The sequence below is a fragment of the Pelobates fuscus genome, chromosome 5, assembly GCF_036172605.1.
Source record: "Pelobates fuscus isolate aPelFus1 chromosome 5, aPelFus1.pri, whole genome shotgun sequence".
NCBI lineage: Eukaryota > Metazoa > Chordata > Amphibia > Anura > Pelobatidae > Pelobates > Pelobates fuscus.
In genome coordinates, this window is record NC_086321.1 from 370,196,005 (window position 1) to 370,297,596 (window position 101,592).

General features: G+C 41.5%; 1 protein-coding gene, 1 long non-coding RNA gene and 1 other non-coding gene across 4 annotated transcripts; 2 read left to right on the plus strand and 1 right to left on the minus strand.

Annotated features, from left to right (window-relative positions):
* Positions 1–14,085: 14,085 nt before the first annotated feature.
* Positions 14,086–72,723, plus strand: TEX2 (testis expressed 2). 2 transcript variants are annotated; one of them, XM_063456158.1, is made up of 12 exons: positions 14,086–14,230; positions 46,309–47,923; positions 57,939–58,139; positions 58,558–58,894; positions 59,439–59,686; positions 62,570–62,716; positions 63,610–63,709; positions 64,112–64,244; positions 66,842–66,961; positions 68,217–68,426; positions 68,558–68,678; positions 70,224–72,723. In XM_063456158.1, the coding sequence occupies exons 2-12, from the start codon at positions 46,334–46,336 to the stop codon at positions 70,332–70,334; spliced, it is 3,318 nt and encodes a 1,105-aa protein (XP_063312228.1). In that variant the 5' UTR covers positions 14,086–14,230; positions 46,309–46,333; the 3' UTR covers positions 70,335–72,723. The 2 variants fall into 2 exon arrangements, with proteins under 2 accessions (XP_063312228.1, XP_063312229.1); XM_063456159.1 differs by having other exon boundaries at positions 66,848–66,961.
* A 40-nt stretch (positions 72,724–72,763) lies between these two features.
* On the plus strand, positions 72,764–75,953 carry LOC134611873 (uncharacterized). The gene is made up of 2 exons (XR_010090915.1): positions 72,764–74,868; positions 74,923–75,953. It is a non-coding gene; the product is annotated as an uncharacterized LOC134611873 (long non-coding RNA).
* A 13,096-nt stretch (positions 75,954–89,049) lies between these two features.
* Positions 89,050–89,186, minus strand: LOC134613190 (small nucleolar RNA SNORA50). Its single transcript, XR_010091213.1, has one exon. It is a non-coding gene; the product is annotated as a small nucleolar RNA SNORA50 (small nucleolar RNA).
* Positions 89,187–101,592: the final 12,406 nt, after the last annotated feature.

Sequence of the window (101,592 nt, forward strand, 5' to 3'; positions counted from 1 at the left end):
TAAATCTTCTTTCCTTCCAATAACAGGACGACACAGTTTTAAAGTGTAAGCTGTAATAGATTTTAATGGTGTCACACTTGGTCTTATATGACAATCCCCATGCAAGGGGTACACCCACCTGGACCTGATGGTGGACTGATTTACAACGTCACATAACAATAACAATAAGGTTATAAGGCACAACACTCCCTGTGAGATAATTAGATTAGTAGACCAATTATCTCCAAGCACAGAAAAAAAACACACATTTCTATAAAGTTCCCAAAGTACCCCAAAACACATAATATCCCCACAAATGTTACATCCCCTTATAGCCCTGATCTGTGTGACCGACGTATCCAAAAATCACCTAGATCAGTTTCTATAGAAGTAATTTATTTCACCAACCGCAGCCATGGTCACATGCCCAAAACAGTTCCAGAGAATCAGGGCTTGCGGTCGGTCTAGTTCGGTAGTTTGAAAACAAACAAACTACCGAACAGAGTCAATAGTCTTACCCTTGAGTTTGTTCCCCACATCCAGACGAATGATATCACCGAACAGTGCCCTTCTAAGTTGAACCGAACGCAGGTGATGATGGAAGTCCAGCGGTGTTCGGGAGCTTCTCTGTCCGATTTTAGTTCCATGAGATACATGCCCAAACACAGCTGCCTGCGTTCATGCGAACAAGATGGCCGCCACCTCGTGGTTGTCTATAGGAATTGCGGCCACCCAGAGGAACAATTACAACACTGTGGTGAGAAACTTTCCACGTTGTTAATAGGTGTTAACAAGCTCCAGGGTGGTCTCTGGTTCGTGCGGTTGTTCGGTAAACAAACCATATAATCCCAATTGCACGAACAGAGACTTTTACATTATATCACACAGTGTCCAAAGTCTGTGGGGGCAGGAGGCTGGCAAGCAGACTCCTCCAAGAGCCCGTGGCAAACTCATGTAAAAAGGGGAGTTTGTCACACTATTCTTTTGCAGCAGATTCTGTCTCATAACATTCCTGACATATTCAACACCAAAAGCATATCAGCTTTGAATGGGTCTGCTGGATCTCTCTGGAAGAAGGTAGAGAGTCTTGTGTCTTCTGGAGCTGTAAGACTAAATATTTGATTGCTATTGTTTCTGTAGACTGTTCTAGACCTAAAGTTCACATCTAATTTTGTAAAAATGTTTATGATGCATTGGATTGCTTGTTGGTTTGAAAGACAAACATGTATTCACAATGCTTTGGAAGGCACAATGTGTACTTCCGTTTGTCAACACTAGAAGAGGAATGGAAACTTAGCGTCAGAGTTTAGTTTGTGCTAAATGAACCGTAACATCACAAAAACAGTACAGGATGCAAATGTGCTTTTTCCATCTGCAGAGTTATTTACTGTTAATCATTTAAATCAGTTCTGCACTGAATGCAATCATAAGGTTTGGCACAGTATTTTTCTGTGGAAATAAAAATGAAATGGCATTCTGGTTGACAGAGCAGCGATCAAATTAGTTGTCTCATAAAAGAGATAGCTGTAGATGGTAACACTGGGTTATAAACAGCAGGTGTGCTCGTATCTTTACCCATATGTTGTTTTGGGCATAGGGTGTGTCTGCAGTCAGGATGGGATGAATTGTCTCTTAAAACTCAAATGATAACTTCAGTTTTCCATAAAAACAGGTCCATTTAACTGCAGAGCCATTAAGTATCCAATCATAATAATAATTAATATTATCATACAGTGACCCAATCTTCATTAGTAATATCACCGATTAGAAATATCTAAAGAAATTTTGCAGCTGGACATGGTGTCCCTAAAAAAAACATTGCAAATAATAAATACATTTATGGGGGCACCAAACAAAGAGTTGAATTACAGTGAAACAAACAAAACAAAAAAGTTTCAAAAGGCATTCGGCATAAAAGCATGGAAATGGTATTAAACAACTTTAGCTTAACCCCTTAAGGACACATGACATGTGGGACATCTCATGATTCCCTTTTATTCCAGAAGTTTGGTCCTTAAGGGGTTAAGGAAGCAGTTTTGGTGTATAGACCATGCCCCTGCAGTCTCTTTGCTCAATTTTGTGCCATTTAGGCGTTTAATCACTTTGTTTATCCAGTCCTAGTCACACCCGTAAAGCGAGACCTAATGTTTATACTTACTTTATTGCACAGTCTGCTTAATTTAAGATGTTTTATCTCCTACTATGTTAATCGTCTTCTGGACCCTTAATTAAAGTTCAATTTACAGAGCAGCAGATTAAAAAAAAAAAAAAAACACAACATACTTCTAAAGTAAGTTACATCTTATTGAAAATGAAAAAAATCCATGTAGTCTCTGTTAGTCACAGCCAGGGGAGGTGTGGCTAGGCCGGTATAAACAGAAACAAAAGTGATTTAACTCCTAAATGTCAGAGAATTGAGCAGTGAGACCGCAGAGGCACGATCTACTCACCAAAACAGCTTCATTAAGCCAACATTGTTTTGGTTACTATAATGTCACTTTAAGTGCTGTCTAAAATATACTTGACTAGAGAATCTGTGTAGTCTATACTGTGATTATTTCAACAGTGCCATGCCTCAATAAACCCTTCAAAAGAATAAAACGGAGTAAAGATTTATTGGGATGGAGAGGACAGGTAATTTTTTTTACTTTATATCTTTAAAAACACGTAACTCCCCTCCCCCTCAATAATTGTTAAGAATGTAATGCAAATGTTAAATACTAGATGAAAACAGCAATGCTGAAGTAGAATTCCTGATAATTATCACATTAGCAATAACCTACACATTGCACTGACCATATGTGGTTGAACCCCCCCCCCCCTCCATCCCCCCCCTTTTCGATCATAATGAATTGTTATGTACTAGTATATAACACTCCAAGGACCATAAGAAGTTATGTTCATTGCATAGCTTATGATGCAGGTAGGTCCCCTGCCTCCTTGAACACAAATTTATTATAGCTGAGTGTAGGGCAATATTTATGTCATGATGACCCTGTAGGAACAAAGCTGTGGGATATCAGTTAGCCTTAGGCAACACCGAAATACGTACGTTCGGACAAAAAAAAAACCCAAAAAACATTTGTTTCATGCAAACCGAATTTAATCCGTTTCTTTTTGAACGAAATTTGGACATTTTCTTTGTTTTGGAATTTTGCTTTTGGAAAGCTAAAGTATCTGACTTGGGGAAAAAAAAAAATCTCCCGAATAGCTACCGGTATTTTGGTCTAAAAACTACCCATCATCTTGTCAATTTTCAGTTTACTGAATATCTCCCTATTTATAGCCCTAAAAAAAACAGATATTCTCTACAAACACTTGGGTTCAATCACAAAAATAAACATCCACCAGGGGGCACAAGATACCACCAGACACAAGGAAATAGTATTTGGATTCTTAAATATATATAAGGTTCTTCACTGTACTGGGTAAGAATAAACAACTCAATTATATTTCGTGTGAGGTACATGCATTGGGTGATATGAATACTCCGCACAGAGCAGTACATAATTACACAGTTTTAGGTTTTACCAGATACAGTACATTAATACATATATGGGCTAGCAAAGTACAGAGAGTTTACAGTTCTCCTGGAGAAAGTGAAAGTCACTTGATGGGTCCAGGTATGTTGTCAAACCTATTGTTTTGCAAACAGCTTGACTACTGGTCGTTGGGGAGGGCACCAGGGCATCATAACCATTACAGCACACTGTAGTGGTTATGGTGCTTGGACTGTAAAGACATGGCTTGTCAGATGCCAGGTGAGGCAAGTGAAAACCCAGGTTGCAGGTGAGGTAAGTGTACTCCCAGCTTAGGTAAGTCAATAAATTCTCAGCATACAGGGGAGTTAAGTAAAGACCTGGGTTACAGGTAAGTGAATAAATGCTCGAGTTGCAGGTAAGTAAAGACGTGAATTACAGGTTAATGAATAAATGCCTAGGTTGCAGGTATGTAATGAGCTGGTTTACAGGTAAGTGAATAAATGCCCAGGTTGCAGGTATGTACTGAGCTGGGTTACATGTAAGTGAATAAATGCCTAGGTTGCAGGTATGTAATGAGCTGGTTTACAGGTAAGTGAATAAATGCCCAGTTTGCAGGTATGTAATGAGCTGGGTTACAGGTAAGTGAATAAATGCCTAGGTTGCAGGTATGTAATGAGCTGGGTAACAGGTAAGTGAATAAATGCCCAGGTTGCAGGTATGTAAGGAGCTGGGTTACAGGTAAGTGAATAAATGCCCAGGTTGCAGTTATGTAATGAGCTGGGTTACAGGTAAGTGAATAAATGGCCGGGTTCCCTTAGTTACAGATTATGTAGCTGAACATACCCTATTTTAAAAGTTAGAGAAGAAGTAAAGGAGTTTAACTGGGTTATTGGTGAGGTAAGTGAACTACCTCAAGTGTCCCATGTTACAGGTGATGCAAGTAAATACCCAGGCAAGAAAATAAATACCAAGATTATAGGCAAGTTTAAAAATATCTAGATTATATGTAACTTTATAAATACCTAGGTTACAGGTGAGGTAAGGTAATAAATACCCATTTTGCCCGGTTACTGGGGAGGTAAATGAATAAATGCCTGGATTCCCAGGTTACAGGTGCGGCACGTGAATAAATACCTAATTTCTGAAGTAAATACCAGTTTTCCAGGTTACTAGGTTGCAGGTATGTAATGAGCTGGGTAACAGGTAAGTGAATAAATGCCCAGGTTGCAGGTATGTAATGAGCTCGGTTACAGGTAAGTAAATAAATGCCCATGTTGCAGGTATGTAATGAGCTGGGTTACAGGTAAGTGAATAAATGTCCAGGTTGCAGGTATGTAATGAGCTGGGTTACAGGTAAGTAAATAAATGCCCAGGTTGCAGGTATGTAATGAACTGGGTAACAGGTAAGTGAATAAATGCCCAGGTTGCAGGTATGTAACGAGCTGGGTTACATGTAAGTGAATAAATGCCCAGGTTGTAGGTATGAAATGAGCTGGGTTACAGGTAAGTAAATAAATGTCCAGGTTGCAGGTATGTAATGAGATGGGTTACAGGTAAGTAAATAAATGCCCAGGTTGCAGGTATGTAATGAGCTGGGTTACAGGTAAGTGAATAAATGTCCAGGTTGCAGGTATGTAATGAGCTGGGTTACAGGTAAGTAAATAAATGCCCAGGTTGCAGGTATGTAATGAACTGGGTTACAGGTAAGTGAATAAATGCCTAGGTAGCAGGTATGTAATGAGCTGGGTAACAGGTAAGTGAATAAATGCCCAGGTTGCAGGTATGTAACGAGCTGGGTTACATGTAAGTGAACAAATGCCCAGGTTGCAGGTATGTTACGAGCTGGGTTACAGGTAAGTGAATAAATGCCCAGGTTGTAGGTATGAAATGAGCTGGGTTACAGGTAAGTAAATAAATGTCCAGGTTGCAGGTATGTAATGAGATGGGTTACAGGTAAGTAAATAAATGCCCAGGTTGCAGGTATGTAATGAGCTGGGTTACAGGTAAGTGAATAAATGGCCGGGTTCCCTTAGTTACAGATTATGTAGCTGAACATATACCCTATTTTAAAAGTTAGAGAAGAAGTAAAGGAGTTTAACCGGGTTATTGGTGAGGTAAGTAAACTACCTCAAGTGTCCCATGTTACAGGTGATGTAAGTAAATACCCAGGCAAGAAAATAAATACCAAGATTATAGGCAAGTTTAAAAATATCTAGATTATATGTAACTTTATAAATACCTAGGTTACAGGTGAGGTAAGGTAATAAATACCCGTTTTGCCAGGTTACTGGGGAGGTAAATGAATAAATACCTGGATTCCCAGGTTACAGGTGCGGCACGTGAATAAATACCTAATTTCTTTAGTAAATACCAGTTTTCCAGGTTACTAGGTTGCAGGTATGTAATGAGCTGGGTTACAGGTAAGTGAATAAATGCCCAGGTTGCAGGTATGTAATGAGCTGGGTTACAGGTAAGTGAACAAATGCCCAGGTTACAGGTAAGTAATGAGCTTTGTTACAGGTATGTGAATCAATACCTGGTTTCTGAGATAAATGAATAAAGAGTAAAACATGAGGTAAATAATAAATACCGGTTTTCCAGGTTACTCGGGAGGTAAGGAGAAAAAATGATGAAGGTAAGATCACCCCGTATCCAAACGGGCTGATCTCCTTCAAACCACCCCAAAGCGACGTCTAACAAAAAATAAATAAACTTTATTCAGAATAACTTGGTAAAAACAAAACACCTAGGAACTCATAGATAAATCGTTCCTGATAACTGCAAGGATAAAGTTAAAGCAACATATATCAATCCCTAGACACTGTAACAGTCCAACTAATAACAGAGTTATTGCTGAAGGTAATTCTTGCAATATAGACTAAACCTTGCAGGTAGTTATTGCTGAAGGTAATTGTTGCAATATAAACTAAACCTTGCAGATAGTCACTGAGGACCAAACGAACAGAGAGTGCAGAGTTACACATACATTATGGAAATCGAAAGGATAGAGGAGGGCATATAATAGGAGAAGAAAATATATAGTAGGAGTAACCTCAAAGGAAGTCCAAGCTTAACAGAAGCTGGATAAATCTACCTAAAGCAGCCCCAAATTAAAAGCCCAATCTCCCTAACACATAGAATCAAAGCCGACCAACCCAAAGTACGTGTAACACACTACCAATAAGAGTCCACTAGAGTTTACATAAAAATTAACGATTACATCGGAAAAGCCCGACGCGCGTTTCGGCTGACTAACCGCCTTTCTCAAGAGCAAAATAAACCAGCTTAAGTCCCCCCCTTTTCCTCTATTTAAACAGTTCCTACATACCTCCCATCTGCCGTCATTGGTCGCAATTAACCAGTGCCGTCTAATCATCTTGTGGGGAGGGATTGTAAATACTGTGCATGTCCCGCCGAGACATCCGCGCATGCGCGCCAAACATAGAGTGTATGAATTTACCGTAGCGTCAATGCGCATGTCGAAACGTTAATATCGACGCATGCGCAAAAACTTAGTACAGAGGATGAATTGAGAATTCTATTCAATCTCATCATGGTGTACATATAAGTGGGAAATTACCTAAAAACTTATGGGCATTAATAGACTTAGGTAAGAGAGTATGCCCATATTCAGATTAGTACTTCAATGTTCTTGGCAAATATATGACGGTTAAAAATAGAAATAAAGCCATTCTGGGCAGGGTAGGTAGTAGGAATTCGGAGAAGGGGAATAAAGAGAAATAAAGATAATCATCAATTAAAATTACATTCTACAAATAAATGAAAATATATAAATTATAGAAAGACAAAAAAGAGTGGTAAAGAGTAAATCCTTCAATACAGCTGGTTGTTTGAGTAAAGAGAAAAAAAGAGAAAAAAAGAAAGAGAAATTTAAATATATGTATATATCAACAAGACATATGGAGACCAATTATAGTGGCTATATGAAGGGGGCAAAAGAAAATCCCTCATTCAAACCTAAGGGTTGAAGTGTCTTCAATTCATATATCCACCTAGACTCCCTCTGTCTTAGCGTTTTATCAAAATCTCCAAGTCTGGGGGTCCTTTTTACCAGTTCTAATCCACAGAACCTAAGGTTATTGGAATCCCCATGATGGTATTCTCTAAGGTGTCTCGAGATGATTCCTAGGGGATCTTACATGTGCCATGATCCTGTCTTTAAACGCCCTAAAGGTTTTCCCCACATATTTCTGTCCACACGTACACGAAAGCAGGTATACGAGGCCCTTTGTATTGCAATTAAAGAAACTTTTAATTTTAAAGGAACCTTGTCCTTTGCTATCGCTAACAGTCTTGGAGTCTTTAAGGATAAACTTACAGGCTACACATTTACCGCAGCCATATGTGCCAGTTGGGGGAGTACCAAACCAAGTGACACGCGGCTGTGGTTTAGTGGAGAAATGGCTAGGTACCAACAGGTCATGAATATTGCGTCCCCGTCTAGCTGTAATATTCACATGTGGGCTTAGAGCATCCTTAAGATGTACATCATTTAGTAGGACAGGCCAGAATCTCTCAAGTGACTTCCGTACTTCTGGCCACCCTACATCAAAAGTTGCCATCATATGGATATTTCCAGCATCCTTGTTGATTTTCTTTTTTGGAAGGTCACACAGTAGGTCACTCCTCTCAGTTGGGAGTGCCCTTTTATATGCCCTTTTCAAACAGCGATTCGGGTAGCCCTTCTCCTTGAAATGTTGCTGAAGTTGTTTTGCTTTCATTGTAAAATCCTGGATGTCACTACAGTTCCTCCGAAGATGAAGATACTGACCCACCGGGATACCCTCCTTGAGGAGGAATGAAATGTACCATCTTCGCTGATACTAATAGTCACGTCAAGAAAATTTATGGAACGTCCTCCGAATTCAGATGTAAATCGAAGATTTTCATCATTATGGTTAAGTAGTACGACCATATCTGAGAATTCCCGGGGGGTGCCCTGCCAGACAATCAAAATGTCATTGATATAGCGACCCCACCATAGGATCTTAGGTAAGTATTCTCTCAACATGCCTGAATTACGGATTTGGTGTTCCTAGGTTACAGGTAAGTAATGAGCTTTGTTACAGGTATGTGAATCAATACCTGGTTTCTGAGATAAATGAATAAATATAAGAGTAAAACATGAGGTAAATTAATAAATACCGGTTTTCCAGGTTACTCAGGAGGTAAGTGAATACATACCCAGTTTCTGAGGTAAATGACTAAATACCAGAGTTAAACACGAGGTAAGTGAATAAATACCCGATTTCCATAGTCACTTGGTGGCTTACTGGGGAGGTAAGTGAATAAATACCCAGTTTCTGAGGTAAATGAATAAATACCCAATTTCCATAGTTACTGGGTGGTTTACTTGGGAGGTAAGGGAATAAATACCCAGTTTCTGAGGTAAATTAATAAATACCAGAGTTAAACATGAGGTAAGTAAATAAGTACCAGGTTACAGGTGAGGTAAGTGAATAAATACCCGGTTTCCTGGCTTACTCGGGACGTAAGTGAATCAATAACCGGTTTCCATGGTTACTGGAGAGATAAGTGAATTAATACATGGTTTCTGAGGTAAATTAATAAATACTAGAGATAAACACAAGGTACATAAATAAATAGCCAGTTTCTGAGGTAAATTAATAAATACCCGGTTTCCTAGCTTACTAGGGAGGTGAGTGAATAAATACCCGGTTTCTGAGGTAAGTGAATAAATATCAGAGTAAAACATGAGGTAAATTAATAAATACCGGTTTTCCAGGTTACTCGGGAAGTAAGTGAATAAATAAACGGTTACTGGAGGTAAATGACTAAATACCAGAGTTAAACACGAGGTAAGTGAATAAATACCCGATTTCCATAGTTACTGGGTGGTTTACTGGGGAGGTAAGTGAATCAATATCCAGTTTCTGAGGTAAATGAATAAATACCAGAGTTAAACATGAGGTAAATGAATAAGTACAAGGTTACAGGTGAGGTAAGTGAATAAATACCCAGTTTCTGAGGTAAATGAATAAATACCATAGTTAAACATGAGGTAAATGAATAAGTACAAGGTTACAGGTGAGGTAAGTGAATAAATACCCAGTTTCTGAGGTAAATTAATAAATACCAGAGTTAAACATGAAGTAAATGAATAAGTACAAGGTTACAGGTGAGGTAAGTGAATAAATACCCAGTTTCTGAGGTAAATGAATAAATACCAGAGTTAAACATGAGGTAAGTGAATAAATACCCAATTTCCATAGTTACTGGGTGGTTTACTGGGGAGGTAAGTGAATAAATACCCAGTTTCTGAGATAAATGAATAAATACCAGAGTTAAACATGAGGTAAGTGAATAAATACCCGATTTCCATAGTTACTGGGTGGTTTACTGGGGAGGTGATTGAATAAATACACAGTTTCTGAGGTAAATGAATAAATACCAGAGTTAAACATGAGTTAAATGAATAAGTACCAGGTTACAGGTGAGGTAAGTGAATAAATACCAGAGTTAAACATGAGGTAAGTGAATAAATACCTGATTTCCATAGTTACTGGGTGGTTTACTGGGGAGGTAAGTGAATAAATACCCAGTTTCTGAGGTAAATGAATAAATACCAGAGTTAAACATGAGGTAAATGAATAAGTACCAGGTTACAGGTGAGGTAAGTGAATAAATACCCAGTTTCTGAGGTAATTGAATAAATACCAGAGTTAAACATGAGGTAAGTAAATAAGTACCAGGTTACAGGAGAGGTAAGGGAATAAATACCCGGTTTCCCGGCTTACTAGGGAGGTAAGTGAATCAATAACCGGTTTCCATGGTTACAGGGGAGGTAAGTGAAGTCATACATGGTTTCTGAGGTAAATTATTAACTACTAGAGATAAACACAAGGTACATAGATAAATAGCCAGTTTCCCGGCTTACTAGGGAGGTAAGTGAATAGATACCCGGTTTCTGAGGTAAGTGAATAAAGGCCCAGATTGCAGGTATGTAATAAGCTGGGTTACAGGTAAGTGAATAAATACCAGAGTTAAGCATTAAGTCAATTAATAAATACCCGGTTACTCGGGAGGAAAGTAAATAAGTACCCGGTTTCCTAGGTTACAAGTGAGGTAAGTGAATAAATACCCGGTTTCCTAGGTTACAGGTGAGGTAACTGAATTAATTCCCGGTTTCCTAGGTTACAGGTGAGGTAACTGAATTAAATTCCCGGTTTCCTAGGGTACAGGTGAGGTAACTGAATAAGTAACCGGTTTCCTAGGTTACAGGTGAGGTAACTGAATAAGTACCCGGTTTCCTAGGTTACAGGTGAGCTAACTGAATAAGTACCCGGTTTCCTAGGTTACAGGTGAGGTAACTGAATAAGTACCCGGTTTCCTAGGTTACAGGTGAGATAACTGAATAAGTACCTGGTTTCCTAGGTTACAGGTGAGGTAAGTGAATAAGTACCCGGTTTCCTAGGTTACAGGTGAGGTAACTGAATTAATTCCCGGTTTCCTAGGTTACAGGTGAGGTAAGTGAATAAGTACCCGGTTTCCTAGGTTACAGGTGAGGTAACTGAATTCATTCCCGGTTTCCTAGGTTACAGGTGAGGTAACTGAATTAATTCCCGGTTTCCTAGGTTACAGGTGAGGTAACTGAATTAATTCCCGGTTTCCTAGGGTACAGGTGAGGTAACTGAATAAGTACCCGGTTTCCTAGGGTACAGGTGAGGTAACTGAATAAGTACCTGGTTTCCTAGGGTACAGGTGAGGTAACTTAATAAGTACCTGGTTTCCTAGGGTACAGGTGAGGTAACTGAATAAGTACCCGGTTTCCTAGGGTACAGGTGAGGTAACTGAATAAGTACCCGGTTTCCTAGGTCACAGGTGAGCTAACAGAATAAGTACCCGGTTTCCTAGGTTACAGGTGAGGTAACTGAATTAATTCCCGGTTTCCTAGGTTACAGGTTAGGTAACTGAATAAGTACCCGGTTTCCTAGGTTACAGGTGAGGTAACTGAATTAATTCCCGGTTTCCTAGGTTACAGGTGAGGTAACTGAATTAAATTCCCGGTTTCCTAGGGTACAGGTGAGGTAACTGAATAAGTAACCGGTTTCCTAGGTTACAGGTGAGGTAACTGAATAAGTACCCGGTTTCCTAGGTTACCGGTGAGGTAACTTAATTAATTCCCGGTTTCCTAGGGTACAGGTGAGGTAAGTGAATAAGTACCCAGTTTCCTAGGTTACAGGTGAGGTAAGTGAATAAATACCCAGTTTCTGAGGTAAATGAATAAATACCAGAGTTAAACATGAGGTAAATGAATAAATACCAGAGTTAAACATGAGGTAAATGAATAAGTACAAGGTTACAGGTGAGGTAAGTGAATAAATACCCAGTTTCTGAGGTAAATTAATAAATACCAGAGTTAAACATGAAGTAAATGAATAAGTACAAGGTTACAGGTGAGGTAAGTGAATAAATACCCAGTTTCTGAGGTAAATGAATAAATACCAGAGTTAAACATGAAGTAAATGAATAAGTACAAGGTTACAGGTGAGGTAAGTGAATAAATACCCAGTTTCTGAGGTAAATGAATAAATACCAGAGTTAAACATGAGGTAAGTGAATAAATACCCGATTTCCATAGTTACTGGGTGGTTTACTGGGGAGGTGATTGAATAAATACACAGTTTCTGAGGTAAATGAATAAATACCAAAGTTAAACATGAGTTAAATGAATAAGTACCAGGTTACAGGTGAGGTAAGTGAATAAATACCAGAGTTAAACATGAGGTAAGTGAATAAATACCTGATTTCCATAGTTACTGGTTGGTTTACTGGGGAGGTAAGTGAATAAATACCCAGTTTCTGAGGTAAATGAATAAATACCAGAGTTAAACATGAGGTAAATGAATAAGTACCAGGTTACAGGTGAGGTAAGTGAATAAATACCCAGTTTCTGAGGTAATTGAATAAATACCAGAGTTAAACATGAGGTAAGTAAATAAGTACCAGGTTACAGGAGAGGTAAGGGAATAAATACCCCGTTTCCCGGCTTACTAGGGAGGTAAGTGAATCAATAACCGGTTTCCATGGTTACAGGGGAGGTAAGTGAAGTCATACATGGTTTCTGAGGTAAATTATTAACTACTAGAGATAAACACAAGGTACATAGATAAATAGCCAATTTCCCGGCTTACTAGGGAGGTAAGTGAATAGATACCCGGTTTCTGAGGTAAGTGAATAAATGCCCAGATTGCAGGTATGTAATAAGCTGGGTTACAGGTAAGTGAATAAATACCAGAGTTAAGCATTAAGTCAATTAATAAATACCCGGTTACTCGGGAGGAAAGTAAAAGAGTACCCGGTTTCCTAGGTTACAAGTGAGGTAAGTGAATAAATACCCGGTTTCCTAGGTTACAGGTGAGGTAACTGAATTAATTCCCGGTTTCCTAGGTTACAGGTGAGGTAACTGAATTAATTCCCGGTTTCCTAGGTTACAGGTGAGGTAACTGAATTAAATTCACGGTTTCCTAGGGTACAGGTGAGGTAACTGAATAAGTAACCGGTTTCCTAGGTTACAGGTGAGGTAACTGAATAAGTAACCGGTTTCCTAGGTTACAGGTGAGCTAACTGAATAAGTACCCGGTTTCCTAGGTTACAGGTGAGGTAACTGAATAAGTACCCGGTTTCCTAGGTTACAGGTGAGATAACTGAATAAGTACCTGGTTTCCTAGGTTACAGGTGAGGTAAGTGAATAAGTACCCGGTTTCCTAGGTTACAGGTGAGGTAACTGAATTAATTCCCGGTTTCCTAGGTTACAGGTGAGGTAAGTGAATAAGTACCCGGTTTCCTAGGTTACAGGTGAGGTAACTGAATTCATTCCCGGTTTCCTAGGTTACAGGTGAGGTAACTGAATTAATTCCCGGTTTCCTAGGTTACAGGTGAGGTAACTGAATTAATTCCCGGTTTCCTAGGGTACAGGTGAGGTAACTGAATAAGTACCCGGTTTCCTAGGGTACAGGTGAGGTAACTGAATAAGTACCCGGTTTCCTAGGTCACAGGTGAGCTAACAGAATAAGTACCCGGTTTCCTAGGTTACAGGTGAGGTAACTGAATTAATTCCCGGTTTCCTAGGTTACAGGTGAGGTAACTGAATAAGTACCCGGTTTCCTAGGTTACAGGTGAGGTAACTGAATTAATTCCCGGTTTCCTAGGTTACAGGTGAGGTAACTGAATTAAATTCCCGGTTTCCTAGGGTACAGGTGAGGTAACTGAATAAGTAACCGGTTTCCTAGGTTACAGGTGAGGTAACTGAATAAGTACCCGGTTTCCTAGGTTACCGGTGAGGTAACTTAATTAATTCCCGGTTTCCTAGGGTACAGGTGAGGTAAGTGAATAAGTACCCAGTTTCCTAGGTTACAGGTGAGGTAAGTGAATAAGTACCCTGTTTCTGAGGTAAGTGACTCTTGGAGCCATTTGTAAGGAGTCTGGTTTCGAAATGATCCAATCAGAGCAGTTCACTCCCACAGCCAATCACAAGCCAGAGCGTCAGAGCATGATGCCAGAGCGAGGCTTGGAACGCAGACGTCTGCTGAAAGGGGGCGTGTCTTTGCGGCTGCGCTGGGCAGGTCTGGTTAATGGAGTGCCGAGCGCACAGATCGAGTCAGTGAGGGAGTGATTTATCTCTCCTGCCGCCGCTGGCTCACTGCTTCGTGCTTGACAGGCGGCCCTGGGCGGAGAGCGGACACGGTGCGGCCAGCGGGGAGCACCAGGGGGAATGCTGGGACACGGTGAGTGTATGGCCTGAGCCTGGCTCTGAATAATGCTGTGAGAGGGCTGGCTCCCCCAATAATTCTGTGAGAGAGGGCTGGCTCCCCCAATAATGCTGTGAGAGAGGGCTGGCTCCCCCAATAATGCTGTGAGAGAGGGCTGGCTCCCCCAATAATTCTGTGAGAGAGGGCTGGCTCCCCCAATAATTCTGTGAGAGAGGGCTGGCTCCCCCAATAATGCTGTGACAGAGGGCTGGCTCCCCCCAATAATGCTGTGACAGAGGGCTGGCTCCCCCCAATAATGCTGTGAGAGAGGGCTGGCTCCCCCCAATAATGCTGTGACAGAGGGCTGGCTCCCCCCAATAATGCTGTGAGAGGGGGCTGGCTCCCCCCAATAATGCTGTGAGAGAGGGCTGGCTCCCCCCAATAATGCTGTGAGAGAGGGCTGGCTCCCCCCAATAATGCTGTGAGAGAGGGCTGGCTCCCCCCAATAATGCTGTGAGAGAGGGCTGGCTCCCCCCAATAATGCTGTGAGAGAGGGCTGGCTCCCCCCAATAATGCTGTGAGAGAGGGCTGGCTCCCCCCAATAATGCTGTGAGAGAGGGCTGGCTCCCCCCAATAATGCTGTGAGAGAGGGCTGGCTCCCCCCAATAATGCTGTGAGAGAGGGCTGGCTCCCCCCAATAATGCTGTGAGAGAGGGCTGGCTCCCCCCAATAATGCTGTGAGAGAGGGCTGGCTCCCCCCAATAATGCTGTGAGAGAGGGCTGGCTCCCCCCAATAATGCTGTGAGAGAGGGCTGGCTCCCCCCAATAATGCTGTGAGAGAGGGCTGGCTCCCCCCAATAATGCTGTGAGAGAGGGCTGGCTCCCCCCAATAATGCTGTGAGAGAGGGCTGGCTCCCCCCAATAATGCTGTGAGAGAGGGCTGGCTCCCCCCAATAATGCTGTGAGAGAGGGCTGGCTCCCCCCAATAATGCTGTGAGAGAGGGCTGGCTCCCCCCAATAATGCTGTGAGAGAGGGCTGGCTCCCCCCAATAATGCTGTGAGAGAGGGCTGGCTCCCCCCAATAATGCTGTGAGAGAGGGCTGGCTCCCCCCAATAATGCTGTGAGAGAGGGCTGGCTCCCCCCAATAATGCTGTGAGAGAGGGCTGGCTCCCCCCAATAATGCTGTGAGAGAGGGCTGGCTCCCCCCAATAATGCTGTGAGAGAGGGCTGGCACCCCCCAATAATGCTGTGAGAGAGGGCTGGCACCCCCCAATAATGCTGTGAGAGAGGGCTGGCACCCCCCAATAATGCTGTGAGAGAGGGCTGGCTCCCCCCAATAATGCTGTGAGAGAGGGCTGGCTCCCCCCAATAATGCTGTGAGAGAGGGCTGGCTCCCCCCAATAATGCTGTGAGAGAGGGCTGGCTCCCCCCAATAATGCTGTGAGAGAGGGCTGGCTCCCCCCAATAATGCTGTGAGAGAGGGCTGGCTCCCCCCAATAATGCTGTGAGAGAGGGCTGGCTCCCCCCAATAATGCTGTGAGAGAGGGCTGGCTCCCCCCAATAATGCTGTGAGAGAGGGCTGGCTCCCCCCAATAATGCTGTGAGAGAGGGCTGGCTCCCCCCAATAATGCTGTGAGAGAGGGCTGGCTCCCCCCAATAATGCTGTGAGAGAGGGCTGGCTCCCCCCAATAATGCTGTGAGAGAGGGCTGGCTCCCCCCAATAATGCTGCGAGAGAGGGCTGGCTCCCCCCAATAATGCTGTGAGAGAGGGCTGGCTCCCCCCAATAACTCTGGACATTTCGCTCTTTCCTTGTGTACCCTAATAGAGATGGACTGTTTAACTCTAGTTCTGGGGTGGCCTCTCCTTCCTGTAACCTGAGTTATTACCTGATACTTCCTGTTGGATATAGGCATACACCCCAATAACTCTAAGGTGATACCCCAAACACAGGCTAAGTGTGGTTATAGGATATCATATCTAATAAACACAGGATATAATAATAATAATAATTTAATGTGTCATCATATATCTGGGGTTATACCTAATTAACAGATGGTATGTGTGATTAGATCTCTGATATATCTAATAAACACAGGGTATTATAATATTTGATTATATCTCTGGGGTCCTACCTAATAGAACAGAGTATAATATTAATGTGTGATTTATATCTGTGGGATCGTCCCAAATAAACACAGAGTAGACGTGTCTGTACCCCAATATCTTGCGCATGATCCCTCCTAAACACAAGTTACATATCCCCAATATCTCTGGTTTGGTACTTTTATCCAATGATGGTATATGTGCATGTACTGGACACACTGTCTCTGGAATGATACCGCATAATAAACACATAGTATCTACACCAATATGTCTTGGTTGGTATTCTATAAAACTATAATATATTTACATATACACTGATGTCTGTGGGATGATCCCTAGTAAATTAAATATGGGCATATAATTCAATATCTCTGGGATGATCTCTCATAGACCTATGGTATATGTGCATATACTCCACTATATCTGGGGTAACACCATAAACTATGGTTTCCATCGTGACTGCCCCATTTCTAATACTTTAGACCACCTTTCAGAACATGACACTTTTATATCTAACCACAATCTCTTGGATGAAAGCACATAAATCTATAGTATATGTGCATATACCCCAATATCTCTGGGGCGATATTGTGCATGTACTACTATATACCATCTTCCTGTGGGTTTAGTATAGGGTTCCCCAAGAACTCCAGCGTTTTTTTTCCATCATCCCCACCGTACAGTAATTTGAAAATGTACCTTGATAAATCTGGGGTATTTGTATTCCTTTACCACACTGAATAACAAATATATAAATGTAATTTATATTTATTCTTGGTTGGGGACACTGAGTCGTAGTAATTGGTTTAGCTTGCCACAGATATTTGAGTAGGCCTCTAAAGAAGAATGCTCACCTACAGAAATGAATAAGGTTATAAGAGTATTTAATTTGAATAGAGAAAGCTCTTGCCTTCTTCCTATGTGATTGGGGACAGTCGTGATGAGCCGAAAACCGATGGTCACGTAGGCCTATAAAGAATAGGGTGAACATTTTATGCCTTCTAAACTACATTTATTACAAAGATTAACAAATGACAAAGCCAGGTCATGGAAAGCCGGTCTTATTTCTAATTCTGGATGTGGAATGTATCTGGTAGACTTGTGCAAAAATGTTTCAGAATTCCTTTTAATCTGCACCCGAATGAATCAATCCGTTTAGGCTATCATGTAGAGTCTTTTGTATTGAATAAGACTCCACAGGTAAATCCTGTTATCGATTCATTTGTGCTGTTGTATATGTTCACCAATAATTCTTGGATATTACTTGTTAGAGTGGAATGCCAATCTTCCTGTCCTTTCTCTTTAATTTTATTTTTAATTGAATGTCTTCACAATTACCCATGATATGCAATGACACAATGTGTCGTAAACACCATAAGGGATAATGAAGTTGAGATGTGCCAAGTAGAGCTTAAATTCATCTCTACAAACAGCTACTTAAAATATATCTCACATTCCATTGGTATATTAGTCATTTGTCATTGAGAGATTTGAAAAAAGAGAATATAAATGAACATAAATTAATGAAAAAGAATAAAATGAAAATGATGAAGTATATAGAAAATGCAGTTTTCTATCTGTGAATGGGTACATCCAATCACAAGGTCTCCCTCGTTAATACCCAGATGAGGTTCTAGTCCCAGAGTGGATATGTTTCTTACCAGACAATGAGAATTTGATTTAAACTATTCCCTATTAATGTTGTATAGGTTGTATCCAATATTTAGGTATAAGTGCTTTTGCAGTGTGAAGAGGATTCAATTCTATAGAGCGAGAATATATACTTTTTGGTTTGGGTGAGAGGTGGGGACATTTCTTGAACCTGGTTTTAGGTCTTAACGATTTGTGCACCTAAACTCTCATTTAGAACAAAAACAACGTATCTAAACACTGGTATCCACCTAGATATCTTGGTTGTACCTTGTGGTCCCTTTGAACCCTGGCTGCCATTCTGAATCCGCATTTTTAAAAAATCAGTTAAATTAAATCAAACTTTTATTGAAGAATGGTTTAGGATTGTTCTCATTTAATGCAAAAAGTGCTGCTTGTTCAGTTGTACAACGCGTTACCGATGTCTTACCAGAGTGTTCTGTAAGAGGCAACAGGATAAGGTACTACCCAGCCTAGAAACTATTATTAAATGTTTACCCGCTGTAACAGACTGTCTTCATATCTCTCTGACACAGCAGGAAAACAAATATACGGTGTCCAAAAAGTGCTGTGAGTAATTAATATGTCTGCCACTCCCTCCTTCATGTCCGTAGTGGATAACCAAGGTAGCTTCTCGTGTCAAATAAAGGACTTGCACACTAAAGGCCCTGTGTGTAAACACGCAACAGCGATTTACTTCTAAACATGTCAAGGACGTATTATCAGAACACTTACTGACATATTAAGTAGAGAGACTCCTATCATGCACACTCGTGTGTCTCCAGCAAAGGGAGCAATTCACTTTGATCGTTCACCAACACAATGCCAGCGTCTAATGACACAAAGAAACATGATCGCATATTTACTGTGGTATTAGCAGGTCACAATCTGCCGTGATTTGTGTCCCCAGCACATCTGTCATTTCATTCTTTGCACTTGTTCATATTCCTATGTTGAAATGTCTTGATTTATTTTATTTATATTTTATTTTTCCTTGCTGTAATTGCAATGTAACAAAGATGCTTTCTGTAGGTCTGCCTCCGACTTTCTGTGTCGTCTTGATGTCCTGTTTCTGGTGTTTTCCATGTGGCTATGTTGTACTTCAATACGCTATTGTTAATCAGCAAAACCTGAGTAGACGGTAGTTTTTGTTATTTTGTGTAACTAATAGTTAGGTAGGGAATACATATTTTGGGGTTCTTCACAAAAATGTGACTTGTCAGGAAATAAGTGCATTTTAAATTTTAAGTCGAAATAGTTGACTTAGAAAATATTTTCAGTTTAACTGTTTTGACAGAAAATCTAACGTTCCCTCTGACATCGCTTTCGTGAATAATCTTGAACATAGCTTACTATAAGCATGCTGTATACATGTGTGTAACCCTATATAATCCACTTTGCCAAACCAGTTTTTTTATGTAGATTTTTACACCTATGTTTTACTATCTTGAAGTGCTATCTCATCTCTGCTCTAAACCGTGATTTGACTAAGAACGTTTAAGGTTAGTGTCCATCTTGTCTTTTTTTTTATTTCCTTACTTGACTCAATGGAATGGGCCAGTGAAAATTCACACATGAGCAAACGTTTTTTTAATTTTATGGCAATAGAAATTGTCCAGGGCAGTGTTTCTTTTATTTTAAGTATTATGTAATATATTGCAGGGTATGCATGTTTTTTTTGTTGTTGTTTTTTTTTTCCCCTGATACATTTTAACAAAATACTGCGTGCTCACATGTTGGGGCCCAGTCATGTTTAAATTTAGAAACTTAGAATCCAGACTGTGCCAATTGGCCCATCCAGTCTGCTTACTGCCGAAACTCGGACAGATTTTATTACTTATCCAGGATAGTCTTATGCACTTCCTCGGTTCCCTTGTGTTTGTTTTTTTCCATTCCATTGTAAAGTTATTCCATGCACCTACTTACATTACAGACCTTCATTAAATAAGTACTATTGCCGTGAGTTATTGACTTGCCTATAGTATAAGCCAAACAACAAAATTATTTTAATAAACAATTGTATACGCCTGGTCGCCTACCATGTGATCTGGTCCTGTAACGCGGCCTTCGGGGAGGTAGCAGTCCGTGGCTTAGAGATTGATGTAATCTGTGTGTGTGTGTGCCGAGCAGTAAAACCATTATCATGTCTCTAGTGTAGACTACAGGCTTTTAGCATCACCAATTAAGTCCAGGCAGGAAGGTTATATGGCTACTGTCAGCTTCTGTATGGCCAGCTGCAGGTTTGTCTGCCCACATCACCAGACATACCATTAGATGGGCTGAATCCTATAGAGGACCACTGGAGTTTAAAAAAAAAAAAAAAATCTATATAAAGATGCAGTAAAAAGCCATAGTCTAGATTAATTCACAAATAGCCACTCTGTTTACTGATATTACACCATATAGTATTTATTATCAGAGTTGGCATCTACATTGTTAATTTTATTGTTATGCGTCCCTGCCATAAAAAAACCAAAAAACTTGAATAGAAAAATGAAATGCAATTATACTGGAGCCATCATGTCTGCGCAACTTGCACCATTAACTAAAACATTGAAAAATCACCTAAAACTTGCATTAACTTTTTTTCATGTGAGGCTCCATTTTCTTGTAAATGTATGTTAAAGGAATGCTCAAAGCACGATTCCACACATTACTTTTAGTGCACAGCGGACTACATGCAAGAAGTTAAACTGTTGGAAAACCATTACTTTGGCGATCACCAGGGAGCTTCTAGCACCATAATCACTACACTAAGCTGCAGTGGTTATGGTGCTTGGTGTTTTCCTTTAACGATTTAGCTATTGATATCACGTTCCAGATTGGTCCTGGTACAGCACGGGTATACGTTGCACGCAAGCATCCTCTCTCTATGGTTTGACTGCAAGAGTAAGATCTTATAACCGTGATTGACAGGGAGCCACGATTGAGGTGCTAAATGCTGGGAGAAAGTTTAATACGTTGAGGTGCTAAATGCTGGGAGAAAGTTTAATACGTTCGTGTGGATTTATAGTTGATAAGAAAACTATATATATCCAAGTAGAAGTAAAGTTTATTTAAAATTTTTTTTTTTAAATATGTATATATATATATATATATATATATATATATATATATATATATATATATATATATATAATTTAAAAAATTTAAATAATCTTTACTTCTACTTGGATGTTTGGTTGTGCAACCAACTATCCAGAAAGAGAGAGGTTTATCATAAGGCAGCTGTGGAGTCTGCTCTGTTTCTAAACAAGAATGAAAACACATTTATCATGTATGGTGACAGACAGACAGATGGCATGGACTGCATTAAAAAAAGGGAAAGGGGGAAAAAAACAAACAAAAAAACCTCAAACAAAACTCCTGCATACTGATTTTAGAGTAAGGCCTGTGCCATGTTATCTACATATGTCAGGCTAGGGGAAATGATAGCTTGTTTTCTACCGGGACGAGGAGATGACAGCTGGAATGGGGATATAACTACGACTGGTGCTCCTTCAGGGTAGCGGGATTTCTGGTTTGGCATCTTTAAAAAAACAAAAAAAAAACTTCTGGGAAACCTTAGGTGGTGTTCCTTAGCCATTATTCGGCACTTTGGAACGGACATATAGAAACTCCTTTTTGATTTCCAAATGCCCAGACAGTTACTCCATATAGTTAGTGAGCGTAGAGCTGGCACTCCTTGAAAGAAAATGTGCAGAATATGATTCGGACTCCGTAGGAATTCTGAGTTTCTCATCCAAAACATTAATGGTATTTGAACACGAAATCCATGTGTCGCCCTGAATGAGGCCCATTGTTTTATCTTGGCACTTGTTAGATCTGGGCAGCAGAAACGCGTAAACAAGTTTGGCCTTTGAAATTGTATCATAAGAAAAGTGATTTTTGTTTTCCTTTTCCCCTTTGTTTTGCTAGCAATGGTTTAGGTTGTTCGTTACTGCTAAGATTTATTACAAGGATGTGAATGTATTCTGGATCACAAAAAGAAAATGATTCAATTCAAGGGAAACAAAAAGACTTGCTGTTTGGAGTAAGAAACCATTAAAGCCGTAATATGTTCTCGTCCGTTAATTAGGGACACTATAGTCACCTGAACAACTTTAGCTTAATGAAGCAGTTTTGGTGTATAGAACATGCCCCTGCAGCCTCACTGCTCAATCCTCTGTCATTTAGGAGTTAAATCCCTTTGTTTATGAACCCTAGTCACACCTCCCTGCATGTGACTTGCACAGCCTTCCATAAACACTTCCTGTAAAGAGAGCCCTATTTAGGCTTTCTTTATTGCAAGTTCTGTTTAATTAAGATTTGCTTATCCCCTGCTTTGTTAATAGCTTGCTAGACCCTGCAAGAGCCTCCTGTATGTGATTAAAGTTCAATTTAGTGATTGAGATACCATTATTTAAGGTAAATTACATCTGTTTGAAAGTGAAACCAGTTTTTTTTTCAGGCAGGCTCTGTCAATCATAGCCAGGGGAGGTGTGGCTAGGGCTGCATAAACAGAAACAAAGTGATTTAACCCCTAAATGACAGTGAATTGAGCAGTGAAATTGCAGGGGAATGATCTATAGACTAAAACTGCTTTATTTAGCTAAAGTAATTTAGGTGACTATAGTGTTCCTTTAAGCTGTGACTTTAGCTGCAATTCTTTTTTTCTTTTTTTTGTACAAAGTGTTATTTGATAAAGTAGGAAATGTAGGAGATTAGAACATTTTCCTTTTTAGTTTACCCATAATTCCTGTGCCCAGGGAACGTGGTTTAATGTTCAGAAAAATATTTTTTTTTTATATATTTTTAATATCACTGTATATTAGTATAACATACTTGTATTATAATGTTTCAAATCTGATATTTTTAGCTTAAATTTTGGCACTCTGGGTTTGGTTTGTTGCAGTTCGGTGTTTAGCAAATAACCCTGGCAATGATGATATCTGGCTACTGCGCAAGTTTATCGTGTTGTTTTTAGCTTCTTACCACAAAACCATTCCAAGATAAAGCAAGAAATGAGCCTTCTACCTCCCCGAACAGTGAGCGTTTCGCTTTTACCGTGGTTATTGTAACAACGGATTGCTCACATTGATACAGTTTAACCTTGCTGATATTGCGGCCTCTATCCTACATCATTGTAAACAGTAATTTGGCCCTGCTGGAAGGGAAGCATCGTAGAAATGGTCTATTAGTATACTATTAGTAGGGGATACGACTCTCCATTACTTGAATAGCTTTGTTGCTATTTTTAAACCTCTCTATTAAATTGTATGAATTGCTAGAACCGGAGAAAGGAAAAGCTTTTAGATGCTGTGACCGACAGAGGAGTGGTGTTTTGTTTTTTTGGGGGTGGGAGAGGGAGAATGGGATGCCAGATCCTGTTTTTCTGGACACATATTACTTCTTCATGCTGATGGGCAGCTCATGAAATTGATGCCCTGTCTTACATGTAGCATTCATATGCGGCAAGATCCACTTTTTGATTAAAGCTGCTGTCACCATCTGCGGTCTTTGCATATTTTGTAAAGACCCCCCGATGTTGACTTTCCTACCTGCAGTGTGGTGGCCGTGGGGTACAAGGAAAGGTGAGTTTCTACTTATCTGAAGATGTCCCTTGTAGCCACTGCCATCATCTTCCATTGGGATCTTCTTCAGCTCCCGGTGCGTCAGTGAAATTCCGACACTGGCTTTATGAGCATTTCATAAAGATTTTATCTTATTTTGGGGTGGGGGGAGGGTGACAGCCGCTGTAATTACTTGATTTGGTGGATCTGGCAACGCTAGGTACATGACACTATCCATGAGTCATAATGGCCAACCTCTGGTGCTTGTACTGTTTATTTTAGAGGTTCCAAAGTCCATTGTATCTAATTAGTGGATTAGAAGAGCCTAATGTTAACCCTTTGTTTGTGTTTTTTATATTTATTAGCTCTGGTGTCCAACTTGTCCGGTTACAACTACATGTTTGTTCGTCCATCTACTGTAAAGCGCTGCGGAATTTGTTGGCGCTATATAAATAACGTAGTAGTAATAATAATAATAATAATAATAATAATAATAATAGGCAGATTTTACACACGCACTGCTGGGTCTCCAAAATGAGTGTAGAATGTTCGATAATGTATAAATTTTGAGATACATGTATTTCATGGTGTGCAAAGGTTTGCCTGGATCATTCATTCATTTCATGTGTATCTCTTTTTTTTAATCTTTCTAGTTACATAGTTACCAATTTAGTTAAACTATAGTCTGATATTTTATGCAAATAAGACTACTTTTACCATGATCCTTTGTCCAACTGACATTCTCTGTTTTTGGCAGCCTCAGTTTACCCTTTGACTTTATTGGTGACCTTGAAGGACCACTAAAGTCACACATGCCATTTCATCTTAATAACGGGAACTGGGTGCAGGTGCCCTGTCATTTTACCCTGCGATGTAACGCAGGGTAAATCGATCTCTAGAAGTTGTCATACTGATGGCCACTATAGCCACTTCTGTGGCACTGACAGAGTAAACATCTGTCACATGATGCGGAAGCCCCCATAGAAAAGCATTGATGTTCTTGACGCACATGTGCATCAGGTCGCCAACGCTGTACTATGAGAAGCATTGGGTTGGGCGGTCGCCAATGGAGGCCAAGTCTTCTTTATAAACGTGCTGAAGGACGAGAAAAAAGCTGCTGAAAGGGTGCCTTCTTCCTTGAAAATAATAAGTAAAAAGCCTTTATTTGATTATTGTAAAAAGTGGGGGAGGGCCTCCATAACTAGGGACAGGGACACTAAAGCATTAGGAAAACAGGTTTTACCACTGAAGCTGTTGGTTGAAGACACTTACTCTTCCCAATATTCTGATCCAGCCTTTAACTTAATGAAGACGTTTTAGTGTATAGATCATGCCCCTGCAGGCTCATTGCTCAATCATGGCTATTTAACTTCTAAAAGGCAGTCATTTGAGCAGTGGGACATCAGAGGCATGATCTACACAGCAAAACTACTTCATTAAAGTTGTTTTGGTGACTATAATGTCCATTTAAGGTGCAGACTTATTACAAATGTGTGTATTTGATTGCACATATGATTAGTAAATGTCCTCCTGTATGTGATATAGAGGTGACTTTGACTGTGTTATTGGGTATTTCTTTTAGTTTGGTGGGTGCAGGAAAGTGTTACTGGATGGGGTTGATAGGGGTTATGTGAACAGGGAGGAGGATTATAGGAAAGGGTGAGTAATTCAGTGGATGGAGTGAAAGTGACCAGGTGTGTGACTGTATGTACGTGACAGCGTGTGTGGCCGGTTAGATGTGATTGAGCGACATTATGCTACAGGATACCCAGCAGGTAGTTATGTCTAAATAGGGGCTGATGAGGGAGACTGTAGGTTCACATTACACGCTAGTTGGGTTGGTGACTGACTTCAAGCAGTCCTTCTACTCTGTATGAAATAGAAAATGATTTGTTTTATGTAAATAAATCCGTATTGTGCAGTCTGTGTTTGACAACACGGGGAAGGGGGGCTAAGTAGGTACAGAGAGGGGATCAAAATTACGCTGCTTTTTTTCTTGCCTGAATGTCAATGTTAAAAAACCTGGCTAGTGCTTAAGTATATATGAGAAAAAGCAATATTTATTTGTCAGGTATGGGACTCCCTTTCAATTTGTGCCAACATTTCAAAGACCTAAAATGTTGTTCATTTTTTGCATTGACTGTATCTGATAACCAATTCGAGTTAAGATAATTAAAGCAACACTCCAACCACCATAACCACAATATCTTGCTGTAGTTATTATGGTGTCTGTGCCCTCATTGTAAATAGTCCCTGCCTCTACTACCACATTTAGCAGTGCAGGGTTTAGCTCATTGGCTCAGAGAACCTCTACTAGCATGGCTGCGCTCAGGAGGGCTCTTTAACCCCTTAAGGACACATGATATGTGTGACATGTCATGATTCCCTTTTATTCCAGGAGTTTGGTCCTTAAGGGGTTAAGGTTTCTGCTTAACTATTGGCTCTCCAGCAAAGTTAGTGGAGGCAGGGAGTGGCGCCCAGTGGTACCCAGGTAAAAATTCAACTTATTCAATAACGGTCTAATTACAATGAGGGGAGGGCACAAGGGCACCTCTGGCACTATAACCACTACAATGAGCTGTAGTGGTTATGGTGCTTGGAGATTTTCTTTTATACTTGTAAATAATTCAGAACAGTGTCAGAGAGTTGTATCGATGTAAACTAATTAATAAACACCTGCTATTTTACAAAAGATTTGTGGCATTGGCTTGTGTTCTTGTAAACCACTGAAATCCATTGAAGAGGATATTTTTTTTTCATATTTGGCTGGGCCTAGAACTGGCAATTCACTTTGTGTGTCCAACAATTGACAGTTTAGTTAATAACCACGTGTACTTTATTGCTATGGTGCTCTGTTGCATCCTTATACACACCTTTTTACTGTGAGTTTTATTGTTCTGGAACTCTGTGATACATTGTGTGCACACAGGTAGAAGTCAGGATCCTGGGAGGGAAATGGGTCTAGAGAGATTGGGTTCTCGAAGGTAAGCATGGGCTTGAAAATCTTTCAGACAGATGCCTGCTTTACCGACCTGCTCAGCATGAGACACACTGTCTCAGATTAATCCTCTACGTTTATGCCAGACAACCAGCCACGGCAAAGTGTTTCCAATGTTTGCACAACTTATCTCTGCAATTTGCACATCATGGAGACTGTCACCGGGTGACACTGCGCAGTGTGGGTCTCCTCGACGCCAGTCGCAGCTGCTATGAGTGTTTGCATGCAAAGAGATCACCTTAATCAAAAGGCAAGTGCTTTTACCTGTCACAATGATAAATTGATGCTTAGATGGAATCACCTGCCAAATGGATGCACATTATTGGAATAATGTCCTTTTGTTTGTGATTTAATGTCTCTGAGCCATGTGCGTGTGTGGGCAATTTGTAAGGCTGACTCTAGAATTAGCAGAAAGGGATATTTGCTCCTGTATTCTGCATTTTAATCATTGTGGTGTAATTTTTTTCCATGTTGTTCCTTCTTTGTAATCTCCATTTATTTTGATTTAGTGTTCTTGGTAATGGCAGGGGTGTTCTGTTTAAAATGATTTCATTTCTCCTTTTTTTTTTTTTTCCCTTCCTTTTCTTCATTACTGAGCACTGTATCTATACAGGAATACATGAAAAATACCTGCCTATGAATAAACTGCTTGACTGCTTTCTGCCCTCCATATAAATAGATGATAGCTGCCAATCAATCCGGTCTCTTGTAGGTAGCCTTATGTCCATTCCAAGAAAATTCTGATTAAATTTATCTGTGCTACCTGTATTTAGATATTGCTCCATATCTGCCATTTCTTTAATAGTTTCATGTTTTTTGTTTGACCCCAGTTTACATCCTGACCTTTCTTTGAAATTGACTCATTCATAATGAGCAAGAAGAGTTAGCCCTGGAGGTGTATATCCATAGTGTGGCTCCAAAACTTCGGATTTTCACCAAGCTTCTCTGTCATACAAAATCCTGCTTTGAGATATCTTTACGGTGTTATCGATGGTGTAATATCTATAGAAACTTCACTGGAATTATGGCTGGGTTTTGAAGATTGTCTCCTGGAATTAAATGTCTTTTGTACACTTTCCTGAGTACGTAAAAGGGCTTTCCAAGCTCCAAAATATTAATTTAAGGAATTGTTTTCGGTGTAAAGGGCATGCCGTTGCAGTATTCCTGTTAAATTGTCTGCCATTTAGGAGTTGAATCACTGTTATGCAGCCCTAGCCACACCTCCTTTGGCTGAGACTCACACAGCCTCTCTTCACACTTCCTGAAAAATAGTATTTTTTTTTAGTTTCCTTAACTTCACAGTATGTTTAATCTAGAATTTATTATCTCCTTTTCTGTTAATAGCCTACAGCCTCCTATGGGTGAATAAAGTTAAATTAACAGAGCAGGAGACGAGAGTTTCTAAAGTAAAAATAAACACACTGTGCTGTAAGATTTAATTGAAAACAAGACTATTTTTTATGGAGACTGTGAGTCACAGTCAGATGAGGTATGACTAGGGCTGCATAAACAGAAACAAAAGTAATTTAACTCCTAAATGGCTGAGAATCAAACAGTGAGACTGCAGGAGAATGATCGATACACCAAAACTGCCTCATTAAGCTAATGTTGTGTCCATGGCTTAGTAAATCTAGCAGTGCACTGCTGAGATAGTTTGATTAAATTGATATTTAACTGCAATGTCTATATTTGCCCAGTATAAGGTGGCAGAGGGGTATACATTTTAAATGTAACCGCATATCCCAGCCCACAGAATGTTGTGTGCACCCAATACCATGCTGGATTGATGTATTCTGGTTTGTAAGTGTATAATGGCTTTAACCCCTTAAGGACCAAACTTCTGGAATAAAAGGGAATCATGACATGTCACACATGTCATGTGTCCTCAAGGGGTTAAATCTCTTGGGCATTAATCTATAAATAATTTCATGCAAATACACTATTCTCAACTTATAAAATACTTATTTCTCTTCCTTTTCTGGGCGTTTTGCGGACACTAGTCAGGAACCAGTGAATGGAAATAAGATCTGAAAACGGGATATTTGAGACCAGTTTGTTCTTACTGCTTGCACCAGCTGACCTTGCTCAACCCATTTCTCCTCTTCCTCCAGGGCGAGGCGGAGGAGATTTCTAGTGGGAAAAGTGTGATTAATGGGATTTAAAAGTCACTATCCAGTTTCACTCTGATGTTAGCCAGAAATTAACTCCTGACGCGTGAAAGGACTGTCACTGGCATTCATTATTAATACCCTTCATGCTTTCTGCTAAGAGGAAATCTAATCAGGACAGCTCCTCTAAACGTTGTCTGTAGCATGCCTGTGCCGGAGGCAATGGGAGTGATACAAATTGCAGATCGCTTGCTTTGTGATGCCCAAATATAATTTTTTTTTTTTTTAAACTGTGGTTTACCTATTTCTGATTTATTTTCAACTTTTTACGTATTCCCCTGCCTGGCATAGGTTGATTTCCCCCCCCCCTCCTGCCTGGCATAGGTTGATACCCCTGCCTGGCATAGGTTGATACCCCTGCCTGGCATAGGTTGATACCCCTGCCTGGCATAGGTTGATACCCCTGCCTGGCATAGGTTGATACCCCTGCCTGGCATAGGTTGATACCCCTGCCTGGCATAGGTTGATACCCCTGCCTGGCATAGGTTGATACCCCTGCCTGGCATAGGTTGATACCCCTGCCTGGCATAGGTTGATACCCCTGCCTGGCATAGGTTGATACCCCTGCCTGGCATAGGTTGATACCCCTGCCTGGCATAGGTTGATACCCCTGCCTGGCATAGGTTGATACCCCTGCCTGGCATAGGTTGATACCCCTGCCTGGCATAGGTTGATACCCCTGCCTGGCATAGGTTGATACCCCTGCCTGGCATAGGTTGATACCCCTGCCTGGCATAGGTTGATACCCCTGCCTGGCATAGGTTGATACCCCTGCCTGGCATAGGTTGATACCCCTGCCTGGCATAGGTTGATACCCCTGCCTGGCATAGGTTGATACCCCTGCCTGGCATAGGTTGATACCCCTGCCTGGCATAGGTTGATACCCCTGCCTGGCATAGGTTGATACCCCTGCCTGGCATAGGTTGATACCCCTGCCTGGCATAGGTTGATACCCCTGCCTGGCATAGGTTGATACCCCTGCCTGGCATAGGTTGATACCCCTGCCTGGCATAGGTTGATACCCCTGCCTGGCATAGGTTGATACCCCTGCCTGGCATAGGTTGATACCCCTGCCTGGCATAGGTTGATACCCCTGCCTGGCATAGGTTGATACCCCTGCCTGGCATAGGTTGATACCCCTGCCTGGCATAGGTTGATACCCCTGCCTGGCATAGGTTGATACCCCTGCCTGGCATAGGTTGATACCCCTGCCTGGCATAGGTTGATACCCCTGCCTGGCATAGGTTGATACCCCTGCCTGGCATAGGTTGATACCCCTGCCTGGCATAGGTTGATACCCCTGCCTGGCATAGGTTGATACCCCTGCCTGGCATAGGTTGATACCCCTGCCTGGCATAGGTTGATACCCCTGCCTGGCATAGGTTGATACCCCTGCCTGGCATAGGTTGATACCCCTGCCTGGCATAGGTTGATACCCCTGCCTGGCATAGGTTGATACCCCTGCCTGGCATAGGTTGATACCCCTGCCTGGCATAGGTTGATACCCCTGCCTGGCATAGGTTGATACCCCTGCCTGGCATAGGTTGATACCCCTGCCTGGCATAGGTTGATACCCCTGCCTGGCATAGGTTGATACCCCTGCCTGGCATAGGTTGATACCCCTGCCTGGCATAGGTTGATACCCCTGCCTGGCATAGGTTGATACCCCTGCCTGGCATAGGTTGATACCCCTGCCTGGCATAGGTTGATACCCCTGCCTGGCATAGGTTGATACCCCTGCCTGGCATAGGTTGATACCCCTGCCTGGCATAGGTTGATACCCCTGCCTGGCATAGGTTGATACCCCTGCCTGGCATAGGTTGATACCCCTGCCTGGCATAGGTTGATACCCCTGCCTGGCATAGGTTGATACCCCTGCCTGGCATAGGTTGATACCCCTGCCTGGCATAGGTTGATACCCCTGCCTGGCATAGGTTGATACCCCTGCCTGGCATAGGTTGATACCCCTGCCTGGCATAGGTTGATACCCCTGCCTGGCATAGGTTGATACCCCTGCCTGGCATAGGTTGATACCCCTGCCTGGCATAGGTTGATACCCCTGCCTGGCATAGGTTGATACCCCTGCCTGGCATAGGTTGATACCCCTGCCTGGCATAGGTTGATACCCCTGCCTGGCATAGGTTGATACCCCTGCCTGGCATAGGTTGATACCCCTGCCTGGCATAGGTTGATACCCCTGCCTGGCATAGGTTGATACCCCTGCCTGGCATAGGTTGATACCCCTGCCTGGCATAGGTTGATACCCCTGCCTGGCATAGGTTGATACCCCTGCCTGGCATAGGTTGATACCCCTGCCTGGCATAGGTTGATACCCCTGCCTGGCATAGGTTGATACCCCTGCCTGGCATAGGTTGATACCCCTGCCTGGCATAGGTTGATACCCCTGCCTGGCATAGGTTGATACCCCTGCCTGGCATAGGTTGATACCCCTGCCTGGCATAGGTTGATACCCCTGCCTGGCATAGGTTGATACCCCTGCCTGGCATAGGTTGATACCCCTGCCTGGCATAGGTTGATACCCCTGCCTGGCATAGGTTGATACCCCTGCCTGGCATAGGTTGATACCCCTGCCTGGCATAGGTTGATACCCCTGCCTGGCATAGGTTGATACCCCTGCCTGGCATAGGTTGATACCCCTGCCTGGCATAGGTTGATACCCCTGCCTGGCATAGGTTGATACCCCTGCCTGGCATAGGTTGATACCCCTGCCTGGCATAGGTTGATACCCCTGCCTGGCATAGGTTGATACCCCTGCCTGGCATAGGTTGATACCCCTGCCTGGCATAGGTTGATACCCCTGCCTGGCATAGGTTGATACCCCTGCCTGGCATAGGTTGATACCCCTGCCTGGCATAGGTTGATACCCCTGCCTGGCATAGGTTGATACCCCTGCCTGGCATAGGTTGATACCCCTGCCTGGCATAGGTTGATACCCCTGCCTGGCATAGGTTGATACCCCTGCCTGGCATAGGTTGATACCCCTGCCTGGCATAGGTTGATACCCCTGCCTGGCATAGGTTGATACCCCTGCCTGGCATAGGTTGATACCCCTGCCTGGCATAGGTTGATACCCCTGCCTGGCATAGGTTGATACCCCTGCCTGGCATAGGTTGATACCCCTGCCTGGCATAGGTTGATACCCCTGCCTGGCATAGGTTGATACCCCTGCCTGGCATAGGTTGATACCCCTGCCTGGCATAGGTTGATACCCCTGCCTGGCATAGGTTGATACCCCTGCCTGGCATAGGTTGATACCCCTGCCTGGCATAGGTTGATACCCCTGCCTGGCATAGGTTGATACCCCTGCCTGGCATAGGTTGATACCCCTGCCTGGCATAGGTTGATACCCCTGCCTGGCATAGGTTGATACCCCTGCCTGGCATAGGTTGATACCCCTGCCTGGCATAGGTTGATACCCCTGCCTGGCATAGGTTGATACCCCTGCCTGGCATAGGTTGATACCCCTGCCTGGCATAGGTTGATACCCCTGCCTGGCATAGGTTGATACCCCTGCCTGGCATAGGTTGATACCCCTGCCTGGCATAGGTTGATACCCCTGCCTGGCATAGGTTGATACCCCTGCCTGGCATAGGTTGATACCCCTGCCTGGCATAGGTTGATACCCCTGCCTGGCATAGGTTGATACCCCTGCCTGGCATAGGTTGATACCCCTGCCTGGCATAGGTTGATACCCCTGCCTGGCATAGGTTGATACCCCTGCCTGGCATAGGTTGATACCCCTGCCTGGCATAGGTTGATACCCCTGCCTGGCATAGGTTGATACCCCTGCCTGGCATAGGTTGATACCCCTGCCTGGCATAGGTTGATACCCCTGCCTGGCATAGGTTGATACCCCTGCCTGGCATAGGTTGATACCCCTGCCTGGCATAGGTTGATACCCCTGCCTGGCATAGGTTGATACCCCTGCCTGGCATAGGTTGATACCTGGCATCAATAGTATAGCTTTAGAAATACAGACCTGTTTTCCTAATTTTAAAATGTTCTACTCCCTGTTATTTACTCACCTTCTATCCTGCAGCGTGCTGGCCTCAGTCCTGATGATCTCAGGGAAGCATTGAGCGGCTAGTGCGCATGCACAGCTAATCACTGCACTACGTCATTCAGTGTCTCTTTAGGGATACTTTGACGCAATGCTTCTCTATGGGGAGCTTATAGTTTCTCTATGCCGAGTTTGGAGACACTGAACCTCTGTCCTGCAACCAGTTGAGGTGGTCATAGGCAGCAATGTAAACTCTGCCTTTTCTCTGAAAAATGAATGGCCCAGAACCAATACATTAAGCTGTAGTTTTTGTTGACTATTGTGTCCCTTTAACAGATTGGCAATTTACCAAGGCTTTGTTTGATAAACAGATTGTTTTCTTGCCAAGAGATCTCCATTCCACATGAAGGAATCCGTAGGCTTATGTATTTTTTTTTTTTTGTTTAGTTTCACCGCTTACAAGTAGAAGTTCTCTTGTATAAAGCGATTTTAGAACAATTCTGTTAAAACCAACCTTGCCTCTCCTTCATGAAGATTGTTGCATTGCTTTCTTACCCTAAAATAGATGCCTTTGAGGTATTGCTTATGCTTTTGGTTTCCATTTTTATAAAAAAAAAATTGTATAATGAAATAAAAATATCTCCACGTGGATGTAGAGTAAGGCGCTTAAAGGTCTCTAGCACTCTCTTCTATAAATGTTACTGGGTATGTTCTGCAACTTTTTAAAAGTGATCTGTGGCACTCTTATTCGGCAGAATTTCCAGATTGAATTTTCAGGTTTGCTCTGCAGACTGACCCTCGTGGTCTAAGCCGTGCGATAACTAGGAAAATGTTCTAAAATTTTTCTGATCTGAGTACATATGAGGGTCATGGGAAATGTTGTGTACATTTACATGGAGTGCCCAGATCGTGCCTTACCATAATGGCCCAAAATGTTCACTAGCCATTGGCGAGTTTGTAATTCATCCCCGACGAGTGAGTGGATTCGCAATGGCCTCTGTAGGTTTGTTTACAAACTCGAACCACATTTCTCCATTCGATACCAGAGTGCGCATGTCCTTTGTACGTGTTACATTGCAGGTGTGCGTTAATTGTTCTCATTGTTAGTAGCTTAGATCTTGGAAGTCTGAGCCCTGATTTCATTGCTAAATCAAATCTACAAAAGAAGTCCTATATTTATTTAAGAAAATGAATACACTAGAAATAGATCCTTTTATCTGTTGGATTTTAAAATGATCTTCTCTCCAGTGTGAGCGATGAGCTTTTAATGTCTCTCTCAGCTGCACACCGCTATCTGAACTGTGTACTAGATGTTGATATCATTCTGAGATAATGGTTCAAGCTCACAGTTCAACCTCCCACTGAGCACAGTGTGACCTGGATTAGATCAACCAAACAGACCGTTTAATCCATCTGCCTTCCTCCCTAATCTTTCACCAGATTAAACATCATCTACTCCTTTTCTTAAACTGGAAAAATTAAACCAAGGAGCCTCCATGGAGGAATATTGCAGTTTTATGGAGGCTGAAGATGCGATTTGGTTAAAATGAAGTACGTGTTTGTGTGGTTAGATCTTACAATAACATTGGATTGAATCATCCTTTTTACTGGAAAAATCATTTCATAATTCGTTGGCAGCACTACGAATTCCCAGCATGCGGTTTTTACTGTGCTGCAAAGTATTCTGGGAGTAGAAAACACTGCAACTCCTATCATGCTTCGCCAGCCTCAAAGGAATCATTCGTTACTTGTGACCCGGTTGCTCTAATAATTTGCTCTTTGCACTAATCGTGCAAGGGGAGAAAAGTTGTTTTCGTGCCGAAAACCCGATATCCACAAATTTGCGATTTTATTTATTCCTGACCTTTGTGTCATTCTTGGGTTAGGCCACTGCAAAAGCGGTTTTAAATTGTTTTATTTGGGTGTATCTATAGGACAATGTGTGGTAATCTTTTCTGTGCACCTGTTAAAGTATTCCCCCAACCTTTTCATTGAGTGTGAGCTCTTGGCTCCAGTGCTCCTTATTGTTTAACTAAAAACCCAGTATATGTTTGTGTTTCACAATCGGAGAAATCCTGGTGCAGCTGCCAGGTTTTAGCAGCCGGTTTATCGGCTCAAGCTAAGCTTTTATTAAATCTACTGTTCATAGAGCAGAAACCTTGTTTTGCTCCCTTCCCCATTTAACCCTATTCATTTCTGGATGTCATGTGCGACAGCCTTGATGTGACTGAGCTGGGATTGAAGGCATATGTTTACTAAGCGGTTCTGCCCGCTAAGACTACGCGGTTAGAGTGTTGCGTGAATGCCAGGGCTGTAATCAATGTTCTCTACACTGTTTGCTCAGAGCAGGATGCAGCCTGCGTGTGCATACCTCGTGTCATGTGCTGTTTACGGCACACTACGGCAATCACATCATACAGTCTATTTACCATCACGCACGTTTAACCATTTCATCAATAACCAAGTAGAATCATGCCTGCAAGTTGCGTTTACATATTTAATTACATGATATATGTAGCTGTAACATAACCAACTTGGGGTTAAATAAATTCGAGGGGGTCATAAAGCAGGAGGGGACATCATCCACGTTAAATTATATCAGATTTGCAACCTGACATTCACAGATGATGAATTGAAAACTAAAAGTGACGTTTTAATATCCAGCCGTGACGTGCAAGGCGTCCTCAAACCGTGTCCACAACACTCGAGTTGGCATAATTAGATCAGCGATCACAAGTGAGATGTACAGTATAATAAAAACACTTATTCTATGATAATGTCACCAGTCCAATTATACTGATAGTGTTTATACGCACATCCTTGTTTTTTCACCTGGCTTTATCAGGCAGTTCCTGTAGCTATTCTAGGCGATTTTACTGCCTTATAGGGGGATGCTCATATCACTGCGAATGTTCAAAGTCACCAACTGTTTGTGTTAACCTTTTTTTTTTTTAATGTGGTGATCTGTTTTTCTTTTTCTATTAACGACTTTGCAAATTACATCACAGTTCAGTTAGATCCAGTGGGCATGTTGCAAAATGACGTGGAAAAGCAGAACTCCTTCCCCCCCCCAATTTCTCCTTTTTTCTGTATGCATTCTCTGTGCCGACTGCCAGGCGTCGAGGACGCAATTTGTGAGAATGACAGGGAGCGAAGTTGGAGGCACCCTGTTGTATGATAACCAGGATAAAAGTGTCTGCATTGTGCTTTTTTTGTTTTGTTTTTTTTATAAATATATTACATATGTATTAAGGCCGTTTGGCCTGTATTTGTGGGAGGGGCTTAAATTAATTCACTCCCCTATATAAGGGACACCCCTTACGTGACTCATATCGCTTGAGGTCAGCATCAGAATGACTCTCCCACCCACTCCTCATTTCAACACTTTCTCTTTTCTTTCCATTAACTTTACTTTCTTACTCCTTGGTGGGCCCTCTTTATTTACAGGCCTACCGTATCGTCGGTCTCTGCACACCACAACCGACTTGCTCCCTTTATACTATCCTACGCTTATGCTGGATCCTTACTCCATATACGGCTATTTGCCCCTTACACAAATATATATATATTAAAATAAAAGGTTGAATGTAGTCTACAAATTCTACATAAATATGCAATGCAAACATACAAACGACAACCTTTTTTTCTGTAAATATCCTGGTTTAGACATCATGTGAACTTGCTGAGCCTCTCAGAAATGCAGGCTGGGACTATTTCAGCAATTTTAATTGTCCCTGGCTTTGGGAGATCAGCGGTTCTCCTGGCCAAAGAAAACAAAAAACAACATTAACAAAAAAATAGGTCAGTTTTTTTTTTTTTTTTTTTAAATGTGAAACTTAACCTCTGCGCAGTTATTGCATGCAATTTATTGAGGATTGCGCTGTTTGGCGTTACGCATTTAGAATCACACCGCATTCTTATTACTCAATACAGAATCTTGTGGCGTTCCAATTTATTGTGTTCTGCCTTCTTTGTAACTAGTAACAGAGAGCCAATACAGTATGTAAGGTTAATCCTGTGTGATCTCACATGTATTTAACATATGTGAGTTGGCTTCATCCCAATGAGACAACCACACCGTCCGAAAACCTCAGTTACCTGTTCAAAGTAATTTGTTTAAGGTTTAATTTTCCACCTGTTGGGCATTATTTTTAAATGAAGTACATCAGTAATTAAGCAGCAGGACAGCTTTAAAAAGACAGAGTAAAAGCGGCATTGGGTTTCAGTACAGAGCGAGCTGTGGATCCATTTACCTGCTCAATAAATAATGAGGGACTGTAGAGTTTGTGGCTCCAGCGTTTTTTTTTTTTTTTAAATCCGAGCTTGCATCACTCTGACAAAGACTTGGCTGCAGTATTGATACTCGGTGGAGGTTGTGTGATGCTCTTCACATCGTTCGGCTAGTTTGATGTTTCAATTCCTAAACTAGATTTCAAACCATATCAATGATGTACAAAATTGATGACGCAACGTTGTTTATTATTTCCTTTAAATGAAATGTAATCTTATTATTTAAAGGGGCACTATAGTCACCAAAACAACTTTAACTTTATGAGGAAGCTTGGCTATATAGATCATGCCTTTGAAGTCGCACAGCTCAATTCTCTGCCATTTAGGAGTTAAATCCCTTTTATTTCTGTCTATGCAGACATAGCCACACCTCCCCTGGATGTGACTGACAGCCTGCATGAAAAACAAAATAGTTTCATTTTCAATCAGATGTTAACCTGCTTTAGAAGTGTTATTTTTAAAATCACACACAGGAGGCTCCTGCAAGGTCTAGCAAGCTAATAACTGTGCTGGAGATAAGAAATTCTACATTAAACAGACTGTGCAATAAAGGAAGTATAAACATGAGAGATCACTTTACAGGAAGTTATTAGGAAGGCTGTGTAAGTCACATGCAAGGAGGATTAAGCAGTGAGACTGCAGAGGCATGATCTAAACACCAAAACTGTTTAAGCTAAAGTTGTTTTGGTGACGATAGTGTCCCTTTAAGATAAAAAAAAAAATTGCATGCATTATAGCCTCTGTGTATCATTTTGTTATGCATTCGTGCAGTTTTCAGTGTTTCGGGATTTTCCAGGATTACCCTAAGCTTGTGGGGGCAAATGTCTTTAGGCTTGTTTAAGTCCGAAGTACTGCTCAATCTGACTAAATAACTGCATTTACAAATCCTGTCTTGTTCAAAATCGTATGTACTTAAACCTGCAACAACAACAAAAAATCTTATTTACCTAAAAAACATCCTTGGGGGAAAGGCTTCCGCTGCTGACATCCACGCACCCACCAATGTCACAGGGGTCGTGGGGCGGCCCAATCCCAGGCTTCTCACAAAGATTGTGATTGGACCATTTTGCCGGCACAGAACGCTTTCACATGCTATTGGTTTGCTAGAGGATGGAGTGAGCAGGAGAAGGTTTTTGAATCAACTTGATCGCAGGGAGATGGGAGAGAATATGGGAAGGAAGAACATGCCGCTGACTTAATAATCTCGTTTGAATTTAAAACAAAAAAATGAAATCCTTGAAATATAACATTAGACAGCCTGGAACAGAGTTCTGGGCGGCCAAGTCATGTGTGCTGGGGATGCAAACAGTGCAGATAATTACGTATATGTGCAGTGTTGGGTCACTCCCAAGGAGTAATGGTAAGCCAGGAAATTCACTAAACAGTTATTATACTTTTATAGATTATTGGAAAATCATGCTTAATATCACACCCAAAGTACAAATCGTTAATATATTGATCCCTTTCATAAACAAAGGTTGAACTTGTGCTACAATTGTAGAAACGCCTTTTAGTATTGTGTGGTTGTTTTCCCTGTATGTCGCAGCAGAATGGTAATAGGAAATATTGTTAAATTTGATATTTTTTTTTTTTATGTTTGTGTGTGTGTATATATTTTATTTTAACATGTTAGTAGTGGGATTAACCTATATTGGCAGCAGCTGTTATTTGTACCTGCTGCCATTAATTCTGCCCCTCTCCCCAAACTTATATTTTGGGAAAGTTGGTGGTCAGACACTACCGCTCGCTGTCCTAGTATGTCTAAAAGGAGAGGTGCAAAATCAGAAACGGCTTCTGCCCACTCTGACTGGGACATGTGTATCTCAGATTAGGTTAAATAAACCATAATCCATCTCTACCGTACACGTTAGCTTTTGTCCAAGTCCTTGCCCTAATTAAAAACAAAAATGCAATATAAAAGATACATAAAATAAATAGCACTATAGTGCTGGCACTCTTTTGGCCCTCTGGTGCTGGTATTGATGCCTACCCATATCCCACCTAACTTTCTCCAAAGAATACAAATAATAAATACCATACTCATATTATTTATAATTGCCTAGGTTGGTTTTCATTGTGTAATGATACAATTAAAACTAACTTTGCCAATTCTAAATAATCCGAGTGCGGTATTATACTGGAACGTGTATTATGGAAGTATAATGCCATCTTAATATTCTGGAGACTTGACCTTCAGTAAAATTGTTTTTTGTCTCCAGATCTTATTGTCATTATTTTCCCCAAAATACACGTTTTGCTGTATTCTGTCTTTCTGTGCTTTGCGGCACTCTGTCGTTTTATAATGTTCTGTATTATGCCATTCATCGCCGGAGTTCGGGCTCCGAACTGTTAACATTTCTAAAAATATTTTTTTACAAAAATCATTAGAAATGCATTTTCTTCACGTTACTGTCAAAGGAGGAAAAAACAAAACAAAATGATGACTAAATTGCTATTGTGTGCTGGTCTAAACTACAATGTTAAAAGCTTTATCATTGAACTGATGAGGGTTTTCAATAAAGACTTAATAATCACCATGGAAACCACTGGAATGTTTCAACCTGTTGCTCAGATTTGCCCCTTAATTGTTCCCTGTGCAGAACGCATGATGATTTGCACAGTTGTCAAGGACACTCAGCCAAAAACCTGCCTCATGTGGAACTCCGACTAAGGAACCGCGCACGCGCAAAAATACAGTATTTTTCAAGGCTCCTTAAAATCACCTATCTCTGCAAACCTTTATAGACAATGTGTGGGGATATGTTGTATTATATATTCACAATGCTCTTGCATCAGAATAATTAGATACACTTGAGCTCATTTATCACTGAAACAATCTGATTTGTCTTCCATATAGAAATTAGTGTAGGACCCAATGATATTGGGGTACTGTGGGTAGTGGCGGCTTAACACGAATATGGCCATATGGTGGACCTGAATCACCATATTTGTTTGCTAAGATAGGTGATTTTAAGTAGCCGTGTGCATTTTAAAACTGTTTTTGTGTGGGTACTGTTCCTTAAAGGGACACTATAGTCACCAGGACAGTTACAGCTTATTGTATTCTGGTGAGTGTAATCATTCCCTTCAGGCTTTATGCAGTAAACCCTATCTTTTCAGAGAACATAACTCCACTGGCCACTCAGATGGCTGCTAGAGGTTCTTCCTGGGTCAGTACTGCCTAATGTTCAGCACTGCCATTCAGTGTCTCCACCCTCTGCATGCAGACACCGAACTTTCCTCATAGAGATTCATTGATTCAATTAATCTCTGAGGAGATGCTGATTGGCCATGGCTGTGTTTGGCTTGCACTGGCTATGATCTGCCTTCTTGACAGTCCCAACAAATTGTATGGGAAATCACTCAGAGGTTCACGTCTGATGTCACCCAAGCAGGCAGATCAGGGGCAGAGGCAGCAACTCCATACTTGAATACAAGTAAGATTTTACTATATCTAGGGAAACAAGGGAGGCCAGGGGGTGCTTGATGGTGTTTTTAGCACTATGGGGTCAGGGATACATGTTTGTGTTCCTGGCACTATAGTGTTCCTTTAATATGTATTTTTGTATTTACAGCAGTAGTACTGCTGAGAAATGCATGCTCAAGGCGTGCTTCAAATCCCCTTTTTTCTATACATATGTAACTCTGAAGATTCATTAATTTTGATCTCAGGGTTCCTGGTAACTGAGTAGGCTTTTCAGCTAGTATGATCAAACCTAATTCCTTTAAATATATGCCAAGTCTTATTCATTAGTCATTCAACAGGTAAATCACTGACAGATCAATTAGTTGGGGAAAATAATTTCTGTAGAAGTAACTATGCCTAGAGTCGCTTGACTAGAAAGACCAGAACCGCCAATTTCACAGAATTCCTTCTAATAAACATCTAGGACAGGAGAGGCAACCTTCACTCCACATGTCCACAACATCTCTGTGCCAAAGGTTGCCTGTCCCCTAATCACATTCCTTTCTGCCCTGTAGGGAATTAAATGGACTGTGTATATCATTCCTTGGTGCGTGTCTTTCTCTCACTTTCTCGTTATATTTATTTACCATTTAAGGGCCCTGCCTTGAAGTTTTCTCAGCTGTCTACTTTGAAGACTCGAAACTCTTCATACACACCATGCTATTAGTGGGGGCTTCTTTGTCCTAAATGCCATTTTTCAGACTCCTGTTATTATCTTTGATACTGATGACATTTCAAAAAGTTATTACGTAAAATAAAATTAAAATCTGCTAAAAATGTATTTTCCTTGAAGTCATATCATACATTTTTATGAATTTACTGAAAAGGCATGGCCATGGGCACAATCTCTTGTGAAATTGTTTTCAGTTTAACAAAACCAGAATCTGGAGAACTCAAAGTCCACGTGTTATCTTGCCATGTCGCAGTAAAGAAATCTCACTTTTGTGGAGAATTTGTGACTGCTCTATAAAGCTGCAGATTTTTGGACTTCTTTGATTTTGAGTTAAGGAATTGTAGCAATGTTGGCTTAGCTATGCTTTTATCGAATCTGGCCCAATGCACATTTCTCGGATATTAGATTTTGTGTTCTTTGTATATTTTGGAGTATTTGTCTACATCGTTTTTTGTTATCCCCAAACTTGCAAAATCTCTAGAAAGACATTGATTACGGAGTGGATGTACATTGTGTTGAACATATGTGGCTTCTCTATAGTTAAACCTTCACCCTATCAATGCCTTCATGATGGAATAATAAGCCCCACAGACATATCCTGTCTGGGCCTCTACCTGCCATTCACACAATGCTTACATCTCCAGCTACTGCGTGTGCTAATTACCTCCTCATGTGTGTAAAGGGCACCATATGTTGTATATGCATGATAAAGCTTTGGTGTCAGGCTCAGCCGGCTGGCTGATAACTGGGGGCAAGAGTCAATGGATTAGAAAATCCAGACTGCAGAGCATTTTAAATGTTGGGAACGCCAGGAACCTGGCAGGAAATATTAACATGGACCAGGTTTATACAGCTGGGACAAGGTATTCTATAGATTTCTCGTGCTGGGTCAGGGCCTATATTTACATTTAAATAAACATTACGGAATGTTCCCATCTGCACAGTTCCGAACCTAGACGTATTCGCAAAACTAACCAGCATCCCCAAAAATGACAGTTTAGATATCTTTATAGTCTTCTTATTGTCTGCTACTGTAAAAAAAAAATACCACCAATGGAAACTGCAGTTTTGTGATTGCTGAGCCATTTCTAAATGTGTTACACTTGGAAGTACAATACTTACTTTATGAACTATATTCCTTCTCCAGTGAAGTCCTTCTCCCTTCTTGACTATATCCCTCATGCTAGACTGTAATAAACGTGAACAGACTTTGTCCATCTTTGCAAATACAGTGGAAATGATGTGCCCAGATGGCAGAAGGAATTTGGAATTGGGGACAGCTTTTCTGTCTATTCTAGATTGTGGATTTTAATTTTATATTTGAGGGTCATAGACCGGATTCACATATGCATCTCATGATCTGTGTACCTTCTTTATTAGAGGAGGAAGATAGCACCTCGTGTTCGTTCAGCATGATCTGGAGAAAATGCGAATAAATAACTTAAAAAAAAAAAAAAAAAGTAAAATAATTTTTTAAACCCCCTTCTCCCCCATTCAGCAGTAGGTATGAGAGCTTTGTTAATAAGCTTGCACTTTAGAGAAGATATGAACAAATGTAACTATTTTCTGCAGGTCTCTTCATCTTTTGGGCCCTTTCCTGTGGTTCAATTGTAGCCTCAAAAATATTTCAGTCTTATATTGGGTAAAAAAAAAAAAATATATATATAGATCATTTGTCAGCATAGCTTTTGATGATGTCATAGTTTGGGCTTGGTAAGGTCCAGCACCCTCGCCTCCTGTGCTCACTGTTTAATCTTTTAGAAATGCGTGGTTTTCCATCTGCCCTCTAGTGGGATATGGAGAAAGCATTAAAAATTGGCCGAGTGCTGATCTGTGACTAATCCCTTGTTCATTTGTCACTTAACACTCCAGGAACCTCTGAACATTTTGCATCTCTCACCTCTGAGCTTTTATCAGACATTTTGAGGAGGGGGGACGGGGTCTTTAATTTAACAGCTGTATCATAGTAATATATTACTACTTTTCAGAGCCAGCGCATGGCTTACGTGGACACTTTATTTACAGGCCTTCATTTCTTCCTGATAATGTGAGTAGACTTGTCAATAGTTAAGAATTAAGATTCTTATTTATCTATTTTCGATTTAAAATACCAACCCAGTTTATTAACAAAATCTACCCCCTGTGGATTTATTAATATTTTATACACTTTGGAACATGTCAGTCCATTCTATTTATTTCTCTCGATGGAATTAATCTTATTTTTCCCCTTGATTACTTTGATAAATCCTTTCTCCTAAATGCTGTGCAGCTTTGAATATTTCTGTAAAGATTGCAGTATCCTCATACACAGATCCACCCATGGGATATATTTGTGGCTGCATACGTGCACAGTAGGAATTGTGGGCAGTGATAGCGCCCTCTACTGGTAGAATGTCTGTCTGTGCTGCTGATTTGGACTCCCAACGATGTCGCAAGCAGAGCAGTAAAGCCAGGAAGGTCAAAAATAACAACAACAACAACAAAAAAGCTAAATCCTGTTTAATTTACACATTTGCTAGTAACTTTGTAAGTGCAATGTAACATCGTTTACCCTGCCATTTAGACTGAGAAGTTAAATCTCCAATTAGATTATAAATGTATCTGGTTACCCCTGAGGGTTGGCAGCCATATTGTCAGAGGACTGTGAAATATAAGAGTAAATAAAAATGCATTGTTGAAGTCTTGTACTCAAACTCCTATCACTTCAGGGCATCCGCACTGTCTACAGCACTTAACAGTGTTTGTGGGAAAGCATGTATTTCTCATGATGAGATTAGATTATTATTCTGGATTGCAAAGTAGATATGGAAGTCACGTAGTAGAATGATGGGAAATCTTCGAAACAAAGACTAAAAGGGTAGTTTTGGGTGTGATGAGCTTCATGGCAGAGCTTGTTTTGTCCCTTTTTAGTCCAGCTGTGTGTGTTTACACGCCTTGCCAAGATCCCAATCAGTTTAGTCTACATTCTTCAGAAATGATACATGCTGGCATTAGTCCTTATGATATACTCGCTAAACCAGCAGGTATTAAAAATCCTGGAAAAAATGATTCAGCTCATTTATTTGACCAACTTAGGACCTAAACAGGGCCATTCTCTGTCAGTTTTTCACAATTCTATTTTGCAAATAAACTAAATCCGATGTCCAGCGTCTAACTTTGAGATTCCCTCCTGCATTCAATAGACCAATAGACGGGTAGTGAATCTCCATGTATGCATAGTTTGATTTAAATATCTTGCATGGTTTGGAATAATAATGAACCGATCAAGAATCTGGAAATTGTGTTTTATAAATAAATAAAAATAAAAAATTTTGATTTTTTTTAGTATAACAAAATTCTAGTCGGGGGTTTTGTGAAGTTCTGCGTGTGTAGTTCAGTTGGCGTTTGTTCTGTACTTGCTGTAAGGAGTTTAGAACGTTAAACACTTGACCTTGTCCTTTTGACCGTAGGAGTTGTACCAGCAGACTGAAACTGTATCACATATTCGTGAGGAGGAAAATCTATTGTACAGACTTCAAACCAGGCTTTTTATAACCGAGTTCCTGTAATGAACTATAGATTTTTAGATGTTTTACACTCTTCTGGTTTCCGATTCCGCCTGTGTATTTCTCATGTGCGTCTGACCTGGTCGCATGGTGCTAATTCCGTGGATGAATGTTATTGGCATTCTTTTTGAAGTTCCTAACTCTATGATTTTGTTATCGATGTTATTCAAAAAGAGATCTGAAGCTCCGAATGGGGTCAGGGTTGATATATAAATAAATTCTCATGAAGTCTCTAGGACAGGTCCCTGTTCTGCTTGTATTTTACCGCCCTGTGTGCTGGTTCGTTAATCAGGGCATTCTAGGTAAGGTCACTCTAGTTAATGTGTTGTGTGCGTCTTCAAAAAACAGAAACAAAAGTGTCAATAGGTCTGGGAGAGACCTAAATAGATTTCTTGTCTGGAATTCATCTTATGTGCCATAATACTATCTATTACACTCTGTGCCATAGTCTCGCCTTCCTCTCTCCTGCCCTTTCTTTCTGAATCATAATGTCCCCAAAAGGTTCTCATTTTTCCTTTGTCATAATACTCCATCACCTTTCTCCTCTTGCCTACTGTGCTAAAATAACTCCCCAACCTTTCTCCTTCCTTAATCTCTGCCATAATTACTTTTTACTTTAATTTTTCTGTTTTCTGTGCAATTATACTTTTTCTTGTATCTCTATATTCTGTGCCATAATGCCTTTGAACTTTTTTTTTTTATTTTATTATTTTTTTTTTCTACTGTTCTCTGTGACCTGATACATCCTGAACTTTCTCCTTAACCTGGCTATCTGCACATCTTGCGCGGATGCGATGTGCCATTGTTTGCGTGTACTGTATAACACTGCGAGGTCATTGAATGGTAATACTGTATATATTCTGATCATGCAGCTGGCATTATCAGAGCTGCGTGATCTTGCTTCTGCAGATAATGTTGCCACGGAAACAAACTATTTGCTTTGACAATCGGGAAATCAATGCAAGATCACAGCAACAGGTTTTTGGCCTTGTCTCATTTGAAAGGGCAAGATGGCAGTGAATTGGTTAGTTGAGGTCATCATGGTATAACACTTGTAATCCAATTATCCCAGCACTTGCGAGTAACAGAATTGTTATCAATGCTACTGAAGCTGCACTGAATATAAAATGATAGCTACATGAAGACCATACCAGATTGCATAGATATCTTGAACTTACACGATCCCATATTAGTTTGCAAGCTTGGAATTATTGAAGGACAATTTGTAACATACGAGGTAGACAACATGTTTTGGTGACCTGACATTAAGTGTTTTATACTCTGTCTCTACACTTTTATAGTGGTGGGCAAACCATTGAATAGGACTATCATCATACCTTTTGGTGTCTTTACACAGGATAGATGAGTACTATTTCCAATGGTATGAAGTTGTGGCAATAAATTTATATTCATATACACTTTTTCTTGAGTGCGGTATCATTTGGTGGTTTTGTATTGTCTATGATATATTATTCTATGTACTACTTGCGTAGTGTTTTACTTTCCCTTTTATTAACCATGTAAAGATACAATTATAAAGTTTTTGCAGACACATTTTTGTTTGTGGCTTGTTTGTTGATGTTACAAGAATCCATTTATATACATTTGATAGTTTATTTTGTTATCTCTCTTTTTGTTCCCCACAGGTACTGAAACATTTGTAAGACTGCAATGACAAGTCTGGACAGCAGCCATGCAGAGAAAACACACCAGGGCGCTTCCAAGCAGTCGGCACCAAAGGTGCAAGTCCAGCGATCTGTTTCCCGAGAAACCATCACCATACGCTTTTCGGCTTTTGGAAAGGAAGAGGAAGAGGAGGAGGAAGAGGAAGAAGTATTTAGGGAGACGCTGGATGAGCAAAGCATTGTAACAGCTGTAGAAGCTAAAGAGGACCTTTACTTTGAACCCGGTACGCACTTAAACCCGAGGCCTGACACCTCTCCCAGTGTAGCTGTGATTGAGGTGTCCTCATTAACGCCATGTACTGTTAAGCCAACTGTAAATGCTGGTGAAGTCATTGAACCTTCTCCTGCACCCAACACAGTCAGTGCTGTGCCATTGTCGTCATCATCATCATCATCTGTCTCTCTGACGTGTCCTGAAGACAATACTGCCAATGTTTATCCTCCCGAAGAACACAAAACATCAATATTTTCATCACCATCCAAAGTTAATGCTTTGTCCTCTACAACATCTGCTCCATCTATTTCTAGTCCAAAGCCCTTCCTTAGCCTTGTGAAATCCCTCTCTACAGAGGTAGAGCCAAAAGAACCGACCCCACCAGCCAGGCATCGCCACTTAATGAAATCACTTGTCAAATCTTTATCAACTGACACTTCTAAGCAGGACTCTGAGCCATCAAAGCCACCAGATTCCAAATTAAACCTGCATTTGTTTAAGCAGTTTACACAGCCTCGAGTTACTGGTGGAGATTCCAAAACTGCCCCTTCGTCACCCATTACCTCTCCATCAGATGGTCGCTCCTTTTTCAGGGTCACTGAGGTGGAGGCTAGAATTGAAGACACTAAAAGACGTTTTTCAGAAGTAATTTATGAACCATTCCAACTTCTGAGCAAGATTATGGGAGATGACTCATCAAGCTACAGGCCCAAAGCCTTATCTTCGAGTGCTTCGGAGCTCTCTAACATTTCCAGTTTGAATGGTCACCTTGAAAGCAATAACAACTACAGCATCAAGGAGGAAGAAGGGGATTCAGAGGCTGATTGTTCTTCTGGGAATGCAACACTTGGAAAGGATGAGAAGATTGGAGAACACATGAAGGATTTGGATTCTAGAACACTCGTGCAGACCAAAGATGCAACTATACGAATGTCTGCTCTGGAGTTGGAGAAGTGTTCTTTGTCTGCATTGGCTAGCCGAGAAGATGAAGAGTTTACTGAACTGTATGCTGAAGACTTTGAACTTGATGAAGTAACTGAAGGAGATCATGTTTTATATGAAGGAGAGGCTCAGGGCAGGAACGAGGCTCTGTCTGAAGATGAAGTAGATAGTCGTGTGGAAGGTTCTCATATTCCTGTTAAAACTTTGTGCTTTCTTGTTTTCGTGGTATACGGTTACTTTCTGTTACCCCTCCCGAGCTATGTTGATGGACTCTGTCTGGGGATTGCATTTGGTTTCATGGCTGCGATTGGTATAATTTGGCTATTTTCATCTCCACGTGCTCACTATTGTAAATTTCACTCAAATCAGGAGCAGCTGAGAGTCGAACCTTTGCAAATTGACGAGCCGGAGATAATGAAGGTAAATTTGTATGCATTTTTTGTAAAAGGAATTCACGAACCCTGTAAACTCAAATCTGATTGTCACATTTAAAGGGACACGTCAGGCATCCAGACCACTTCTGCCCATTGGAGTGCTCTGGGTGCCAACTACCCTTAACTAACCCTGCAAGTGTAATTATTGCAGTTTTCATAAACTGCAATATTTACCTTGCAGGGTTAACTCCTCCTCTAGTGACTGTCTACTAGACAGCCACTAGAGTAGGCACTTCCTGGTCTATAGCACAGGTTATAGCACTGTGCTATAGCGTCGCTGGACGTCCTCAGGCCGTGTGAGGACCTCCAACGTCGCTAAAATCCCCACAGGAAAGCATTAAAAAGCATTTTTAATGCTTTCCTATGGAGAGGTCTAATGCGCCTGTGCGGCATTGCCATGCATGCACATTAGGTCTCCCCCCCGGTGGGCGTGATCAGTCTCCCCCGCCGGCTGACGTGATGAAGGGGAGGAGCATAAGCGGAGGAAGAAGAAGCGACGTGGGACATGTCGCTGCCTCTGGTAAATGACTGAAGGGGTTTTCACCCCTTCAGAAACCGGGGATAGGAGGTGGGAGGGAGAGGGGACCTGCAGTGCCAGGAAAACGGATTGTTTTCCTGGCACTGGAGAGTCCCTTTAAATGTGTTTTATTGCAGCTATGAAGAGGCAACAGATCATTCAGGATCAGAGTGCGGTGCCAAAAACCTTTTCATAATGCTGTCTTGCCTATTTATTTTGTTGCTAAAACATCATAGATGAAATGTACTTTGTCCTAAACCAGGCCCGCACAACTTGCGACCTCCCAGATGTTTTAAACTACTACTCCCTTGATCCCATGGCTATCAGCCATGATTTCCTGGCTATCTGTTTCATTCAAAAAAACATGGGTGTTGGCTATCTGTTTCGTTAAATGAATAATGTGCGTTAGCTATCCGTTTTATTCAAAGAATCATGGGCATTGTAGTTCAAAAACATCTGGGGGGGGGGGGGGTGCAGGGGTGCACTAATTGATGATGGTCAACAACATGCTTCCAAGATGGCCACACATGCATAAGCATAAACTCTTCCCATGATTCCATGTATGCCTTTGGACATAATTAATGTTGGACCGTGTCAGAGCAACCTTGCATTTGCTAGAAATTGAGTTAAGAAATAGCAGAACTAATTGCTAACTATTATTTGGGTATTAGATTGTGGAATTTTTCTTCATGTGACAGTTCCTCTTTTATGGGAATATCTTAAAAAAGAAAAAAAAAACAATCTGATAAGTTGATGCTGAGAACCTTTCTCTGCCAGATGACCTTGTTGATGTTGGCTCGTGAGATTTCAACAAAGGACTTTTCTAGGGAAAGGCTGTGCAACGGGAGGGGAGGAGGTATTTTTGCTGTGACTCTTCCAATCCGCCTGTTAGAAATCCCAACTGGTGATTGCTAAGAGTTGAGGGTAATTTTTTTTGCATGATGATTTGGTGGGAGACTATGTTACGGAAAGTCTGCCTAGAACAGGGGTCGTCAACCTGGTCCCTACCGCCGCACTAGTGGGCGTTTCAGGATTGCAGGTGGGCGGTAGTGGGTTCCATGACACCAGCAGAATCCCCCCCCCCTTCATCCAGAGAGATGAACGCTCTATTCAGCTCTTGCGCACTCAGTGGTTAGCAGGAAGTGTGGGTGTGCAGATGCAAATGCACGAACGCGTGTGTGCACCAACGAACGCGCGTGTGCTTTCAAACGAGGGTAACACGCGGGTAGAGGAAGGGGAGAGGTTGGAGAACGGGGTTACATGATAGCAGGGAGTGGAGTACTTGTAAAATAGGAGAAGGAAGGCGCAGAGCATTTGTAGAATAGGAGAAAGAAGGAAAATGGAAAATATAGGAAGGATAGAATTGTTGTTGGCTAATAATAATAAGTGGGCTACCTAGCTCAACCTTCCTGCTGGGCATTGCTATAAGGAAGGTAAAAGAATAAAGGAAAAGGAGAGAAAAAAATGAGAAACTAGAGTGGGGTAATTGAGGAGGGAGAGGAGGGGAGCTGATGCACAGATGAGAAATCATATTATGCGCAAACAGAGAAATTGTCTAAATATCACCGAAAGAGGAGACCTTCGTTTGTTCCTTACGAAAATCGAACCAGATATCAAATATTTAGTCTCGCAGCATCAGCCTCAATGATCTCATTAATCACTAGTTAAAGGTAATTTCAATTTACTTTGTTTTCTCATTAAACTTTATAAAGTTAAAAACATTGTAACCATGCATTAAGTAGAAATAAAAAGATAGATGTAAGTACAGATTTTTTTTTTCTTCAACACCCTCCTTTCTAAAATATATTCTGCACTTGCGTAAAAAAAATAAAAAAATTCGGTAACTGGTGGGCGGTAACTAAATTTTTCGATCAAGAAATATGCATAAATGGGTGGTAGGTAGAAAAAGGTTGACTACCCCTGGCCTAGAACCTTTCCTGACCTGTTGCCTTATTGTTAGAGTTGGGTGGAGAACAATTTGGGTAAAGGATTTTGCTATATGAAAAAATGTAAACACTTTCTATAAAGATATTAAAGTTTTTATTTTAAAAAAAAAATAATAATAATAAATGCGTGGAAAGATGCATGTGTAACGGATCACCTGGCACCCCGACTGGGTACCTCCGTTGAAGGATGCGCCTAGCGCTTACAGAGGGCTCCAAGCGCTCCGCAGACACCACAACCACCGCAGACCCCACGAACCGCCGCAGCTTGGTTGGGGTCTCGCCGTCTCCTTTCCACCCTGGACCTCCGACAAGGCTCCAGGTTCCAGTGGGTGATCCTCTCCTCCAAGAGAGTGAAGCAGGAGCAAGCTCTTAAAAGAGCTTAGAAGTGATTAGCCAAGATAATATGCAGAGCATAGCAATCCCTTGTAGTGATATAGCGATTCCCCCAATAAGAGACAGGACTCTAGATTGAGGGTAAAAGAAGAACTCTGATGTTTAATGGCAGGTACTCTGCTTTTATGCAGTGCTCCCCTGCAAGGGAGACACCCACAGACAATTAGGCATTAACCAATCAAATATCGGTTACATCCCACATATTCCCTCCCCTCTGCTTGGGAGATATTTGAGTTTCTTACTGTATCTACACAATTATCTCCAAGCTAAAACTTCTACATTTTTATGACTTTAAAACTATACATCCAATATTAATAAAAAAACACATTAATAATCTGCATACTGATGCAGCCGAAGCCACAGTTGAAGATACAGCGCAAGACAGACCTACCACCCAGATTAGCGCAGAAGATAACCCAGCATGCCACAACCCGCCTGGTGGCACATCACTCATTTAAGCAACTCTATTAACCAAGCTGTAGTTTTATATAAACATATGTACACACTTTAGTTTAACACTGAAGCATAACTTCACGTGCATACCACAAGCCTACTACAATGTTGGAAGCCTGTTTTTTATTCTTGTTCTTTTATCGTTTAAAGTGCATATCCTGACTAGGCATACCTCATGCATCTTATCACTACGACCCAACCAATGTACGACTTCACGTAAACTGACATACTCAACATCAGCTAATGTACCATTTAAAAATGATAAATGCTTAGTTTAACTTGTCTATCTTAACTATAAAATGTGCAGTCTTGTTTCAAATAGCCATGGAAATCTATAATATGTATTCTTGTTCGTGCTATCGTGGCACACCATGCTCGATTGTAATTCCCTGCACGCTATAAATAAAGAATTCAAAAAAAAAAAAAAAAAATAATCTGCATACTGAAATATGAACATACTCAAAAATCATGCAAATCCTTCCATTAGTTCAAAAGTTAGTCGGAAGTACTTTGTGACCGACCGCAGGCACATTTTCATGCCCAAAACAGTTCCATAGATTTAGGCTGTGCGGTCGGTCTATTTTACACCGAGAAATTGACTGTCACATTCGAACGGGAGGTCGAATCTTCGAACGCGACTTAGTCTCCAGCCGCGGTGTCGAAGAAGGTACGGGTCAGCGGTGTTCGTGCATTTGGGTAGCCGCAAACAGTTCCATAGATTTGGCTGCACACACCGCTGACCACGTTCGAATAAGTTAAAATGGCCGCCGCCACGTGTTCGTTTGTCGAATGGCGGCCACTTCGACGACTTCGGCACTTCGACTGCATTCGAAGTGCCAGTTTAAAAGTTTTAACACTGCTCCAAAGTATTTAAAGGGCCAGGAACAGCATACAAAAATCCATTATGCCCAAATGCAGTTCTTAAAAGGGCAATACATCCCAGGGCCATAGTCGCGGGGCAGGAGGCTAGCGATCAGTCCTCTCCGATGCCCAGTGGCAAATGGCAGTTTGTCACAGCATGGATTGAAATTATTAAAGCCATGCTTATTTTGGCGTAAGATTTCCTATAAATGATCGATAAATCTATGGAAAGGTCTCCTTCCCGCTGACTTTTCTGCATTGAATTAGACTCCAGATCTGTTGTCAACAGCCTCATAAATCGTTGTTTTAAATCTATAATTTATGCAACGTTTTTTGATTTTATTCAACTTGCAAACATTGTGTATTTTGGTTAAAGTTCGGACCTGGTATATGATGGAAATGTATGTGTGCAGGTTATGACTAGGAAGGGAATGTCTCTGACCTGGTATAGAATCTTGGTATGGCTGGGAAGGGAAATGTCTCTGATCTAGTACTGGGAGGAATGGTTTAGGTATTGGGATTGCCCTGGAAGTGAATAATGGTCAGATCTGGTGTAGGGTGAGATGGTACAGACAGGTCTCGGTTATCGCCAGGAAGCAGAACGTGTCTCAGACCTGGTATAGGTTTTAAAGAAAAGTGATTTAATGTCCTGTCAAGTTCAATGTTAATTGGTCTTTAGATCTTGGCCAAGCTTAGAGAGAACCATACAGGGTTCAAATATCCATTACATAGAGACTGACGGTAGGATATTTATTTATTTTTCCTAATTTGGGTCTATCCTAGTAAGCTGTTTGCTTTGCTAAAGGCTGAATCCTGAATTTAGTTTCTAAAGCATTATTAGTCACTAACAGTTTTTCTATGTGACATAATATTTGCAGCTGTAAGTGACAAGAGTAAATTTTTATGTAGCTTGCTATCCCCCACACCCAAGAACTACAATTTTTATGAGAGAAAAAGTTGAGCGCTAGCTCTATTGCCTATTTTAGAGTAGCGGTTAATTGCAATTCTTTGAGAATTACGTTCAGTAATGCACTATTCTTCAGTTTACATTCTGTGTAAGATCTGATGTCCTATAAATGTTAAAATGTATTTTAGAATCCCAGCCTTTGCTTCATATGTAGTTGGGGAATATATGATAAGAATCAAATTCTCCGTATTCTGCAGTGGAGAGAGGACTTGGTGAGTTTAATTTATTAAACTGGGAGTCCGGGAGCAATGACTGGGAAATTGCATAATTTTCCCAAACTGAGTTGTAGAAACTTTCAACCCCGCTGAAGGTTTGAGGATTTGTTATTTTCGGAGCTGACATTTTTGCCGGGAGTCATTCCGCTCTCCATTAATCTCTAATCTTATATTCTGTTTAAGATCTCCGCCGCGTAGTGTTCGAGTGAAATCCTGAGATGTTCCATAGTGATGGCTACCGCAAATGCTTTTTGAATTAAATTTACAATCATGCTTGCTGAGCATAATTTAAGATGTCACTCAAAACATCTGGGGTGTCATGGGTCGTCATCAAAGCTTTAAAAGGGTAGCTTTTCAGGTGACCTCGTGAGGCATACTCTTCTCCCCTTGTATTACCTTTGCCGCTAGCAGCATCTCATATTTTAAAAGAGTGCTAATGAGCGTGCATGCTGCTTCCAAGAACTCCCTAATGATCGGGGATTGTTCTTCAGCATTCAGCAGAGTTCCCCACTGGTCACTGACATTTGCACAGAAGACCATAAGGTCTGATCGTAGCCGTGGCCTGGATTCTTCAAAGGGAGTGTAGTGGAAAATTTTAATTACAGCCGGGAAATATTCATTCACAAAGTGGTATCGGCATTTATTGAATAGGGGCTACATTTGCTTGCAGATCACAGCCTGTCTCATTTCAAATCTAGCACTTCAAGTTTAATCTGAAACTTTACTGAGTCTGTGATAACATGGCTTGTAAAGTGCTCTGTGTACATAATTATAGATGATCTAACTGGCTACAGCTATCACTACAAGTCGTGCAAACATAAACAGCCATCATTACAATGTATTTTACAGTGTGTGTCTGCCTGCCTGCCTGCCATGATTGATTTGATTTAAATCATGATTTAAAAGTAAGATTCTATTTTAAATTCTGATTTTTAAACCTAAAGACTCATTATTGCAGGTCGTTAGTATCTTTTAATATTTGCAACCTGATGTAGATTTTGTATTTTAGAATATTAACTTTTTTTAGTTTAACAGTTTCTATCAGATCTGCCTACCCTTCTACTTCTATGGCTCATGAAGATGGGGATGGCGGGACAGTACCGCTGTGGCTCATGAAGATGGGGATGGCGGGGTGGAACTGATTTTTTTTTTTTTTTATATATACTATTAGAAAAATATAGGTAATGATGAAATTATTGCAAGGTGAACTTGCAATAAGTTAGTCACTCATATTTAGAGAACAACTTAAATTGTGTTCATTGTGTTTGTTTTAAATGGTTTTTATTTTTGTGAACGTTAGTACCTTACATTTATGACAATGTGTTTGCCTACGCAGAGGCTTAGCTCAGATGTGGAAAAGCGTTGTACAACGGTAAGCCGTCCAGTGCAACAGGTCAAATCAGCGGTTGCAATATAGCGGTAACAAAGTGAACTCTTTACAGTTAACAATCATAGGTTGGCTGGTGACAATGCTGTGAAAGTTAGTAATAGAAGCTCCTTGAGCATAGGTTGAGCGAGAGCATGTGTTCTCTCAGCCCCATCTAGTGGGCAACACTGGCAGAGTCAGGTACTTGTATTAAGAAACTTGCAATTGGATAAGAATCATATAGGTAATCATTATATAAACAAAATGAGAAACGTTTGTCTTGTGTGGGCCTGTGTGTGTGTGCCTTAATCATACGTAGCATAGTTGTCATAGAGTTCGGCTCCGATTCCAGTATCTGGGTGTCTATGTGTGTCCAAGTCAGGGCGTGGTCGTGGGTGTGAGGGTCTGGGATTTGGGAAAGGGGATGGGTTGTAAAACATAGCAGAGTGGGGAGGCAAGGTATGTGGGGGGGGGGGGCTAGAAGAGATAGTGGCATCAAGGTGGGTGGGCATCTCTGCCGATCTGTACCCCCCATTCTCCGCTCCAGACCGCCCTGCCCCGTCAGCACCACCGGTGGCCGGCTCTCCTCGGTTCCTTGTATGCTCCTCCCTAGATTCTGGTGTAGTCAAAAGGGATACGAAGTCATCTGAGGTGACATATTTCATCCAGTAGAACCACCTCTTCGTGTATTTTTCCTTTGCCGTTGCTGTGGTTGCCTTCAAGTCTTCATATTTCCGGGTGTCCTCCACCTCTTCCACTCATCATCTGAGCGGGGGGGTGGTTCATTGTGTTTGTATAGGTTGAAGAATAACGGGGGAGGTCTTTTTCTGAGCTTTGTTTTTATAATATTATTGCCGTGAAAAAAGTGCTTCTGTTATCTCTGCAGACACTATTTCAATTAACTTGGATTACTGGAATTCATTAAAAAAACAAAAACAAAATATTGTATGAATATATAAAGCCTTATGCTACAATGTTGCATAACAAGGTATCTTAACTAGAAAAACAATTTTTTATTTTTTATTTTTTTTTGGCCCCTAAATGTGTCATCTTTGTAAAGACTCAGTTGGGGCTGAAAAACTGATCAATGTATACTCCTATATTTTAATACATTTCAAGACGACAAAGGCTTACAGTGTGCCCCTTTTCATATAAATACCTGCCTGGACTGGACACTATATATAAATCTATTGGCAAGGTCTTAAAGGAACATTATAGTATCAGGTACACAAACATGTATTTCTGACACTATAGTGGTAAGATAACTATTTAGGTTCCCAGCCTCCAGTTTTTAAACCAAAGCAGGAGTTGTTGGCCAAAAAGGGCCAGAACGAACCATAATGACTGTCTGGGCTCACATCCGTGTTGAGCTGGGGATTGTGGGACTGTTGTAGAAACAAGATTTCTCAGAATTACTGTGTTCACGGTGCACTATACACAAAGTCCTAATCCTTGAAATACACAGATCAGGGATTTAAAACTCTGCCCCCGATGCGAATGCCCTACAATTTGCAGAATTCTTTGAGTGCAATAAATGGCCAGAGAATCGTAGTTTAACAACATCTGGGAGGCTGGAGTATGAGATAGCTGATGTGGATAATTCAAAACTATACGTTTTTAAGTTAGTGTGTTTATTCAATAATTGAGAAATTGCTCATTTTAAGCTTATCTTATTAAAGCTAAGAAAAAACAGACTTATTCTACTTTTTGCCAATCTTGGCTACTTTGGCAAACGTGTTTCAATTCCCTTTTACTTGTTTAGTGAATAAACCCAGCAGTCTCTCTCATTATTATTTGCAGCTGACTGTAAGTCGAGACCCCAGGCTCCCCGCTGTGCTACTGTCCAGTAACTCCTCATCATCCCAATAACTGGCTTTTCCATTTTATGACCTGCCCCCGGGGCCCATTCTATGAATCAGTCAGCCATTGTGTAAAGTGTCTGGTCACATGATGCCTCTTTACTATCAATGTCATTAATTTGCAAGGTTTCTATACCTCTGTCTGTTAGAGCCATGTAGAGACCTATATGTATTTTAGCAGCCATTTCCTGAAGCACTCTATCTGTAAAATGGTTTCTACTCTGCACCAATGAAATTTCCAGAAGTGGCCGTCCATTATCAGAGCACAGTTATAGCCCCTGCATCTCTAAACCAGGAGAAGCTCATCCTATAATATTCAGAGTGTATGAATCTTAGACCCCTCCAAAGCAGCCTGATTAACATGGATGGCTAAGCAATTATTACGATTATTGATATAGCGGCAACATATTCCATAGCGTTGTACAATAGAAAACCAGGCAAACTTTTTTAAAGGGACACTTTAGTCACCAGAACCATTACAGCTTAATGTAGTTGTTTTGGTATGTGTAGCCTGTCCCTGCAGTATTATTACTGTAAACACTGCTTTTTTTAGAGAAAAGGTAGTGTTTGCATTGCTGCCGATTAACACCTCTAGGTGCAGTCACTCAGACTGCCAATAGAGGTGCTTTCTGTGTCAGCGCTGCACAATGTGGAGCACCTACTTTCAGCATCTCCACACTCTACCAGGAGACGCTTAATGCTCCCTATAGAGATGCATTGATTCAATACTTCTCTATGAGGAGATGCTGATTGGCATAGCTCAGCATTATGGCGCGCACATTGATGGTCTTGGCTATTGAGGCGGAGCTAGGCTGGAGAGACCGCTGCGGCATGGGATAGAAGGGAAGTTTAATATCGTTTCAGAGCGATCTGATGGGGGCAGGAGAGCTAAACAGTTGAACACTATAGTGCTCCTTTAATTCTAACACGTATGACATATGGGAACAGAAGGTGAAGAGCTCCCTGTCCAAATGAGTTTACAATCTAAAGATATAAAATGCTACCAGAACACTGATCACCACCATGTGCGGAATAGATGTTTATAAATTGCAGGGTTATTCTAGGGAACAATGTAAGCAATGTTTTATAAATGTATTTGTCTGTATTTGAATACACCTGCAAAAATTATTAAAGTGTGGGACATTTTTCTACTGTTCCGGTTTGGTTACTAGATCCTAATCTGGAGGAAAAATGCCACAAAGTATTATACATGAAAACTTCACCGCCAGGCTTCCTGGAAAATAATCTGGGTTAGGCTGTGGTATGAATGGCGTGGAGAGGGTTTAGATAATTAACACAATATTCCTAAGACTTATTTACACTGCTAAATGCTAAAGGTATGCCTGAACCATACTTAATTCAAGCTCAGAAATAGTTAAAGATGACTAACTTTAGCCTCTTACCAGTATTGTCGGTCTTTTCAGGGATGGATGAATGAAATCCAAACATACGACCCAGAGACTTACCATGCCACCTTGACCCAATCGGTATTTGTTCGTCTGGAGGGATCTACATTACGGCTTTCCAAACCCAACAAAAACATCTCCCGTAGAACCATTTTCAATGAACCAAAATCAGATGTCGTCTACATCAGTCAGAGAATTTATGATCTTGTCGACAGCAAAGTGAGTACGCGCCAATATGTGCCCAATTCAGGCTGTCTCTCCAGAAATGCATTGGTTGACAAAAGCACTGTTGTGGTTATGGTGCTTGCAATGTTCACATTCACATTTTGGTAAACAAACCTATAACGTTTGAACTGTGGTGAATTCAGGGTGAATTTAAAATGTATTTCAAATTTTTTAGAAAAAAAAACTAGACAATCTGGAAAGATATCGGACTTGAAGGACTTTTTTTAAAATTTGAGGTCAAATTTTAAATTCACTGTGAAATTTCAACATTTCACACTAGTTCACTCATTAGTGAACAACCAGATTTAAGACCTACTGTTCTTACAGGTATTTTGATGGTGAATCCATTATTAAGTCCCGTGTCTCTAGCGCCATAAGACTTTTTATTTAAATATGCCATTTGTTTTTACAGGTTTATCTTGTCCCAAAAAGTTTGGCACGCAAGCGGGTATGGAATAAGAAGTACCCAATCTGCCTGGAGCTGGCGCGGCAGGATGACTTTATGGCCAAGGTACAGGCCGATAAAGATGCCACAGAAGACAAGTCTCTTGTCGAGCGGACTGAGCAACATGTTGAAGAGAACAGAAAGTGTCCGGATGGAAGTAAAGCCATGGGCCACAGAGAACAAGTGCTTTATTTGTTTGGAAGGACTGGAAGGGAGAAGGAAGAGTGGTTCCGGAAATTCCTTCTAGCTTCCAAAATTAAATCTGACTTAAAGAAACCAAGTGTCGCATCAAACGTGAAATCAGGTATTTCTTCCGTTACCAGATCATCTACATCGGTGGCATGTGCTAATCTGAGCCAAGTTTGCTAATCTGGGCAGCCCAGCATTGCATTGTGAACAGGCAATGCCCAGCACTCTGCATTGGAACATGTAGCTTAGAAGGCAGCACCCAGCTTCCAACAGTGGGTACTCTGGATCAGTGGGTAGTACCCCTCTGGCGTACTGGCTCATCTAGATTAATGGATTGTGCCAGGCTTACCAAAGTGGGTCAATCTACACCTGTTGTAGAACTACAGCTCCTATGATTCTATTCCATCCATCGTGGAGAAGTGGTAGTACTACAACACATGGTGATCTGGATTTTGGCCAGGAAGTGCCATGGTTGAGTAGCGATTCAGTTAGACGTAGGAACATTATAACTAAACTAAAGTTATTTGTAAAACTTAGGGGGTGCCATTTTTTTTTATTTTTTTTTTAAAACAGAGTTACATTGTCTTGTTAGCATTTTATCTAACGGAATATACAAGCACAGTTTGAAACCGGTTTTCCATTTTGCCTTTTGATTCCAGGGCTCTTGTTGACACACAGCAGACAGGGAAGCCAGTCTGGGATCTTGAGCCACAGCCGAAGCAGCAGTAAGGGCAGTCTTGATGAAATGATGGTGCAGCCCAGGCCGAAGGAACTCTCTGGGAACTTAAGACAAAAAATGCTGCTGGATTATAATGTTTACATGGCAAAGTGTGTCCCACAGGAGGATAAAAGTCCCACTGAAAGCCCAATAAACAGTGCCAACAGCAGCCCAACTGCTACAAAGAAGGTGAGGTAGAGTCCGTTTGGGTTACGTTGAAAATTGGTAATCACACAGTAACTCGTGTAGGTGTGATTTATAGGCCCCCAGGACAAATAGAAGAGATAATCTACAAGATAATCTACTAGTTGAGGAAGTCGTTAAAAGTACAATGATGGGGGAAGTTATCATCATGGGTGACTTTAATCTTCCTGATTTGAACTGGAAAACCAGAATAGCTGCTTGTGCCAGGAGCACATATATTCTAAACTCCCTACTGGGATTGTCTCTAAAACAAGTCGTTGAGGAGCCAACTCGTAAAGAGACCATACTAGATTTAGTGTTAACAAATGGAGATTTGGTATCAGATATTACTGTAGGTGAAAGTTTAGGATCCAGTGATCATCAGGCAGTGTGGTTTAATATAAAAACAGTGACTAAGTCACACCACACAAAAACAAAAGTTTTATACTTTGGAAAAACAGACTTTTCTAAAATTAGAATATGTGTAAAGGAGTCATTATCAGACTCTCTGGAGTCCAAGAGAAATGGGATTATTTAAAAGTTGCACTGCTGAAGGCAACAGAAAATTGCTTAGGCTTGCCAGTAAAAGCAAAAAATTCAGGAAACCACTGTGACACTCCACAGATGTGGTTAAAATAGTAAAAAAACAAAAAGTTAGCATTTAGTAATTATAAAAAAACAACAAAACAGAGTGAGGAAGATAGACAGATCTATAAGATTAAGCAGAAAGAGGCTAAGCAAGTTACGAGAGCTTCCAAATCACACACAGAAGAGAAAATGGCACAGTCAGTAAAAAAAGGGGTGAAACATTTTTTTTTTTTAGATACATAAATGAGAAAAGGAAAATAAAACAAGGATTAGTTAGATTAAAAACAAAAAAAGGAACATATGTAGAAGAGGATAACGGTCTAGCTGACTGCCTCAATGAATATTTTTGTTCAGTATTTACAGATGAAAATAAAGGAAAGGGGCCTGAGTTAGGAAAAAGGACAAATGAGTCATTTGTTACATGTGAGTTTACAGAGGAAGAGGTTCTATTTCAACTGTCAAAAGTAAAGACAAATAGGTCAATTGGATACACCCAAAGTTATTAAAAGAGCTTAGTGGTGTACTAGCAAAACCATTAACAGATTTATTTAACCAATCGTTGTTAACAGGAGTAGTCCCAGAAGATTGGAAGTTAACGACTGATGTGCCCATTCACAAGAAAGGTAGTAGGGAGGAGTCGAGCAAACTATAGGCCAGTAAGCCTAACTTCAGTGGTGGGGAAAGTAATGGAAACAATGTAAATGGATCGGATTGTTGAACATCTAAAATCACATGGATTTCAGGATCCGAGACAACATGGGTTTACTTCAGGGAGATCATGCCAAACTAATCTTATTGATTTTTTTATGATTGGGTAACTAAAATAATAGATCAGGGTGGTGCAGTAGACATTGCTTACCTAGATTTCAGTAATGCTTTTGACACTGTTGCACATAGAAGGCTTATCAATAAACTGCAATCTTTAAGTTTGGATTCCAAGATAGTTGAATGGGTAAGGCAGTGGCTGAGTGACAGGCAACAGAGGGTTGTAGTCAATGGAGTATATTCAAAGCTTGGGCTTGTCACCAGTGGGGTACCTCAGGGATCTGTACTTGGACCCATTCTCTTTAATATTTGTATTAGTGATATTGCAGAAGGTCTTGATGGTAAGGTATGTATTTTTGCTGATGATACTAAGATATGTAACAGGGTTGATGTTCCAGGAGGGATAAGCCAAATGGCAAATGATTTAGGTAAACTAGAAAAATGGTCAGAGTTGTTGCAACTGACATTTAATGTGGATAAGTGCAAGATAATGCATCGTGGACGTAAAAACCCAAGGGCAGAGTATAGGATATTTGATAGAGTCCTAACCTCAACATCTGAGGAAAGTGATTTAGGGGTAATTATTTTTAAAGACTTAAAGGTAGGCAGACAATGTAATAGAGCAGCAGGAAATGCTAGCAGAATGCTTGGTTGTATAGGGAGAGATATTGGCAGTAGAAAGAGGGAAGTGCTCATGCCATTGTACAGAACACTGGTGAGACCTCACTTGGAGTATTGTACGCAGTACTGGAGACCGTATCTTCAGAAGGATATTGATACCTTGGAGAGAGTTCAGAGAAGGGCTACTAAACTGGTTCATGGATTGCAGGATAAAACTTACCAGGAAAGGTTAAAGGATCTTAACATGTATAGCTTGGAGGAAAGACGAGACAGGGGGGATATGATAGAAACATTTAAATACATAAAGGGAATCAACACCGTAAAGGAGGAGACTATATTTAAAAGAAGAAAAACTACCACAACAAGTGGACATAGTCTTACATTAGTGGGACAATGATTTAAAAATATCAGGAAGTATTACTTTACTGAAAGGGTAGTGGATGCATGGAATAGCCTTCCAGCTGAAGTGGTAGAGGTTAACACAGTGAAGGAGTTTAAGCTTGCGTGGGAGAGGCATAAGGCTATCCTAACTATAAGATAAGGCCAGGGACGAATGAAAGTATTTAGAAAATTGGGCAGATTAGATGGGCCGAATGGTTCGTATCTGCTGTCACATTCTAGGTAGTGTTTGGGAACTCTGCAGTGCCTGCTTGCAACCTGTGGACCATAAAAGTCTGTGTGCATGTGCCCTGTGACATAACACGTAATGTTAGCCTTTGTGTGTTCAATGTACCCTGGCACTTAACATGGCAATCTGTATGCACATATGTAGCCTTTAACATAATGCAACATTGTGTTTGTGCATGCATGTGACCTAACACAGCAATGTCTGCTTGCGTGCATGTGTACCATGCGAACAAACACATCAATGTCTTTGTGTACTCTGAGCCAACCCCAAGCTGTCTGTGTATATAGATTCCTGGAGCACCTTCGGCGGAGGAATACGAGCAGCAGGCTTGGGTCAACGCTCTACTGGGAAGAATATTTTGGGACTTTCTGGGAGAAAAATATTGGTCTGATCTGGTCTCTAAAAAAATCCAAATGAAACTCAGTAAAATCAAGGTACGAGCAATGATAGTCTTTCAATTCTAGAAATTACATGAAATTCTGTGTCGCTTAGTTACCGGCTGTCATATTATTTTTAAAGGAAAACTTCGAAGTTCAAATGATCTTTTTTTTATGCATTACAGAGATACTGTGTTCAGAATGAATACATAGACCCACTTTTAACGTTTCCATCTGTGCACTATTTAGGGGGTTTAGCTGCACCAGTAGACAGACCCCTTCTACACCAGTAAGAAAGTAAGCAGAAAATTTAGGTAAAAAAAATGGTTAGAAAAGTTCTGCTTTATCGGAGGCTGCTTGCTGGTTTTGTTCCACAATTTTAATGACTGCAGTAAAAGCTAGATTAATATTGACACGTTTGTGTGCTGCAACTTTAACTAAGGAAAGTAAACCTTGCAGTCTCAGAAAGTATTACTACATATCCCAAGTCAGCAGTTAAATCGTTTCCTGAGATAAGTGCAAAAACCTTTAACTGGTTATAGTGCATGGAGTCCTCTGTCCCTCCATTCAGTGTTTAAACCATTTTCGAGAAGTTTAACACTAACACTAAGTAAATGAAGGGTGCCCCACACACAGCTTCCTTTTAGCAATACCAATTCATACCTGTAGTGGGCGCTGTGATAGGCTGAATTAGCTTATAAAATATTAAAAACCACGTAATGCTGAATGGAAAGCCAGTAACAGGAATTCCATACACTAGAACCACTTTAATGAACAGTGAGAGCATCTCTTTAATATTCCCGTGAAACTAGCACCTTCTGTTCCACCATCGAGCTAGTACTGCAGAACATGTACATGATTGTCGTTACAATCTTCGACTAGAGTTAGAAGGTGGCAGTATTGTAGTTTGTCTCGACTGTAACGACTGTTATTGCACCATTACCTTCTAGCTGCCATACTTTATGAACGAGCTGACTCTAACGGAGCTGGACATGGGTGTGGCTGTGCCGAAAATCCTTCGGGCTTTCCAGCCGTCCATTGATCATAGAGGTAATTTCCATTTGACCCTGTTTTTATTATTTTCTCTATCTCCTATTTAGTTTGCACCGGAGTTGGCAATGCGGCATTAAAGTGTAAAGTGAGATGTTCGTGCACTTCTAGTGCAAATTTCGGGCAGGTGCACCAAAAGCATGGAGGGATGATCCTCCAAACATGCCAGAAATGTCTCATACCTGCCTTCCATGTAGTTCTTACCCCAGTAATCACTTCAATAGCATTTACTGAAGGACTGAGGACAAGTGAAAGTTCCTTGACATTTCAAAATGATTTTGCCATAGAAGTGCCCGTACCTGTCCCTCATGCCTTTTGTGTGTGTGTGTGTGTGTTCGATCAGTTACCATATTTTGTTAATGGACTAATGTCTATTTATTTATTTGCTTGGTCTTTCTCCAGGTCTGTGGGCAGATCTGGAAATTTCTTACAACGGATCGTTCTTGATGACCCTGGAGACCAAAATGAATTTGACTAAGCTTGGTAAGGAGCCTCTGGGAGAAGCTTTGAAAGTTGGTGAGATTGGCAAAGAAGGGTAAGTGACGCTACAAATTGGCTGTGTAGATGTTAAACTATTTGTGCAAAAAAGAATAGCTATAATTTTACTTTGAGGGCCCTGGTGCCGTCATTTCACTGAAAGGGTGTAGCTTTTATTATATATTCTCCTTCGCAGTTAACATAATTACATCACTTAGCCATTGTGGGTAGATTTCTGATTTAAATATCCCCTTTATAGACGTTTTGGCTGCGCATAGAGGATCCTAGGACGTAAAACTGTCTGCAGTAATCGCATTTAAAGAAACACTCCACAGTAAAATAAATAATTAAGTTGCTACTTAGTAAATATGATCCCTGTGAATACATACATGCCATTATTTATACATGTATCCTTGGGGGAGCATACCAAAAAAGCTTGCAGAAGCCCTTTCCCCCAGAAGCCTGAGACCAGGAGCGTGGGCACAAAGGGCCCAGTTTGAGGTCTGTCGAGGAGGTGAAGGTCTGAGGTCTGTTAGCAGCAATTTTAGGAGCACGCCCCCCACTTCCGTTAGCACAACCTCCCTGGCTGTCTGATTCCAATGAAAAAAGTGCCAATTTCTCAAAGCTATTGACAGTTCTATAAACTAACTTTTATAATCTGATACTGCACGGACGCGAAGCAAGCTAAAGTGCTTTGTGTTTGTGGGCTGGTCCTTTATATCTTTCTCAGCCAGCAAAATACCAAAAATATAGAAAGTTTAAAAAGAAAAAAGGTGTTTGATGTAACTTGGTTAACTAATTTGTGTTTACATTTCCCACTCTTTGCTCGCACTGATGGATTTTAAATGGTGAGTTTATATGCAGCCCATTATTAAACTGCTTTTAGATGTGTTTGTTTTGTTTGTTTTCTCTTGATGTGTATACTTGATATTTCAGAAGACCATTTAGTAATTAAATGTAAAGAGCTGTGGCAGTACCTCTCTTCATTTACCTTCTGTAATGAACTGCAGATCTGTAGAAAAAAAGGATTATTCAGTAATTAGCCTCGTTGACACTAATGTCAAATAGAGATTAAATGGCACGACATGAATTGAAATTTTACAATTCTTTCTGATGTCCTTTGTTTAATGTGGAGACTTGCGATGCAGATAAATCTATGTGGGATGGGGCGCTACTGACTGGCTAGGGTGTCAGCTGCCCCTTCTAAGCCAATCAAAAGCATTTCTGCCTGGGCCTTCCTTTACCTAGGATTTCAGAAATTGAAAGGACAGGAAGCAGAGTTGACCAGCGCTGGACCAGAGACTTTGGGGTTAAACTATTTGCGAACGGTTTAACCCCTAAAGATGAGCCAGTGCTAGGAACCTCCTGGCACCGCAACTACATTTTGATCAACTTGTTATGGTTCCCAACTTTAAGTGAACTGAGAATTGGGGGGTGGGGGATTAGGAAGTATCAACATTCATGTCATAAAATCTAATAAAAGCTAATCAACTCTTCGCCTACAGTTGCTGTAAATACCTACAAGCCTCCCAATTTACAAATAAGTATAAATTAAAATGTAAATGGGTAGCACAACACATCTTAAGTAATACAGGTTGACGCGTTTCGCCAGACCTGTACTTTATTAAGACCATATAAATCAAGTCAACGAAAGCCAGTGTATATAGAGAATCAATGACGTGGCCTTTAGAGCAACATACATGCATTTAATGGTGGAAGATTTTTATCTTGTTAGACCAGTCAAGCCCTTAAAATAGTATACAAATGTTTAATATCGGGAAAAAAATTGTCTTAATAAGAACCAGTAGTCATAAAAAATTAACAACCGTGATAAGCAAGCAAAGCTATAGAGTTTATATGGTAAAGGCCTGCCTTTTTTGTTTTTTTTTTTTTATTAGAAATGCTTGCAAAGTTGTTGTGAATTAATCTATTATATTTGCATTCTTATAAGATCTGAGCTCAACATTTGCCATTCCTAGTTGGTTCTCCACGTGTTGTTATACAACTGGGAGGTTTGTTCATGTTGTTCAGATGCATATAGTTAATACTTGCTGGAAATCTAGTTTCATATTAGATTGTAACGCAATGTTTTGCATTACCACTGCTTAGATAACCATCCCTTTATCCTGCCTTCAGTGTCCGCAGCGGGAGATCATTGTGTTCCTTCTAATGTGAAAACATGAAATTGCCAGACTGTGATGTAATCTCCCCGTGGCTCATTCTCAGAGTTACGCACTTTGTATTGTTTATAAAATACCCCGATCTGTGAGACCTCTGGACTTATCGCAGACTGTAATGCAGCAGGAAATCGCATGTTTCTACTACATCGGGATTCTCGAATCAGTTCATGATTAACCATTTACTACCTGTAGCTGGCAGAATCTCTGTTTAACCCATAAGGGATGCTTTACAGCCAGCCATAAGAATCTCCCACAAAGCTCACAATCGAACATGTGCGTTAACTGCAGGCTCAGACTAACACCTGTTATCCCCCAGCAATGTGAATCGGTGCAGAAACCACATCGGTGATTAAATAGCCCCGTTTTCCATTTCTCATAGAGAGCAGGTTGTTTTACGAGCAGGTTGGGCTGAATATAGCATGTCTGTCCTATGATGCAAACACTTCTAACCATGTCGATGTATGTTATCTCTTAGAGCCAGGCCACGAGCGTATTACCTAGCTGACAGTGACGAGGAGTCCTCTAGTGCCGGTTCATCCGATGAAGATGATGCCCCTGATGTATCGGGAGATAAACAGATTTCGGGAACCGAGGGGTAAGCGTTCTACTCTTAACTTCAAGAACATACTCTATGTATATTTTGCACCATTTAACATGACTATTACACCTCAGAAATACCCTAGATCTTGGTCACCACATTAAACATAAACTTACAGATAGAGTTTACGTAGGGAACAAGTCCCGATGATTCGCTTACTTCCTGTAAGGAAACTGTGAACCCATTGTGTTTTTATTTCTAAACAGGAAATACCGATGTTTAAATATGAATTTGCTCTTTAGTCTCGGTTTATGATGATCTTAACTTTAAAGTGGACTTCTTATGACTGCTAACACTCAGCCCAATTTTAGAACAAATCGCAATTTTCGCAAAAATGAAAAACTTCATTTGGGTTCTATGTACACTACAGCTTGGAGCTATTGTACATCTGGAGGACAGTTTGTTTGAAATCCACGCACCTACCATCTCTGACAGTGAAATACAATTCCTAGCAAAATGACCTACCACAAATTACACTATACAGCTTTGTTCCTGACTGTTTTCTTTTTTTTGCGGGAGAATTTAATTCTTGTATCGCTGAGCACTTTAGTGGTTTACAAATCTTCGTAAACCATGTTTATTCACATTGCTTTTACAAATCACACTATGCAGCTTTCTCTTGATTGCTTAGTTTGCAAAAGCATAGAAGTCAAATCTTTGCGGGCAGGTAACGATGATCTGTTACCTTTATTGAGCAAAATCCATGCATTTTTCATGCAAAAGACATAGACGGGTGTATTGTTCACATTAAATTTCATGAATGTTCCACACAAAATACACTGGTTAAAGAGAAATAAATAAATGTGACATTGTAAATTAGCTTTGAATCTGGATAACAAGCTATATTCTTGGTACTCAAAATGCAAGGTTTGTGATCCGTTCTAAATCTGGCTGAATGCCCTCTTTAACCATCGTACAACTCAAGTGTATATGCGCGTGCATATTTACTAGTGGAAGAAAGTCTAGCCAGAATGTGTGTGTGTGTGTGCAAATTGTTAGACTAATACACAAATATTTGGGTTTCCATGGCACCATTGAGAGATTAATTCTGATTATCTTAATTTGGATGGATTCTACTACTTTGAGCCTTGGAGGGGCTATTACACAAACATTGCATGTTGTGTCAGACTACGTTATCAGTCTGTTTTTGTCACTTTCCTGATAAAAGCATTTGCCAGTAGTGTCCATTGTTGCAGGATTTATTGGTGCTAAATAAATAAATAGCAGAAGTACTAAATGATTTTCTTTCTAGGTTTGCGGGAGCTCATCGGACCAGCAAGATCATGCGTTTTGTAGATAAAATCACCAAATCAAAATATTTCCAGAAAGCCACAGAAACAGAGTTCATAAAGAAAAAGATTGAAGAGGTCTCGAACACCCCCTTGCTATTAACTGTGGAAGTGCAGGAGTGCAAGGGAACACTGACCATTAACATTCCACCACCACCTACTGACAGGATATGGTAAGGCAGCTGTATTTGGTACTGAGAATTTCAGCCTGCATTTCAGGTAGATTGTACAAATGACTTCTCGTACATTCCAGAGTGTTAAAGTGAATTCTAATATTATTATTTTTTTAAAACTCCTTCTGAAGGTATGGATTCCGAGTGCCACCTCACTTGGAACTCAAAGCTCGTCCGAAACTTGGTGAAAGAGAAGTGACTCTGGCACACGTCACAGAGTGGATTGAGAAAAAACTGGAACAAGAATTTAAGGTAAATTGGCCAATCTTATATACTGATGCCTGGAGCCTTTAAGGAATGAGTATACGCTAGCCACCGCCATATTGCAACTGTATGTCCTTTGATACTTAGTTGGGGGTTCTCTTATCTTTATCACACATGATAACCTGCATAATTTAAACACTGTTTTTTCAGAAGTGATTAGTCCTGATAGTCAAAAAATATGTCTATCAGAGGGTGTGTAAGAGGGAATAAGACAGAGAATAGGATAAAAGCTCTGAAACTGGAAAAGATAGGGTTTCACCAAATCCCATAAAGATTTACAAATATAAGAAAATGAAGATATCCAGGAGCTTATAACATATAATGAGTAAATACTAAATGTATAATATATTATCAGAGAGTGGATATAAATATGGATGTAAAGATCAATACAATTCCAAAATTCTAAAACTCTTAAAACATCCAGGAAAGAGTTAATAAACATTTTCTTAGTCTTATATATCAACAATACATAAAAGCTCAAATTGTAGATAAATGGGGGATCAGTCCAAGCATTAAAACAAGTGGTTATAACATATATCATAAATAACCTCTGACCTGCTTGAATATACAATACAGAATTAGATAAGGTTCTTATGAATTTATTCTACTTTCATATAAGAAAGATAAAAGGATAAACTAAATCTAGGCTTGTTAGTATCATAGACTAACAGCCTAATTCACAGTCTCCAATTTAAAAATCTGGGCTAACCGCCAAAAAACAGCAACTGTAGCAAATAGAATAAAAATATAGATAGTAAAGTGTTCCGTACTGGTGCTCTAATGATACTTTAGAGTACGTCCATATAAATCAGAGATGACTTGTAGAAGATAATATTGTAAAAAAGGATTACTTTATTCACGTATAAAAATAATAATAAATAGTTCTGATAAAAACATGAAATACTGGGTAAATAATATACCACAAATATATTCCGAAGTAAGAGAAGGTGAAAGGACCATATGACCTGAACCGCTAGTCCGGATGGCTGAGGATGGTGATGGTCCACTTCCAAGTTAGTACTGCAGCAGCCGGTGAGGACGGCGTCCGCGTTCTCTGGCACTTCACCCCCGACCTCACATCGAAAGGTGAGCCTCCAGAATGACGTCAGGTACCGGATAGAATCGTCTGTAGATCACAGAGTTCTACTTTCTCCAACTCTTCTCTTCGTATTGATTTCTCAGCCTTACGCGTTTCATAGGGTGCTGCCCTACTTCATCAGAGGCATAATATGTAGGGCAGTACCCAGTATTTCATGTTTTTAGCAGAACTATTTATTATTATTTTTATAGGTGAATAAAGTAATCCTTTTTTACAATATTATCTTCTACACGTCATCTCTGATTTATATGGACGTACTCTAAAGTATCATTAGAGCACCAGTACGGAACACTTTACTATCTATATTTTTATTCTATTTGCTACAGTTACTGTTTTTTCAGAAGCCTAGAGTTTGTGCTTCAAAACCTCCTCATGAAAACTAGGTCTATTTAACGTTGAATTTTCTCTCTTTGTTTCTCCTCCCCGCTACATAGAAAATATTTGTCATGCCAAACATGGATGATTTATATGTCTCCATAATGCACTCTGCGATGGACCCGCGTTCCGCTAAAGAAGCTGAGCCAGAAGCGACGGAAGCATCATGAAAACGCCGAAGCCGCTCTGTTTACAGTATTATATTTCAAGAGACACTGTCCAGTCCCCAATGTACCGTGCGTACACTTTCCTGGACCCACAGTCAGTGGTGTGGAGAGAAATTCACTACGCCCAGCAGAGGCGCAACGGACGCACGTTTAAATGCTGGCCGGAATTTCATGCCTCCTTCACTTTCCAACAAAAAAAGTGATCACTTCGAATGAAGCACCAAATTCTCATCCTTTCACAACAGCCTCGAGTCCCCCAAGTTTGTGCTGGTCTGTGACCCACTCAACTTTATTCCTCATCGTCAATAAGGAGAGAACACCCATGGGGTTAAAGTCATCCTGCTTTAAACCATTGCTAATCATTATCTTGCTGTGTAAAAAAGGAGAGAGGCTCTTTGTTCTAAACAAAGAGTTTTTTACGTGTTCGCTACATTTTTCTTTCCCGGTGCATTAATATGGCTGCCATATGGAATCTGCGCCCGGAAAGCTAATAAAGCTGCTGGAAAAATAGTAAAGAAAGAAAGAAAAAAAAATATATAAAATTTAGAAAAATGGTACATAGAAATATATCTGCACAATGTGTACTAAGCCTTCTTATTTTTTTACATTTCCTTTTTTTGGGGGTTTTCTGGTTATAAGGCTTATGATGTTTTATTTTTCTGTGTTAAAAAAAAAAAAAAAAAAATTATATTTGATTGTAAGTACACTTTCCCCTCTTACCATTGTAAAATATATGTTTTCTAAAATAGCCAGTACGCTGCCGAGATGCTAACGCCACTTTAAAATCTTGGTGAATGTTTGGGTATTGAGATGTTTGTGTTTAATATAGTTTAGACCTACGGGGCAAGTGTGTGGTTTGAGCTCTGTAATTTCAAAAAACAGAACATCCTCCGAGACAATCACTTTTTAATCCCACCATAATATTTATCCGTAAATCCAAAGCATCATTGTGTCCATACACTGTAGAAAGGGAGGATAATTGGGTTTCGATCTAGGGAATTTGTTTAAAGTCGCTCAGGACACTCTGCCAATTGGGCGCTAATAATGTGCCAGTTTGGACGCCCTGCGATGTAGATGAGTTTTGAATCCAAACTCTTTAGATTATTTGAAAGCGTTTATTGTCAATTCACTAGACAGTGAATTGGAAACCGAATTATAAAATTCAAGCTAAATAAGCCAAGCCTTGCCGTGTTGGAGAATCTCCCTCCCCCCCTCCATATTTGTGGTTTTGTCCTAAATAATTTGACTATTTGGGTTACAGTTTATTGTTTAGTGAATCAACCCCAGCATGCCTCTCTACATTCTATGAGTGCATATTATAAATAAATTATATGCAGATAAACGTTGCAGATAGGACATCTCATCTACCAAAACGATTAATATTCAGGAATATATTAAATGCCCCACCTTAGAGATTTTAAATAGCTGCTTGCTTTTGTTCTGTGTTTAATGCCATTGCTCTAGCGCTGCGTGGGACACTGTATCAGGTCCTCTTCTTTATCTTGGTGAACCCCTAAATCTTAGTACTTCTCTGAGCTGCGCCCCCATAGTGTAGTCATTCTCGGAGAGATGGACCTTGAGAGCAATGTACCAAATTGATAGAATTATTTGTGCACATTCTCTGGATCAAATCTCGCAGAACTAGGCTAGCCAAAGTCGGTGACCTGTCTTGAGAGATAAATATACTAAATTATACCTCGATTCCAGCTCCGGTAGAAGTGGAAGCAGCAAAGTCTCACTAGACGCAGAACCGCTGATCAGATCTCCCTCAAAACAGGTTTCCAGCTATTCTGGATAAAGAACTATTATTCCCACCTTAGTCTTGTCTAACATTATTTTCCAGAAAATCTGTGACACATCAGAGACAAATATTCATTTATTTATTTTTCCCTTTTCAGCTCCGTACTGACTCTCAATGTCTCCTTAATATATCCCATACGATATAGATGAATATGACCATTTCTCTGTACAATAAATGCTTCGTGTAAAGAATTAGGATGTGATTGGATTAAAGATTTAATTCTGTGGCCTAACAGAGACGCAAACACTATAAATAAAGACACATTTATTTTAACACTAAAGTAAATTTTTAGTTTAAGTAATCATTTTGCAATTTGTTGTTAACCCAGCTTTTAATGGTTATGCTCTACTAGGTACTTAATAAAATTTAATTTCTTGAATTTAGAGGTCTGTTTTCAGATCAAAATACTCTAAAATGATACAGAGTAATAGGAAGACTTATAATGCTGATAAAATGCACCATGTAACAAATATGTCTAAACATCCTGTTTTTTTTGTCTTTTTTAATTTTATTATTTGCAATTCAGATCTGCCATTTTGTGCCTTCTCTCAGCTATTTTGTGTTTTCAGCAGTTTTTCCAAATCTCCCTGTTCTTGTCGGAGCTTATTCCCAGGCACTAGAAAAAAAAACGTAATCCGTACAAAGCGCAGAGCGGCGACGATTAGCCTTTCGTGCAAGCACTTCTGTAAAGCAAAATATTTTACTTTTTTTGCCTCCTTTTGCTTAGCTTGACCTTTTTTTCAGGTCCCTAAATACATTTTTGTATTTTTTATATATAAATATATTTTCAGATTGTGAGTTTCTTTGGTGCTGTTCTTCTTGATGGTAGAATTATGAGTGTTCTGTGTCTGGCAAAGGATACGTTGATTTACCGGTTAACCTATCCTAGAATAGTTTGATTATAGAAAGGAGCGCAATGTAAACATTCGTGATCACAGTCCCGGTGCAAGATGTAGATAGCGCATTTACTGTGCGTGATATATATATTATATATAAATGTACCATAGACACACACACATTACATCGAGGCACTTGGGTAGTTTATGATTATGAATCTAATTGCTGGGTTTTTTGTTGTGATAACGTAACACTGTGCTCTTGCAACGTTCGGTGAATTGGGGGTCCAGCGTGTCTGATCATGTAGTACAAATCTTATGCTTTCAGTGCCATCTGGAAATTTACGAATCTCCCAGCCCCCATCTCCCCATTTATCAGAATAGGGGAAACATCACCCTCTCTGCCTCTTGGTTGCAAATATTTAAGCCTGTATGGCTAACCTCTATTTAAACACATGGGGTAACTGCAAAAACAATGGGATTCACATGAATGGGATAATGTACTGTTCCTTTTATCTCCTAGTCTGTTTAACCCCAATGTTGGACAGAGGCAAGAGTCCCATTTTGTAATTCCAGTCTTCACATTGGCAAAGCACCAGAGAAATTGTAGCTCTAAAAAGGCTGATGATACAGTTTGCCCACCCCTGATTTAGCATTTTGCCTACCATTTGTAGGGCAGTTCCTTCCCCTAATGGTTTAGGAGACAACAGCCGGGATGGGAAAAGTGTCTAGTTTATTGAATTACCCTGTTTGAATTTGTTTAAACCTCTTTGAGTGTCTCTGCCGCCTTGTCGCCTCTGGTAGGCTGGGTGAGCGAGACAGGGCCTTTCAGATGTATAGAAGGAATCTGTAAAAATATGTTGTGTATTAATATTCATGTTGCAGTTTTTCTTTGCGGAATTAAACAGCCATAAGTACACATAGGAAGCTATTATTTAAACTTGTCAGATAGCCGCTATACTGTGGTGTGACTCAGTTATTGAGCTTAGAGACTCATCTTATACTATTATATTTTTTGTTTTGTTTTGATTTTTATTTTAGAAAAATATTCCTTTGTGATTTATAGAAGCCCCACGAGGGCCATTTGACGGGCACTTTGTATGTGATGGACAATTGCTACATGTTGAATTTAGAATAGTGGGTTCTGAGGTTAATGAAAAACTGAGCATTCCTTACTAAGAGAGGACTACAGTAATCACACTAGTTGAGTAAACACTCCTAAATGACCACTCTCGGTAATTCACACCAGTTAAGTGATCACTCATTTCTAAACGAACACACTGTCGTACTAGTGACGTTTTCTTTTTGGTTTTTTTTTGAGTTCTTATAAAATTGCCAATCATCTGTGCTCATTGGCTAATAATATTGTTTACAGTAATATGTTGGATTTGAGATTAATTTGTCTTTGAATTTTGAAAGAAATGTTTTGCTAAAATTACCCTCTAACCCCCTTTTTACTAATGAAGATACTTCTCTTGAAAATTGTAAATGAAGGAAAACTGTTTTCTGTAATTTGAACTAATTTAACATCAAACAGTGACGGATTTCATGTGTGACGTTTACCTATTGGCTTTCCATTAAAGTACTGATATGAAACTAAAAAGCACATGTTCCCTATGAGCTATGCTAACGGGATTTCTTGCAAAAGTGTGAGTTGTCACAAAATCAAAGATGATAATATAGCTGACCTGGAGAATTTTTCCAACACACATTTTTGCCTTTAAATTTAATTTACTATTTCAAAAATTGGGAGTGAGATCAGGAATAAAATGTTAAACCGTGTTGTCCAGATAGACGAAGAATGACCCAGATCATGTTTTTAGAAGATCCCAATACATCCTGAAAAACTCTGAGGATGGTACGTTGAATCTCTGCTAGGGATTACCTCCGGTTTCCTGTTGTACTCCTTAAAGAATTATTTGTGCAGGAAGTCTTGGAGATGTATTCCAAAAAGGGGGGGGAAAACAAAACTGAACATTGTTGAAGTTCTTTCACATGAATGTGTATCCCTCTATCTAGAGCCTTGGCCCGAAGCTGCCCTATAAATATTATTCGAGAAGATGCCAGTTTGGTGTTTTTAAATGTTCACATCCACCAAAACCACTATGGAGTTTATTCCCTAAACTCCACCAAATTAATAGTAAATCATTAGAGTGGAGAGCCTTTTTCTGCCAAATGGAGCACTCGACTCAGGTATCATGGACTTTTAATTAATTTCTTTATGGAACAGAGGGGGAGGGAACATGTGGTGCATCAGCATAGCCGAAGACATGATCACCGTTTTTGAATAAATTATCAGATTTAATTGTAAAAGTTAGGCAAAAATAGCTCACTGGGGGGGATAATTATAGAGTGGCTATTTTAGCATAAATTTGCCAATTTGGTTAGCAACTCATAACCATGTGGGGTTTAGTGAAATGAATCCTATGGTTTCACCATCCGGTTTACCAGTTGGTACCTGGTTGAACATCTCATTGCTCAGGTTTTCAGCAACCCTGAATATTGTATGCCCTTATCTTCGTAGCACATCTGCACTTGTTATATTGGGGGAGGACCATTGCACTATGGCAGTGATAGGTAACTTGGCACCTTAGATATTTGTAAACTGCATTTACCGTGATGCTTGGCCAGGCTCAAGTCTACAAATGCCTTACGTGCCGGGGCACGCCGTCACTGCTCTCAGAGCCTACAACATATTGTAGATTACACTGACCGACATAAAAATATATATCTGGAACTCTTGAGTTTGATCTAAGTAAATGTTGTTAAATAATGTCTGTCTTCAGCTGCTCCCCTTGATTCGCTTGTCATCTAATTTATGTTCTGTTGTGCATGTTGCAGTTTCACGCCGTCTCTCTTACAGGCCAACATTATGTACTAACATTGGTCTTCTGATTCACTGTGTTTATGCTGCACATGATCAAAAAAATAATAATTGTGGGTAATCAAAATCCGCTTGCTGTTTTATTAAATCAAATTTCTCCATTTGTGTGGTGTTATTTCTACATATTTGTCTAATATGGTTGTGAGTAAGAATAAAGGAACAAACATGTATTCCTGACCCTACACTGTTAAAACCACCATCTGACACGCTGCCCCCCCCCCCCCCCCCACCCTACAAATAGCAAAATCTTACATTTATTCCAGTTTGCTGCTGCTGGCTCTTCCCCTGATCTGCCTGCTTGACTTGCATCATCAGACGTGGTGTTCTGAGCCAATAACAATGCTTTCACATAGGACTTTTCACATAGGACCAATAACAATGCTTTCACTGGGACTGTCAAGAAGGCAGATCAGGGGCAGAGCCAAACACAGCCCTGGCCATACATCCTAAGACATGCATTGTACATTGAATACATAATTTATCACTGTGATAAATGATGTATTCAATGCATTTGGTGAATTTTAAGACTAGCATAGACGAGCACACACTTAAACACTCACTGACAGACACACACACCATTTTAGTTTTTGTGGCTCATCCAGCCTCCCTACGGTCCATGGTGGGACAACTTCTCACTCCTCCCGCCCGCTGTTTTGTATGCCGGGGCCGGAATGACGTCATTCTGGCTCCCAGCATCACAGAGGGCACGTGAGAGAGGAGTGAGAAGCTGCAAGAACAGCCTCCCTTGCTACCCACCCTGCTGCTGCCGCCTGCCGCCTCCTCCTCCAGCATTTATCGGTAGAGCAGGCACCTCTCATCAGGGTAAGCAGGTGTCTGCTCTGCTATTCCTAACAAGCACAGCTTTGGGGGTGGTGACAGGTCTCATCTCGGTGCCCCACCTTTTGGGTGGGGGGGGAGTGGGGTCTCGGCTCAAGAGCTGCTCGCCCAGCGCTGCAGCCCCCCTGGAACATCCTGGTGGGGGCTTCCCCTGCTGGACGGTGCCCTAAGCGAATGCCTAGTCGCCTAATAGTTGTGACAGCCCGGAATGCCTATAATAGCTGTCTGACAATCACTAGATTCAGTCTTTGTTCTGCTATGTAATTGTTGCACTTTCTCAGTAGAATTGGTCTGGGTGCCTATACTGTCCCTTTTATGGGTATAATAAACAGGTGTCTTCACACACTCTGACAAGGCACTAGCAGAGTCCTATTCACTTCGTAAACTACTTTGCAAGTAAGCACAAGCACTTGATTTTTTACTTGCTTTCTGGAACCTGAACACACACTATGCAGGAGTTTATGTGAAAGATTATGGTTAGTTTCTGGCATGCTCTGGAGATGGAGGTGCTGAGCACACTTTTATATGCAGCAAAAATCTGAGATTGAGTAAGGAAGACATTAGGCTGCTAGGGTAGGACCTGCCCAAGATGGGGTACATTGACGTTGTGGCAGGTTTCTGCAATGTATGATCACATACTGTAATAAACCCCATTATTTTTGACTAGATTAGGTGTTTAAAACAAAAAAAAACCCTAATAAAATCTGTGTGCTTAGAAGTTGCTGTTTAGTGGATGATTATATATTTATAATAATAATCTAAAGTTGAGTTATTAGAAGGGCCTTAATCGGACAGATGGCTTGTTCTGTTGCCTCGTGCTCCCAATGCTCTCAGTGGCTTCCTATTGGATAAATCAAGCACATTATGTTCCTTACCCCTAGGCCCAATAAACTGTTGCTGTAGTGATACTGTCCGTGCAATGGAGACCCCTCTGCCATTGGAAGAGCTTAATTAATGAACGTTAAAGCAACACGCCAAAAACTATAACCACTACAACATGCTACAGGAGTCCCCTGGCACAAGACCATTGCAAGCAGTGAAACACTTGTTTTCATGATATCTTACCCAGGGTCTGCATGGGACCCCTTCCTGCAGTTGGCTCTAAGCCCGGCAGTGTTTTTTATTTTAATAATTATGGTGCTTGGAGAGTTTCTTTAACTATATTGCATTTGAAGAATGGTTTTCAGTTAATGGGTTGTCACGTAAGGACTGCTTTTAGACTGGGCCAGGTGGAAAAACCCAAGGGCAGAGTACAGAATCTTTGATAGAGTCCTAACCTCAACATCTGAGGAAAGGGATTTAGGGGTGATTATTTCTGATGACTTAAAGGACCACTCTAGTGCCAGGAAAACATACTCGTTTTCCTGGCACTAGAGTGCCCTGAGGGTGCCCCCACCCACAGGGACCCCCTCCCGCCCGGCTCTGGAAAGGGGTTAAATCTTACCTTCTTCCAGCGCTGGGCGGAGAACTCTCCTCCTCCGATCCGCCTCTTCTCCTCCCCGTCGGCTGAATGCGCACGCGCGGCAAGAGCTGCGCGCGCATTCAGCCGGTCGCATAGGAAAGCATTCATAATGAAAATCACAGTGAGAAGCACGCAAGCGCCTCTAGCGGCTGTCAATGAGACAGCCATTAGAGGACATAGGGGGAAGGCTTAACCCATTCATAAACATAGCAGTTTCTCTGAAACTGCTATGTTTATGAAAAAATGGGCTAACCCTAGAAGGACCTGGCACCCAGACCACCTCATTAAGCTGAAGTGGTCTGGGTGCCTAGAGTGGTCCTTTAACCCCTTAAGGACACATGACATGTGTGACATGTCATGATTCCCTTTTATTCCAGAAGTTTGGTCCTTAAGGGGTTAAAGGTAGGCTAACAATGTAATAGAGCAGCAGGAAATGCTAGCAGAATGCTTGGTTGTATAGGGAGAGGTATTAGCAGTAGAAAGAGGGAAGTGCTCATGCCATTGTGCAGAACACTGGTGAGACCTCACTTGGAGTATTGTACGCAGTACTGGAGACTATATCTTTAGAAGGATATTGATACCTTAGAGCAGGGGTAGGCAACCTACGGCACTAGTGCCATGTACGGCACTCGAGGTGTCTTTGTACGGCACTCAAGGCTTCTGGAGTCAAACGCACTCTGGCCTATCAGGAGTCCCAGTAAAACTTCAGATTTCTGCTAATACGAAGAGGTGGTGAAGGACAATCCTCAATTTATGCATTGCAGCACATAGAGTAACTGATCTCAGATCACTGCCTCCCAGCACTTGTGAATGGGAATCCACGCTTTAGTAGAGCAGCTATCGCAGCTCCTGTCCTTGACCTGTACCTGGCCAGCCTGGTCCCCACTGGAACCCAGGGAACCCACCCACACTACTAGATATACACATGACTGCAGACCACTTACATACCCGTTGCCCCCCCCCCCAATAACGACAAGACACCTGAGTATTGGATAAGGGCAACGGCCACAGCTTTATTATACCAACATATCAACTCAGCCAGCTTTATCACCACCTGTCGGCTTTTGGGGTGACTACCCAACAGACAGATATACCGGATAATTCCAAGAGTCCGTACAGTCTGCCTTCTGCCATCAGCCCTGGCAGCTGCGACTCCCCAAAGCCTTGTCTTGCATTACTTGCGCTGGCCAGGACCTCCGCCATAGCTGTGACAAAAAGAAAAGAGAAACAACAAACACCGCAAAACACAGAACCACATACATAATCATCCTAGAGGGAGGGAGGGAAGGGAAAAACCTGTTCCAGCCTTCTTTCAGGAATGGTGAGTACCCTCCCCTAGCATACATACTTATACTGTCCCCCATATTGCCACAATTGTATCCCATCAGTCCACACCCCTTACTGTGTGGCAGCAGTCATGCCTCCCCTTCCTTACAGTCCAGGGGATCCCTTGACTGCAGACCACTTACATACCCGTTGCCCCCCCCCAATAACGACAAGACACCTGAGTATTGGATAAGGGCAACGGCCACAGCTTTATTATACCAACATATCAACTCAGCCAGCTTTATCACCACCTGTCGGCTGTTGGGGTGACTACCCAACAGACAGATATACCGGATAATTCCAAGAGTCCGTACAGTCTGCCTTCTGCCATCAGCCCTGGCAGCTGCGACTCCCCAAAGCCTTGTCTTGCATTACTTGCGCTGGCCAGGACCTCCGCCACCGCGGTGCCGACCCTGATCTCCATTTGTCGGCATCGCGCCCCCCGCAGACAGCGCCGTTTCAATCCCACCTTGGATACCCACATTAAGTATATCCAGCCCAATCGGATTCAGGTGAACCCCATCAGCCCTCATTAAACTCCGAATGTCCCCTTCCAACTCCGTGTGTCGAACCGACACACCGCCAAGGCAGCGAACAAACCTGGAAATTGCAACATTAAATTTACGCCTGGTCTTTTCCAACCCTTTTGCATGCGGCAAGGCTTGCCAGCACGGACGGGGGACAATCTCTGACCACACCAAACAACATTCTTCAAATAATTGCATGCACCGAGCCAAGTCCCGCCGTACATCGTGTATTAAATCCACCATCCTTACCCTCCCTAGGTCATTCCCCCCTGCATGGATTACAATTACCACAGACCCAGACACAAACCTGCTGAGAGAAACGCACTCCGGGTAGATTTGGCACCATGACAGACCCCGAATACCCCTCCAACGAATCCTTGCAAACTCGTCTGGAATCCCCAAATTTCGGCCATATGAACGAGACTCTGCCCGGCGAGCAGCCCAATAGATGAAAGAGTGTCCTACAATCCAAACATACCGGGAAGAACACCCTAAAACAAAGACAAGTTACAGTAAATGAGGCCGCACGTACAGCTGATACCTACGCGACGACCATCTACCCAATCGCTGCACCTGAGACCCCGAATATCCTAACACACTAGCCTGAGTGGCTGCACCAATCCGAAAAGAATGAGGAGAGAAACCGGTTGGATCCAGACCACAATGCTGCAACGCCTTAACCAGCATTGACGCAAACTGAAAACGGCCACAGACGAAGGCCACAGACGACGGACGAATGGCCAGATACTGGCCAAACAGCCGCACCGGGCACAACATCCCGCCAGTACTCCCCACACGCAACCACATGCCTCTTGCCGACTGATCCGTCTTAGACCTACGGATATGCAAGTCCACAAACATGTCAGACCAGCGGACATCCGACAGCAGTAAAGGGGGGGTCGCCTGCCGGGAAGGGGCCACCAGCTCCCCCACTCTAAGCGCGCCAAAGAAGCAAAAGGAGAATGCCACCTGAAACAGCAGACACTCACCTGGTGATACACAGACGGCCTGAAGAGCCGTCAACAATTGGCCCAGCAAATCGAAGGAGATCGGCCGACGTCGGTCCGGACCTCTCCGACTCCTCCAACCTCGCATAACCCTCTGTAAGCAAAAATCTCTGGTGATGTCCCTCCATCCCAGAAACCGGAACAGGAAAGACAGGGCAGACAACGCCTTGTCTGCCGCCGAACAAGACCTACCAGCAGCGAGCAACGCGTCCAGGTACCTCAAAGTGATCTCCACCCTGGCCGCCTCAGAGGACAGCCTCACTGACCCATCCACCAAAGCCAACCAACCCACCCATACCGACCTGTATGCCTTCCAAGTAGGAGCTGACAAGGAGTCCGACACCAAGGACATCAAACCTCCGAAATTAGGTCCCATAAGTAGGAAGGGCAGCGAAGACCCTCGCGATCCGCCTCTGGAGCCGACTCCCGAAACCGGTCCCACTGAAACCGAGAAAGAGAGTCAGCTACCACGTTCAGCTCCCCCGGTACATGCCGGGCCTGCATCCACACATTAAATTGCAAACTAAGCAACACCAGATGCCGCAAGAGAGCCAGAACAGGAGGAGACGCAGAAGACGATCGGTTAATCACATGAACAACACTCATATTGTCCGTGTGAAAAACCACCACCTGATCCCGCAGATTCTCACCCCACAATGCCAGGGCCACTACTATGGGAAAAAGCTCCAGGAAGGTAAGGTTACGCATAACAGGTAACTCACGCCATTCTGGAGGCCACGCCGCAGCACACCACTTGCCCCTAAAAAAGGCCCCAAAACCGACTGACCCAGACGCATCAGTGAAGAGATTCAGCTCTGAATTCGACACCGCTTCATGCAACCAGCACGACCGCCCATTATATTTGCTTAGGAAGGAACTCCATACCTGTAAGTCAGCCCGCAGCTTGGCCGTGACTCTGATGTAATGATGTGGCTCCCTGTTGCCAACCGTCGCCAACGACAGGCGTCGACAGAAAGCACGACCCATAGGTAGAACGCGACAAGCGAACGCTAGATGACCCAGCAACACCTGTAACGTTCTGAGCTGGACCTTCCTAGCCCCTTTTACCAGATCTACCATCCTCAACAGAACCACTAATTTTTCGTCGGGAAGGCGAAAAATCATACGAATCGAATCAATTTCGATACCCAGAAACGACAATTTGGTAAGCGGCCCCTCTGTCTTCTGCTCCGCCACCGGCACACCAAACCTGTGCGCCACTGCCCGGAACGCCGACAATAACTGGGCACACTCCACCCCCTCCCGAGGACCCACAAACAAAAAATCATCGAGATAATGCGTAACTGACGCAATACCTGAGAACTGAACAACTACCCATTCCAAAAATGAAGCAAACATTTCGAAATAGGAACAGGAAATGGCACAACCCATGGGAAGGCACATGTCATAAAAATATGACCCTTGAAACTGACAACCCAGAAGGTGAAAACATTCCGGGTGAACCGGCAATAACCGGAATGCCGATTCAATATCAGATTTTGCCATGAGTGCCCCTACTCCCGCTTTTCTAACCAGCGACAGCGCCCGATCAAAGGAGGCATACCGGACCCTGCTGAACTCTCTGTCAATGTCATCATTCACTGAACTCCCAGCCGGGTAGGACAAGTGATGAATCATCCGAAAAGAGCCAGCCTCCTTTTTTGGGACAAGTCCCAAAGGGGAGACCCGTAAGTTAGAAAAAGGGGAAAAATCGAATGGCCCAGCCATGCGACCCATCGCTGTCTCCTTAGCCAACTTTGCGCCCAACAGTGGCTCCCTGCCCTTGACTGACCGGAGATTGTCAGCCCAACGTGGCTCTGGGGAAAAAACAAAAGGGATCCAAAAACCCATGGAAAACCCATCCCCCAGCACCACTGCATCGTGGCGTCTAGGGTAAAGCTCGAGCCACGGCAACATCCTTGCCACGCTCACTGGGGTCTTCCCCCTTTGACCCGTCGTCTCGCCCCCCCGCCTTAGGCACAGGCTGCCTCGCCTTCTTAAAGCACCGCATAGCGGGGTGAGCCCCTCCACAATGCGAGCACTCATGCCTAAAACGGCAGGAGGAGTACCACCTGCAGTGGCTCTCGTTAAAGAGCCAGCACACTCCTTTCTTTGGACCAGCCGGTGCCCCTGAAGGAGCCCCGGCTGCTCCTGAAAAGGGGGAAGGACGACTGGGAGTCATGATCAGCAGCCATAGGCTACCATCCTGGGTACTAAAATCTAACCCTGGACACGCCGCCATCTTTTGGCGGAACTGCTGGTCATACCGGTACCAGCTCTGACCACCATAAACCTTATATGCACCCCAAATAAGGTCTAGGTAGCCGAACAAGGCAGGTGCCCGGTCCGGAAAACTCTTGGTCAGGATAGTAGCGAACACGGCAAAACCTTGCAACCAATTCCCAAATGTCCGTGGGAGTTGTTTGCTCTTCTCCGTGTCCTGGGGATCGCCACGACGTGGCCTATCTACAGAATCCTTCTCCGGAGGGACCAGTGAGAGAAAATCTACAAAGTCTCCTTTTAAAATTTTATCACATGTCTCTACTGGGACATGCATGCCCAAAGGAGACAATTCACAGCCAGGTAGCGGAGGGCGGAACACCCCTCCCCATGCCGGCGTTGCTGGGGCCTGCACCCCCAGGCCCCTATGTGTCTCACTGTGCGCAGCGGGTGGCAACCTAGGTACCACCTCCCTATGGGTCTCACTGTGCGCAGCGGGAGGCAACCTATCTACTACCTCTCTAAGCAGGCGCAACAAGTCCCCTTGCTCCTGATGTGACCCCCCAGCTAGGCTACCCCAAGCGCTAGCGCAGGCCAACTCACCGCTGACAGGAGCTGCCACGTGAGCCCGCTCTCCAGGGCAGTCGCCACCATCTCCTTGCTGGTCCTGGTCATCTGATTCGTGGGATCCAGACTCCGAATCCTGTGGGTCAGCAGTACTCCGGCCGGTCCGCCAGTTGCTGGGTCCACTACCAGATGGGTTGCTGGTAGTGACCATTCTGCTGCTTCCTCCACGTCCTTCAGCAGCCAGGGGCCGACCCCCCGCCATATTGCCTCTCCGGTGCCTTCCTTCACATATTGAGGCTCTTTCCTGGCTCTCCCGAGCCTCTCTGCGCTGACTTTGCCCCACTTCCGGGTTCCTCTGCCCCACTTCCGGGTTTCGCGGCACTTGCGCGCGTGACGTCATCACGCGCGCGCCGCCCGTCACTGCCGGCGCGACCACGCTCTTTCCCGCCATCCTGAGTGAGCGCGTCATTTCCGGTGCGGCCGGAAGAGAAGGAGGACTCCTCGAGCGCTCTTCCCGCGCTCCGCCATGTTGGGCCCGACTCACCGACATCATTGCAGCCCGCGCCCGCCTCCTGGCAGCCCGGGATCCACCGCTCACCACGCCATCAACGACCCTGGTGCTTCTCCCGACCGGAACAGCCACCTCACCGCCACCTCGTCTCACTGGGCTTGGAGAAAGACGAGTAGGAGGCCTAGACCGCCTAGGCCTCCTACCACTCGCCAGCGATGGGCTCTCAGCATCCAGCAGGTCCTCTCCTCTCACCTCCTGGGGTAAACCGGCCATTACTTCAGCCAGAGAGCCAGCTCCATGAGACGAACGGTAAGCCTGCAGCATCCCAATCAGGGCATCCTTAGACACTGCAGCCATCTTAAAATCAACAATCAGGTAAGGCAATAATAAAATCTCCTGAAATTTTCCTTTTTTTTTGAGTAGTATATGGAAAGAAGGGAAACAAAAGGGAAAAACCTGTTCCAGCCTTCTTTCAGGAATGGTGAGTACCCTCCCCTAGCATACATACTTATACTGTCCCCCATATTGCCACAATTGTATCCCATCAGTCCACACCCCTTACTGTGTGGCAGCAGTCATGCCTCCCCTTCCTTACAGTCCAGGGGATCCCTGAAATGCAGAATAACCCTCCCCTCATACAAATAATATGAACAGCCCACAAACAAACATACACACAATCCCCACAAACGCAACACCACTAACAATACACATACATGCACACAACCCCACATGCAGCCTCTCACATGCAATACCCCAAACAGCCCCCACACACTACCAAACACACAATGTGACATATCCATCCACACACAATTCCACAAGCAGCCATACACAGCCCACATTCATATGTATCATACACGATACCATAAACTACTAATGAACATATACAATATAATAGCTCATATACGCACAAATACAACGATACAAAGCAATTACAGTAAAAATAACCCAAGCAGAATACAGCAGCATACACACCTTAATTTAAAAAAATAGGATCGGCACTCTACGGGACATCACAATCCTATATCGGCACAGTGCTGCTAAAAGGTTGCCTACCCCTGCCTTAGAGAGAGTTCAAAGAAGGGCTACTAGACTGGTTCATGGATTGCAGGATAAAACTTACCAGGAAAGGTTAAAGGATCTTAACATGTATAACTTGGAGGAAAGACGAAACGGGGGGATATGATAGAAACATTTAAATACATAAAGGGATTCAACCCAGTAAAGGAGGAGACTATATTTAAAAGAAGGAAAACTACCACAACAAGAGGACATAGTCTTAAATTAGAGGGACAAAGGTTTAAAAATAATATCGGGAAGTATTACTTTACTGAGAGGGTAGTGGACGCATGGAATAGCCTTCCAGCTGAAGTGGTAGAGGTTAACACAGTGAGTGAGTTTAAGCATGTGTGGGATAGGCATAAGGCTATCGTAACTATATGATAAGGCCAGGGACATGAAAGTATTGGGCAGACTAGATGGACGGAATGGTTCTTATCTGCTGTTGCATTCTATGTTTCTAAAATAAGTATTTACACAGGCATCAGCTGTGAATTGTTGCTTTGTAATACAGGGAACAATGCAGTGTTATATACTGGTATGTTGCAGGTGGAGGAGAGGGAAGTTTGATCATTGTTTGATTATTTGTGTGGTTTCGTGTTAGACTATCCTGGTTAACCCCTTAAGGATGGAGGCAATTGTGCATGTTCTAATCAAAACAAAACCTGGAATTTGTGCTATAAGTTTGTTCAACTATAATTTACCTCTTTCTTATTAAAGGGACACTATAGTCACCAGAACAACTACAGCTTAATGCAGTTGTTCCGGTGAGTATAATAATGCCCTGCAGTCATTTGCATGTAAACACTGCCTTTTCAGGGAAAAAGCAGTGTTTACATTGCCCCATAGGGACACCTCCAGTGACCACTCCTCAAATGGCCATTGGGGGGTGCTTCCTGGGGTAGTGCCGCAGTGAATTTTCCTCATAGAGATGCATCGCTATAAGGAAGTGCTGATTGGCCAAGTTGGTATTTGGCCCCGCCTCCTTGCCAATTTTAGCCACTGCTCTAAAACACTTATATTTGTGTTCACCCCCAGGTTTCATGGTGTTTTGTAAAATTACCAGGCCCAATATAAGACTTGCTCATTGAAATTTGCCAGATTAGTTGTTGCTTTTGATGGACTGTATGGCAGCCAAATAATAAAATATACCCCCAGAATGGCATACCATTTGAAAAGGTAAACAACCCAGGGTATTCCAAATGGGGTATGTCCAGTCTTTTTTAGTAGCCACTTCACACCTTGGTTTTTTCCCCACAAACTTTCCCAGATATCGTCGTAATTAGTTTTACAGTTTTGAAACACTCATATTTGTGTCCAGTGAAGTCTCCGGAGTATAACTGTACACCCAATGTACAGGTTTTATGGTGTTTTGGAAAGTTACAAGGTTAAATACAGCACGTGCAAGCTTTGGCTCTCCAGATGTTTTTGACTACACCTCCCATGATGCTTTGCCAGCAATATGGGGATGTAGTCCACATCTGGAGTGCCAAAGGTTGCCTATCCCTGGGCCCTAGGCTTTCAGGTAGATCCCTCAAATTGCAATTGATAAAATCACAAAATTATATATAATCTCATTCTAAGTGTATTTTAAATATGAATAAATATATATAAATATCAAAATACAGTTTGGATGGAATATATAAATGTGCATGCCAAGTAGTCCCAGGGAAGTGGAGTGCCAGGCAGGTAAGTACACCGGTGCCACCTCCTGGTCCCAAAGCCATTGCAACGTGGGCCAGGATAGAAACCAGTAACAGTGTTAGGATGTTAACTACTAAACTGCAAAGAAATTCAAAGTAAATTGCAACCTTAGCGCCATAATTGCCAAAATAAAAGTAAATCTGACCGGAAGAATTTTGAATTTAAAATGTACTTCGAATCTGCAACACTTTAGACAATAACCGTCTGTGGTGTTAGATGGGGAATGGGTGTTTATTTTTATTTGGTCTAGGGCAGCCAATGCCTGGTTATAACATGGTTGCTGCCCTTAAAGGGTTACCTCCAAGCAGGGGGTCGACTCAGCCATTCACCCTTCCAAGGTAGGTAAAATGCGCACCGTTAGATTGGGTAATAGTAAAATCCCCTTGACATACTTGGAAACCAGAGTATTTTGAATGTACCTTTCCTGGTTAAATACTTTATTATATCCACTACGTCCGCCTGTAATGCCTCTAATGGTAGAAGCACCCTGACCCCATTCCCAGCAAAGTATTTTGCTCACTTACCTTGTTCTGGCTGGGCCACCTCCATGGCTAACTGATGTGTAGTCAGCTTCTGATCCTGGTAGCCACTCATTGGCTGAGAGGGTCAGCCGACTGCTCTTAGCCAGTGATTATTATAGGTTGAACTTAAAACGTAATAACTTTTGCATTTCAAAATGCATTAGAATTAATGCGAGCATTGACAGCTACATAATAGTAGCAGTCAAATCAGTATTAATATTGCTTTCTCCAGCACAAAAACCCAATGAATGTAAAGTAAATGTGCTCTAAAGAAATGACAAATATAAGAGACGCAGTATATATTTAATAATTATTGGTATTGGCCTTGTGTCACATCCACCCCGCAGAATCCAGTGTAAGAAAACATGTAAAGGTAAAAAAAAAACTTCATTTAAATGAAACTGTAATGTTGGCAGGAAGTACTCTTACCTCAAGCAGTTAAACCGTTCTCAAACAGTATAACCCAACTATTGCTTCCAGCAACTATGTCTACCCCCACAGGCCTAATCTAGCTTCTGTTTTTTCAGATTCAGGAAGCGCAGAGTGCCACCGGGCAGAGGCGCTGCTGATTGGCTGACAGTGGTCGACTGGTGCCACTTAACTGGCTTGGGATACATCTCTGACTAAGAGCACCAGTCGACCACTCTTGGCCAATCAGCAGCACCCCTGCCCAGCAACACCACGCACTTCCTAAATCTGATGCCGCAGGGTGAGGAGAGGACACCAATGCTGGAGGCACCTTTGGAGTTAAACAGTTTGAAAAAGTTTTAACCCCTTGAGGTAAGAGTGCTTCTAGACACCATAACTTAAAGGGACACCATAGGCACCCAGACAACTTCAGCTAATTGACGTGGTCTGGGTGCTGTGACCCTTTTGAACTTAGTGCTGCAATGTAAAACGTGGCAGTTCCAGAGAACCACAATGTTTACATTGCAGCTATAAGTCTGCGGCAACCATCACCGCGCATGTGCATTAGGTGTCCCTCGCCAGCTGTGCTGGATTCAGGTAAGTGGCTGAAGTTGTTTTGTTGCCTGCAGTGTCCCTTTAACACAGAATAGATGGAAACAATGTGGGAAATTATATATAAAACCAACTTGACCAGGAACTCACTGCAACACCAAGGATCCTCAGGCAGCTTACTACTACATTTCAATATGGTGCGGGATAAGCCACATGGAGTACTGCAAACAGAAAATATTAATGACTGCCAAGAGTGTTGGAGTGACAAAGCTAGAATTATAATGCAGGCTTCCCCAAACTCTGGCCCTCCAGATGTTGCTGAACTACAAGTCCCATGATTCTATGAATAAAAGAGATGGGCTGAGAATCATGGGAGTTGTAGTTCAGCAACATCTGGAGGGCTGGAGTTTGGGGAAGCCGGTTATAACCAAATAACTTATTAAATGGAGCAAATGTTAGAGTGATTCTGGAACACATGCTAAAGAAACCTTATCACAGCAACTGTAGCACGCTTTTAAAAGTGCAACTTGGGAAGGGCCAAGCAGCACCAGTTATAAACATACAGATTTTTCTTGCACTGATGCTTGGCCAATGAAGCCACAGAAAGGGCAATTCAAAGGTTCAAAGACAGTGCTTGGAGTAAATAAAGAAACCAGACTCAGATTAGTGAAATTATACCTTTATTATAATAAGTTCTAACATGAAGACACCAGCCTGTATTCTCACCATACTGCATCCCGCTGCCATCTTGTCCCCAGATAAACAACACAGCCTTCCACCTAATCTAAAAGAAACAGCCATCCACCTAATCAAAACAGGCAACATTCTTCCATGGTCCAGTTCGGACGCTCACGTCTCCGGTAAAGGCTCTTTTGGTGGTGGTAGACAGGGGTCATCATTGGCACTGACCGGTCTGCGACAACGCAGCCCCATACGCAGCAAGCTGCGATGCACTGTGTGTTCTGACACCTTTCTATCGTGGTCAGCATTAAGTTTTTCAGCAATTTGAGCTACAGTAGCTCTTCTGTGGGATTCGACCAGACTGACTAGCCTTTGCTCCTCCTGTGCATCAATGAGCCTTGGACGCCCATGACCCTGACGCCGGTTCACTGGTTCTCCTTCCTTGCACCACTTTTGGTAGGTACTAACCACTGCATAACGAGAACACCCCACAAGATGAGCCGTTTTGGAGATGCTCTGACCCACTCGTCTAGCCATCACTATTTGGCCCTTCTCAAAGTCACTCAGATCTTTTCCCTTGCCCATTTTATCTGCTTCCAACACAAAATTCAAGATCTGACTTCAATGCTGCCTAATTCATCCCATCCCTTAAGACAGGTGCCATTGTACAGCTATACTCAATCTTGTTCACTTCACCTGTCAGTGGTTTTAATGTCGTGGCTGATCAGTGTAATCCTATAAGGTCCATAGCAGCTTGGTGGTTTCTTCTGGTCTGAAAGAGAAGAGTAAGTCAGGAATTAGTGATTGGTTATAATATAGGGCCTGGTCTACTAAGTAGCACAAAAGGCAACAGACATCAGATTTTTTTAGTTACTTCATCAGATTCAGAAGTCTAACGCACTAGAAATCATCATGTAAGTGAACAGCTGCCATGTTTATTTCCCTCAACTGAGAGAAAAGATTTACCCTTTGGATCATGGTAATTAACTGAGACAGATCCCAGAGCTGGGCTACAGAGCTTGCACTCTAATGGCCAACACAAACACGCAAGCAAAGGCTGCAGAGCTTGTGATCTGATGGCGAGTCCAAGAGCATTGGGTCGCAGGGCTGGCACTCTAATGGTGGGATTTCCCAGGGCAGTGGGCCGCAGGGCTGGCACTCTAATGGTGGGATTTCCCAGGGCAGTGGGCCGCAGGGCTGGCACTCTAATGGTGGGATTTCCCAGGGCAGTGGGCCGCAGGGCTGGCACTCTAATGGTGGGATTTCCCAGGGCAGTGGGCCGCAGGGCTGGCACTCTAATGGTGGGATTTCCCAGGGCAGTGGGCCGCAGGGCTGGCACTCTAATGGTGGGATTTCCCAGGGCAGTGGGCCGCAGGGCTGGCACTCTAATGGTGGGATTTCCCAGGGCAGTGGGCCGCAGGGCTGGCACTCTAATGGTGGGATTTCCCAGGGCAGTGGGCCGCAGGGCTGGCACTCTAATGGTGGGATTTCCCAGGGCAGTGGGCCGCAGGGCTGGCACTCTAATGGTGGGATTTCCCAGGGCAGTGGGCCGCAGGGCTGGCACTCTAATGGTGGGATTTCCCAGGGCAGTGGGCCGCAGGGCTGGCACTCTAATGGTGGGATTTCCCAGGGCAGCGGTCCGCAGAGCTGGCACTCTAATGGTGGGATTTCCCAGGGCAGCGGTCCGCAGAGCTGGCACTCTAATGGTGGGATTTCCCAGGGCAGTGGGCCGCAGAGCTGACACGAAAATTGGTGGGATTTCCCCGGGCAGTGGGCCGCAGAGCTGGCAATCTAATGGCGGGATCCCCAGGGAAGTGGGCCGCAGAGCTGGCAATATAATGGTGGGATCCCCAGGGCAGTGGGCCGCACAGCTGGCAATATAATGGTGGGATTTCCCAGGGCAGTGGGCCGCTGGATCCCCAGGGCAGTGGGCCGCAGAGCTGGCAATCTAGTGGCGGGATCCCAAGGAGAGTAGGCCGGAAACCTTGCTACCCAGAACAAGAACTCCTCACTCACCGATACTGCAGCACAAAGGACTGAGCGAAGCGAGGCTCGGCCTTAAATAAAGCGAACTAGTGACGTATATCCGGCTTCCTCACTGGCCAATCAGAGTGGGAGGCGGGACAGGTACTGTTTCCATAGCAACAGCTTCAGGCACGAGGAGAGACCTGGGAGCCCACGTGACCCCCTTACCCACTTATTATAATAATAATAATAATAATTATTATTATTATTATTATTATTACTATTATTATTATTTTATTATTATGACCCAGGTATTAATATTAATGCTGTCCCGTGCTAGTAATATTATTACTCGTAGTTCCCGGTATCAATATTAATGCTATCCCGTGCTAGTAATATTATTACTCGTAGTTCCCGGGTTTTAATATTAATGCTATCCTGTGTTAGTAATATTATTACTCGTAGTTCCCGGGTATTAATATTGATGCTATCCCGTGTTAGTAATATTATTACTCGTAGTTCCCGGGTATTAATATTGATGCTATCCCGTGCTAGTAATATTATTACTCGTAGTTCCCGGGTATTAATATTAATGCTGTCCCGTGCTAGTAATATTACTCGTAGTTCCCGGGTATTAATATTAATGCTATCCCGTGTTAGTAATATTATTACTCGTAGTTCCCGGGTATTAATATTAATGCTGTCCCGTGCTAGTAATATTATTACTCGTAGTTCCCGGGTATTAATATTAATGCTGTCCCGTGTAAGTAATATTATTACTCGTAGTTCCCGGGTATTAATATTAATGCTGTCCCATGTTAGTAATATTATTACTCGTAGTTCCCGGGTATTAATATTAATGCTATCCCGTGTTAGTAATATTATTACTCGTAGTTCCCGGGTATTAATATTAATGCTGTCCCGTGTTAGTAATATTATTACTCGTAGTTCCCAGGTATTAATATTAATGCTATCCCGTGTTAGTAATATTATAACTCGTAGTTCCCGGGTATTAATATTAATGCTGTCCCGTGTTAGTAATATTATTACTCGTAGTTCCCGGGTATTTATATTAATGCTGTCCCGTGTTAGTAATATTATTACTCGTAGTTCCCAGGTATTAATATTAATGCTATTCCGTGTTAGTAATATTATTACTCGTAGTTCCCGGGTATTAATATTAATGCTGTCCCGTGCTAGTAATATTATTACTCGTAGTTCCCGGGTTTTAATATTAATGCTGTCCCGTGTTAGTAATATTATTACTCGTAGTTCCCGTGTATCAATATTAATGCTATCGCGTGTTAGTAATATTATAACTCGTAGTTCCCGGGTATTAGTATTAATGCTATCCCGTGTTAGTAATATTATTACTCGTAGTTCCCGGGTATTAATATTAATGCTATCCCTTGTTAGTGATATTATTACTCTTAGTTCCCGGGTATTAATATTAATGCTGTTCCGTGTTAGTAATATTATTACTCGTAGTTCCCGGGTATTAATATTAATGCTATCCCGTGTTAGTAATATTATTACTCGTAGTTCCCGGGTATTAATATTAATGCTGTCCCGTGCTAGTAATATTATTACTCGTAGTTCCCGGTATCAATATTAATGCTATCCCGTGCTAGTAATATTATTACTCGTAGTTCCCGGGTATCAATATTAATGCTATCGCGTGTTAGTAATATTATTACTCGTAGTTCCCGGGTATTAGTATTAATGCTATCCCGTGTTAGTAATATTATTACTCGTAGTTCCCGGGTATTAATATTAATTCTGTCCCGGATTAGTAATATTATTACTCGTAGTTCCCGGGTATTAATATTAATGCTGTCCCGTGTTAGTAATATTATTACTCGTCACCATGCACCAGACGCCGACTAACACATGATGGAAACAGTGCGGGGAGACGGGGACATTCCTACACTGCTGGTGGACGTGCCCGAAACTCCGCCCGCTGTGGCAAAGCGCCACCCAATTAATCACCAAACTGTTACACAAACCGTGCCCGGTGGACCCTTGGGCCCTGTTGCTATCCAAACCCATAGAACCATTCACAAGATCAGATAACAAACTAATCGCCCGTATCGCACTGGCCATCCGCAGATCCATTGCAGAACTCTGGTCCACGCCCCGTATCCCACCACAAGACATGATCACACGAAAAATAGTAGAGTGCTCGCAAATGGACAAATTGACGGCACTAATTCGAGACACCCCTAAACAGTTCCACAAAATATGGGACCCATGGCTGGAGGGGGACACGACTATCCCCTGGTGACTCGCACACACAGACAGGGACACGATCAACATCATAAGTAAAGACTGAACCGCCAACACTCCACCACAACACTGGCTCACCACAAAACTCATACTCCACATTACACACTCTAGGCCCTCCCGGGGCTCGGGCGGGGGGGCCCGACGCCCCGGGCGGTCCACAGGCTGTAACCCCTTCCTATATCCCAACTCACCCATATAAGACCACCTGCAGGGATATCAACCCACCTACCTAATCCCACCATCATGACGTCCCCTAACACAACACAAACAGACACACAGCACACCCACGCATCAGAGGGACGCACAGACGACCACCCCACCAACATACACATTACCGAACCCGACAAGTACAGACCATTACTGTGACCCTACAGATGGGGCACTGTAGAGACCACGCACAGCCTATCACAAACGACAAGAGATGGACAAACCCGACATCTGGATCTACAGCAGGACTACCCTCAGCACGAGTCCCCAACACCCTCACCACCCAATACCAACTGGGCGATCAACCAGGCAAGCCCACTGACGCAACCCTAAACGAATCACCCCCGACGGACACGACAGATAGGAACCAAACAACGTCCCCGACGGGACTAGACACTCTAAACCTGGCTGGACTCACGACCTGACCAGACCCCCACCCCCCCCCCCCCCCCCCTTAACCTAAAGGCAACCCCCCACTGCGACGATATTGGTATACACAATTACTGGCTCCCTAAAGAGCGAGAATGAACGCATGGATTCCTGACCACCAATCAATACCGATACACCACTGTATACCATTGCTTGCTTTATAATATTCTTATGCGTACCCTGCGATGGTACAAATCTGAACGGATGCAAATGTTATGCCCCCACCCCAACCCTTTCCCTCTTTTCTTTTCTGTACTCCCTCTCCCGAATATTGATATGTTTATTTAAATACACAAAAAATCCGACAAATAAAGAATGATTAAAAAAAAACATATTATTACTCGTAGTTCCCAGGTATTAATATTAATGCTATCCCGTGTTAGTAATATTATTACTCGTAGTTCCCGGGTATTAATATTAATGCTGTCCCGTGCTAGTAATATTATTACTCGTAGTTCCCGGGTTTTAATATTAATGCTGTCCCGTGTTAGTAATATTATTACTCGTAGTTCCCGGGTATCAATAGTAATGCTATCCCGTGTTAGTAATATTATTACTCGTAGTTCTCGTGTATCAATATTAATGCTATCGCGTGTTGGTAATATTATTACTCGTAGTTCCGGGTATCAATAGTAATGCTATCCCGTGTTAGTAATATTATTACTCGTAGTTCCCGGGTATTAATATTAATGCTTTCCCGTGTTAGTAATATTATCACTCGTAGTTCCCGGGTATCAATATTAATGCTATCCCGTGTTAGTAATATTATCACTCGTAGTTCCCGGGTATTAATATTAATGCTATCCCGTGTTAGTAATATTATTACTCGTAGTTCCCGGGTATTAATATTAATGCTGTCCCGTGTTAGTAATATTATTACTCGTAGTTCCCGGGTATTAATATTAATGCTGTCCCGTGTTAGTAATATTATTACTCGTAGTTCCCGGTATCAATATTAATGCTATCCCGTGTTAGTAATATTATTACTCATAGTTCCCAGGTATTAATATTAATGCTATCCCGTGTTAGTAATATTATTACTCGTAGTTCCTGGTATCAATATTAATGCTATCCCGTGTTAGTAATATTAGTACTCGTAGTTCCCGGGTATTAATATTAATGCTGTCCCGTGCTAGTAATATTATTACTCGTAGTTCCCGGGTATTAATATTAATGCTGTTCCGTGTTAGTAATATTATTACTCGTAGTTCCCAGGTATTAATATTAATGCTGTCCCGTGTTAGTAATATTATTACTCGTAGTTCCCGGGTATTAATATTAATGCTGTCCCGTGCTAGTAATATTATTACTCGTAGTTCCCGGGTATTAATATTAATGCTGTTCCGTGTTAGTAATATTATTACTCGTTGTTCCCGGGTATTAATATTAATGCTATCCCGTGTTAGTAATATTATTACTCGTAGTTCCCGGGTATTAATATTAATGCTATCCCGTGTTAGTAATATTATTACTCTTAGTTCCTGGGTATTAATATTAATGCTGTTCCGTGTTAGTAATATTATTACTTGTAGTTCCCGGGTATTAATATTAATGCTGTTCCGTGTTAGTAATATTATTACTCGTAGTTCCCAGGTATTAATATTAATGCTGTCCCGTGTTAGTAATATTATTACTCGTAGTTCCCGGGTATTAATATTAATGCTGTCCCGTGCTAGTAATATTATTACTCGTAGTTCCCGGGTATTAATATTAATGCTGTTCCGTGTTAGTAATATTATTACTCGTTGTTCCCGGGTATTAATATTAATGCTATCCCGTGTTAGTAATATTATTACTCGTAGTTCCCGGGTATTAATATTAATGCTATCCCGTGTTAGTAATATTATTACTCTTAGTTCCTGGGTATTAATATTAATGCTGTTCCGTGTTAGTAATATTATTACTTGTAGTTCCCGGGTATTAATATTAATGCTGTTCCGTGTTAGTAATATTATTACTCGTAGTTCCCGGGTATTAATATTAATGCTGTCCCATGTTAGTAATATTATTACTCGTAGTTCCCGGGTATTAATATTAATGCTGTCCCGTGTTAATAATATTATTACTCGTAGTTCCGGGTATCAATATTAATGCTATCCCGTGTTAGTAATATTATTACTCGTAGTTCCCGGGTATTAATATTAATGCTATCCCGTGTTAGTAATATTATCACTCGAGTTCCCGGGTATCAATATTAATGCTATCCCGTGTTAGTAATCTTATCACTCGTAGTTCCCGGGTATTAATATTAATGCTATCCCGTGTTAGTAATATTATTACTCATAGTTCCCGGGTATTAATATTAATGCTATCCCTTGTTAGTAATATTATTACTCGTAGTTCCCGGGTATTAATATTAATGCTATCCGTGTTAGTAATATTATTACTCTTAGTTCCCGGGTATTAATATTAATGCTGTTCCGTGTTAGTAATATTATTACTCGTAGTTCCCGGGTATTAATATCAATGCTGTTCCGTGTTAGTAATATTATTACTCGTAGTTCCCGGGTATTAATATTAATGCTGTCCCGTGTTAATAATATTATTACTCGTAGTTCCGGGTATCAATATTAATGCTATCCCGTGTTAGTAATATTATTACTCGTAGTTCCCGGGTATTAATATTAATGCTATCCCGTGTTAGTAATATTATTACTTGTAGTTCCCGGGTATCAATATTAATGCTATCCCGTGTTAGTAATCTTATCACTCGTAGTTCCCGGGTATTAATATTAATGCTATCCCGTGTTAGTAATATTATTACTCGTAGTTCCCGGGTATTAATATTAATGCTATCCCTTGTTAGTAATATTATTACTTGTAGTTCCCGGGTATTAATATTAATGCTGTTCCATGTTAGTAATATTATTACTCGTAGTTCCCGGGTATTAATATTAATGCTGTTCCATGTTAGTAATATTATTACTCGTAGTTCCCGGTATCAATATTAATGCTATCCCGTGTTAGTAATATTATTACTCGTAGTTCCCGGGTATTAATATTAATGCTGTCCCGTGTTAGTAATATTATTACTCGTAGTTCCGGGTATCAATATTAATGCTATCCCGTGTTAGTAATATTATTACTCGTAGTTCCCGGGTATTAATATTAATGCTATCCCGTGTTAGTAATATTATCACTCGTAGTTCCCGGGTATCAATATTAATGCTATCCCGTGTTAGTAATATTATCACTCGTAGTTCCCGGGTATTAATATTAATGCTATCCCGTGTTAGCAATATTATTACTCGTAGTTCCCGGGTATTAATATTAATGCTATCCCGTGTTAGTAATATTATTACTCGTAGTTCCCGGGTATTAATATTATTAATGTTGTCCCGTGTTAGTAATATTATTACTCGTAGTTCCCGGGTATCAATATTAATGCTGTCCTGTGTTAGTAATATTATTACTCGTAGTTCCCGCGTATCAATATTAATGCTGTCCCGCGTTAGTAATATTATCACTCGTAGTTCCCGGGTATCAATTTTAATGCTATCCCGTGTTAGTAATATTATCACTCGTAGTTCCCGGGTATCAATATTAATGCTATCCCGTGTTAGTAATATTATTACTCGTAGTTCCCGGGTATCAATATTAATGCTATCCCGTGTTAGTAATATTATTACTCGTAGTTCCCGGGTATTAATATTAATGCTATCCCGTGTTAGTAATATTATTACTCTTAGCTCCCAGGTATCAATATTAATGCTGTTCCGTGTTAGTAATATTATTACTCGGAGTTCCCGGGTATCAATATTAACGCTATCCTGTGCTAGTAATATTATTACTCGTAGTTCCCGGGTATCAATATTAATGCTGTCCCGTGTTAGCAATATTATTACTCGTAGTTCCCGGGTATCAATATTAATGCTATCCCGTGTTAGTAATATTATCACTCGTAGTTCCCGGGTATCAATATTAATGCTATCCCGTGTTAGTAATATTATTACTCGTAGTTCCCGGGTATCAATATTAATGCTGTCCCGTGTTAGCAATATTATTACTTGTAGTTCCCGGGTATCAATATTAATGCTATCCCGTGTTAGTAATATTATTACTCGTAGTTCCCGGGTATCAATATTAATGCTATCCCGTGTTAGTAATATTATTACTCGTAGTTCCCGGGTATCAATATTAATGCTGTCCCGTGTTAGCAATATTATTACTCGTAGTTCCCGGGTATCAATATTAATGCTATCCCGTGTTAGTAATATTATTACTCGTAGTTCCCGGGTATTAATATTAATGCTGTCCCGTGCTAGTAATATTATTACTCGTAGTTCCCGGGTATTAATATTAATGCTGTTCCGTGTTAGTAATATTATTACTCGTAGTTCCCAGGTATTAATATTAATGCTGTCCCGTGTTAGTAATATTATTACTCGTAGTTCCCGGGTATTAATATTAATGCTGTCCCGTGCTAGTAATATTATTACTCGTAGTTCCCGGGTATTAATATTAATGCTGTTCCGTGTTAGTAATATTATTACTCGTTGTTCCCGGGTATTAATATTAATGCTATCCCGTGTTAGTAATATTATTACTCGTAGTTCCCGGGTATTAATATTAATGCTATCCCGTGTTAGTAATATTATTACTCTAGTTCCTGGGTATTAATATTAATGCTGTTCCGTGTTAGTAATATTATTACTTGTAGTTCCCGGGTATTAATATTAATGCTGTTCCGTGTTAGTAATATTATTACTCGTAGTTCCCGGGTATTAATATTAATGCTGTCCCGTGTTAGTAATATTATTACTCGTAGTTCCCGGGTATTAATATTAATGCTGTCCCGTGTTAATAATATTATTACTCGTAGTTCCGGGTATCAATATTAATGCTATCCCTTGTTAGTAATATTATTACTCGTAGTTCCCGGGTATTAATATTAATGCTATCCCGTGTTAGTAATATTATCACTCGTAGTTCCCGGGTATCAATATTAATGCTATCCCGTGTTAGTAATCTTATCACTCGTAGTTCCCGGGTATTAATATTAATGCTATCCCGTGTTAGTAATATTATTACTCGTAGTTCCCAGGTATTAATATTAATGCTATCCCGTGTTAGTAATATTATTACTCGTAGTTCCCGGGTATCAATATTAATGCTATCCCGTGTTAGTAATATTATTACTCGTAGTTCCCGGGTATCAATATTAATGCTGTCCCGTGTTAGCAATATTATCACTCGTAGTTCCCGGGTATCAATATTAATGCTATCCCGTGTTAGTAATATTATTACTCGTAGTTCCCGGGTATTAATATTAATGCTGTCCCGTGCTAGTAATATTATTACTCGTAGTTCCCGGGTATTAATATTAATGCTGTTCCGTGTTAGTAATATTATTACTCGTAGTTCCCAGGTATTAATATTAATGCTGTCCCGTGTTAGTAATATTATTACTCGTAGTTCCCGGGTATTAATATTAATGCTGTCCCGTGCTAGTAATATTATTACTCGTAGTTCCCGGGTATTAATATTAATGCTGTTCCGTGTTAGTAATATTATTACTCGTTGTTCCCGGGTATTAATATTAATGCTATCCCGTATTAGTAATATTATTACTCGTAGTTCCCGGGTATCAATTTTAATGCTATCCCGTGTTTGTAATATTATCACTCGTAGTTCCCGGGTATCAATATTAATGCTATCCCGTGTTAGTAATATTATTACTCGTAGTTCCCGGGTATTAATATTAATGCTGTTCCGTGTTAGTAATATTATTACTCGTAGTTCCCAGGTATTAATATTAATGCTGTCCCGTGTTAGTAATATTATTACTCGTAGTTCCCGGGTATTAATATTAATGCTGTCCCGTGCTAGTAATATTATTACTCGTAGTTCCCGGGTATTAATATTAATGCTGTTCCGTGTTAGTAATATTATCACTCGTAGTTCCCGGGTATCAATATTAATGCTATCCCGTGTTAGTAATATTATTACTCGTAGTTCCCGGGTATTAATATTAATGCTGTTCCGTGTTAGTAATATTATTACTCGTAGTTCCCAGGTATTAATATTAATGCTGTCCCGTGTTAGTAATATTATTACTCTAGTTCCTGGGTATTAATATTAATGCTTTTCCGTGTTAGTAATATTATTACTTGTAGTTCCCGGGTATTAATATTAATGCTGTTCCGTGTTAGTAATATTATTACTCGTAGTTCCCGGGTATTAATATTAATGCTGTCCCGTGTTAGTAATATTATTACTCGTAGTTCCCGGGTATTAATATTAATGCTGTCCCGTGTTAATAATATTATTACTCGTAGTTCCGGGTATCAATATTAATGCTATCCCTTGTTAGTAATATTATTACTCGTAGTTCCCGGGTATTAATATTAATGCTATCCCGTGTTAGTAATATTATCACTCGTAGTTCCCGGGTATCAATATTAATGCTATCCCGTGTTAGTAATCGTATCACTCGTAGTTCCCGGGTATTAATATTAATGCTATCCCGTGTTAGTAATATTATTACTCGTAGTTCCCGGGTATTAATATTAATGCTATCCCTTGTTAGTAATATTATTACTCGTAGTTCCCGGGTATTAATATTAATGCTGTTCCATGTTAGTAATATTATTACTCGTAGTTCCCAGGTATCAATATTAATGCTGTCCCGTGTTAGTAATATTATTGCTCGTAGTTCCCAGGTATCAATATTAATGCTATCCCATGTTAGTAATATTAATACTCGTAGTTCCCGGGTATCAATATTAATGCTATCCCATGTTAGTAATATTATTACTCGTAGTTCCCAGGTATCAATATTAATGCTATCCCATGTTAGTAATATTATTACTCGTAGTTCCCGGGTATCAATATTAATGCTGTCCCGTGTTAGTAATATTATTGCTCGTAGTTCCCAGGTATCAATATTAATGCTATCCCATGTTAGTAATATTAATACTCGTAGTTCCCGGGTATCAATATTAATGCTATCCCATGTTAGTAATATTATTACTCGTAGTTCCCAGGTATCAATATTAATGCTATCCCATGTTAGTAATATTATTACTCGTAGTTCCCGGGTATCAATATTAATGCTATCCCGTGTTAGTAATATTATTGCTCGTAGTTCCCAGGTATCAATATTAATGCTATCCTGTGTTAGTAATATTATCACTCGTAGTTCCCGGGTATCAATATTAATGCTATCCCATGTTAGTAATATTATTACTCGTAGTTCCCAGGTATCAATATTAATGCTATCCCATGTTAGTAATATTATTACTCGTAGTTCCCGGGTATCAATATTAATGCTATCCCGTGTTAGTAATATTATTACTCGTAGTTCCCGGGTATCAATATTAATGCTATCCCATGTTAGTAATATTATTACTCGTAGTTCCCGGGTATCAATATTAATGCTATCCCGTGTTAGTAATATTATTGCTCGTAGTTCCCAGGTATCAATATTAATGCTATCCCGTGTTAGTAATATTATTGCTCGTAGTTCCCAGGT

Excerpts from the sequence above, each read along its gene's own strand:
- TEX2 (XM_063456158.1), top strand. The coding sequence starts at position 46,334 with ATGACAAGTCTGGACAGCAGCCATGCAGAGAAAACACACCAGGGCGCT. Across the intron at positions 58,140-58,557 it reads ATGATCTTGTCGACAGCAAA|GTTTATCTTGTCCCAAAAAG; the intron begins GTGAGTACGCGC and ends TTGTTTTTACAG. Across the intron at positions 62,717-63,609 it reads TGAAACTCAGTAAAATCAAG|CTGCCATACTTTATGAACGA; the intron begins GTACGAGCAATG and ends ATTACCTTCTAG.